The sequence below is a fragment of the Megascapheus bottae genome, chromosome 10, assembly GCF_031878675.1.
Source record: "Megascapheus bottae isolate mThoBot1 chromosome 10, mThoBot2.hap1, whole genome shotgun sequence".
In the NCBI taxonomy this organism is placed as follows: Eukaryota; Metazoa; Chordata; class Mammalia; order Rodentia; family Geomyidae; genus Megascapheus; species Megascapheus bottae.
Genome location: NC_143518.1, coordinates 30712989 through 30857167, shown reverse-complemented (window position 1 = coordinate 30857167; position 144179 = coordinate 30712989). Strand labels below are relative to the sequence as shown.

The 144179-nt window shown below is 37.5% G+C and overlaps 4 protein-coding genes and 3 pseudogenes across 4 annotated transcripts; all 7 read left to right on the top strand.

Annotated features, from left to right (window-relative positions):
- The first annotated feature begins 10887 nt into the window (after positions 1–10887).
- Positions 10888–28263, top strand: LOC150057848 (flavin-containing monooxygenase 5-like). Its single transcript, XM_090339792.1, has 8 exons — positions 10888–11022; positions 14630–14818; positions 15640–15802; positions 17785–17927; positions 19516–19715; positions 23660–24012; positions 24156–24228; positions 27912–28263. Exons 1-8 carry the CDS (start codon positions 10888–10890, stop codon positions 28261–28263), a joined length of 1608 nt encoding a protein of 535 aa, XP_090195918.1.
- On the top strand, positions 24288–25175 carry LOC150057849 (golgin subfamily A member 7 pseudogene; annotated as a pseudogene).
- A 9439-nt stretch (positions 28264–37702) lies between the features above and the next one.
- On the top strand, positions 37703–59409 carry LOC150057847 (flavin-containing monooxygenase 5-like). The gene is made up of 9 exons (XM_090339791.1): positions 37703–37837; positions 39060–39248; positions 47029–47191; positions 49145–49287; positions 51935–52134; positions 53810–54156; positions 55999–56071; positions 58718–58737; positions 59063–59409. Exons 1-9 carry the CDS (start codon positions 37703–37705, stop codon positions 59407–59409), a joined length of 1617 nt encoding a protein of 538 aa, XP_090195917.1.
- Positions 59410–68972: 9563 nt separating this feature from the next.
- Positions 68973–69494, top strand: LOC150057846 (prostaglandin E synthase 3-like; annotated as a pseudogene).
- Positions 69495–83491: 13997 nt separating this feature from the next.
- On the top strand, positions 83492–99400 carry LOC150057845 (flavin-containing monooxygenase 5-like). Its single transcript, XM_090341608.1, has 8 exons — positions 83492–83626; positions 85381–85569; positions 86031–86193; positions 88433–88575; positions 89955–90154; positions 92892–93238; positions 95361–95433; positions 99037–99400. Exons 1-8 carry the CDS (start codon positions 83492–83494, stop codon positions 99398–99400), a joined length of 1614 nt encoding a protein of 537 aa, XP_090197734.1.
- A 10407-nt stretch (positions 99401–109807) lies between these two features.
- On the top strand, positions 109808–110750 carry LOC150057844 (heterogeneous nuclear ribonucleoproteins C1/C2-like; annotated as a pseudogene).
- Positions 110751–117443: 6693 nt separating this feature from the next.
- LOC150057843 (flavin-containing monooxygenase 5-like) lies at positions 117444–129912 on the top strand. The gene is made up of 8 exons (XM_090341607.1): positions 117444–117578; positions 118056–118244; positions 118910–119072; positions 119710–119852; positions 121769–121968; positions 124774–125120; positions 126649–126721; positions 129549–129912. The coding sequence occupies exons 1-8, from the start codon at positions 117444–117446 to the stop codon at positions 129910–129912; spliced, it is 1614 nt and encodes a 537-aa protein (XP_090197733.1).
- The last annotated feature ends 14267 nt before the right edge of the window (positions 129913–144179 follow it).

Genomic DNA, 144179 nt, shown 5'->3' with positions numbered 1-144179 from the left:
TCTCTCTCTCTCTCTCTCTCTCTCTCTCTCTCTCTCTCTCTCTCTCTCTCTCTCTCTCTCCATGTATTCTATTTAGATCTATCTATACATTTATGTACATATATTTCATATATTTATTGGAACTACATGATTGTATGACATAACAATATTTTGAAAAGGAAATAAAATAAAGAATAAGGTACACAGTACTCAAAATCACTGGTTTTACTTTCAATTCTTCTATTTCTTCTTTGCCCATAATACTTTTCACCCACCAACATACTCTATGCTTAATGATTGTGTCAAATCCCTTGACCATTCCCCTGCTAGAATGTAAATGCCACAAGAATAGGCACCTTTGTTTTCTCTATTAGTATAGTCCCGTGTTGGGGTTCTTCTTGGACATCTACAAGGCGGGATAAAATGGTGATGGAGCCCACCAACAATCCCGGGAACACAGACTCTGGAGACCAGACTCTCAGTGCAGATCTAACTTTATTGTGGAAAACATGCTCCCTAAAATACAGATCAAGCAATGGCCGCTTCATCAGCAAATAGAGACCTATCAATGCAACCATCCACCAATGGTTTCCTGAGACACACCTCACTGAGGTGGGAGGGGCCAGGCGCCCTCTGGGTCCAGACTGCTTGCATCACTGAGTGTGCCCAGGAGCCTACGTGCCTTTTGGCATGAAGTCACAGGAGCACATAGAGCAACCTGGGCTTCTACTCCACTAGCTAGGAAGCCCCACAGTGCCCCCTTTTTCTTTATGCCAACCCTACAGGTGAATTGCCTGAAGAGCTAGAGTGGTAGTCAATGACCGGTAAGATCCCCAGAGGGGGACAACCTAAGACAGGCACACTCTCGAGTAAGGCAAGCACCTGCTGATGAAACAAAAAAGAGGGAGATGTGGAGCACATCATATCAGGGAAATGGAATCTATGCTGTAGAAAAGGAGGTCTAACTCGTGGCCCAGCGCTCACCTCCTGGTCTTGGGACTGCACCTGGCTGAGATGGCGTCTGCCACCCCGTCCGAAGGCATGGCAATGGTTTGTGACATAAAGTAAGGCCACCTCTGGGATAGTCCCCGAACCCTTCCGCCCTTTCGGACAGCATATGATTCTCCTTCTCTGCCTAACTGCTAACTCTCAAGTTTCAGGAGCAGGCAACCTACAAGTTCCTGCCACCATGAAATGGCCTCTCAGCGACACCACCACCAGCCACAGCCAGCAGACCTGAGTCCTGCCTCCACCTTTGCGACCTCACCAGTATGTCCTAGGACACAGACCTATTCAGCAAAACCGCCCTGGACGACTGCTCTGCCGGATATGAATGCCACAGATGCTGCCTCCACATTCTCCTCAAAGCTACCTCATCCTATGTCTACCCCAGCATGGGAACCAGAAGAAACATGAACCATCGGGGCCTGGAGTAATAAACTTGACACCCAAGCAGGGAACCATGATATGATTATGAACAATACAATCAGAGGAAATGCAACCCTATTATCTTTCCTCAAAGAATGCTGGGGAGGACATGGGGGCTGTGCCTTTAACAGGGTATCATGATTCCCGTTTACCCCAATCCCATCTGAAACCCTCCTAACCCTAGTCCTCTTTGGCCCACCACGCTCATTTCCACAGCAGCAGGACCCATGTTTGCTTTAGCTAAGTTGGTTGAGTTTACCCAGGCGTGCCTGGATACCATCTAGCTAATGTCTCTTGCGCACCATTTGGGCCCCATCCGACATTCTGTTATGAGTGTCCATAATTAAAGAAAAAAGGGGAACTGTGAGGACTCCTAGCTAGTGGCGTAGGAGCCCCTGCTGCTTGCCACCTGTGCTTCTGGGTGACTCCATGCTGGACACTCAGTGATGCAAGCAGTCTGGTGCCAGAGGGCGCCTGATCCCTCCTGCCTGGAGCAGGAGCTGGGCCATGTCTCAGGACACCATTGACTGACAGTCGCATTTGGGAAAGACCCGACAACTGCCACCACTGGATCTGTATTTTAGTGAGCACATTTTCTAAAATAAAGTTAGATCTGCACCGAGAGTCTGGTCTCCGGAGTCTGTGTTCCTGGGATTATTCATGGGCTCCGTGGCCATTTTACATCCAAGAAGCGCCCCCACAGTCCCACTGTTTACATCAATGTGTTTCATTCACCCATGTAGTCAGTTTCACATAATAATTCTGCATGAAACAATTTTTATGACAGATTTTTAAATAGCATGCCAGTTGTACAATCTGTGTTCAAGGCATGGAATAGGATTTATTTCCATGAACACTAGGCAAATAGGATTTTCAAGACATAAGATCTCTATCACAAATATCCAACTGTAATGTTGTAGGGCAAAAGTAACCACAGATTATAGGTTAAGAAAAATGAACTTAGCTATGTTTTCTAGTACAACTTTTCAGCAGCTGTTGAATATAATTTAATTAATTTTTATAGTAAATTTTCATGTGTCATGAATGTATCTTTGCCCCATAGCAATTTAGAAGGTAAAATTCACTCTTGGCTTGTAGGCTAGCTTTGGCCAAAAAGCCAAGTTAAATTATATTGTGATAGATAAAGGAAATTCACAGATTTTTAGGAGAATTGTGCTGAGAGTAAGATAGATAGATAGCTCTCTAAACATAGATAAAATATACATCTCCCGCTCCCTCTCTATATACTCTATCTATACATAGATCATCTCAGTGTCCAAAGTGGCCCAATAGATAAACAACAAGCTTAGTAAGTTTATTATTACATTTTTTACCCTTTAAATAGGCATATAAAGAATTTGCATGCACCATGCAAAGGAATATCATAGAAGCATCAGCTTTGATATTTTATTAACTTGTGCTTTCATCAATAATATTATGCTCAAGCAAGGATTTCTTGGCCATCATCTTTTATAAGTGACATATCATTTTTGATAGGTTTATTTCACTGAGTTGGAGCGATAAAAAATCTATTTCAAATATTCCCCTAAATCTGAATATTTATATGGAATTTTACTATCTAGGCAATACAACCCCAACTGCAAGGCAAAATACGAAGAGACTGAAGGTGAGCTTGATCAAGTAAATCACATCCCTAGGATCACAACAAATCATCTGTACCCCCAACACAATGTTTATGTCTATATGAACCCATAGAGTAAATACAGTAAAGCTTAATGCATACTAAAAATCTTTAGAACAAAGGTATTTAATACCATCAATTCCAAAATTCTGGCACATGAATAGTTAAGAAGGAAAAAAAACCCACCCTGCATAAAATTAGAGACAGTCTCCATTTTAAACTATCAAAATGTTAGAATATGTTAATTTATTTTTTCTCTTTCTTCCTGCCTTCCTTTCTTTCTTTCTTTGTTTCTTTCGTTGTTTCTTTCTTTCTTTCTCTCTTTCGCCTCTTTCTTCTCTTTCCTGGCCAGCAGCAATTGGTACATTTATGTCATGTAAACGAGAAAATGCAGTTTTTCTTTTCTTTATTGTGTTCTGATGAGAATTACATGCACTAAGCTTCACTCCCATTCCTGAGAGGAATTAGAAAGCACCCACAGCACATAAAAGTCTACAACTTTATCCAACATGACAATTTATACAGGTCTCTACACATTCACACAATGAGACCAAAAGAGGATATTCTTAGAATCACAAAGGTTCTATAGTTATAGGCATATGATCATATATAATGTTTATAAAAATGAACTCTAAAAAATGGAAACAAGAGGTTTTGCGTTATTTTATTCTTGTTTGTTTTCTTTCTCCTTTGTCACTGCCTTTTATTTCTGTACCTTTTGTCTTATATGTAAGTATATCTTTTTGGCTAGGGTAAGGGGAGCACAGATGTGAACAAATGCAGCAGTGATACTCACTAAATACTATGTTGAAAATGAACTATACAACTTGTGGGAGGAAGTGGGTAGAGAGGGGAAGAAAACAAGGGAAGAAGAGACACAAGTAAAAGAATTGTATTCATTTCCTGACTTATGTAACTGTAACAATTGTTATCAGTCTCTACCCCCAGTGGAATTAATGCTTGAATGTTTTTCTGATTTCAGGAATAAAGCCAGTGCTCATAGGCAATCTCTGGACTCTGTGAGTTTGAATGGCCAGAGTTCAATGTAAACTGGCCACCTGAGGATTGTTTTAATCAGCCCCTTCTTTACCCAGTGAATAGGATCATCTTCAGGGAGCCTGGTCACCTGAACCAGATCCCACAGTTCCTCAGGAGTGCAGGAATCTGGAGGATGACTTATCCCACCCCCCTTTTCTGAAAACCTCAGGCTTTAATTTAACTCTTTGAGTCTATTTTCTTTACTCATTAACCAACTTGGGATAATCGGCAGCAGTTCTTATGGATCCTCTTCCGGGAAGTAGGATTGGAGCCATCAGGTGGCTTCAAAAGCTGTGCACCACAATCACCTTCTAGGAGACTGAAAGCAGTGTGACGTCCGTCCTTGGCAAAAGCCAGTCAACTTATCTTCACCTTCAAATGGACAGACCTGGAGGGGGGCTCCTCTGGCCCCCTAAGTTGGACAAGGCTTCTGCATGGTTTTAAGAACTCTCCAACTCTCTTTGACAAAGCCCTGGGCCAAAACATGGCAGCCTTTCACACTGAACATCTAGAAGGAGTTCTCTTGCCATATGCTGATGACCTCTTTTGGGAAGCCTCAAGCAAGCAGACTTGTGAAGAGGCCACCTGGGACTTACTCAAAGAGCTGGAGCATTTGGGCCACAAGGTATCAGCTAAGAAAGCACAACATCGCATATCCCAGGCTACTTATCTGAGCTATGAGTTGAAAGACGAACAGTGAACCCTGTCTAAAAGGAGAAGTGAAGCCATTCTAAAGATAACCGCCCCCTTTCAATTAAGAAAAATAAGTCTTGGAATTCACCTCTGGATTCCAGGATTTGCTGGAATAGCTAAGTTTTTGTATTTTTCTACAGCTGGAGGAGATACTCCCCTAAATTGGGGAGAGGAGCAGGTCTTTGACTCATTAAAGGTGGCCCTGATATCAGCGCCAGCCTTAGCCCTTCCCCCAACTTGCAAACCTTTCCATCTTTGACCAAAGGGGAATAGCTAATGGGGTGCTGAAACAGGACTTGGGATCCTGGAGAATTGATCCCAAGCCCTAAGTAAAGGCGCTTCTTCGCAGAAAGCAGAACTGATTGCCCTAACTCAAGCTCTAAGGTAGGCAAAAGGAAAGAATGTAAACCTCTTCAAGGGCAGCTCATATGCTTTTGCATCTCTTCCTGTCCATGGGTCATTTTTTACAAAAAAAAAAAAGAGGCCTTTTAACCTCATCAGGAAAACAAAGAATGTGGAAGAGATCTTGGCATTTGGAGATGCAGTCTGGCTCCCCTGAAAGGTGGCTATTATACATTGCCCAGGCCACCAAAAGAATGATTCCCTGGAAGCAAAGGGGAGTCAAGGCTGCTGACAAGGCAGACAGGCTGGTAGCAAAAGAAGTGAAGCTTGTCAGTAGTGATGCCTCTTTCAGAACTCCCCCAAAAGCCTGCTTACTCAGATGAGAAATTATGGGTGGCAGGACAAATGCTTCTAACTACTTTGCCTTCAGATTAGAAGACATTAGAAGATCAAAGAATCTAATTCCTTGTGCATTAGGAAGACAACTTGTGCAACAAGCACATCAAAACACCCACATGGGGAAAATTATTGTCATGAACCTATTTATTCCCCACCTGAAAATCTTGTGCATAGTATTATTTCTAGGTGTGTCAGCTGACAGCCAGTAAATAATAAGACGACCTCTGTTCCAAAAGGAGTTAGACCTCATGGCACTTTCCTTGGAGAGTTCTGGAAAGTAGATTTCACTAAGGTAAAGCCAGGGAAATATGGATACATGTACTTGCTGTTTTTTGTAGATACCTTCTTAGGATGGTTGAAGGCTTATCCAATTAAGATAGAGATGACCCAGATGTTATTTTAAGAAGTTGTTACAGGAGATAATGCCAAATTTTGGTCTCCCACAGGTAATTGGTTTAGACAATGGGCCAGCATATATGGCTCATGTTACTAAATTAATCTCCTGGAAAACCAAGGGGCTTGAACTATCAAAAGGTAAATAATTAAGTTTATGCTCCAAAAATTCATCAGATTGGGGCATTTAAAAGTCTTTTTCAGAATCTTTTGATTTGAGAATTCAACTCTGGTATTTTTAAGCATGAAGCTGTTTACACTGTAATCAGGAGTTAGATTATAGAAGGCATCAGAGAATTTGGGATTTATTTCCTTTGCCTAAAATTTGGGGACAAGTATTAGAAAGTTAACTGTGAAGACTTATTAGTATCAGAAACTTTGCCTGTTCCATGTAAAACTGCTTGGGTATTTAAGCCACGTATCAAGAGACAAGGTCGGGGAAAATCTAGGAGTCTACACATGGTGGAAAAAACCGTAGGAGGAGTCCACGCATGGTGGAAGAGAATAAGTTGTCGTGAAGATGGTTCATCTAAAGCTAGTCAGATGGGCCAAGTGGCCCAACTTTGTCCTGTCTCTTTTCCTGGCAGACTGACACTTGGAACCTGATGTTGGTGGTGTGATTGGTATTCCTAAAATTGTCCCTTAAAAAAGCTTCAGAAAGGGGTTAAAAAAGGGTTTCTCTGTGTGATGTAATTTGGTTTCAATACTATTTTGTAATTGAATGTATTTTTTAAGGCATACACTAAGTATGGAATTCTTGGTACAGTGCTGATGCTTGTAATTTTTGCATTAAGGAAAAACTGTCATGAGTTCAAAGGTTTTCTAAGAGTTAAAAGCAGACTGCAAAAAGAAAAAAAAATCCTATTTTAAAACAGATGACCCCAAGGCAATGAGCTGGGCCTAGTGCCTCAATGATTCACACGGTTTTTCAAATGGAAGTAAAAGCTGAAATGTAAAGTGTTAAAGCAAAGGTTAGCAGAAATAGGCTAAGGCTCCTGCTTAGGTAAGGTGAATACCACTGAGTCATTTGGATGGGATCTTTGCCCATCAACCCATCAGGGAACAAAGTAATTTTCAGAAAAATAAGGCCGAATAGAGTAAATGAAAATTCAAGAGGAAAAAGAAAAATGACAGTTGGTATGAGTCTTCATTTTTGTGGTAGCCTTAAGTCTAACCTGGTTAAAATCTTGACCAGGCCTATTGTCTTCTATTATCAAAGATTTGAATATTTACAAAGGAGCTGGGGTGTAATAATTTGTCAAACTCAGTCACCAAATCCTGTTTTTGTTTTTGTAAAAATGCTTAACCGTCTGAACCACCTGTGTATGGTTTCATCCTTGTGGATTGACTGTGGGCATCATAAGGTGATGTCATATAGTGATGACCACTTATGTGTAGTTATGATTACTTACATGTGGTGTTTACCTTTAAAAATCCAGCCCCACTGAAACCCAGGGCTTCTCTTTACCAGCCTGAAGTTGGAGAACAGTCACTGTGCCGCTATTAAATGAGTCCTAGCGTGGTACCTGGTATATTGTACATACATTGTATTGTTTATTTGAAATGGATTAGGGAAGGGAAAAACAAGATGAGTAGGGGGAAAGTGGGAGAAAAAACATGGGAAGGGATAACAATGTTCAAGAAGTAATGTACCCACTACTTGATGAATGTAATGCTGAGTATATGAAGTACAAATGTCACCATTAGACACGGCCCATTACCTACAAGGCTCACAGCAATTTTTTAAATCCAAATTGGAAGTCATGGTAAGGGATTATACTTGAATTAACTCAACAGGATATAAAAGACTTCAGTGGAAACTGGTTTTATTTCAACCAGACACAACAAGACTACTTTTACCAAGAAGCTGAAAGTAAGCTTGAATTTCTGTCTTTCTGAAGCTTGGTCTATTATATTTTCCTTATATATTGTTCTGAGCGGAGAAAATATGAGAGTTGTTAATATATTTTACTTGATTGCAATTGTATGGTAGTACGATACTTTTCAGCCATGGTAACAAGTAACAAGTGAAGCTCATTAACTAATTAATTCAGTCACTGCAACCCATAGTCTAGGATATCTAATGAATCTCAAATCTTATTGGTGCTTACTATGTAATTAATATAAACTGAAATTATAACTAATGGAAAGTATATAACAACTCATCAACATAGATACATAGTTTGCACATGGTATATGGAGATTCCATCAGCAAGATACAGAGAACCCACATTCTAAGAGGTCAAGCCTGAAAGTCTTGATTAAAATGCTATGTCTCATGAACATCTCTGGTCATAAAAGAAATGCAAATCAAAACAACTCTAAGAGTCCACCTCACTCCAGTTAGAATTGCCAGGATCAAGAAAACTAATAACAACAGATGCTGGAGGGGATGTGGCCAGGAGGGATCACTACTACACTGTTGGTGGGAATCGAAACGCATTCAACCTCTATGGAAAGCAGTATGGCAGTTCCTCAAAAGACTAAACATAGAGCTCCCCTATGACCCAGCAATTCCACTACTTGGCATTTATCCAACCATTCAGAAACAAGGGCACACTAAATCCACTAGCACAATGATGTTCATTGCAGCACTATTTATCATAGCAAAGATATGGAACCAACCCAGATGTCCCTCAGTTGATGAGTGGATCAACAAGATGTGGTATTTGTACACAATGGAATTCTATGTTGCAGTCAGAAAGAACGACATCGCCCCATTTGTAAGGAAATGGAAAGACTTGGAAAAAATCATAAGCCAGACTCAAAGGAACATAGGCCCAATAGTCTCCCTCATTTGTCATAATCAGTAGAAACCTTGGGCTCCCCTAGCAGAGATTTACAATAGACAAAATCTAGAGACATTAGGCCAAATAGTATGACACTAAATGTAAGGACCTCTAGAAGGCAACAAAAGCCATATAATGAGTGACTGTTGTCCTTAATGTACTATGTTATCTCTCATCTCTTTTGCCATCCCTTGGTTATGTCACATTGTTACAATATTTCACCTTGTTATCTGATATATTTTATATGTGTTTATTTGGTTATGTGAAATTGGATAGGGAGGGGGAAATCAAGATAAGTGGGTGGAGGGTGGGAGAGAAATGGAGACCATGTCATGAGAAAGGGTATCAATGTTTGTGAAGTTATGCACCTTCTATTGGGTGAATATAATGTAACCCTTCTATTAATCACAATAAAATGTATTTAAATAAAACAAAATAAAATGCTTGCATCTGCAAGAAGATATAGGTCCCCAAAATATTGCAGTCCCAAATGTAGCTAGCACAACACTTTGATAGGCTAAAACTAAATATGGTGGGAGGAATTAGAAAATAACAAAAGTGTTTTACATAAGTAAAGTAAGCCAGATGAGGAATGATTAGGAATGTAGGGCTGGGTACCAAGATGGACATAATAAGATGTTTTCACTTAGACCCAGTATCCATATATCAGCAATGTTTAGTTTAAAAGGCAGAGGCAATAGAATTGAGATTTTTAGGGCCAGCCAAAGCAAAATAAGACTATACCTTGAAACCAAAATACAAAAATGAAAGAGCTGGGTTATGTTGTAAGTGGCAGAGTGCTTTACTAGCATGTGGTAGGCTTAGGTTTAATATCCAGGATTGCAATAATAATAATATTGAGGAGGAGGAGGAGAACAAGGAGGAGGAGAGTAGAAAGATGTACAAGTCACTGTATCACCAAGATGGATGTACTTAACTCTACTTGAGAAGGTTTTTTTTTGGTTATTTGTTTTTTTGTGGGTTGTGGCTCTTGTACTGGCCCTGAGCTCTTCAGCTCAAGGCTACCATCCTACCCCTGGAGCCAAGCCCCATTTCCCATTTTCTAGAGGTTAATTGGAGATAAGAGTCTCAGGTCCTTTTGTGTCGGGCTGGCTTTGAACCTTGATCCTCAGATCTCAGCTAGGATTACAGGTGTGATCCACCGCGCCTGGCTTCTACTTGAGAAGTTTAAGGAAAGCTTTACTAGGAAGTAATCAGTGGAAAAAAGATATTTCTGAAGTACAAACATTATTTTCAACAAATGACATTTTCATCACAGATGAATATGTGTCATAGTCATTACATACTGTTCAGAGAGTATAAAGTATTATTTGCATGGGTCCTAATCCTCTCAGTCTTTAGCTTAGCTTTATCTCCCCCTTTAGATTGAGATCTTGAGGGCAAGAACTATGTCAAATCCAATCCATTTTTGTGACCTCAACCACAGGCCCAACTCCTGGCCCAGCGTTTGTCAAACATATCAAATAAAAGTGTCAATATCAATAGATGTAAAAACCAAGCTGTACTTATTCGATACATAAATTTGGAAAATAATCCAGAAATTTCAGGCAGCTTGTACTGGATCATTAAAGAGGGAAAACTAACAATATGTGGAATTTATTTTTGCAGGCTCATCACGGTATATGCTTTCACTGGCTTGATTGTCTCCTTTAGACTGCTTTAAGAGGTCCTCTACTCTCTCTGCTCTACCCTGGCCCTGAATCTTCTGTCAAAGATTACTAGGCAAGTTCTAGTTCTTCACACCTACTCTTCTTCCTCTTGCTTCAGCGTTTATATTAATATTGTCTCCACCTTTTGGAATGGCAACATGAAACACACACACACACACACACACACACACACACACACACACACACACACTTTCCTGTTTTATACGAACCTAACTCTTATACCTTTAAGTTTTTTCTCTATCAAGTCAGCTCTTCCTTATTTGTACTGCTTGCCCTTGTTGCACATGGTGTAATGGTATTATTACTTATTATGTAACCAGCTCCTCCTGACTATGAGGAGAATTTAAGAGGAGAAAAAAAATGTGACATTTGTATATCTTTGTATCCTTTGTATCTATGACAGTCCATGCCAAAGATTTCTGAAAGCCAATTTTAGGTCCTTAGGACAAAGTAATGTTAGAACTCCTAATTTCTACTAATCAGCTGAAGCACTATGGCCAAGAAACGGATTGCTGTGATTGGAGCTGGAATTAGTGGACTAGGTGCCACCAAGTGCTGCTTAGATGAGGACTTGGAGCCCACCTGCTTTGAGAGAAACGATGATATCGGAGGCCTGTGGAAATTTCAAGTAAGTCTGGATTCTTTATTTGATTGTAAGTATATATAACCTCTTAACATAGCTGTAACAACTCAGATGGGTTCCTCAAATAGCAGTCCTGTTTAACAAAAGCCATATAATGAGTGATTGTTGTCCTTAAGGTACTATGTTATCTCTCATCTCTTTTGCTGTCCCTTGGTTATCTCATATTGTTACAGTATTTCACCTTGTTATCTGGTATATTTTATATATGCTTAATTGGTTATTCGAAATAGGAGAGGGAAGGGGGGAAATCAAGATGTGGGGGGGGGAGGGGAAGAGGGCAATGGGGACCAAGACATGAGAAAGGGTATCAATATTTGTGAAGTAATGTACCTTCTATCTGGTGAATATGATGTAATCCTTCTATTAATTACAATAAAAATATATGAAAAAAGAATGATTTAATTACCCCAATCATTGTGTTTGTGTTACCACTGGCTTTGGAAGAAAGGGGAAAAAATGATATGAATCCTGCAGAAATTTCAAGTAAGTCTGGATTTTCATACAATGCTTAAAAGTAACTTGAGGGATAATTCATGCATTAACTACATGAAGTAGACACAGCTTACACATAGAGCTTGATAACTGTTACATATTTACACATCTGTGCAACCTCTAATAAAGTCAAGAATTTAAGTATCTGCAGAGGTTTAGAATGTTTGTTTCCTACTCAGTAACCAACATCCTCAGTGTTACCACTTCTTTTATTTCTTCAATTACTCTTGCCCACCCTTGGATATAGTTTGTAATAGTAGTTTGTATTGCACTTTCTGTTAATGTGTAGTTTTTACCTGCAAGAACATACTTCATTTTTCTGTTGATGGATTTGGGGTTATTTTTATCATGTGCCTTAATGTCTGATTTCTTTCACATTCCAAATCAACCCCATTTGTGATGTGAGAATTGCAGTATTATACTTAAAAATGTTACAAAACCAATATATCCATTTCATGACAACCAATACCATTGGCATTGTTATGATTTTTATTTTGGCCATTTTCTATTGGGTAGACAGTGGTGTTTACTGTAGCCTTGTTATGAATTTAATTTATAAATATAGATGACAAACACTTTTATTTTTCTGGGTCTCTTTTTCTCCCCTTAACACTGCAATGTTCCGTTCCATCCATTGTCTTGCAAAGGATTATATTTTTATTTATTTTTTGTTGGCCATGAGGCTCAAACTCTGGGCATGGGCATTGTCCCTGAGCTCTTCAGCTCAAGGCTACCACCCCACCACCCTACCACCCGAGCCACAGCACCACTTCCCGAAGGATTTTATTCTTTTTTTCATATATTTTTATTGTAATTAATAGAAGGGTTACATGATATTTGCCAGATAAAAGGTGCATTAGTTCACATACATTGATACCCTTTCACATGTCTTAATGAATAGACTCCAATTGTCCAATACAGAGCCTTCATTTTCTTTATCTAGTTGTCTATTGATGGTGTCCTAAGCTGATTTTATAACCTGGTTATTTTAGATATTATGTACTATTGGTCTTAATAACTTATCATTACAATAAAATTTGATATAGCTGTCCTTCTCAAGGGTTTTAATGATGCTCTATTTCTATCCCTTATATTGATAATTTATTATTTCTCTCCCCTCCTTTTTGGTCAATATCTCTGGTGTCTTGTCAACCTTATTCATTTCTTAAGTAAATGAAATTAAGGTCATGTCATTATCTTCTGCTGTACATTAAATTGCATTTCATTGATTTTAGTTTACATCTATCATTTTCTTTTTCTATAGATTTGTATGTATTTTACTATTATCTAGGTTCTGACTTGAGGCTTCTGATGATTTGTTTGCAACCTTTCCTTGCTACCTAGTTTGAACTTTTATGCTTACATTTTCCTAATCATTGGTTTGTTTAATTCATAAGCTTGGTTCCTTATCTTTTCATCACTGTTGAATGTATGTTCTACTACTCTTGTGATATATTCCTGATCAAAAGATCATTTCATATATGTTGGTTTTTTCTATACAATTGGGTCTTTTTCTGATTATGTTTCTCCTATACGTTTCTAATTTCATCCCACTATCAACAAAAGAACATATTCTGATTTTAATGCTTGGAATCATTTTTTACTTTGTAAATGGTCCAGTAGATGGCAAGTATCAGAAAGTATATATATATATATATACATATATAATGTGTGTGCGCATGTGTCTGCATGTATGTTTCTGAAGTATGTGTATTACAAAGCCAGCTGTAATGTTCCACATTTCCTGCTGAGGCAAGGAAGCTCCATAATGGGTTCCATAATGAGTCTCTATCAAACAATCAGCCAACCAACCAATGAAAAAACAAACAAATCAAAATGGATGTATGAAGTTGCAGGGTATATTTGTGTTTGTCAATTTATTATGTCCTTACAAATATTTGCTCTGGTATATCAGTTACTTAGATGAATTTAAATTTTTGACTATAAATATGAGTTTATTTAGCTCTCCTTTTTATTCCATTAATACTTCCTGTGCATATCTTGAAATACTTATATTTGATTTAAGATTTTTGTACCTTTCTGTGGAAATGACCATTGGCCATAATGAGGAATATCTGGTTATATCTTATTTATTTTTTCCTGTGGCATTTGATTCGTTTGCTATTAATATAGATACCTCAGTTGCTTTTTAACTCACTTTTTCATGTTATATCCATCTGTCAATATCATGTTGTCTCTCATAACTAGCATAAAAAACCTTGGTTTGATTTAGGATTTTGTTTGTGCTAACTAGAGTAGTTGCATATAATGAGCTTTAACATATATTGACCTTTAACATACTGTGTTGCTTATTTTTTGATTCATGTGCTTGTTGGTTTTATTCTTCACTTGCCTTTGGGGGGAGTTACTTTAGAATATTCTTACCTTTTTCCATAGTCTTGGAGCCTGAACTCGGCCTGGGCTCTGTCCCTGAGCCACTTTGCATTCAAGGCTAGTACCCTACCACTTGAGCCACAGCACCTCTCCCAGCTTTTTCTGCATAGTTTATTGGATTTAAGAATCTCATAGACTTTTCTACTGCAGCTGTCTTCAAACCATGATCCTTAGATCTCAGCTTCCTGAGTAGCTAGATTACAGGCATGAGGGCCACAGGCACTCAACTTTAAAAAAATATTAATTATTTAAATATCTACTCTTGTAGTATTATTAATGGTAATCTCCAAATTTTCAAATACGTCTTTAACTTATTATTTTCTACTTAATGTTTGTGACTTCACCATTTACTAAAGAAAACAAAAGATTTTTTTCAATGGTTTAGCTCACAGAATTCGACTTTCTGAAAAATATAAAAGGTAATGTACTGGGTTGTGAGTTCATCTTGCCTAACATGCACAAAGACCCAGGTTCTATTCCTTGGTACCACATATACAGAAAAAGCTGGAAGTGGTGCTGTGGCTCAAGTGGTAGAGATCTAGCCTTGAGAAAGCCCAAGGACAGTACCCAGGCCTTGAGTTCAAGGCCCAAGACTGACAAATAAAAAAGGAAATGTACTGCTTTATTACACCTGAGATTTTTTTAAATATTTTGATTATCTTCTAATTATAAAGTATGTTGTAATAAGAGGCCCTTCCTCCTACAGAATAATACTTCAGAGAAAATGCCCAGTATCTACAAATCTGTAACAATCAACACTTCCAAGGAGATGATGTGCTTCAGTGACTTTCCCATACCTGACCACTTCCCCAACTACATGCCTAACACTAAACTCATGGAATACTTCAGGATGTATGCCAAACACTTCAATCTTCTCAATTACATTCGCTTTAAGGTAAAATATAACTGAAGCAGTGTGTGTGTGTGTGTGTGTGTGTGTGTGTGTGTGTGTGTGTGTGTGTGTACATGCATGGAGACCCATTCACCTTGGTTATTCAATTTATGGTGTCTTGAGCTATGATCAGAAAGATTACTAGTGAATTTCCACCCAAGAAATCTGTCACCTCTATTGTAACAGTGTTTTGATCACTTCAGTTGAAGATGAGGTTGGAATTGTTTTCTCATCAGAACCTATTCCATGCAGGAGGGGAAAGAGCCCTCAGGCTTACAGTCAAATTATTTGCTAATTTAAAATAGTAGTAGTAGAAACTGGCCAACTCACATTGCCTATAGAATAAGAACCAACCTCCTATAAATAACATCCATTTTGCTCCTCAAATATAACACTAGCATCTACAATTTACCCATATGACATCTATGCTCTATATTTTTCGTTAAATATTATTTCTTCTTTGAAACTTAAAATCCAAGCCTATGTAAAGTGAACCGGTCTATGTTAAAATACAAAAAAAAACCCAAAGGAATCCTGTTTTCTTTCCCATGAAAATCCTCCTAGAAGGAAGATATCATTGCTGAGGCTACAGCCCCTCTTCTGCTATTTCAAGGTTAAATCTCAACTGTTTCTACTTAGATGAAAAAATAGATTTCAAACAAAAATTCCCAGGATACCTTAGAAATGTATGGCAAATTCAACAAGCCAGGATCCAGGCGCAGGAGTAGGAACTGCACTACTATGTTGCCTGAGATGAATCCTATTAGTGGGAGTTAGAAATAGAAATCAAGTGGGTCGCCTGTATGTACACCTTTTTTATTCAGACCGAAGTGTGCAGTGTGCAGAAGCGTGCCGACTTCTCCATCAGTGGACAATGGGAGGTTGTTGTGGAGAAGGATGAGAAACAAGAGTCCTTGGTCTTTGATGGAATCTTAGTCTGCAGTGGACATCACACAGACCCCTACTTACCTATTTCTTCCTTTCCAGGTGAGTCTGAAAGAATCTGTTCACAGAGATTCTTATACATCATTTATGGGGCAAAATGATTGAGTATGAATTTTATTAAAGTTCAATGAAAAAATTTTAGTGACAATAACTGTCCAACATATATGTTAACAGGACAGTATGGTACACTGAAATACAAATACATGCAGAACAATGACTTTTTTTACTCAATATAGTTTGACATAGCCATCAATAAAGAGCAAAGCCCACATTTTAATTTTAATTTTGCTAGTGCTGGGGCTTGAACTTAAGGCCTGGGCACTATCCTTGGGCTTTCTCAATTTTAGCACTCTACCACTTGAGCCACAGCACCACTTCCGGCTTTTTATGTGTATGTGGTACTGAGGAATCAAACCCAGGGCTTCATGTATGCCAGGCAAGTAATCTACCACTAGGTCATACTTCCAGTCCCCTCTTTTTAATTTTTATAAATATTTTGACCTGATTTTCAGAGAGTGAAATTAATTTGTAAAGGGGAGAGAAGAGATAAATGACAAGCATAGCCTGCAAATTTGCATATTTAGAAGCCTTTGAATATGGGGAAAACTCCTATTAACATTTATATATTGTGGGTTTTCACTGGTTAATAAAAACCATACTAGCTGTTTATTGCTTCCTTTGACTTCTGCTTGTAAAATCTACCCATCTCAGAGGATGGTCTCCATCCCATCAACTAGCCACACCCTTCCCTTACCTGTGCCCATCCATCCCCTAGTTCCATCAATTGCTATCAAGAGTCATTCAAGAAGTTTTTGACCTCTGAGTGCTCTTCCAAACGTCCCTGTAGATTGAATCAATGTAAGTAAAAGAAGAATCCCAGATGGATCTAAATGGATCTGAATGTGGATTTAGGTGCACAATGAAGTAAATTACGTATGGCAAATACTTAACCTTTTTGGATCTATCCACCAACACAAACATTTGTAAAATAAAAATGTGTGATATTCTCAATGTTCAAATATCTATTCTGTAAAAAATTATAATTATTATACATTTATAGGTTATATAACAAACCATTGTATAATTTTGGCCTCTTTGATTTGCTTCCTGGCTGGGAGATGATCCCTATAAGAGAGAGATGCATGGGAAACATACTTGGATAAATTTCCATGTTGGAGGGGGGGAAGGGGACAGAGTCTGGAAATGTTAGACACAGACTGAAGGCTCTTGTGAAGTCCTTGGTGAAGCCACTCATGTCATAGAGGCACAAGAGATGCCACGGGAGGAAAAGGCCTCTAGCTCCTTAAAGAACAGTAAAACAATGCCACCACCATCAGTTTTTTTTTTCTGTTTCCACATTTTATTAAAGCCTGCAAAAGTTAATATAGTAGTGAACAAAATTAGATCATGGTATCATAGTACAATTACTGTGGACTTTTACTTGGAATAGTTTCAAGACGGCTATTTTATCAGTGCTTTCTGAAGTCATTAGTCTATACTTAGAACATAGACATAGTCTTCAGAATTTACTTGGCCTTTTTCTAAGGTTTAGGAAATGCAAAACAATATTTTAGGACAAGGATAAATACAGTGCTCCCTCAACTATCACGGGAGTTACTTCCTAAGATCTGCTATAGGTGAAAAATCTACCAAGTAGCAGTGATCATATATATCATATGATATCATATATATGGCATATGTGACATCATGTATATATATATTCATCTTTTGCTACATCAATATTCACTTTTTGCTACTTTGTGTATTTTCACCTGTTGTCGGAGTCTCTAGAACCTAACTCCCAGAATAGGTGAGGAATCACTCTATGTATTTTTTAAAAATACCCATGAAACAGTGAAACTGCAATAAGTAAATCATAAGATAGCAAGGGAAAACTGTATTCAGTTGAATGACCCAGACTCTGTCTTGTTTTTTGAGATTATTTAGAATTTAACTTTTTTCTACATATTGAATCACATTGAAATTTCTTCTTGTAGTGAACAATTATCTTATTTTCACCACAGGCATTGAGAAATTTGAAGGCTGCTATTTCCACAGCCGAGAATACAAAAGTCCTGAGGACTTCGTAGGAAAGAGAATCGTAGTGGTGGGTATTGGGAATTCTGGTGTGGATATTGCTGTGGAGCTCAGCTGTGTGGCAAAACAGGTTTGTTTGCTTTTAACAACTCCACAAATGAAAAGCTATGTGTTTGTATGCCATCCGGAATACAGGTTTAACTTTAGAAAGATCAGAAATGACCTTGAAATTTATGGAACTGTGGCTGAGCAGAGAATAAATGTAAACAATAAACCCCTCATATTGACAATGGGGACACAGACTACTATTCACTGAGCTAACTGAGTTTGCAAGATATGCAACTCAATCCTCTTTCTTTCCTTAAGACTTTTCCATTTTTGCATACAATGTACACCATCATTATCTTTCTCCATTATCTTCCCCTCATTTGTACAACAATTTCAACTTGTTTTCTTGCTCTATTTTTTTTTTGCTAGTCGTGGGGCTGTGAACTCAGGGCCTGAACATAGTACTTGGGTTTACTCAAAAATAGAACTTTACTTCTTTTTTTTTTTTGATTACTTCCAGTACTTTTAATTTTTACCAAGCATTGTAGGAGGAAGAATCTAAAAGAATTTAAAATTATAAACCAAGAATAATATTACTGTTTTTATTACTAGTTTTCAATTATTTCCTTTAGGTACTTATGCTAAGTAGTTGCCATTTAACAAAGCAGCTTATGAATACAACATATCCTGATCAATGTTACTCTCAGCAGTTGACCTTTATTTTCTGAATAGAAATCAGAGTTTCAGATTTGGGCAATGTGAAAGGAGGACTAACATCCATCTTTCCTGTCTTTCCTAGCACATCCTCATTGGGAGTTTTGCTTCAGAAATCTGAACTACATGCACATTAACTTACCTCTTGTTCAATTTGGAACTTTACCTATTGAGCCACAGCACCACTTCCAGCTTTTTCTATCTATGTAGTACCAAGGAACTGGGTCTTTGTGTGTGCTAGGCAAGCACTCTACCACTAGGTCAAACTCCTGGCCCTCCTTACTCTATTTTTTATAATGCATATAAAGAAATTTGACCATATCCACCTTTATTCATCCTCTCCATTCATCTCTTCCTTTTCTGATGGCCAGTGCCAAACAGAGACTGATTTTCTTTCCTATCAGTCTTAGTGCAAGTTCACTGTACTAAGGATTTTCACTATGTATTTTACATATGCAAATATTATATTCTGTCAGAATAAACACTTTTATTCCTTTCTACATCTCCAAACCTTTTTATTGTTCAACAGCTGTCAGTGAGATTTTGATGGCATCTTCAGATGTACCGATTTATTTCAAGATGATCTAAAATTATGTAGTAGTGAATGTGCTAATTCATTTATAAATTCATACCCTTTTTATATGTGAAGCACAGGGATATTAGTATCTAGAAATACTCTCAAAATAATACTTGAAAAGCATACAGGCTAGTGAGAAAAAATGCTACTTTTCATTGATAAAAGTTTCTTTCATAAAATTTGTTGTTATAGTGGAAGTAGAGGCATAACTAGAAGTCAGTAACTGCTTTGGAAAAGCAGAAAATGGTGCCATTGATTTTTTTCCCCTGAAGATCCACTATACTTGGAGTCTTAAAAATGAGTAATGAGTAAAGTATTAAAAAATTATGTAAGTTTCTCTCTTGCTATTGCCAGTTTGCTCTATTTCTTTCCCCTTCAGGTGTTTCTCAGCACAAGAAGAGGATCATGGATTTTGCACCGTGTTTGGAAGAATGGTTATCCCATGGACAGTTCATTTTTCACTCGGTTCAATAACTTTCTCCAGAAAATATTAACTACATCACTGACTAATAACTATCTGGAAAAGATAGTAAACTCCAGGTTCAATCATGCCCACTATGGCCTGCAGCCCAAGCACAGGTGATATAACCATGGGACTTCATGTATGCAATTATGTGTCTATATAGAAGGGAATCAGACTTCAAGATGCCATCAATTGATAAGGACTTTGGTTAACTAATTCATGCTAAGCACATGCACAAAATATTTACTACAATGAGATTGTTTGCTTTTCACAGTCCATCCATTCATTAATCATTAAAATATAATTGTTTTATGCCAACCCCCCCCCCATGAATATGAAACACCTCCTTGAGCAAGACTTCAACATTAGAGGACAGAGAAAGACATAAAAACAGATCAAGGCAAGGCAATGTGGAACATATAATGACAGGCATCAGAGTGGGATACCCTGAGGCCCAAGCAGAAAAATTGATCTACTTGAAGTTCAGGTGGAAGTGTCAGACAAGTTCATATGGAAAGAGATCTCTGTAGTCTCTTTTCTCTTCAAGAGAACCATGTGACTCCAAATCTTATGCCAAGAGGCTTCTTGGTTCAGAAATTATCTTTAGCTCCTAGCAAAAATGTAAAATACTAAAGTGTAGTCACTAAGAGGCAGAATTAAGTAAAGAAAATAAACAGGATGAAGAAATGATATTTACATGAGTAGTATGCTAGAATTTACTTGTTGGGAAGTTAATCTCCAGATCATGTGTTGATGATATGTGGAGCTGTGTCTTTAGAAGAGAAGCAGGAGGAGGTAGTTGTTAGTGATTTGAAAAGAGGAGGAAGAGAAAACTGAGTTGTCATCCTTACTCTTTCTCAGTGCCTTGAGTCACTTCAAACTCTATAAGATCCTCTCCTTCAGGAGGGCCTTCACCTGATGGGAAACTTGACCTTGGTTCTTCAGAATTGTGATTTGAGTAAATAAATCTAATTTCTTTATAAACTACCCACTCCTGAAAATTGTTATAACAATACAGAGATAATATTGCTATAGCGATAACTGAGAGATAGATTGAACACATATACACGTATTCACATATACACATACACACATATATGTACACACATATGTATATGTATACATAAACACATATGTATATGTATGCACACATATATGACAAAATGTTCTCTTGTGTGTGCCAATCCTTGAATTCAGGGTCATTTTCCATGAGTTCTATTTTGTTCAAAGCTATCATTCTTACACTTGAGTCACGGCTCCACACTGGCTTTTTGGTAGTTGGAAATGTGTCTAACAAACTTTCCTAGTAGAACTGGCTTCAAACTGGGATCCTCAGGTCTCAGTCTTGTGAGCCATCAGCACCCAACTTTTTTTTAATGTGGGCAATTCTGAAAAAGAAATTTCTCAAATGTTTCAACAAATGAGATGAAGAAATGTGGGATTTATTGACTCATTCACTAAAAATCCTATATTAGTTTTACTATGGTAGAATAATTGCATTGTATGGAAGGAGATGAATAATTAAAGAAATTGCAGAATACGATGAGATCTATGAAAGAAATGAATGAAAGACATGATAAGAGTATGTGGGGATGGGAGCATGTAACTCATATATTGAAATGATCAAGAAGGCAATTCTAAGAATGATCTTTAAGCTGAGACTTAAAGGGCAAGAAAATGCCACAATGAAAAGAGACATGAGGAGACATCTACATAGAAAGATCTGCAAGACCTTGAAGTTTTTGAGCTAGGAAGCAGTTTGGGGCAGACTGAGGCAGGTAAAGGAACAAATTGTGACTAGAACAAAGTCAGTGAGAGGTCTACAACAAGGAAGCACCCAAGACACATATTATTTCTAGGCAATGGGTTCAAGTTTGCATTTTCTAATTTATAATTTATTGTATATATTCATGGTGTACCACATGTTTTGATGTTCTCTCTGTCTCTGTCTCTCTGTTCTCTCTCTCTGTCTCTCTGTCTCTGTCTGTCTGTCTGTCTGTCTGTCTCTCTCTCTCTCTCTATATATATATATGTATATCTATATATATGTTCCTCTTTAGAATGTGCATGTGCATTCAGTGCCTGAGGTAGTTATTTAAGACCACAGACTAGTCATTTAATAAATATCTGAGTCAATGTGTGAGCAATTCTGTTATAAATATTTTCTATATCTTATTTTGACATGAATTTTGCTGATAAATAATGATAATGTGGTAGGAAATAAGGTGGAATGGAAATGCATGAGCACACAGAGATAGACAGACAGCTAGACATCTATATAGAGAGAGACAGAGATAGGTAAATAGATAAATATACATATACACATATGCATATATTCATGTATAAGTGTCTATACATATAGATATAGATTCATGCAAACACAATCCCATAACTATTGCAGTCAAATCTTTAAGATGTTTAATTACAAGAAAAAGTTGTGAACAAAGGTTCTGGAAACAGAAAAACACATATATGAGCCCCTTTCCCTCCAATCCCAGTTATTCCTCTTTTCTCTCTGTCCCTGAGCCAATCAGTTGCTGGTGGTAAAGAAAAAAAGGGTTCATTGAGGCTTTGAGTTCTATGCAAGTCTTTCTTTCCTGCAGAACAGTGCCTGAAAAATCATTTCAAGGATCTCCAACATGAGACCTGACAGCAATTTGGAAGAGCTTTGTGTGAAATTCTGGTAAAAGTCCACATGAGACCTCATTTACTGTGTCCTACCTAGCACTGATGAGGTTTAGAAAAAAGATGAAATGAATAGCACTCTCTAAAGCCATAAGAGAAGGGAAAGGATTGGTTTTCTCCAACTACTTCAACAAAAGATGAATAGCTTTCTAGTTCCTGCACCTTGATGTGTAGAGAGCTTGTCCACTTTGCATCATGCCACCTGCAGCAGAAGGGGTCTCCAATAGCCAGAAAACAGCCCCCAGGAACTGACAAAAATACCACCCCTATGTAACAGAAAATCTAAAGAGAAAAAAGAAGACTCAGAGACTCAGAAAACATATTTTGGGAAATAGAGGAAAAGAGAAGGATAAAGAGATCTTAAGGAGATTAAAGTACCACAAACTATTCTTGGAAGCGTAAAAATTAATTAAAGACAGTGGGTAGACTTGCTGGATTGTTTATCAAGTAACTCTTTCTTCTTTGAACCAAGATTGTGTGGACAGAGTGTAACATAATCTCATAATTTTTCCAGTAAGAGGAAACATAAATCCTCTGAGTAGAATTTCTAGGAGTGTTCATGTTTGTCTATAGGAAGGGCTAATATCAGCAAAGGAACTTCTTCCTCTCTGTTTCTTCACTCTTGCTCTCAACAATGTGTACTTGATGCCTGAGGTAGTTATTTAAGACAACAAAGTAGTCATTTAATAAATATCTGAGTAGATGTGTGGGCAATTCTGTAATAAATGTTTTCTTCTTTTCTTTCTTTCTTTCTTTCTTTTTTTTGCCAGTCCTGGGCCTTGAATTCAGAGCCTGGGCACTGTCTTTGGACACTTTTTGCTCAAGGTTTGTACTCTGCCACTTGAGCCACAGCACCACTTCTACCTTTTTCTGTGTGTAGTACTGAAAACCTGAGGCTTTGTGAATACTAGGCAAGTACTCTACCACTAGGCCATGTCTCATTTGGACATGGGTTTTGCCTATAAATAATGATAATTGTGTAGGAAATGAAGACTCATAATCTATGACTTCTGTTCTAACTGGAATCACAGTCACGTGTCATTTTCATTTCTAAGAAGTGTGAATATTTTAATACTAAGATAAATATACGACACAATTCACAAGATGTACACATGATTTTCAAGATAATAATGGGAAACTTGGAGAAATATAGAACTGAGGTCACCACTAAGGACTCAGCCTACAAAGGACCACACAGGTATAGGAGAAAAATCCATCTTACTAGCTTTAATTTCTCATTGTACTTATTGCTTTTTTCTGTTTTACTGCCAGGATAATGTATGCAGTTACATTCATCACGTGGTGGGTACATTATTTCTCGAAACTTGCTACCCCTTCTCATGTCCTTGTATATGGCTTTTACTTTTATATACAGACTTCTAAGTCAGCATCCAACTGTCAGTGATGACCTGCCAAATCACATAATTTCTGGAAGAGTCCAAGTGAAGCCTAATGTGAAGGAGTTCACAGAAACAGATGCCATTTTCGAGGATGGCACTATAGAGGAGAATGTTGATGTTGTGGTTTTTGCTACAGGATACTCTTTCTCTTTTCCTTTCCTTGATGGTCTGATTCAAGTGGCTAACAATGAAGTGTCTCTATACAAACTGATGTTTCCTCCTGACTTGGAGAAGCCAACATTAGCTGTCATTGGGCTCATCCAGCCATTGGGCATTATTCTGCCTATCGCAGAACTCCAGTCACGTTGGGCTACACAAGTGTTCAAAGGTATGTGATTAAAAGCTGGAGAAATGTCTAACAGTTCACTGAAAGTCAACTCTCCTTTCTCTTGACACCAGTTTTCTCCTTCCAGCAAAAAGTACCCCCTCTGTCTCCTACAAATACCAACAGACTGGATATTTCTTTTCTAGGGCTAAGCAAATTACCCTCAACAAAGACCATGATGGCTGATATTGCTCAGAGGAAAAGGGCTATTGATAAACGGTAAGTGAAGAATCGGTAATATAAGGATCAGGGGATTTCAAAGCAAGGTTCCTAAATGTATGCGTCCTCTCACTCAATCACATTTGTTCTCTATGTCCTATGCTATATTGCTTCATAGCACAGAACTTAGAAGCAGATTTATTTTCTTTACACCATATTGAATCTGAAATGATATCTTCCACCTCAGTCTCAATCTTTATCACTGAGATGTCACCACAATTCAGGAAGCTTCACAATTATGTTACTAACATGATTGTGGCCTAAATCTAAAGTACATTGAAAACTTGTAGACTTCTGGCTGCCTTAATATTAAGAAAGATATGGGAATCATTGAGGAGGTGAGGATCTAGATGAGCTGATCTTGGAATTCAGACTTCCCAGAAATCGTGCCAAGGACAGCAGTTGGAGGGCAGAGGAGGTGGGGCGGCCGGTCCTGTCCTCCCCATGAGGCCCCGTGTCTGGAAAGGTGTTCATTCAGGGAGACTACAGCAGCGGCACACGCTGTCAGTTCCAGACCAAGTTCCCCGCTGAAGTGGAGAACGGGACTGATAGGCAGCAGTTGGAAGAAACAGTTCGAACACTAAATAACCTTTATGCAGAAGCAGAGAAGCTTGGGAGCCAGTCATATCCTGAAGGTTGTTTGGCTTGTTTAACAGCGTATACCATCTTCTTGTGCATGGAAACCTATTATGAGAGGTTCTGAAAAAGTCTCCAAATATATTCAAGAACAGAAAGAGAAGATAGATGCTCCCCAAGGCCACTTCCTGACACATCCCACTGAGAGAGGACTTTGAGTTACTGAAATTACCATTCATGAAGACAGAGGTTTGAGCAGTGGAAGATAAGCTATAGACTTAAAGATCCCACCTCCAGCTGGAACCCTCATCTGTCCACAGGCCAATCACAGTGTCCCTACCTCCTCTCTAGAGCATCATTTCTTTGTATCTGCTGCCAGAGCCATGGTGCCATTTACACCACAGACTAACTTTCTAAAATTTCACACCTGGAGTGACTTCTAGTCACTTAGCATCCACTTTGTGTCTCCAAATTGTGTAGGTCTCTGCAAACTTTTGATTAGCTTCTGAGAAAATACAATGGAGCATTTCACTTTTTAAATTCATAGCCATTTAATAATGTATGCAGTTTTGAGGGCTTGATGCAAAGTTCATTTCTTACCTGCTACCAGGTAAGAAATTGTTCTTGGTTCTCTCCATTCCTTGAGCCAGTTTCCCTGGTAGCTTTAAACTTCAAGAAGTTATATCTTAGCCAAAATTCAGATCGATAAAAAGCTTTTCTCCAGGTGAGGGGCGTATTATGTCTGTGGTATTGCCAATGCATCTCCCAGATTTCAGTGAACTACCATTTCTGCCATAATTCAAACCTTAAGATTTATTCCTGCTGTTCAGTTTCTCAAGCTGAAGCTCAATTAAAAAAAAGAAAAAGTATAAGGTTGTTTATTTTATTACAGCAGTTATTGCTAATTAAATCAGTATTTAATGCAATGTTTATTCTTTCCTTTGGAGATGTGGGTTGATTTGCATTTCCTTTGGATGTTGGGAAGATGTGATATGTGTTGCTTGTTCATTTACACAAGGAAGTGTTTGCTAAACTGTCAAACATATAACTGTCCCTGTTCTGTTCCTGAATGTGTAATACACGGTGTAATAAATACTTTAATTATAGTTTTGTTAAAATATAGCTTATGAGAAAAGTTTGATAGGAATAATACTGTATATTGCTAATTTTAATCCTGCTCACAAACTTTCTGATCCATAGTCTCCTCATATACAGTATTCAGAACACAGAAACTTTAGGTTTGGTTCAAGCAAAGTGCGTTGTTAAGTGACTTCCATGTGAGACTCTCAAGTCTTCAGTCAAGATTTCTAGTTCTTTTGTCTGTACCTTCTTAGTATTGGAGTTTATGTCCTCCATTATTTTTCAAGATTTGAGAGCACTGCATTTGGGAAAAAGTTAAGGAATATATTAGAGAATGAAGCAGTTAAAACGTTCCAATTTTCAGAGATATTTTAGGTGCTAATACTAGATTTAGTCTTACAAATTTAATTTCTGAGCCTAGTAGTTAATACATCCCATCTGTCCATGTAATATTTAATTATATAAAACACATTTGTTACTTCATAGCCTGTAATAGTGTGTCTGCCTGCCTTTTAAACCTGTTGCAAAAACTTTAACTTTGCTGAAATATTAACACATTGGTAAAACTTTTCTTAAACAAGCAAACAAAAAAACAAATCCTGCCAAGTCTTGCTATGGGTTTCCAGAATTTTTCAGTCCAGACATTTATTATATACATATATATTTTACCTTCAAAGACATTAATCTTATTCTCCCCCAGGAACCAAGAAATAAAAGTTAAGAGAGATATATCTGGCAAGTAAGATATGATTTTGGTCATGTAATGAAACCCAAAAGAAGAGTCTTGGCCAATTCTTTGGAATATGGAAGGAAGAAATGTAGGCAGAAAACATAGACATTAGTAGCTTAATAAATCACCATGCTACTTTATTTCAACAGTCAAAAGGATTTCATATAAAAACATAGTCACTCTGTTCTGCTTCCCATGTACTTTATAATCAGTGTTAGAAACTTTGAAAAACCATTTGCAGTAGAAGTATTCAAGTACAATTCTCAATACTTAAAAGAAGGGGAAGATGTGGTAGATATTTTTACTTTGTGCATTAAAACTTTACTTTGTGTTACTATGAGAGATGTTAAATATTTTCACTATGACTCACAAAGCAAATGGTGATATAAAAATGGAGACACTATGATTCTTATGTGACAATGCCTGAAACACCTTTTTCTACTTAACTCTGAAGATTAAAAACTCCGTATTGAAGACTATGCCCACCACTGTAACAAACATTCTGTTCATGTAGCACAGATGCTGGCTCTCACGTGTCACTCACTTGACACTCTCTCTAAGGGACACTATCACTTCAGGATGATACACGACCCTGCCCCATGTTGAACAGCAGCTGAACTGAGCTGTGACCATCCTGTAAAGTGCATTAGTAGAACTTGGGAAATGGCCCTCCTTCCTTAAAACACTATCTTTCCAAATACAGAAAATGAAACTCATAGTAAACATCAAATCCACAATATCTACATTGTAATTGTGGCCTCTTAAAATATGCAGTGCCGGGCATGCCCTATCTTCTTCAAGCTCAGAGCTCAAGCAACTGAGCTACCCAGCACCTGACATTCCAAACAGTACTATACTCACTGTACTCTCCAAAGGAAACAACATTCATCACCTCTTTAATCCCATGGTGGCAATAGCCAGATTATTAGTAACTATCTGCTTGCATTCCAATCTCCTGAACTGAAAACACACATGAGCTGCAAACTGAGTCTCCTATCTACACAGTGCAGAGGGAAATGTTTACTGTATCACAAACACTTTTGGAAAAATGATTATCTTCACAGATAAGGATCACTCTGAAGTGCAACCTGCAGTTCAATCACCCTGGCAAAATCAAATGATCAAGGGAAGGTAGACAGGGAAGCACAGATTCTGTGTCTACAGAGCCATTCCACAGATAAGTAGTGTTGGGTTTGTCAGGAGAGCTTCCTACTTCTCGGGTGCATTATTGTGAAGTGAAGAAATATTAAGGTCTTACAGTTCTAGGATGTCATAAATCTCTTCCCTTGTGTTTCAGTTACGTGAAAACAGCCCGGCACACCATCCAAGTGGACCACATTGAATACATGGATGAGATTGCAACCTTGGTGGGGGTGAAGCCCAATCTGCCATTCCTCTTTCTCTCCGATCCAAAGTTGGCCATGGAGGTTTTCTTTGGCCCATGCACCCCGTACCAGTACCGTCTGCAGGGACCAGGGAAATGGGCTGGAGCCCGGAGAGCCATCCTGACCCAGAGGGAACGAATCATTAAGCCCCTGAGAACTCGCATTATCAGTGAAGATAGCCTCTTGGCCTCATGGCTCTCTTGGATAAAGATGGCAATCTTTGGCCTGGTATTTTTGGCTGCTGGTTTAGCATACTTTAGATAAACTCACATGTTGAATGGAAATAAACGAGCGTGTGGTGGAAAGCATTATTTCTGTTCATTGTGGGTCATTACAAATCCTTTAGTCAATTAGCACACGTTAATATAATTTATAACTACTATAACTGCTTTAGAAAATCATCAGATGATTGTTGTTCTTGAGGTACTATGTTATCTCTCATCTCTTTTGCTGTCCCTTGGTTATCTCATATTGTTACAGTATCTCACTTTGTTACCTGATATATCTGATATATTTGTTTTTGATTATTTGAAATTGGATAGGGAACAGGGGAAAACAAGATGAGGGGTGGAGGTGGGGGGGAGGGAAATGGGGACCAAGACATGTGAAAGGGTATCAATGTATGGGAATTAATGCACCATCTATCTGGCAAATATCATGTAACCCTTCTATTAATTACAATAAAAAATATATGAAAAAAAGAAAGAAAATCATCAGATGAATTCTACAAGCAGATATAGTCTTCCATAAATGCGTATATACCAATATCTAGGTAACTGTTTGAATATATACACATATGATTAAAATAACTCTTAAGTATGAATGTTTTTAGAAGATAAAGTAAACCCAGATTGGTTTCCTGAAGCTAGTTTATCCTGGTAGGAATTTATAAATAAAATTGTGCTTTTCCATGAACAGGCCTGAGGACAAATTGAATAGAATTAAAGACCCAGAAATGAACCCACAGATCTATGGCCACCTAATCTTTGGTAAGAGATCCAAAAAGCAAAACAAAACAAAAGATGGAAGGAAGACAGCCTCTTCAACAAATGGCTCTGGCAAAATTAGCTATACACAAGCAGAAAATTGAAGTTGAATCCTAAGATATCACTCCGTGCCAGAATAAACTCCAAATGGATCAAAGACCTCAGTGTAAAATAGACTTGAAAATATTACAGGAAGGAATAGGAGAAACACTAAAGCTCCCTGCACAGGTTGAAACTTTCTCAACAAAGGTCCAGAAACATAGCAAATCAAAGAAAGTTTGGACAAATGGGATTGCATTAAACTGCAGAGCTTCTGCATGGCAAAGGGCATAATCTTCAAGATAAACAGAAAGGCCACAGACTGGGAAAAGGTTCTTCACTAGAAATACAATACACAAGGATCTCATATCTAAAATATATTTCGAGCTCAAAAAATTAAACCCTCCAAAAACAAATCCTCAAAGAAACAACCACCCCATTAATAAGTGGGCTAAAAACTTAAAAAGTGACTTCTCTGAAGAGGAAATAAGAATAGTCAATAGACACTTGAAAAAACACTCAACATCTTTGGCCTTAAAAGAAATGCAGATCAGAACAACATTGAGATGCCATCTCACCCCAGTTAGAATGGCCATTATCAAGAAAACAAATAATAACGGATGCTGGCAGGAATGTGGCCCAAAGGGAAGGCTACTACACTATTGGTAGGGATGTAAACTTCTTCAACCACCGTGGAAGTCAGTATGGAGGTTCCTCAAAAGGCTAAATATAGAGCTCTTCTATGACCTAAAAATCCCACTCCTGGGCATTCACCCAAATGGCTACAAACTAGCCATCTCACACTAAAGCCACCAGCAAACCATGTTCATTGCAGCATTATTTACCATATATAAGACATGGAATCAAGTCAGATGCTCCTCAGAGCATGAATGGATCAAGAAAATATCACACACACACACACACACACACACACACACACACACACACACACAATGGAATGCTATGATTTCATCAGAATGACATCATCCCATTTGTTTGGAAAAAATCATATTAAATGAAGCAAGCCAGACCCAATGAAACATAAACTGCTTGGTTTCCCTCATTCGTAATAATTAGTGTATATTGAGGTTAGTCCTAGCAGAGGATCATAATAGCTCCATAGCTATGTCCCGATGACCTTATAAAATGATGCTAATTGAAATGACCTATAAGATATAGAAACAAGAGGGTTTTCCCATTTAGTGTATTGTATGAAGTTAATTATTTTTTCCTTTCATTTCTCCCCCTTTGGTGTACCTCCTCTTGTCACTGATTTTGATTTTGATATCCTTTGTATTGTATATAAGTTTATCTGATTTGGGGATGAGAAGGAGAATCACAGAAATGATGAGACAAAAGAGTGAACCAATGCCACAGTGATACAAACAACACACTATGTTGGAAATGAACTTTACAGCTTTGGAGGGAAAAGGGTTGGAAGGATAGCAGGATAGAATGAGAGAGGGGTAGCAATATTTAACAAGAACTATACTCAGTTCCTTACTTATGTAACTGTAATCCAACTGTGCTTTTATTCATCGAATTGCTATATTATCAATACAGTATTTGCTGACATGTCAGTACTTGACTGTTATCAATTGTTCATCACAGTCTTTGAATTTGGGATAGCAAGAGATAATGAGTAAAATCGCCCAAGAACTTTATGTCCTCTTTTAGGAAAGGATTAGCGCTCTTTCAATTGTATATCATTTAGTCATGATGATTACTATTTCATTGAATATGGGTTAAAAGCAAGCATATGAGGGGCCAGGAGTTTGGCTTAGTGGTAGAGTGCTTGCTTAGCATGCACAAAGACCTGGGTTCAATTCCTCCATACCACATACATAGAAAAAAGCCAGAAGTGGTACTATGGCTCAGGTGGTAGAGTTCTAGCCTTGAGAAAGCCCAAGGACAGTGCTCAGGCCCTGAGCTCAAGGCCCAGGACTGGCAACAAAAAAGCAAGCATATGAGTGCCCAGTTAACAAAGGCTAATCAATATTGGTTAACTTTCAGCCGTAAAATTGACTGGATTAAAGGATACCCAGATATCTGTTGAAGAGCTGTTCTCAAGGTCAGGGGCACTGTAAGTGTTTGAGAAAGAGGAGAGACACTAGGGTGAGCAGAGGCAAAGGGAAAGTTTATTAGAGTGTGCTCCTGGGCAGATGGACTTCCTGGTCAGGATCAGAGAGGCCATGCCAGAATCTAAGCAGGCTGGGGTTTTTATAGGCAAGGGAAAGAAAAATATTCTTAGTTTGCATAGACTGTGAGTCAGTCAAGTTTATGCAGGCACAATTAGCAGTGTGCAGGTGCATGGACACAGCCGTGCCTCAGGAGAGAGAGTAGTCTCTGCTGTCATTTCAGTTGCCCAGGGGCCCAACACTTGATTAAAATATCTTGACTAACTGAAATGTGTCTGCGAGGATGTTTTCAGAGGACATACTATGACTCAGGGGTCTGAGTTGGAAAGATCTACCCTCATTGTGGAAAGGTACCATCCAATGAGTGAGGGTCATCAAATAGAATAAAAAGGCAGAGAAAACACAAATCCTGCCCCCTACTCTCTTCCAGACCTATAACCCTTTTCAACCTATAGATATCAGCCTTTGGACTTCAGGACTTGCACCAGTGGCTCCTATGTCCCCAGGCCTTCAAGGTCAGACAGAGTCATAACATCAACTCAGAGCACTTTCTACTTGCACCAAACCCTTTGGCACCACAGGGTCTTAGCGTTGTGGGAACGGCTGTTTTAAGACCCCTCAGCCTCTGCAATCTTATTTAGTCAGTTTCTCTACTAAATCCCTTCTCATTTACCAGAATGCCTCGATCTATACATACATCAATATGGTATCAGTTATGTCTATCTGAAGAACTAACTCCAGAAGAAGGGATTTTACTTCAGGAAGATAGTATTTGCCATTGCAGATTCCTGACAAGATATATGAGAGAGAGTTCTCTTGCTTTGAAAGCCCTGGAGGTAGAATTTCTCATTCAGAAGTGACTGAGTGCAATTACCTATATCTTGGTAATCTTAGGTTCCAGGAAGAGGTGGGGGAGGAGGAAGGTCATTTCAGGAGCAAGTGTACAGATCCCATGGAGGAAAAATCCCTCCTGACTAGATAAATATAAAATAGGACTGAAGATGGGAAGATACTGGTAGCACCAAGGTTCTTCTGGAAGTTGAGAGGACCAGAAACCTTACTAGAAGCAAACCAAAGAGTTTACAGAACAGAAACACTGGTCAACAGAGCTGCACACAGGACTGACCTGGAAACAAGACCATTTCCTTCCTCAAATACTGTGAGTTGGACAACTATTTCTCTCGAGCAGCAGAAGACTGGGCTCATTGTTATTTCTACTTTTTTAAAAAAAATTTCTTTCTGTCTAAACTCAAATTGCACTGCTTTGTATAGATAATAGCAATAATGTACACAGGAACAAGGTGTGCAGTGAAGAAATGAAGATTTGCAGGGTGCTGGTAGCTCACGCCTATAATCCTAGCTACTTAGGAAGCTGAGATTTGAGGATTATACTTCACAGCCAGGGCAAGAAAGACTGTAAGACTTTTTGTTTCAATTCTGGGGTTTGAACTCATGGTCTGGGAGCTGTCCTTGAGCATTTTTGTATCCAAGGTTAGCACTCTACCACTTGAGCCACGACACCACTTCCAGCTTTTCCTGGTTTATTGGACATAAGAGCCACCAGTGTTCTGTGATTCTCTTATCTCCAATTAACCAACAGAAAACTCAAAGTGGCACTGTGGCTCAAAGTAGTAGAGCACTAGCCTTGAACAGAAAAGCTCAGGGACAGCACTCAGATCTTGAGTTCAAGCCCCATGACTGGCATGAAAAAGAAAAGAAAATTTCGTGTTCAGGGAATGTAACTATTATAACACTTAGCACTGAACATTTTGCAATGACATGCCTATGGTTGTAACAGTCTTTGATTCTCTGGTGTAATTTTCTTTGATGCTAGAAAAATACCTTTCTTATGATAATCTATGGGTCTGTTTTTACTTTATGTTTTGACAATTTAATAAAAATATGTTGGATCAAAATTTAGTATAGGCATGAAATTAAGGCAGAAAAATCATAAAGACAATGAAATGAGAAAGTTATCTAAAAGGCAGTATGGACCCCAGTAAATATTGAGCAAGCATATAGTACTGCAAACCTAATCCCATTCTCATACCTTTACTGTTATGTTTTCATTGAAGATTTGTGCACAGTCTGATTTTCTAGGTATTTATTAAAACATTGTTTACCATTTACTGAGCAGGTACTCTGTTCCCAGGCACCATTCCAAAAGAGATGCCTGTGTTTTGATTTTGATTTTTCTTTTTTTTCTTTTTTTGAGTATATTATTAACTAGATTTAATTATTTTGTGATATATAACATATATCACTATCATTCACATTTTACTCTGAATACACAACATTTGTTTGCCAATTAAAATTTGCAAACTTTATAGATTTTTTTCTCCCACTAGATCAGATTTTATTCAGAGTTTATTGTACTTACATTTCTGCAATAAACTTATAGTTACATTTTTTGCCAGTCATGGGGCTTGAAATCAGGGCTTGAGCATTGTCCTTTGGCTTTCTTAACACTAGTGCTTTACCACTTGAGCCACAGCACCAGTTCTGGCTTTTTCTATGTATGTGGTACCAGGGAATCAAACCCAGAGCTTCATGCATCTTAGGCAAGCACTTTACCACCAGGCCATGCGCCTAGCCCTGGTAGAGCTCCAGCCTTGAGAAAGCCGCAAGGACAGTGCTCAGGCCCTGAGATCAAGCCCCAAGACTGGCAAAATAAAAATAAAATAATAATAATAATAATGGTTTTTCTTTTGTACCAGGAATTGAACCCAGAACATTGCACTTGCTAGGCAAGTGCTTTACCACTGAGCTACATCTCAGCTCAGTATAAATAATTCATGAAGGTCTAGTTGAATGAAATGGGAATTTTAAGTAGAAATACTTTTGTAGTCAGAAAAAAAGGTTTGGAAATATGGGATAGTTTTTTTTTCATTTTTAATAGAAGAAATGTAAAGTCGAATATTGAAACCATATACAGAGAATTCTACAGCCATTGAAATTTATCAATTATTCAACAAACACTGTTTGAGAATCTCTATGGGAATATTTCCATAAATTGTTAGACTGAAAACCAAATGTCATCATAAATGGCATGTTTATATATGCTATATATGTTAGATATATGCTATATATAACATATATAATGTATAATCTGAACATTATATGATGAGATAAATTAAGATGACAGAAATAGAAACTGAAAGAAGAAAAAATACATTACATAAACTGTGGCTTCTTCGAGTTTGCAGTTTTCATTTTCATTTTAGTTTTGCATGTCATGCTTAAAAAGTAATCAGTATGAATTAATTATGGGAAAGAAAAAAACGAGCACGAAAAAGATAGCCTTGGTTTTTTTGTCCAAAGTACAAGTCTTGAAAAATATGGCTTCTACAGCTTGAAGAGAATTCCTTTATCTTCTTCACAGTTTTCACATTCAGATTTTAGAAACTTCCTATCAGAAAGAATTCTTCAGATAGTCCATGTTAGGTGCATGGAAGTCTATTAGATACTTCATACCTTAAAGGGCTCTTTAGAAGAAACAGTTTCAGTGACAATAAGGTCCAAGACTTGCTTCAGAACTCACAGAAGACAACACAATCCATCTTCTCAGCCACTAGAAAAGCCATTCTTCCTGCTCCATCAGACATGAATCAGAGTGAACAAGGAGAATCAAACAGAAGTCATGTTCCAAAGGTCTCTAAAATGGGAGTAAAGCACAAATCCTTTAACAAAGCCAAAATAGCAACAAACAAGGCTTGGCCTTAAGGAAACTTTCCCAGTTTCTCTGAAACTGAATCCCTCTGCTGTCCTTTGACATGTGATGAGGGCTAAAGGAGAGTGACCACGCCCCATCCTAACAACTTCACCCTGTAGTTGAAAGAGCAATAGAACTTGTTCAAGTTAAGGCCAAGTACCAAAAGAACAAAAAATCAAAATGAAGCTGTAAACTGTGTATTGCCAACTACTGGTGTAGAAGAGAAGATCAAAGAGAATTAAAATGATCAAGGAAAGAACTCAAAGAGGTGATGACATCTTTGTTTCAACATATCTCTTAACACATCTGAGTTTAGAATAGATGTAATTGGTACACATGAAAAATAAGACATTCTGGGCAAAAGGAATAACAAGCTGAATATAAACAAAATATAAACATCACAATGCTTAATGCAATGCGGACATGCAAGAAAGAGAATAAAAAGTGAAGTTCAGGGGCCAGGAGTTTGGCCTAGTGGTAGAGTGCTTGCCTAACACCTGGGTTCTACTCCTCGGTACCACATACATAGAAAAAAGCCAGAAGTGGTACGGAGACTCAAGTGGTAGAGCTCTAGCCTTGAGAAAGTCCAAGGACAGTGCTCAGGCCCTGAGCTTAAGCCCAGGAAAGGCAAAAACAAAAAGAAAGAAAGAGTAAAGTTCAATTTACCAAGAGCCTTGGAATCTAAGTAGTGATGTTGATCGATCTTTGGTACAATAAGAAATGAGTACATTTTTTTTTCCCTCAGTCATGGTGCTTGAACTCTGGGCCTGGGTGTTGTACCTGAGCTCTTCAGCTCAAGGCTACCACCCTGCCCTTGGAGCCATAGCCCCAACTTCCAGTTTTCTAGTGACTAACTGGAGATAAGAGTCTCACGAACTTTAGTGCCCCAGCTGGCTTTGAACCGTGATCCTCAGACCTCAGCCTCCTGAGTAGCTAGGAATACAGGTGTGAGCCACTGTGTCCAGCTGGAATGAGTACACTCTTCAGAATCATTTCAACGATTGTTTTCCCCAGTATAAAAATCAAGATTCCCACAAGATTTTCATCTCAGTTCACCAAAGGAGGGAAAAGAAATTTTAGCATTCAATGTTTCAGCTTATTTTTCCATGCCTGGACTTGTGATTAAAAAAAAAATCCACCCCTGCGGGGAACAGTGGCTTATGCCTATAATCCTAGCTACCAAGGAGGCTGAGATCTGACCATCGGGGTTCAAAGCCAGCATGGGCACTAAAGTCGGTGAGACGTTTTTTTTTTTGCCAGTCCTGGGATTGAGCTCAGAGCCTGAGCACTGTCCTTGGACTTTCTCAGGGATAGAGCTCTACCACTTGAGCCTCAGCACCACTTCTGGCTTTTTTCCATGTATGTGGTACCGAGGAATTGAACCCAGGTCTTCATGCATGGTAGGCAAGCACTCAACCACTAGGCCAAACTCCCAGCCCCACGGTAAGACTTATCTCCAATTAACCAACGGAAAACTTGAAATGGCACTGTAGCTCAAGGGGTAGGGCAGTAGCCTTGAGTGAAAGCTTAGGGACAGAGCCCAGGCCCAGAGATCAAGTCCCATGACAGACAAAAAAAAAAGAAAGAAAGAAAGAAGGAAAGAAAGAAAAGAAAGATTTTAATTGACTCAATGCAGCCAGGTACTGTAAATCCTAGTTACTTAGGAGGCTGAGATCTGAGGATCAAGTTTCAAAAACCAGCTTGGGCACAAAAGGACCTGAGACTCTTATCTCCAGTTAACCTCTAGAAAATGGGGAGTGGGGCTTGGCTCAAGGGTAGGGTAGTAGCCTTGAGATGAAGAACTCAGGAACAGCGAGCAGGCCGAATTCAAGCCTTATGACCCACAAAAAAAAAAGACTCAATGCAATAACCTTCAATATATAAACCACTATTTTAAAATCAAATTTTAAAAATTTGGGAAATTTATAAAAAGTTTTTGAATCATCAGGAAATTCTTACAAATTTTGCTTGGATTAAATGAGACAATTCTCTTTTTTTTAATTTTAATTTTTTTTATTCCATCTGTGGACCTGTTTCGAGACAATTCTCTTATCACTAATAAAAGTTACCACATATATGGTTAATATATAATCCACTATCTGAGTATCTGTGGAAATTGATTCCAGGATGTCTTGAAGGCACTCAATTTGCAGTTGCTCAACTTCTTTATCCAGATGGAAGAGTATCTGCATTATCTACATACAAACTCATGTATTAAATAAAGTCATGTGGGGATTACTTATAATGCACAATAGATGCTATATAAGTAATTTTCATTGTACCATTGTAGGAATCATGACAAGGAAAAGTCTTTAAATGGGATAAACATAATGGTTTAATATGTTTTATCTGTAGTTGGATTAATGTGTGGATGAACAAGCTGCTGATATGGGACTAAATGTATGTACTACACGTATGTGTATATATATATATATATATGACTCACATTAAGAAAGCATATGTTGTCAGGGGGCATAAGACTTGAGGGAAGAGGATAAAAAGGGTCAGCTCACTGGAAAGAGAACTATGCAACTCATGGATAGAGATGATAAGGCAGGTTGGGAGGGTGGGAACAGAAAACACTGTAGGAAACATTGTACTCACTACCTGACTCATGTAATTGTAATCCCTCTGTATACCACCGGTATGAAAACAATAAAATAAATTAATTAAAGAAAGAAAACATATGTTGTAACAGGTATGCAAAAATATGCCAAAAGAAATGATGGGACTCATAAAAGGGAGGGAGATACTGACGGATACTGTTACTCAAAATATTGAAAACAAAAACAAACAAAAGAAAAACTTTCTTCTTTATTCAAGAGACTATGAGAGCTAAAAGAATTGCAGTGATTGGGGCTGGGGTCAGCGGATTAGGCGCCATTAAGAGCTGCCTGGAGGAGGGGCTTGAGCCTGTGTGTTTTGAAAAGAACAAGGACATTGGAGGACTATGGAATTATGAGGTAATATTATGAATGTTCTCATAAGTATGATGTTTTCTTTGTGTAACAAAGCTGCTTTTTTTTCAACTAGGAATAGAACTCTGATAACATGTTATACTTTCTTAGATGTGTTTTTCAAAATAATACTTTTTAAAATATCTTGATACACTTGGCCAAATCCTATTCGCTTACATTTCCCCAAACTTCCTATGGAATATTTGGGTTATCAGTATGCAAATTTACCTATTAGGAAGCTGAAGCTCAGAAAATATGTATAGTAATTCTGCCTCCAGCAAACTTGACAAAAGGACTTGAGCTCTGAATCGTAGTTCGGACACTACTCTGTCCTATAGAATCATTTTTCGGGTTGTTTTGCGTTATTTACGGGTTGCTGAAAAAATGTCTTCATACATTTTTGTGTTATCATTAATACACAACTTACAGGAGGTTTATAGCATAGACAGTGTTTCAGAAAGCAAGAAGGAAATGTAATCTGTGTGTGTGTGTGTGTGTGTGTGTGTGTGTGTGTGTGTGTGTGTTGTGTGTTCTGAGGATAGGTACTTCCCTTAGCTTTCTGGCTCAAAGCTGACACTCTAGTATCTGAGTCGCCGCTTTACTTCCACCTTTGTGGTGGTTAACTGAAGGTAAGAGTCTTATGAGTGCAATCCTCCTTTCTCAGCATCCTGAGTAGCTAGGATTACAGACCTGAGACACCAGCACCCAGCTAAAGAGTGTTTTTAATGTTTATGTGTCTTACTATAAAATAATACAGGATTTTTCTCGTAGTGCTCATTGCATATATCTAACTGTTATCATAATTATCACCTAATATTTTAGCATAGCATATATTTGCATGAATTTTTAAGCCAAAAATCTTTAATGCATTTCCCCCATGCCCTCTCTTCTAGAAAATTCCTTATATTTATGAGGTTGATTTTGTCCTTCGATGGTTGTCCTTTCCAATACCCTATGTGTGTTTCTCAACACATTATTCATTATATCGTCTACACTCTGCCACTACATTGAACTATCAGGGCACATAGAAACAAATAGAAATACAAAAGGACCCTATCACTAGAAAGTGAAGTGAATGCTTTTATTTTGTTGAACAATATCACAAAAATTGATGATCAAACAAGGGGTCTTCAAAAAAAAATAAGTCTAGCATCACAAATGAGATCATTTCCTAAACAATCTTCATTGTGCTCCTGGATCCTGAAAGGCAATGGTTTGTTTCTTACAGGAAACACCACAAAGCAGAATTCCTGGAATCTACCGATCTTTGACCAGCAACACCTCCAAGGAGATGACCGCCTTCAGTGACTACCCGATGCCTGACCATTATCCCAACTACCTGCACCATTCCAAACTGATGGAGTATCTTAGGATGTATGCCAATCATTTTGGACTTATAAAATACATCCAGTTCCAAGTAAGGAGAAAAAAACATCCCTGTTCACCATCTGCACATTGGTAAAGGACAAAGTCCACACTGCTAGGGAATGCTGAGGCATAGTTTCAATTTGCATTAGAATTCTGAAAGCAACCTCATATCTTCCTCATTCTCATTGTTTGTAAATATTTGTTTCTACCTTAGTCTCCCTTCCCCACTCCAGGCGGGAGACAGCTTTTGAGGTTTGAACGTGAAGTCTATTTTTCTTTTTTTTTAAATTTTTTATTGTAATTAATAAAAGGGTTACATGATATTGGCCAGATAAAAGGTGCATTAATTCACATACATTGATACCCTTTCACATGTCTTGGTACCCATTAACCTCCCCCATCCCCCACCCATCTTGGTTTTCCCCCCTTCCCTATCAAATTTCAAATAACCAAATACAAATAAATTCAATATATCAGATAACAAAGCGAGATACTATACCAATATGAGATAACCAAGGGACAGCAAAGGAGATGAGAGACAACATAGTACATTAAGGACAACAGTCACTCATTATATGGCTTTTGTTTCAATATCTTGGAGGCCCTTTCAATTAGCTTCATACTATATGGCCTTATGTATCAAGACTTTGCTCTATTGCAGATCTCTGCTAGTAGAGCCCAAGGTTTCTACTGATTATGACGAATGAGGGAAACCATTGAGCCTAAGTTCCTTTGAGTCTGGCTTACTTCACTTAATATGACTTTTTCTAAGTCTTTCCATTTCCTAACAAATGGGGCGATGTCGTTTTTTCTGACAGCAGCATAGAATTCCATTGTGTACAAATACCACATCTTGTTGATCCACTCATCAACTGAGGGGCATCTAGGTTGGTTCCATATCTTTGCTATGGTGAGTAGTGCTGCAATGAACATTGTTGTGCTAGTGGATTTAGTATGCCCTTGTTTCTAGATGGTTGGGTAAATGCCAAGTAGTGGAATTGCTGTGTCATAGGGGAGTTCTATGTTTAGCCTTTTGAGGCACTGCCACACTGCTTTCCATAGTGGTTGAATGAGTTTGCACTCCCACCAACAGTGTAGTAGTGATCCCTCCTGGCCACATCCCGTCCAGCATTTGTTATTATTCGTTTTCCTGATCCTGGCCATTCTAACTGGAGTGAGGTGGAATCTGAGAGTTGTTTTGATTTGCATTTCTTTTATGACCAGAGATGTTGAGCATTTCTTCATGTGTCTATAGGCCATTTTTGTTTCTTCTTCAGAGAAGACTCTCTTTAAATCTTTGGCCCATTTTTTAATGGGATGGTTGTTACTTTGGAGATTAGTTTTGGAGTGATTCAATTTTTTGAGTTGTTGATATATTTTAGATATGAGGCCTTTGTCTGTTGTTTGGTTGGTGAAGATCTTCTCCCACTCTGTAGGCTTCCTAATTACTTTACTAGCTATGTCCTTTGCCATACAAAAACTCCGCAGTTTAATGCAGTCCCACTTATCCAGCCTTTCTCTGATTTGTTGTGATTCTTGGTCCTTATTAAGAAAGTTTCTACCTGTGCCAAGGAGGCCTAGTGTATCTCCTATTCCTTCCTGTAAAGTTTTCAGTGTGTCAGCTTTTACCTCCAGGTCTTTGATCCATTTGGAGTTAATTCTAGTGCAAGGTGACAAAGGAGGATCCAACTTTAGTTTTCTGCAGGTGCTTAACCAGTTCTGCTAGCACCACTTGTTGAAGAGGCTGTCTTTCTTCCATTCTATTTTTTTGGCTCCCTTGTCAAAGATTAGGTGGCCATAAGTCTGTGGTTTAATATCTGGGTCCTCACTTCTATTCCATTGGTCTTCAGGCCTGTTCTTGTGCCAGTACCAAGCTGTTTTGAGAATTATAGCTCTGTAATAGAGTCTAAAGTTTGGAATTGAAATTCCTCCAGCGCTGTTCTTTCTGCTAAGAAGTGTTTTTGCTATACGGGGTCTTTTCTTATTCCATATGAAATTTTGAATTGCCTCTTCTATTTCTTTAAAGAATGCCATTGGGATATTAATGGGTATTGCATTGAATTTGTAGATAGCCCTTGGCAAGATTGTCATTTTCACAATGTTGATTCTTCCAATCCAGGAGCATGGGAGGTTTTTCCATTTCCTTAGTTCTGCTTTAATTTCCTTTTTTAGGGTTTTAAAGTTTTCATCAAAAAGGTCCTTTACATTCTTAGTTAAGCTAATTCCTAGGTACTTTATTTTCTTTGAGGCTATTGTGAAAGGAGTTTCTTTCCTGATTATTGCCTTCTTCCTCTCACTGTTGGCGTAAAGGAAGGCAGTTGATTTTTGAGTGTTGATTTTATAGCCTGCTACTCTTCCAAAGTTTTGAATCAGCTCAAGGAGCTTGGGAGTAGAGTCTACAGGATTCTTTAAATACAGAATCATGTCATCTGCAAAGAGGGATAGTTTTATTTCCTCTTTCCCTACTTGGATCCCTTTTATGCTCGCTTCTTGCCTTATTGCACTGGCTAGGAATTCTAGTACTATGTTAAAGAGGAGTGGAGAGAGTGGGCATCCTTGTCTCGTTCCTGATTTTAGAGGGAATGGCTTTAGATTTTCACCATTAAGTGTAATACTAGCAGTTGGTTTCTCATACACAGCCTTTATTACATTGAGGAATGTTCCATGGATTCCTAGTTTCTTCAGAGCTTTTAACATAAAGGGGTGCTAGATCTTGTCAAATGCCTTTTCCGCATCTATTGAGACAATCATGTGATTTTTGTCCTTGCTCCTGTTGATGTGTTGAATTATATTAATTGATTTGCGTATGTTGAACCAGCTTTGCCTCCCTGTGATGAATCCAGTTTGATCATAGTGTATAATTTTTTGATCAGTTATTGTAGACGGTTGGCCAGTATTTTGTTGAGAAGTTTTGCATCGATGTTCATCAAAGAAATAGGTCTATAGTTCTCTTTCTTTGATGAATCTCTGTCTGGTTTGGGGATGAGGGTTATACTGGCTTTATAGAATGAGTTTGGTAAAGAACCTTCATTTTCAATTTCGTTGAAGAGCTTGAGGAGTATTGGTGTGAGCTCTGCTTTGAAGACCTTATAGAATTCAGCTGTGAATCCATGTGGCCCTGGGCTCTTTTTAGGTGGAAGTTCTCTAATTGCCATTTCTATTTCAGAGCTTGAAATTCGCCTGCTTAGTTGGGTTAGCTCTTCTTGGTTCAGTGTGGGTATGTTAATATTGTCTAGGAATTCATCCATTTCTTCTAGATTCTCAAATTTGTTGGCGTAAAGGTTTGAGAAGTATTCCCTCATGATATTCTGGATATTGGTAATTTCTGTCGTGATATTACCATTTTCATCTGTGATTTTGTTTATTTCGATACGCTGTCTTCTTTTTTTGGTAAGATTTGCTAAGGGTTTGTCAATTTTGTTAATTCTTTCAAAGAACCAACTCCTTGTTTTGTTGATTCTTTCTATAGTTTTTTTGGATTCCAAATCATTTAATTCTGCTTTGATTTTAATAATTTGCTTTCTTCTACTGGGATTAGGGTTGGTTTGTTGCTCTTTTTCCAGGAGCTTAATGTGAGACATTAACTTGTTGGTTTGCGATTTTTCCAACTTGTTGCTGTAGGCACTCAGCGTTATATATTTTCCTCTGATTACTGCCTTTTCTGTGTCCCAAAGGAGTTGGTATTTTGTGTGCTCCTTATTGTTAAATTTCATAAACTGTTGAATTTCTGTTCTGATCTCTTCGATGACCCATTGGTGATTCAACAATGTGTTGTTCAGTCTCCATGAGTTACAGGGTTTTCGTTGGTGGAGATGTGTGTTCAGTACCAATTTGATGCCTTTGTGGTCTGAGAGTGTGCATGGAATAATTTCTGTGTTTCTGAATCTGTCCAGGTTTGTTTTATGGCCTAAGATGTGGTCTATTTTGGAAAATGTTCCATGTGCTGCTGAGAAAAACGTACATTGTGTTGTTGCTGGGTGGAATATTCTGCAGATGTCTGTTAGATCTAGTTGGTCTATATAGTTGTTCACTTCTAAGGTTTCTCTGTTGAGTTTTTGCCTTGTTGATCTGTCCATAGGTGAGAGTGGTGTGTTAAAGTCACCGACAATCACTGTGTTTCGATCTATGTATGGTTTCAGTGTAAGTAAAGTTTGCTTGATGAAGTTTGGAGCTCCGGGATTGGGTGTGTAAATATTTAGGATCGTTATGTCTTCCTGGAGGAAAGATCCCTTTAGTAGTATGTAGTAACCTTCTTTGTCTTTTCTTACTAAATTTTAGTTTGAAGTCTATTTTATCTGATATGAGGATGGCAACTCCAGCCTGTTTATGGGGGCCGTTAGCTTGATAGAGTTTATTCCAACCTTTCACTTTCAAAAGATGATTGGTTTTTTGGGTAAGATGTGTCCCTTGAAGACAGCAGAACAATGGCTCTTGCTTTTTGATCCAACTAGACAGCCTATGCCGTTTAATTGGAGAATTAAGTCCATTGATATTGAGAGTTAGGATTGAGAGATATTTATTAGTTCCTACCATTTTTAAAAGCTTTTATTAGGGCCTGTGTCTTGACAGTGCTTGTGGTCCTTAGATGGTATGCTGTTTAGGTGCCATTTCTTTCCCTATATTGCATTTATTTTGGTTTTCTATGTATAGAACATCTTTGAGAATTCTCTGTAGTGTTGGTTTTGTTGCGACATATTGTTGCAGCTTTTCCCTGGAATGGAATGATTTTATTGTTTCCCCAGTTATGAATGAGAGCTTAGCTGGGTACAGAATTCTTGGTTGGTAGTTATTTGACGTAAGGGCATGACATATATGCTTCCAGTCACTTCTTGCTTGCATGGTCTCTGCTGAGAAATCTGGGGGTATTCTTATTTGTTTGCCTTTATAGGTTACTGATCCCTTTTCCCTGGCTGCCTTTAGGATCTTTTCTTTGGTTTCTATTGATCCAGTTCGGATTATGATGTGGCGGTGGGATGTTCTTTTCTGGTCAGGTCTGTTTGGGGTTCTAAAAGCTTCTTGTATCTGGATGAGCCTGCCCTTCTGGATATTTGGGAAATTCTCTGAGATGATTCCCTGAAGTATATTTCCAATACCATTGACCTCTTTCTCCAGGCCCTCCTCAATACCAATTAGCCTTAAATTAGGCTTCCTTACTGTATCTTGGACCTCCTGAAGCGCTCTCTCATATTTCCTAGATTTGGATTGACTCATTTTCTGTTCTTTCTCTATAATAACTAAATTATCTTCAGCCCCGGAAATTCTCTCCTCTGCATTGTCTAACCTGCTATCAAAGCTATCTACTTTATTTTTCATCTCCCTTGCTTCTAATTGCTCATTTTTGATGCCTTGCATCTCTTGTTTTAGATCATGTATGGATTTCTTTAGCTCCTTGATTTCCATTTGAGTGGTTAGCTCAGTAGCTTTATTTTCTTTGGACATTTGCTGGAGTTCGGTCACTTTTTTATTTGTGGATTCTATGAATTCATCCATCTTTCTTTGAAAAACCTTTATTATGGCCTCCTTTATGGCTTCTTCTTTTTCACTTATCACCTTGTTAATGGTTTCCTCTTGTTTAGCTATGGCATCTTCCATTATCTCTTTCTTTATATTTTCACATTTTTCATTAATGATGTTTATCAATTGCATTTGTGTAGCACTTGGAAGACTCTCCTCTAGGTTTGCCAGTGACTGTTCCATTGTCTGTTTACATTGGGTGGGGGATGTTGTTTCTTGATTTGACATTTTTCTTGAGTTTCTTGTTCTGCGCATTTGAAAATGGGAGCAAGATTAATACTAAATACGATTATAGTTTTTCAGATATAACCAACCTAGACCTCTGTAGCTGGCAGACAGTAGATGTTCACAAGTTTTGATTGGTGTTATCACTCTTTCTTTTTGTGCACTTACAGACCAGTCTAATACAACCAGTGATAAGCGATTTATACCCAAAACAATAAGCCTCTCAATCCAATCTCTATTGTCTTTAAGTCCCTCTGAGCCTAGAGAATAATTAAACACCTAGATATACAGTATTGCTCAACAGCCATCAAGTATAGATCCATGCAGTATAAGGGTTGAAAGACGAACAGAGGTCCAGAGATAGAAAAATAGAATGAGAGAGGTCAGGGGAGGTACAAGAGGATTAACGTAGGAGTGTAAGAATATTGTAGTAATGAAGAAAAGGTATAGTGTAAGGATAACTGCCCTAAGTTGATAAGTAGGTAGCGTATTTGAGTACAAAGTTTGGAAAGTATTAGAATAAAACTTATGTGTTGCTGCACGGCTAGCTCTTGGCCCAACCAGTGGCCTCACAGTGGACCATGGGATGGATCTGCGAGCTTCCGTCTGAGCGCGGTTGGCAGACGTTTTCCTGTGCTGCTTCCAGGGGCGGCCCCAAGCCAAGGGTCTGGGGATTGAGAGTTTCCAGGGGCTCTCAGCAGGACCAGCAGGAGACCCCTCTGTTCCCAGGGGTGGGGCCTAGCTGAGGACGTGGGCTCCAAGGGCGGAGCTGCGCCTTTTTGATTCTCAGAAGGGGAGCTTGGCTGCTGGTCAGCCCTTCAGATCCCTGCTGTGTTTCCACTGCTTTGTCAGAGTCTGTGACTGTGGGGGGCCCCTCGGTGCTGTCTTGCTCAGGATTCCCAGCTGGAGGATGCCCCGCTCAAGAATTGAGGGGGGGCAGATGCTGGCTCCTATTTTCCCCCGCACACCCTACCCGCTGTTGTAAGGCAGGGTCCCAGTGCCCTCCACTCTCCAGATCCAGTGGCCTGGGAGAGGAGCCTGGTGGGCGGGTGGGAGCTGGAACAGCTCTGCCTCCCCTGGTGGGGTGCTGAGTCTTATGGTCCGCCTGCTTGTCAGTCTCCAGTCAGAGGGCTGGGGGTTGAGCCCGTTGGGCGGGTGGGAGTTGGGACAGCCCCGCCTCCCTTGGTGGGGTGCTGGGTCTTAGGTAGCCCTCCTGTCAATAGCCAATCAATGGCCTGAGGGAGGGGGCTGTTGAGGGAAGGGACAGGATTCTAAATTCCTTGCCCCCCTGCTCCTGCCAGTCTTTCTTGGGTGGGGTGGAGGGGTCTGAGTTAAGTTCTATTGCTTGGCACCCGCTCTGCTTTCCCGATGTGTTTGGGGATGCGCTGTATTACTCACGCCTCTGCGTCCATCTGCGGGTGTTCCACGGTGGTGGGGAGTCTTTCACTCCCCTCGGGTCTCCCCCGCCGCCGCCTGTGTTCTGCGTCTGGGTTCCGCTGCTTGCTGTTCTGGTTCCGCGTCTGGGTTCTGCTGCTTCCGCCGTTTGCTGGCCCGGTTCTGTGCTGGTTTCTGCAGCCGTTGGGCTCCGGCCTCCACTGCCGCCGCTTTTCACGGAGAGAGGTGGGGGAGGGGTCCTCGAGTTCTGAATTCTTTGAGAAAGTTGGATGTGAGCTTTATCTGGATTTCTTTTCCGGTTTGAGTCCTTCTCTGTTGCTTTTTAAGTTTGTTGTTGTGGATTTCTTAAGGTAGTTGGCTCGTGGGACTCCCTGGTTCTCTCTTTTTGTGAGAGAGAGCTGGGCAGTGTCCCTATTGTCTCGGCGCCATCTTCCTTCCTTGTGAAGTCTATTTTTCAATCAGATTTACTAAAAGAACTGCAATAGATAGCAAATGAAGGAATTAGATTTTTATTTCCCAAAGTATTTTGATTCTTGGTAAATGACATTTGGGGGAGGATACATAAAGATGCAGGAACTATGTATACAGAGGGTAAAACTTGCTTTGTTTTTTGAGGCATAGAGTTCTTAGGAGAAATCATGAAGACTGAGAACAATGCTCTAGAGCTAAGGCTGCTTTTGTTCTTTGTTTCACAGACCAACGTGTGCAGTGTGAGGAAGCGTCCTGATTTCTCATCCTCTGGCCAGTGGGATATTGTGGTAGAAGCTCTTGGGAAACAGAAAACCTATATCTTTGATGGAGTCATGATTTGCAGTGGTCATTATAATGAAAAGCATTTTCCACTACAGGATTTCACAGGTATAACTGATAAATACATATTCTATGGATAATAACATTAATAGCACATATTCTATGGATATGTCTGTTCTATCATAGGCACTAAACAGAAAATGTTTCCATCACACAACGTGGATACAAATGAACATATATTGCTTTTCTGGAACCTTCAAAAAAGACCTGATAATGAAAATAGCACTGGAACCAAAATTTTTCTCAGGTGAACAGGACCTAAAAACAGGCCCTCCACTAAATGAAGCAGTCTATGAAAAGTAGTACAGTGTGGAATGGTTTGAAGCAGCTTAAGAAATGATATACATTTGATGTGTGTCAAGTGAGTGGACCAGGGAATGGTGTACAAAAGTTGGTGGAAGGACCGGGGTGTGGCCTAGTGGTAGAGTACTTGTCTTGCATGCACAAAGACCTGAGTTCAATTCCTCCGTACTACATACACTGAAAAAAAACAGAAGTGTGCTGTGGTTTAAATGGTAGTGTGCTAGCCTTGAGAAAGTTCAAGGACAGTGCCAACTCCAGGACTGGCAAAAAATAAGTCATTGGAAAATCACTGTATTGTGTATATGTTTCTGTGTGTACATGTGCACAGATGTGTGGGCACATCACATGTGTAAAGTACAAATATGTGATTGTCTTTGTACATTACAAAGATGAGTCTTTCAGTGCAAAAGAAGATAAATTGATAGGGAGGAAGATCAAATCAGCAATGCCAGTTAGAATTTTTAAATAGTTTAACAGATAATAATGGAGGCCTTGAGTAAAACGATGCTGGTACAATTAAGGAAAACGAGATTGATGTTATTTTAGAGATTATTGGCTCACTGAAAGAATTATAGAAAATACAGAATATAATTTTAAATTTATGTCACTATTAGCATACATTGTTACATTTAAAATATAATCAGCATTTTTCCTTTTTGGTATGTCAGTCATGGGGCTTGAACTCAGGGCCTAGTACTGTTCCTGAGCCTTTTTTGCTCAAGACTAGTGCTCCACCACTTCAAGCCATAGCACTATTTCCACAGTTTCCTGGTGGTTAATTGGAGACAAGAGTCTATCATACTTTCCTGACCAGGCTGGATACTCAGATCTCAGCCTCCTGAATAGCTAAGATTGGAGGTGGGAGCCACCAGCACTCAAAATATTTTTCTTTATAATACATTGAAAACTCTAACATTCCCAGCATATCCATTAGCCAAGTGCCATTATCAAGCAATGAACATGAATACTACCAACTAAGATATGCTTTCAGTGTAACACCAACACCAGATTTGGAATATATAATGAGAATATATAAGTGTATTATTCATTATAAATCTAATATGTACATTATATACTAAGTATTTCAGATTATCTTGCACTAAATAAAATAGATAATTTTATTATTGTCTTTTTTCTTATTGTCTACACATTTTCATAGGACTTCTATGAACTTTAAAATTTGTTACATATTTTGCAAATTCTTTAGAGAACACTACTATTTATTGCTAAGAATATTTACATATTTGTTGAATTTTCTCAGAGTTACAAAAAGGGAATATGTAAATAAAGATAAGAACCTGGGGGGAGAGAAAGTGGGAGAAAACATGGGAAGGGGTAACAATATTCAAAAAGAAGTAATATACCCACTACTATACGAATGTAACTGTAACCCCGCTATACATCACTACAATAATATTTTTAAAGAAAAAGACATTAACATAAAGTGACATGAGTAATCATGTTGAGCAAATTTAAAATCAAGAAACTTGAGTGTGCTTTGTTTGGGTTTTAGACAGATTATTACTGTCAGTGATTATTTTGGTCTTTGGATAATCACATTCTGTAATAGTGGTAACAGTGACTCCAGGAAGAAAGAAGAAATTTAAGTATTATGTACTTCAGATTTGGAAATGAATGCTGGCAGTAGCCTATCCCACTTCTGTTAGTGATTTTAGGGCTTTGAATCTTTCCTCACAGGGATCGACAAGTTCCGAGGCAAATACCTCCACAGTTGGGAGTACAAGCAGCCAGACAATTTTGTGGGGAAGAGAGTGGTTGTGATTGGCATTGGGAATTCTGGAGCTGATGTGGCTGGGGAGATCAGTCATGTTGCTGAGCAGGTTTGGCATTGTACACTGATTCTGTTCTTGGGTGTAAGCTTCACACCTGGAGAGCATGGGCCATGAGATCTAGACTTTTGTTGTTGGTTTAACAGTAGCATCTTGATTTTGACTGTGAGCTAGTTAAACAAAGAAATGGCACATTTTAATTCTGACTACACAAGTAAAGGGAGACAGAAAATCAGGATACATAAAGTCACTCTATCATGACAAATTTCAGTTATGATCATGGAAGAAAGTAATTCAACTACAGCCAGATAATTTCGAATTAGCCAGATTATGGTTGAAATAGTTAATGTGCATATGTGAAAATTGAATAATAAAGCTTGTTGGGGTTGATTTGGGATAGAGATGGGGAGATTGAAGAAGGCTGATCAAAGCACATTGAAGTCAACTATGGACATTTCATCATGTCCTTGTACAACTAATTGATCCTGATTTGATTTGATTTTTATTGGGAAGGTGATATGCAGAATGGTTACAGTTACTTGAGTCAGATAATGAGTTCATTTCTTTTTTGAACAGTGACACCTCTTCCCTGTTTTTTCCCTCCCAAACTGCCTTCCACATAAGTCATATAATTCATTTTCAGCATAGTGTCTAGTGAGTATCACTGCTGCATTAATTCATCCTTTGTCTCACCATTTCTTTTTTTTTCATGCTACACAAATAGGTCTTTATTCTTAGGAAAATATAGTCAGAGCTAGCTTCCTTATGCTATACATAAAATCATAACATCAGAGGCAGTACAGATAGTACAGAGTTTTTAAGCTGATCTCCAAACAAACACAAACCCACTACTTTGAAGGAAAAAAAAAGTAATTTGAGGTTTTGGGCTAATGACAATACTTCACACATCTAATCCCAATCAAAAGGCATGCAGACACTTCTCAGTGAGATGAAAGGAATAAAATAAATATAAACTCTATGGACAAAGGTAAAAGAATTTAAATAAACAGCTATTTTTTAATGAAAATTCTAGTCAGGTACAAGCTTTTGTTTCTCAATGCCAGATTTCTACATGTTTATCAGACTACTGCTAATATTAAAAACCTATCTTTAACCCAGAGTGTTAGTAATAACACTGATTTGTATTTGCAAAAAAAGTTGTTTTACAACTGGATGCTTCTGGTCCAGATGTCTCACCGTTTCTGTAGTGATTTTAAAATATAGTTATTTCTCAGACATCACTGCACTAGGGAGATGGGAATTTTTAAACTAAAATTAATTCTACAGAAAATACCAAATATTAACGTTAAAAATAAAACTGAAGTAGTGTATACTACACACAAGCCTGGGTAAAACTGCACTGTTGATCTTCAAAAAAGTGGCCTGGAATAGAGAAGAAATTCATTGTGCTCCCACAGATGTGAGAAAATTAAGAACAGGAAAAAAAGAAAAGATAATTCCTCCATGTGCTGAATGTTGTTGAACCATAAAGAACATGGAGGGAGCCAAGTGACAGTGGTTCCTACCTGTATTCCTAGCTATTCAGGAGGGTAATGTATCAGGATCTTGGTTCAAGACCAGTAACAGTCAGAAAAGTCCTCCAGGCTCTATCTACAATTAGTCAAGAAAAATGCCAGCATGGAGCTCAAGTGAAAGAGTTCTTGCAGAAAGAGAAAAGTGAAAAGCCAGACAAGAAGCCGGGCACTGCATTCAAGCCCCAGTATAGGCACACACACACATGCACACAAATAAAATAAAACATACGAATACTGTCCACTTTCCACAATTCAAAATGAATTTTTGGTTTTGATTCTGGATTCCCAGTTAGAAAGATATGATTTCTAATAAATATACAACCATTTTGTCTAGTTACAACAAAATATTTTGAAGGTCTCTACCAAAATTAGAATTTCTGAACTTGAGTACCAAGAGATATCACAGATCATTTTAATTGGTGCCTTATAAGCTATTGTGTTTTCATTATAAACTTTCACCCAGACTTGAAGTATGTGTGGCTCCAGGGGTAGAGAACCAACTGTACTGCAAGAAAGTCAAGGAAGAGCTCTTGGCGCTTAGTTCAATCCCTGGCACTGGCACAAATAAATAGAAAACTACAGTCTCATCAGCACATATAAGTAGAAAAAAAAGTTTCAGCCTTTTTTCGAGGTCTGAGTTAAATAGCTCAAAATAAAGAGCACAACATTTCTCAGTATACTTATTTTGTTCTTTGTGCACTGTGATGTGGTTAAATGGAATTTTCCTTTTGTAATGAGAAAAAATTCCCAGCAGGAATTTGTTATTGAAAACCTGTATTTAGGTGCATTCATGTACATACCATAATTCTGAAATGTAAAATTAAAGATTCTAATTTCTAATTCTTAACATATTAACCTATTTATGTTAAAATAGTTGTTTTTACCCATTCTTAGATCCAAAAGATTATAGACATCTTAGCACAGCTAGAGTAAGTATCCCAATTAGAATATGTTCATGACAAACTTAAGTGATTTTAAATGATCCTAAGTAACTTGGCCTGTGATTAAGTGTGAGGAAAGAGAATGGTAAGCAGACAGGGTAGATGAGGTGAAATGATAAATTAAAGCTATTCTCACCCAACAACTGAAGAGATACTCTGAGAATATGAGATTTGTGGGATTAGTCACCAAATTTTTCCTGGGCCATCATTTTTCTCTCATAGGTTTTCCTCAGCACAAGACAAGGTGCTTGGATATGGAACCGGGTTTGGGATCATGGAAACCCCATGGACACCACACTCTTTACTCGCTACAATAGAGTAGTCCAAAAATTCTGCCCCACATTCTTGATCAACAAATGGACAGAGAATAAATTAAGTGCAAGATTTAACCATGTCAACTATGGACTACAAGCTAAACACAGGTAAGGTTAAGGACTTCAGACAAACCATGTTTAAACTACCAGCCTACTCAGCAAAATCTACAAAATACATGTAGAGAATAATGAATGAAGGTTGCTACTTTGATTTTTATTAGAATTTATCTTGCTAGGGTCTTTCTAAGGATTTTTCTTTCCAAGTGGGAGCCACTGATTTTTCCATTAAGGTAAAAGGAAAAGGTGTATAGGGCATGTTAGCAGAAGCTTAACAACTTGTTTTATATCAGATCTGTATCATGCCACTATTCCACCTTCTAGTTTGTCTCTCTCACCCTTAGTGTGCAACTACTTCCTCTTTGCTTTCTAGATTCAAAACTAGATCACTGAGCAAACACCAGTCACTCACTCCTATAATCCTAGGTACACAGGAGGCTGAGATCAGAGGATCATAGTTCAAAGACAGCCTGGGCAGAAAAGTCTGTGAGGCTCTTAACTTCGCCCCTCCCCCACCACACACACACATACACACACATACACACACACACACACACACACACACACACAGAAGAGCCACAGGTGAAGCTGTGGCTCAAATGATAGAACACTAACCTTGAGCAAAAGAAGCTCAGAGATAGCACCCAGACGCTAATTTCAAGCCCCAGGACTGGTGTGTGTGGGAGAGGGTAGGGGGGAATATACAATTCATATCATGTAATCCCTTGACCTCTTCCATTTTCATAGTCCTTATCCTCACATCCCACAAAGTATCACCAGAAATTGTGATATATCTGGATATATTCCACTGCTCCTTCTGTGTTTGCAAACTGATAGCTTTATTCTCTCCCCACACTTCTGCCCATCTGTCCTCTCATCCCACTATATCTTTTATGGCATTCTTCAATTTTGCAGCCATTCCTCTTTTTTCATTCTTGGAACTTTCCCCCTGCCTGTCTTAAGATTTGATATTATTCATGTATCCGTTCTTGGTCCTCTTCCTCTTCTACTCTAACGAACCCCCTATATTAATTTTCTTTTAAGGCAAAATAATAAGTGGGTGGTAAAACTAGAAAATTAATATTAGGTATCTGGAAAAAGGCTTACAGAGCTTCAAAACTTTCTGAGCTGGGATGTTCTATACAAATATTTAGATTATGAGAGACACACTTCATAACAATAGCAATGGAAGCTGAAACTGATTTCCTGCTGGAAATCATATTTTCAACTGTAATTATCAAAGATCTTTGCATCACTGAACACTAATTTTTTCCAATCGAGATTTGTTCTCATGTTGTAGTTGCATATCAGAGGTCTTTAAATATATGAATGACCAGTTAATGTTAACCATACATGATAGCAAAAGCAAATAAATATGTCAAAAGTAAAAGCATCTTGTTACTGGTAAAAAATATTTGATGATCTAATTATATTTAATATATATTAGTACCTGTTTAGTGCAATCTGATCTGGTTATTATGTCATTAGTATAGCTTTACAGCTTAGGAAAGGGGCTGACGTGTTTCATGACTTGTCCAAAGTTTCACACTGGGTAAAAGGTAGAAAGTGCTGAGATTCTGTTGTGATTCTGAAAATGATATGCTAAACCAATAGGTGTAATGCATTTACTTGATCATTTCCAAAGATGTCAATAAACAAGAGTAAAAAAAAACAATTTTTTAACCAAGATTCATATTCATTTCTTGACATTACATTTATTATGCAGAATTTTTAGCCATCGAACAGTTATCAATGATGACCTGCCAAATCACATAATTACTGGAAGAGTGATGATGAAACCAAATGTGAAGGAGTTCACAGAGACATCAGCCATCTTCCAGGATGGTACCCAGGAGAACATTGATGTTGTTCTCTTTGCCACAGGCTACACCGTCTCTTTCCCTTTCTTAGAAGATGAAGCTATCCTAGACAGGCAGAACTCCCTTTTTAAGTTTGTCTTCCCCCCTCAGCTAGAGAAGCCGACACTAGCTTTCATTGGCCTCCTTCAGCCAGCGGGAGCTACCATCCCCACCTCAGAGTTGCAGAGCCGATGGGTTGTCCGAGTATTTGCAGGTATATGTTGATCTTCTCATGAATCAAATAGGTTCCTAATTATTAATTTTGAAAGATAGGCCTTCTGTTCAATTTGTTTCTTCCCCTTGGCCTGTTAACTTTTTGGAAATTTCACCATTAGAAATTAATTATACAGAAGGTGAGTATTAAGCTCTGTGAAAAGATGAAAGCATCTAATGAATTAAATTTAAAAACCTGTGAAATTTTAGTTAGGTTATATTTAAATATTGGATAGACATTCATTTTTTTTCAGCAAAATGTCAATTTAGGATAGAGTTTTATAGACACAGAATAAGATCAAGGAAGGGAAACAAGCAAGGGGATATGTCTACAGACATTTTTAATTTTTTTGATCAGTTGTAGGGTCTAAACTCTGGGCCTGGGCATTGTCCCTGAGCAATTCAGCTCAAGGCTGTCACCCTTCCATTTGAACCACAGAGCCACTTCCAGTTTTCTGAGGGTTAATTGGAGATAAGAGTCTCACATATTTTTGTATCCAGGCTGGCTTTGAACCACGATCCTCAGATCTCAGCTTCCTGAGTAGCTCGGCATGAGCCACCCATCGCCCAGCTATGGACATATTTTTAAATGGCAGCTAAGTTACTTTGCCTTCTATCACCAAATGATTCATATTCTTGTCTTGTTTCCCAAGTTCTTACCCAAACTGATGCTTCTGAGCAAAGAAAATTAACCATAGATAGCAATTAAAAATATTTATTTTATATAACATACACTACATATATACAATGAATGTATATATTGCTGAATTTTCACAAATTGAATATACATACCTACTCAACCATTATTAAGAGTTTTTCTTTAAAAAAAGAAAGAAAGAAAATACTCAGAAGTTCTCTTTTACTTTTTTCCATCCTCATTGTTCCCATCATTACCAAAGGGAACAGTACTTACTTCTGTGAAGAGCATCACTTCAGTTATTTTGCCTTTATATAAGTAGAGTCATAGAAGTACATGTTTCATTGTGTTTGTTTTTAGTTGCAACAGAATACTGGAAGATTTTCCTTATTCTACAGTTATGTATTTTCATTGCTAAACAGCACTCCATATAGTTATTTATCCAATAGATTGCTACAAATAGCTAGCTAGCTATCATATATCTATATCTATCTACATATATTAACTTTCATATTTTATGTTCATGACAGAGCTACTATACACAATGATGTCATGGATAATCTAACACAAGTCTTTCATTAAATATGCATACATATTACTGAGGAAAATTGATATTTCACAAGTATGCTTAGGTAGAAAGTATCATTTTAATGAACTTTCTATATTGCAACTTTCTTCCTTTCATGTTTTACACATTCATCCTCTAAAATATGTCTTTAAAGACACTTGAGGAGTTGCACCTTAAGGGTAGAGCACTTTCCTAGTACACATGAGTCACTGAGTGCAAATCCCAGGATTCCCCCCCCCACACCCAAAAGAAGCTTAAAGACACTTGAAAATATTTGTGTACATATTATACCTTTTAAAATTTTTTCCAGTCTTGGGGCTTGAACTCAGGGCCAGGGAACTGTCCTTTGACACCTTGGAAGGTCTCTGGAAGATTAAAATACATTCTAAGGAGAATTCTTCATTTTTTTTCTTAGTGTCAACTGAAAAATCATGCAAAACTTACTTCCCTTAAGGAAAAGTTCACAGCCTAAGAATGATATAAAGAAAATTTTCTTTCTTGGAATTTTTTTAAATTCAGGCCTTTAACCATGAATTCCATAAAGACATGCTTGGGTATAACTATTTTCTTTCAAAATCACTCTTTGTTTACTTGTCTCCCTCAGGTATACTGATAGTATTGAATTTCTCTTTATTCAGGACTGAAAAAATTACCCTCAAAGAGTGACATGATGGCTGAAATCAACAGGAAGGAAAAGGAAGTTGAAAAACAGTAAGAAACCTCATTTTTTGATAAAGTAAATAAAATTTGTTCAGAAAATGCTATTTGGTATTTCTCTTTCTTCCTATATATTTGCATCATGTATACATTTGTATAAATTTGTGTTTCTTCATTTGTATCCAAATAAAGTCCACGGAGATAATTTAACTTTACAGATGTACATAGCATACACCTGTAAAAATGTCTGACTATAGAATAGTAATCTCATTTGTGGAATAATTTCAGAATCTGAATCCATGCAATGAACAGTCTGTAAAGCAAAGACCTTGGAGAAACTGGCAGAACAGGGGCCATGAAAATTGCACTGGAAATTTGCTAAAGTCCAGGTCTTTAAAGAAAAGATAAACACTTTTTAAATATAAGAAAAGAATCACTTAAAAGGTACACATTTATTTCCATTTATTAAATGCTTCATTTGTACACTTTGAAATAACTTGAATACAAAAGACCCTTTAATACAAATTTTAGAAGAAATGACCAAGTGAACTTATTGTCAATATTTTTGCCAATCCTGGAGTTTGGACTTTCCTCAAAGCTCTACTACTTGAGCCATAGCACCACTGCTGGATTTTTCTGTGTATGTGGTACCCAGAAATTGAACCCAGGGCTTCATGCATGCTATGCAAGCACTCTACCACTAGGCCATGCTCCCGGCCCTATAAGTGTTTTTTTCATACATTTTTATTGTGATTATTAGAAGGGTTACATTATATTCACCAGATAGAAGGTGCATTACTTCACATACATTGAGACCCTCTCTCATGTCTTGGTCCCCATTTCCTTCCCCTCACCCCCGCCCCTCATCTTGTTTTCCTCCCTTCCCTATCCAACTTCAAATAACCAAATACACATATATACAATATATCAGATAACCAGGTGAAATGCTATAACAATATGAGATAAACAAGGACAGCAAAAGAGATGTAACCATTAGGCTACAAAACTAAGCTTGATATGTACAGTTTACTTATGTTTTCTGTGTTCCTGTGTCTCTATTTAAGGTTATTCGAAATACTTCATTCAAAATTTTGTTCCTTAGATAAATAGGTTTTCCCTTCATAATTTTTAATTAATAAATTCCATTCTTTAGGAAAGTTATTCTTTCATATATGATTGTTTTTTACTCAGATCCTACTCCTTTTTGTTACTACATCTATATTTATTTTATTAGGTTCAGTAAATAGACAATGGAAACAATTAATTATGACTCTTCCTTTCCTATATTTATATCATTTATTTTCCCTATATTGATACCATTTTATTTTAAAGATGGTCTTTGATAATAGACAGTATCAATATTTCTGTTATATTTCCAGTTGTGTGTAGTCTCCTTTTAGTGTTCCAACTTTAAGTTTGGTATTGTCTACTGAAAAAGTAATGTCTTTCTGATATTCTAGAATGCGTGAGTTTCCATCACTAACATGCTGGATGACTTACAGTAACATATTTCTAGTGATAAGTACTTATTAGTATTTCCTAGTAATAATCACTTATTAATATTTCTTGTTCATTATTTATGATTACTTTAAATACCATTCAGCTTTATTTGATAGAACTGTAATTATAATTTTTGTAGCTGTTGTAGGTGAGAATAGTCTGTGATTTTCCTTTCCTTTCTCTCTTTTTTTGATTTTTGTTATATTTTTAAGTTTATATTAACCTTACAAAATGATGATCACCAATTCTGCATATTTGGCAGTTACTTAGAGTTTCATAAGATGGAAACTTTATGCTACTTGAATATTTGAAATAAAACAATGTTAGATTTTAGTAGTTATTTAAGAAATGATTTGAATACCATATTTTCCTATTATATTCATCTTTTTTGATCCAGTTGCATTTTCTATTCTACACCAAATGTAAAAAAAAATATGCTGAAATAAACTTTATCACTGTGATTTAATTTTGCGAAATTTAAGCATGTATTTCTGTATTATCATTTTTTCCCATTTCTTCCATCTGCCTTCTTAACTTGGTATAAAATACCTTGTTTATATATTCTGCTTTTAAAAATAATCATCTTTAAGGTTTGATTCTTTTTTCCAAATTTAAGAATTTAGTCCTGTATGTCTAGTACTGCATTTCTTAATCTTGACTTTTGTCTCTTTCCACCCAATTCTTTTTTCCATCGTTTTATTTAAATAGTTGTACATTGAACAAAGTAAGTTATTTTAAGTAGTTGCCCTTTAACAAAGCAATTTATGAATACAATATATCCTTGATCAATGTCACACATTTCAACATTTTCACCCATCCTACCCTTACCCACCCACTCTTCATAATTTTATAGGATATACATTGGATTCTTATATGCATTAACTCCCCTCTTCTCCTCTTCATTTGTCTATCCCTATCCTCTTGACACCACCCTACATCTTTCAAATACCTGCTTCCTGACGTTTTATTTTGCTAAACTTTGATTTGGGTTTTGAAGGAATTACACTATTTGGGCCCTCCCTTGAATTTACTGTATTTAAGTAAATCCACTAGCACAACGTTATTGAAGCACTATTCACCATAGCCAAAGAAGGAATCAGGCAAAATGTCATTCAGTGGATGAATGGATCAAGAAAATGTGACATGTACACACAATGGAATTTTATTCATCCATTGTACTATTTGTAAAGAATTGAAAAGACTTGAAAAAAAAATATTAAGTTAAGCAAATCAGCCCCAGAAAAAATGAAGCCAGCCCGGGCACTAAAGTCCGTGAGAATCTTACCTCCAATTAACCACCAGAAAATCAGAAGTGGCACTGTTGCTCAAGGGGTAGGGCCATAGCCTTGATCTGAAGAGCTCAGGAACAGCTCTCAGGCCCAGAGTTCAAGCCCCAAGACCAATAATCATAATCATAATTTAGTAAGCAGAAAATAATGAAGTCAATAAACAAGACAGAAATAAAATTCATTGGAAACTAGTGACTAAAATCTGACCTACAACTTCTGATATTTTCCTTCTATTCCAGGTGTGTGAAAAGTCCAGGAAGTGTACGTCGAGTGAAGTATATCTGCTACATGGATGAAATTGCTTCTGAGATAGGAGTCAAACCCAACCTGTTCTCTCTTCTCATCTGGGATCCAAAACTAGCCATGGAGGTGTTCTATGGGCCCTGTACCCCATACCAGTTCCGCCTACAGGGACCTTGGAAGTGGAATGGAGCCCGCACAGCCATCCTCACTCAGAGAGATCGAATCCTTAAACCCCTGAGAACACGTGTGCTCCAACAGTCTGGAGTTTCCTCTTTTAGTCTGCTTTTGGTCAAAAGTACCTTCGCTGTCATTCTTCTCTTTCTTCTCATGTTAGTCACCATGTATATGACATGTCATTAAGCTCACACTGACTAATGGTTATAAAACTCCAAAAGAATTGCAACCCTTAAGGCCAATTGACTACTTGTTAGACCAACTAATTCAGGAGTGGATGTTTAAATTTTGAAGATCATTCCTAATCTCTAATTCTAATAGAAATAGGAGAGGTTTGATCATGGAAAGCTTATTTCCACATTATTCCAGACAAAGTTGTAGTGTATAAGTTTGCACAAAATATGACAATCGAGACTGATCAAAAGTGGGTGTGATATTTTTAAAGGTGGAAACAAAATTAAATCAGTAATAAACAAGAGTACATTCTATGATCCCAAACTGTTCCCCACATCTATGGCAAATGGGAAACATTTGTTAATAGTGGAAAAATCTGACAGTTAACCGGTGGATCAAACAGCATTTAAAAAATTCTACAGGCTAACATTAAATTTTCTGAACTCTAATGATTCAGCAGCAAGTTGAGCATTACAGTCTACTTTTGTTGTCAAATATGGTTAACTTCAATATAATTGCATAGCAATCAAAAAAGGAAAGAAAATACAACTTCCTCAAGATATATGGGGTGCACTCCAGATAAAAGCCAATGTCATATAAAAGTAAACAAAAAAACAGGAAATGTTTTCTATATTAATGGTGATAATCATTATATAATTAACAAATTCAATGTCTGAAGAATAGTTGATGTTTAATACAAGTGGAGACATTTTAATACACACTGTACATTGATGATTTCAATGAGTTAATAATAATTTTGTCTCATCTGGTTACACAGTGGTGTTATTGTAGAAAAAGAAACCTAGTTTTAGAAGAGGATGCAAAAGTAGGAGTAAAGTATCATGAAGTCAGCATTGCTAAGATACTTTAAAGACTCTTAGTGCAGATGAGGAACATAAATACAATAATAAAAATATGGCAGCCGGGAGTTTTGCCTAGTGGTAGAGTGCTTGGCTAGTATGTACAAAGACCCAGTTTCAATTTCTCGGTACCACATACATAGAAAAAAAAAAAAAAGCTGGGAATGGTGCTGTGGCTCGAGTGGTAGAATGCTAGCCTTAAGAAAGCCCAAGGACAGTGCTCAGGCCCTGAGTTCAAGCCCCAGGACTGGTAAAAAAAAATATGGAAAAAACTAAAAATTTCATCAGAGAGATGTATAAGGAAGTGGAAGTTACGAAAACATTAACACTACAAAAAAGATTTATTACTACCTTTCAATAATAATTTTGAATGCTAATGGTCTTAATCATCCAATCAAAAAGCAGACTAGCCAGTTGGGTTAAAAATAAATAAACCAAGATCCAACCAATTATTGCCTCCAAGAAATGCATCACCCTGGCAAAGGCAAACACAGGATTAAAATAAAAAGGATGAAAAAAATATTTCAAGAAAATGGAGCCTAAAAACCTAGATACATAAGGCTATATAGGATGAGGCTAACTGAAAGGACATCCAGGATATGGAAACAAGAGCCATATAATGTGGGATTGTTGTTCTTAATGTACTATGTTATTTCTCATCTCTCTTGTTGTCCCTTGGTTATTTCACATTGTTACAGTATCTTACCTTGTTATCTCCTATGTTGTATATATGTTTATTTGAAATTTGATAGGTAAGGGGGTAAAAAAGATGAGGGGAGGAGGTGGGGAGCGGGAAGTGAGGACAAAAACATGATAAGGCGTATCAGTGTTTGTGAAGTAATGCACCTTCTATCTAGTGAATATAATGTAATACTTTTATTAATTACAATAAAAAGAATATTAAAATAAAAAAAGAAAATGGAGCCTAAAAGAAAGCCGTATCTATATTCATATCTGAAGAAGTTAACTTCAAATTAATTAGAAGAAACAAAGAATGTGGATAAAGGGAAGAATTCATCAAAAGTATATGACAATTATAAACATATATTTACAAACTGTAACCACATTCAATTTTGTTAAAGAATATAGGACTAGATGTAAGTACAGATAGACACAATTCAGCTTACAGGGTGAATTCAAAATCTTACTCTAACCGGTACATATATCTTCAGACAAAATATTATCAAAGAAACTTCAGAACTAAGTTATACTGTAGATTAGATGGACTTTAAAAAACATATATAGAACATTCTATCCAACCACCTAAAATAATTTGGCTTTAACTTGTTTCAGTTTTTATAGGAATTTGAGATATTCTTCTAAATCATTTATATATATATATATATATGTTGGCACCCACAGTGATACATTTTACTCTTAGCAATGCCTTTTCGATGTACCAAACTTTCAGATAGTTTTGTTTTCATTTTCATTTGCTTCTAGAAATTCTGTTCTTTTTGACCCTTACTTCTTCCATGGTGTCTTTTCTTACACTTTTGTATGTTAGTTTCTAGTTTTAGTCTATCATCAGATAAAATACAAGAGGTTACTTAAATTTTCTCATATTCGTTAAGATTTACTTAATGTCCTAAAATATGATCTATTCTGGAGAACATTCGGTGGGAAGCTGAGCAAAATGTGTATCCTGTAGTTGCTGCGGGGGAGAAATGGATTCTTGTGAATAATAGCTACTTCAAGCACAAGATACATGAGTAAGAGGAACAAGTTCACACTACCTACATGGAATTTAAACTCACAAGGAAAAAAATGTTGACAATAAAATTACTAGAGTACAAAGAAAGGGGAGCTCTAGAATGGCAAAATTGTTTTAAGATAGTTCAAGACACCCTAAACTATCAAGGGAAAAAACTTGGACTAAAAGTCAAGAAAAAGAAAAATAGGATGATTAATCCCTCAAAAACTTAAGGTAGTAGGACAGTCTCAAGTACAAGACAGTGGAACAATTTTAGATAATATCAAATGAATTTAAAATGATTAAAGTGAGAGGCTGAGATCTGAGAATCATGATTCAAAGCCAGTCCAGATAGGAAAGTCTGTGAGACTTTTTCTCTTATAAACTACTCAAAAAAGAAACAAAAAACCCAGAAATAAAGCTGTAGCCCAAGTAGTAGAGTGCTAGCCTTGAGCAAAATGAAACTTAGGGACAGCACCCAGGTTGCCAGTTCAAGTCCCAGAACCAGCACACACACACAAAAAAAAATTATTAAAGTGCTAAAATAAGTATGAGTCATAAAACAGCTATGAAAAATATAGATAATGATTTTAGGGAAAATTTATAATCATAAAAATTAGACGAGCCATAATAGCTAAAGAAGGAATCAGAGAACTCTGAGATATATTGGAGAAAAGGAGTAGGGAAAAAATAGAGGTAGATAAAAAGACAAAGATAAGGGGCCGTGAGTTTGGCCTAGTGGTAGAGTGGTGCCTAGCATGCACGAAGACCTCTATGGCTTGATTTCTTGGTACCACATACATAGAAAAAAAGCTGGAAGTGGTGCTGTGGCTCAACTGGTAGAGCTCTAGCCTTGAGAAAATTGAAGTACAGTGCTCAGACCCTGAGGTCAAGGCCCAGGACTGGCAAAAGAAAAAGACAAAGATAATTATAGGAGAATAAAAATGTACCATAGACACAGTGGTAACACAGAATGAAGAGCTGAATACACAATCTCAGAGAATTTCCTCAGTAGGGGAGTGGTGGCAGTGAACTGGTCCTAGAGAGCAGAATAGCATAACGGGTGTGAGGAAAGTTCTCAAAAAAATCTGCATTATCAAATTAGTCTTTTTTTTTTGCCAGTCCTGGGCTTGAGCTCGGGGCCTGAGCACTGTCCTTGGACTTTCTCAAGGCTAGAGCTCTACCACTTGAGCCTCAAAACCACTGCTGGCCTTTTTTTTTTTCTATGTATGTGGTACCGAGGAATCGAACCCGGGTCTTCATGCATGCTAGGCAAGCACTTTAACCACTAGGCAAAACTCCCGGTCCCAAATTAGTCTTTTAATATATGAGAAAATGCACCTTTCTATCAAAGTAGTTTCCTTCCTTTCTATTACTCTTTTTTTTTAATGTAGAGAGGGGTTACAGTTATATTCACCAGATAGAAGGTGCATTACTTCTCACACATTGATAACCCTTCTCATGTTTTTGTCCCCATTTCCCTCTCCCCACCCCCTCTCAATCTTCTTGTTTCCCCCTTCCCTTTCCTTTTCCTATTTCAAATAAACAAATAAATGTATATACAATATGCCAGATAACAAAGTCAGATACTGTAACAATATGAGATTAACCAAAGGGCAACAAAAGAGAAGAGAAATAACATAGTACATTAAGAACAACACTCACACAAGATAAAGCTCTTGTTTCCATATCCTGGAGATCGTTTCATTTAGCCTTGTCCTATATGACCCTGTGTGTCTAGGTTTTGCCCTGTTGTAATCCTTTGCTAGGAGAGTCCTAGAGAATGGCCATGATCAAGAAATCTAATAACAACAGATGCTGATGGGGATGTGGCCAGGAGGGGACACTACTATACTGTTGGTGGGAGTGTAAACTCCTTTAACCACTATGCAAAGCAGTATGTTAGTTCCTCAAAAGACTAAACATAGAGCTCCCCTATGACCCAGCAATTCCACCAATCGTCTAGAAACAAGGACATACTAAAGCCACTAGCACAATGATGTTCATTGCAGCACTATTTACCATGGCAAAGATGGAGCCAACCCAGATGGCCCTCAGTAGATGATTGGATCAACAAAATGTGGTATTTATACACAATGGAATTCTATGCTGCCATCAGAAATAAGCCAGACCCAAAGGAGCATAGGCTCAATGGTTTCCCTTTCTATTAGTCTTGAGAGAATGGTTTTCCTGAAGGGTTCCTGCTTTGGCCAGGTAGCTTGACCCTTGTTAATTGTGTTTTAGTTACATACATTCTTTCCTTTCTGCACTTCAATTAAAATATCCTGTGGGAAACTCCTCAAATTTTAATTATATACTATTAATTAAGACACATTCTTTTGCAGATTGTGAACTTGAGCCCAGCCAGTGCATAGCAGAACCCAGCAGGAGGCAGCATGGAGGGAGGTGTGGGGGATTGCTATGTTAAGGATGAAAAGTAAGCTGCCTGCCTGCTCTGTGTGCTTGCTTGTCACATTTTTGTCTGACTGCACACCCTTCTACAGAGGTAAACTTTGCCTTGTTGAGTTCCTTTTGAGTGTGGGTCTTTAGTCATTATTCCTATGTGGCACTCCAATATTTTGAGCTATTTCTAACAAATACAGCAAAATTAAACTTAATTCATAGACTATTTATTTTTTTATTGCTGGTCCTGGGACTTGAGTGCTGTCCCTGAGGTGTTTTTGCTCTAGGCTAGCACTCTATCACATGAGCCACAGCTCCATTTCCAGCTATTTTGGTGGTTATTTAAAGTTAAGAGTCTCATGAATATTCCTGCCTGGGATGGCTTTCAACTGCAGTCCTCAAATCTCAGCCCCCTGAGTAGCTAGAGTTACAGGTGTGAGCCTATGAACACTTGGCAAAGGATAGTTCAAGAAAATGGAGCCTGAAAGAAAAGCTACTCTGTGCATGGATTGTTTTTTTTTTCTCTACATTTCTTCTTTTTCCTATCTGGCAGATGCTGAGATTATTTTGCCATTTAAGTTCATTCTGCTTTTTGATAGCACAAAATCATTGACAGCATAGAATTCCATTGTGTATAAATACCACATCTTGTTGATCCACTCATCAACTGAGGGACATCTGGGTTGGTTCCATATCTTTGCCATGGTAAATAGTGCTGCAATGAACATCATTGTTAGAAAGAACGACATCTCCCTATTTGTAAGGAAATGGAAAGACTTAGAAAAAGTCATATTAAGTGAAGTAAGCCAGACTCAAAGGAACATAGGCTCAATGGTTTCCCTCATTTGCCATAATCAGTAGAAACCTTGGACTCTTCTAGCAGAGATTTGCAATAGAGCAAAACCTAGATACATAAGGCCATATGACCCTAAATGAAAGGACCTCTAGGATATAGAAACAAAAGCCATATAATGAATGATTGTTGTCCTTAACGTACTATGTTATCTCTCATCTCTTTTGCTATCCCTTGATTATCTCATATTGTTACAGTATCTTACTTTGTTATCTGATATATTGGATATATTTGTATTTGGTTATTTCAAATTGGATAGGGAAGGGGGAAAGCAAGATGAGGGGTGGGGGTGTGGGGGAGGGAAATGGGGACCAAGACATGAGAAAGGGTATCAATGTACGTGAATTAATGTACCTTCTATCTGGCAAATATAATGTAACCCTTCTATTAAGTACAATAAAAATATATGAAAAAAAGTTGTATACTCCTATATGCTACTTCTATAAACTACCTTTATATACAATCAGTGAAGATCACTGGAAAGCAATAAAAGAAAATATTCTGGAAGATAATACCAAAGAGGAAAGTCCTTATAGAATTCCCTTCTCTGGGACTTGGTGTGGTCTATGACTATGACCAGGTTACTCTATCTAAAGAAAATTCAGCAAGTATTTCATTAGCACACGAAATAGGCTCTATGTCATTCATTGTATTAAGACATCTGAATATAGGTGGAGGCTTCCCTGGTTGAAAAGGTTACAAGGGATAAAATTGATGTCACAGAGTCTCTGAACAGGAAAAATAAAAGTACAAAAGAAGGGCAAAGCACATTAGTTAGAGACATGGGTGTTGCTGGAAATTTTGTTTTGAAGCAGATTGTTGCTAGGTTTTCCTCAGTCTACCCTTGATCTCAAAAGCCTTCAGAGTACTTGAGATTAAGGATATATACCTTCATGTCCACCCAAACAAGAGCTTTTCAAAAATGGGATGTATGTACATCTTGTGAAACAGAGGCATATGCACCCATTGTCCCATGTGGTCAATGCTTAATAAAGATAGATAAGGTATACTGCAATGAAAATTCTTAGGTTGGTTAGATTAGATCAAATGACCTTGAAGTTACTTTCAACTGAAAACTGAAACAAATTGCTTGAAGTCTAGATATAAACAAATTGCTTGAAGTCTAGATATATAATATTGTTTTGCCTCATTTCTATATACTTATAGAAAGGCTTAAAGGTTGAAAATACAATCACCGATAGTGTTCTCTTCCAAAAACAGTTAGCACTTGTTTTATGTAAATCTTTTTACAATGTGTGGCTTCTTCTGTTTGCTGGTAAAAATTATATTATATTAACAGAAATTATTTTCATTGGAGTGGAAAAACATAAAATATAAATATTTTTTCGATATGTTTTTGTTGTAATTAATAGAAGGGTTACATTATATTCACCAGAGAGAAGGTACATTACTTCACATACATTGATACCCTTTCTCATATCATGGTCCCCATTTCCCTCCCCACCCTCATCTTGTTTTCCCTTTCCCTATCCAATTTCAAATAACCAAATACGCATATATGCAAGATATCAGATAACAAGGTGAAATACTGTAACAATATGAGATAACCAAGGGACAGAAAAAGAGATGAGAGATAAGATAGTACATTAAGGACAATTATTCATTATATGGCTTTTGTTTCTATATCCTGGAGGTCCTTTCATTTAGCATCATACTATATGGCCTTATGTATCTAGGTTTTGTTCTATTGTAATTCTCTGCTAGGAGAGCCCAAGGTTTCTACTGATTATGACAAATGAGGGAAACCATGGAGCCAGCATTCCTTTGAGTCTGGCTTACTTCACTTAATATGATTTGGAAAAGTTTGTTTTACTCATGGTTTCAGAGGCTGCTTTACACTGTTGCAAAGAGGGAAAGTTTCACTTCCCCTTTCCCTATTTGGATCCCCTTTATTCTTGCTTCTTGTCTTATTGCTCTGGCTAGGAATTCTAATACTATGTTAAAGAGGAGTGGAGAGAGTGAGCATCCTTGTCTCATTCCTGATTGTAGAGGAAATGGCTTTACCTTATCGCCACTAAGAATAATGCTAGCTGTGGGTTTGTCATACAGAGCCTTTATTTTACTGAGGAATGTTCCATGGATCTTAGTTTCTCCAGAGCTTTTAGCATAAAGGGGTGTTGGATTTTGTCAAATGCCTTTTCTGCATCTATTGAGACATCATGTAATTCTTGTCCTTGCTCCTGTTGGTGTGATGAATTATATTAATTGACTTGTGTATATTGAACCAGCTGTGCATCCCTGTGATGAATCCTGTTTGATCACAGTGTATAATTTTTTTGTTGAGTTGCTGAAGATGGTTGGCCAGTATTTCATTGAGCAGTTTTGCATCAATATTCATCAAAGAAATGGGTCTATAGTTCTTTCTTTGATGAATCCCGGTCTGATTTATGGATGAGGGTTATGGAGGCTTCATAGAATGAGTTTGGCAAAGAGCCTTCACTTTCAATTTCATTGAAGAGCTTGAGGAGTATTGGTGTGAGCTCTGCTTTGAAGACCTTCTAGAATTCAGCTGTGAATCCATCTGGTCCTGGGCTTTTCTTAGGTGGAAGTTCTCTTATTGACATTTCTATTTCAGTGCTTGAAATAGGTCTGTTCAAATGGATTAGGTCTTCTTGGTTCAGTGTGGGTATGTTAATATTGGCTAGAAATTTATCCATCTCTTCTAGATTCTCAAATTTGTTGGCATAAAAGTTTGAAAAGTATTCCCTTATGATGCTCTGGGTCTTGATAATTTCTGTCATTATATTACCATACTCATCTGTGATTTTGTTTATTTGGGTGTGCTCCCTTCTCTTTTTTTGTAAGATTTCATGTGTCTACCTAAAATAATTCATTGATCTTGCTTCCTCTACCACCTTTATCAACACTTCTTATGTCAAGAAAGAAGGAAGGAAGGGAGGGATGGAGGGAGAGAAAGATGGAGGGAAAGAGGGAAGAAGTGTAAGGAATGGTGAAGGTGAGTCAGAACCCCTCTGTTTGCAAATACTATTATTCTATATTTAGAAACTCCCAAACATATCAAGAAGATGTAGAACTTATACATAATGGAATTCTAGGCTGCCATCAGAAGGAATGACATTCTCCCATTTGTAAGGAAATGGAAAGACTTGGGGAAAAAAATCACATTAAGTGAAGTAAGCCAGACCCAAAGGAACATAGTCTCAATGGTTTCCCTCATTTGTAATGATTAGTACACATCTAGGACTCTCCTAGCAGAGGATTACAATAGTGCAAAACCTAAGAACGTAAGGTCATATAGGATGAGACTAAATAAAAGGATCTCTAGGATATGGAAACAAGAGCTTTATCTTGTGTGATTGTTGTTCTTAATGTACTATGTTATTTCTCTTCTCTTTTGTTGTCCTTTGGTTAATCTCATATTGTTACTGTATCTGACTTGGTTACCTGATATATTGTTTATTTGAAATGGGAAGGGGAAGGGGAAAACAAGATGATTGGGAGAGGCTGGGGGGAGGGAAATGGGGACAAAACATAAGAAGGGATATCATTGTGTGAGAAATAGTGCACCTACTATGTGGAGTATGTAACTGTTTACTTCTATACATTACCTCGAAAATAAAAAATAAAACAAAAAGAAAATCCCAAACATTCCATCAGAAGTTCTCAGATTTGTTGTAAAAATTTGGCAAACGCCTGAGTCGCCTCCGGAAAGGAGTCTATTCCACTGCCACCGGTGCTACAGAGGCCTGCCCACCCATTCGCCTGTCCCCCTGACCCGTTCACCATGCAGCCTGCTTCTGGGAAATGGTATGATCGAAGGCACTGTCCTCATTGAATTTTGTGTTGAAGACAGTAATGATGTTAATGCAACCTTCGAATGATCCAGAGTTACTTTCAGTTGTCTTTGAGGAAGTGACAATTTTAAATGTTTAAATGAAATAGATCTTTTTCACTGTATTGATCCAAATGATTCCAAGCATAAAAGGACAGATCAGTTTTATGTTGTTTACAAAAAGGAGAATCTGACCACACATCTTGGCCTAGGTTAACAAAAGAGAGCAAAGCTTAATTGGCTCAGTGTGGATTTCCATAATTGGAAAGACTAGGAAGATGATTCAGCTGAAGACATGTCTAATTTTGTTTGTTTCTCTGAGATGATGGACAACATGGATGGTGATGAGGATGTAGATTTACCAGAAGTGGATGGAGCAGATGATGATTCACAAGACAGTGATGATGAAAAAAGCCAGATCTGAAGTAAGGAATATTGTCATCACCTGGATTTTGAGAAAGAACATTTCTCTGCAAGATTTCATAACTGAAATTCCTGAACTGATGAGGTGAGAGCTCTAAAGGCAGATGCTATATTTGCCTCTGTAACCCATTTTTCAACCTGTTCATTTTTTTCTTAAAAAGGCTTCACTACGGGTTGATAATGTACCATTGTACGGGGTAACTTTAAGTCAGCTAAGGCAATATATCCTTATGCATGAACATTTTCATGAAGCTCTTGAGGTCTTAGGCAATTGACCACAGTGGTTTTGATTAATAAAAAAAAAAATGCCCGGAGTTTGGCCTAGTGGTAGAGTGCTTGCCTAGCATGCACAAAGGCCTGGGTTCGATTCCTTGGTACCACATACATAGAAAAAAGATGGAAGTGGTGCTGAGTCTCAAGTGGTAGAGCTCTAGCCTTGAGGAAGTCCAAGGATAGTGCTCAGACCCTGAGCTCAAGCCCAGGACTGGCAAAAAAAAAAAAAAAAAAAAAACATTTCAACTAACTTTCCTTTACTCATAACTTAGGTACTGACAAGATAGGAAACTCACAACTTAAGGAAAGGTGACTTAATTTTAAATTTCCTAGAACATGAGTTCAAAAGTGGCTGAAATAAATTGGATGATAACCTTAAACTGGTTTACAAAAAAAAAAAAAAAAAAAAAACCCTGTTGTTCCTCTGGTGTATCCTTCAGGACTGTTCCACTGAAGTTTATTTTTCAAAAAAATTACTTCACATTATCATACATAAATGATTACTTTGTCAGTCTTCCAGATGCATCATAGCTAATACTAGTGAATGCCCTAAATCAGATGGTTCTTAAAGCCTATACATTTGGTATTGTTTGGCCCTTAAGCTTTTACATCTCATAGCATGGAGGACAAAGAAAGCTGCACATTGTTGCTTGAGAGTATGTACATTTTAGACCAGATTGTATTTGCACTGTCAGTATGGCAAATGAGTGAGAAAATGTTAATACCATATTGGGTTTTTTTTATTTCTTTTTTTTTGATTCAGCTTAAAATTGGGCTGAAAACCCTCAATTTATGTTCATGACAGTGGGGATTTTTTAATGTTTACATTCTTTCTAATAAACTTTTGGAAGATTTCTTGGCTGTCCTTTTAAGTGTCTGGTTACTGTAATTTTATGTATTTACCATTTACTGGAATGGAGTTTTACTTTTGAGGTAGACTTGGGTCTGTTTTGTTTTACTAACAGCCGCTTGCAGAAGCTGGAAAAGAAAGTGTTGTGATTTGACTGAAATAAAACTGAATGTGTTGTCCTCCTTAAAAAAATCAATATATACAAATCAGTAATATTCTTATACATTTTAAACTTACTAATGAATGAAATAAGGAAAATATACTTTTCAAAATACTCTCAATACCTAAGAATAAACTGTAATCATGAAGGTAAAAGACCTCTACAATGAAAACTATAAAACATTAAAGACATAATTGAAGGAGAAATTAAGAATGAAAAAATGTCTTACATTCATATATTGAAACAAAATAGCTATAAGTACCAAAAACAATCTACAGATTTTATGTAATCCCCACTAACAGCATTGTTTATGCCTTTTTTTTTGGCCCATCCTGAGGCTTGAACTCAGAGCCTGGGCACTGTCCTTGGGTTTTCTCAAGGCTCTACCACTTGAGCCGCAACACCACTTCTGGCTTTTTCTGTGTATGTGGTACCGAGGAATCAAACCCAGGGCTTCATGCATGCTAGGCAAACACTTTATCATTAGGCCATGTTCCCAACCCACAAAATTGTTTATGATACTATGATACTGGAAACACATCAGAGTGCAAATTGCAAAACAATTCTGCACAAAAAGAAAAATCCTGGAAATGTCATAGTACCTGATCAAAATATAAATTAGAATCACAGTATAAAAAACAATATGGCACAGGGCAGTTATGGATCACACCTTTAACCGCAGCTACTCAGGAGGCTGAGCTCTGAGGATCACTGTTGAAAAACAGCCTGGGCATAAAAGTTGGAGAGACTCTTATCTCCAATTAATCACTGGAAGACCAGAAGTAGCACTGTGGCTCAAGTGATAGAACACTAGTTTTCAGTTGAAGAGATCAGGGACAGCTCCCAGGCCAAGAGTTCAAACCCCATGACTGACAAAAAAAAATGGTATTAGTATAAAAGCAATGGAACAGAATAAGAACCCCAGTATAAGCCTACACATTTACAGTATAGTAGTGATTCTTGACAAAGATGCAAAAGATCACACACAATGGAGAAGAGAGGAAATCAAAATATTGCTACCAAAATGATAAATGTATGCCAGGTAAATATTGAACAACAAATGGTACTTAGTCTCTCTTTTGATATCAAAGAAATGTCTTTCTCAAGGGTTAAATTCTGCTATAAATTTACAAACACTTTTGTCATTTGTCTTCTATACTCCACCTCCTTCTCAAAGTCGGTGTTCTCAGAAGGCATTATTTAGCATGCTGCACTTCAAATCATCTTCTTGATTTCTCTTGGTTTGCCCCATGCACATTCATACAGCTTTGTAATGATTTCCAGATCTTATAATCACCTGTTTAGTAAGGTATTTTACTAGTACATTACAAAGCTATCTAGATCCAAATCTGCAGCTTATCTTCATCTCCTATTTTTCTTCTTTCCATGTGTCCTTCATGCTGACTGGTGATAAAATCTGTCATTAAGACTTCATTCAGAAATATGTAAGCAATCCTAGATAATCTTTTTCTCTTAATCCTTTCTTTACATAGAGTGAGTCAATGATCCAATTAATTTTGTCTCCTAAACATTTTTCACATCTGTTCTTTTTGTTCTCATTGCAACTTTCTCAGTTTTGTGGGTGGGGGGTCTGTGTGTGTGTACATGTGTAAAATCCTACCATACTTCATTTTTCTGGTTGTGCCCTCTTCACCACCAACAAATTGATATTTCAAAAACCTCAGTAGGTTCATGATCACTAAATTCCTCAATGTAGGAGAATATCTACACTGCTTTACCTGGCACAGGACCTGCTATTCCTATGGCCTTTGCCTATCTATTCAGTCTCAGTTCCATCATATGTGTCTTGCATACCTGGACCTTAGTGATAAAACTCCTGAGCACACACCAGAAGACCAGTCCATAAGCAGTCCTGCATTTGAGAGATTCTTCTGGGACTGTCTTTTAGTTATGGGGAATTTCTGTTGATATTTTGAAACAATTTAGAAATACATCATTCTTTCTCGATCATACTTTGAAGGAGTCAATGGTTCCATTGTTGGTGTCATTTCTTAACTCTGTTCATATTTCTATTATTCTTATAAAATATGTATTCACGACCCATGTCAAGACCAATGTCTTATTGTCTTCTATCTCCCAAAAGGTAGGTTAATCATCTCTTTATCTCTAATCTACAGCGTAAGATCTGATAAAGAAGAGGGACTCAGCAACTTTTGTTTAATAGAAGGGATAAACCCACTCATTAATCTTTCTCATTTCAAACACGATAGAAAGCTAATAAATGGGATTCATCTTGGCAGCAAAAGAGAGAAGAGATACTACTGTAGAGACTTTAATAAAGAGAAGTGAACAAAGTAGAGGTAAATTATTACTTCATATTATTTCATAGGTATTGGTCAGGATACATGTGCAGTGATCTATCTCAAGTACATACAACCAGATAGGAAGTTCATAATAGAACTGAAATCTCAGAAACTTTCTCTTCCTGTTGGGATGGGTTTCCTGGGTGTTTTCAGCTCATTTCCGTATCCAAGTTTCAAGGCATTGCCCATGTTCTTAATACAAGAATTTCATGAAGTGTTATGTATTATCCATTTCAAAAAAGGGATAATTAACAACCTGGGAACCAGACACTGCTTACAACTAATTCAGGTACAGGTGCAGAGAATGGTGGGGAAATTTTCTCCATGAACAGGGTAATAAAAGGGAGACTGCATTCAGAAAAGGGGAAGAGGGGGAAACCACTGGGAATTAATAAAGAAGGATAGAATGTCTGAAAATCATAAAGAAAAAAGAAAAAGAACAGAAGAAAGTGGGAAAGATCCTGTAGCTCCAGTTTGGTCTCCTAGAGATAAGAAGAAGCAAAAGCCTCTTTCACAAGGTAAGCTGTGTGGCTTTTGCAATAGACAGTAAGACCTAGCCATGAGACCCACCACTGACCCCCAGTCGTAAAACCAGGGTGGAGATTTTGTACAGCAGTGACTTATTCTATATGAAAGGTTAGCATTGAAGAAGTAAGACATTAATTTGCTCCCTTATCTTAGAAAGCTAGAGAGGCATCACTTTGAGAGGGTGCTACTGTTGAAGTATGAATTATTCTAGAAATTTTAAAACTCTCATAGCTTTCTCACATCTAACTCAAATTCACACAGATGCTACCATCTCTAGATCTCCCATTACAACATTAAGAGCATCTCAACATCCTATCCACCCAGTAGTGTTTCTAACGATTACCCAGAGATACTCCTCAATTCCCCTCCTCCAACCTAAATGTATCTTTCAAAGCCAGGCCAGTGAAATGCTCTATCTGGACAAGGGGCCTGAATTTTATCTGAATTCAGAGTCGTTAAAAAAGAAATTTCCTATCACGATAGAAATTACAAAGATCCAGAGCATCATAAGGGAATACTTTTCAAACCTTTATGCCAACAAATTTGGGAATCTAGAAGAGATGGATAAATTTTTAGGCAATATTAACATACCCACACTGAACCAAGAAGACCTAATCCAACTAAACATACCTACTTCAAGCACTGAAATAGAAATGTCAATAAAAGACCTACCATCCAAGAAAAGCCCAGAGCCAGATGGATTCACAGCTGAATTCTAGAAGGTCTTCAAAGCAGAGCTCACACCAATACTCCTCAAGCTCTTCAACGAAATTGAAAGTGAAGGCTCTTTGCCAAACTCATTCTAAGAAGCCACTATAACCCTCATCCCAAAACCAGACAGAGATTCATCAAAGAAGGAATTATAGACCCATTTCTTTGATGAATATTGATGCAAAACTGCTCAATGAAATACTGGCCAACCATCTTCAGCAACTCAACAAAAAAATTATACACTGTGATCAAACAGGATTCATCACAGGGATGCAGAGCTGGTTCAATATACACAAGTCAATTAATATAATTCATCACACCAACAGGAGCAAGGACAAGAATTACATGATGTCTCAATAGATGCAGAAAAGGCATTTGACAAGATCCAACACCCCTCTATGCTAAAAGCTCTGGAGAAACTAAGATCCATGGAACATTCCTCAGTATAATGAAGGTTGTGTATGACAAACCCATAGCTAGCATTATTCTTAGTGGCGATAAGGTAAAGCCATTTCCTCTAAAATCAGGAACAAGGCAAGGATGCTCACTCTCTCCACTCCTCTTTAACATAGAATTAGAATTCCTAGCCAGAGTGATAAGGCAAGAAGCAAGCATAAGGGGGATCCAAATAGGGAAAGGGGAAGTGAAACTTTCCCTCTTTGCAGATGACATGATTCTGTATTTAAAAAACCCTATAGACTCCACTTTCAAGTTGCTTGAGCTGATTCGAAACTTTGGCAAGGTAGTAGGATATAAAATTAATCCTCAAAAATCACCTGCTTTCCTGTATGTCAACAATGAGAGGAGTGAGGCAAAAATCAGGAAAGCAACTCCTTTTACAATAGTCTCAAAGAAAATAAAATACTTAGGAATTAACAAAGAATGTAAAGGACCTTTGTGATGAAAGCTTTAAAAACCTGAAAAAGGAAATTAAAGCAGAACCAAGGAAGTAGAAAAATCTCGCATTCTCCAGGATTGGAAGAATTAACATGGTGAAGATGGCAGTCTTGCCAAGGGATATCTACAAATTCAATACACTACCCATCAATATCCCAATGTCATTCTTTAAAGAAATAAAAGAAACAATCCAAAATTTCTTATGGAATAAAAAAGATCCCATATAGCAAAAACAATTCTTAGCAGAAAGAACAGTCCAGGTGGAATTTCAATACCAAACTTTAGACTCTATTACAGAGCTATAGTGACCAAAAGAGCTTGGTACTGGCACAAGAACAGGGCTGAGGACTAATGGAATAGAACTGAAGACCCATATATTAACCCACAAACCTGGCTACCTAATCTTCAATAAGGGAGCCAAAAAAATAGAATGGAAGAAAGACAGCCTCTTCAACAAATGGTGCTGGCAGAACTGGTTAAGCACCTGCAGAAAACTAAAGTTGGATCTTTCTTTGTCACCCTACACCAGGATTAACTCCAAATGAATCAAAGACCTTGAGGTAAAAACAGATACCCTGAAAACTTTACAAGAAGGAATAGGAGATACACTGGGTCTCCTTCGCACAGGTCAAAACTTTCTTAATAAAGACCCAGAAACACAACAAACTTAAAAAAGTTTGGAAAAATGGGACAGGATTAAACTGCAGAGCTTCTACATGGCAAAGGACATACCTAGTAAGTTAAATAGAAAGCCTACAGAGTGGGAGAAGATCTTCACAAACCATACAACAGACAAAGGCCTCATATCTAAAATATATATACAGCTAAAAAAATGGAATCTCTCCAAAACAAATCTTCAAAGAAACAATCACCCATTAAAAGATGGGCCAAAGACCTAAAGAAAGTTTTCTCTGAAGAAGAAATAAGAATGGTCTATAGACACATGAAGAAATGCTGGACATCTCTGGTCATAAAAGAAGTGCAAATCAAAACAACTCTGATTCTACCTCACTCCAGTTAGAATGGCCATGATCAAGAAATCTAATAACAACAGATGCTAGTGGGGATGTGGCTAGGAGGTATTGCTACTTCACTGTTGGTGGGAGTATAAACTCATTCACCCACTATGGAAAACAGTATGGCAGTTCCTCATAAGACTAAACATAGAACTCCCCTATGACCCAGCAATCCCACTCCTTGACATTTACCCAATCGTCCAGAAACAAGGACATACTAAAGCCACTAGCACAACGATGTTCACTGCAGCACTATTTACCATAGCAAAGATATGGAACCAACCCAGATGTCCCTCAGTTGATGATTGGATCAAGAAAATGTCATACTTATACACAATGGAATTCTATGTTGCTATCAGAAAAAATGACATCCCCCCATTTGTAAGGAACTGGAAAGACTTGCAAAAAAAATCATATTAAGTGAAGTAAGCCAGACCCAAAGGAACATAGTCTCAATGGTTTCCCTCATTTGTAATGATTAGTACACATCTAGGACTCTCCTAGCAGAGGATTACAGTAGCGCAAAACCTACATACATAAGATCATATAGGATGAGACTAAATGAAAGGATCTCTACGATGTGGAAACAAGAGCTTTATCTTGTGTGACTGTTGTTCTTAATGTACTATGTTATTTCTTTTCTCTTTTGTTACCCTTTGGTTAATCTCATATTTATACTGTATCTGATTTTGTTACCTGGTATATTGTATAAATGTTTATTTGATTATTTGACATAGGAAAGGGAAGAGGGGAAAACAAGATATTGGGAGGAAGTAAGGGAGGGAAATTGGGACAAAAACATGAGAAGGGATATCAATGTGTAAGAAGTAATGCATCTTCTATCTAGCAAATGTAACTGTAACCCCTATATACATTACTTTGACAATAATAAGTAAAATTTTAAAAATTAGATCAGTCCTGCAATAATAGAATAAACCATACTTGGTTTTGATGTAGCATATCTTCTACTTTTTGTTGGATTTGTGTTAAGTAAGATTGTCTCTTTTTTTGAGGAATATTGATCTGTAATTTTTGTAGAGTCTTTGTTGTGTTTTCATAATGACAATGTTGTCTTCATAGAATGACTTAGGAATATTCTTTCTTTTTCCAGTATTGTGGAAGTTTTTATTAAATTGGTATTATTTCTCTAAATGCTTGATAGAATTCCCCCCAGTGAAACCTAAAAACATCTGGACTTGGAACTTTCTTTCAGAAAAGGCTTTCAACAATAAATTAAATTTCTTTAAAAAGAAAAAAAAAAACAAAAGAAAATTTCCCTATGCCCTTACATACCCAATAGAGTTTCCTGAAGAATTTAATCTGAAGACCTATAAATGAAGTTTTTCTGACCTTTAAAAATGTCTCCATACAATTGTAACTTAAGGTAGAGTAAGTGAATGGCTTTCTAAATATAAATACATAAGTGCTATGCAAGATTTTAATAAACATGGATCTGAGGATGAACTCATGCTAAAGAACTAGATCAGATTCTTCATGCCTCATTCCTCAAAAATTTTCCTTAGGTAGCTGATTGAAGTTAAATTTAGTGTTATGTTCCAAAGCCTGCTAGAACTATTCTTGGCTTTGAAAACCTTGAAAAACTTTTAAGCGACATTCAGGCATGAAAGTCAAATTTCTAAGGCACTAATGCTTTCATTTTTATTTTTTTTTGCCAGTCCTGAGCTTGAGCTCAGGGCCTGGGAACTATCCTTGGACTTTTCCAAGGCTAGAGCTTTACCACTCAAGCCTCAGCATCACTTTTGGCTTTTTTCTATGTATGTGGTACAGAGGAATCGAACCCAGGTCTTCATTCATGCTAGGCAAACACTCTACCACTCGGCTAAACTCCCGTCTCTGCCTTCCTTTCTAATACCACCTTTTCTCCCACTCTACTGATATATATTAGTTGTACAAAAGGGTGTTTAATTGTTATATTTCTATATATGTATATCATCAACATTGATTAAATCTATTCCCTCTAGCCTTCTCACTCATAACTCAGCCATTCCCAGAATAAATTCAACAGGTTTCTTTGTGTATTTTCATATCATGTATGTATGTATTTGGCAGTATTCACACACATGCCCATACCCTCCCCTTCTGTGTTCTCATTCTGTAGGGCTTCTTTCATTTCAAAAATTGTTCCTTTGTTGTGCCAAAAAAAAATTTAACTTGATGCAGTCACTTTTTTGTGATTTATATTCTTTCTGGGGCTCTCTTTGGAAAAACACTGCCTGTGTCTATAGTTCCAAAGTTTTCCCTCATGTTTTCCTCTAGCACTTTTATAGTTTCTGGTTTTACACTAAGATCTTTCATTCATCTCAAGTTGATTTTTTTATTGTAATTAGTAAAAGGGTTACATGATATTTGCCAGATAGAAGGTGCATTAATTCACATACATTGATACCCTTTCACATGTCTTGGTACCCATTACCCTCCCCCTCAAGTTGATTTTTATAGGATGAAAAATAGGCATCTAGGTTCAGTCTTCCACATGTGGACATTTAGTTTTCTCAGCATCATTTGTTGAAGAGTCCCTTTTCTTTAATGGAAGTTTTTTTGTCAAAAATCAAATTACTATACCTTTACAGGTATACAAGCTTCTATCAGGGTCTTCTCTGCTTTTCCATCATTCTGTTTCAGTGCCAGTACCATCACTATTTTTACAACTATGATTCTTTAATACAATTTGAAGCCAGAGTCTTATGCTTGCTAAGCAGGTGTTCTATTACTTGAGCCATGCCCCCCAGCTCCAAAAAATATTTGTTATACATACAAGCTATGTTAATGTGACCTGTTGCAGAAACTAATAATTGTCATGAGTATTTGTTCTTCAGTACTACCATGATTGAGCATATTAAGCAATTCACAAATAACCATAACTTTGCTCTTTTCTCAGCTTGGAGATTATGTATGGATTAACTGGGCATAATGGGTGGACTTACAGCGGTGAATTTTATGTGCTAACTTGATTGGATTAATAAATAACCAGATGGCTAGCAAAGCACTAATTATTCCCAAAGTTTTATATAGTGTGTCAATTCCACAAAAGTTATTTGACACTTGATTAGACTGATAAGGCTGCCAAGATATTTCAGGTATATCCCTGAGGGTGTTTGCAAAGGACTGGCCTGTTACTTAGTGGTCTATGGAAGAAAGATCCACCCTCTGTGTGGGCAGGCACCATCCAACAGAGCACACACAATAAAAAGGCAGGGATAAAACAATTTTCTCCCTATCACCTCTCCCCTCTCTTCTAGACCTGGACATTCTTTTGCCACCAGACATCAGAGCTCCAGGCTCTCCACCCCTTGGACTCCACGACTTGCACAAGTGGCTCCTATTTTTCCAGGTCTTGACCTCTAACAGAGATTTACACCATCAACTTCCCTGATCAGAGGCCTTCAGATCCAGACTGAACCACATTGAATCAGCATTATAGGATCCCAGGCTTGCAGACAACCTGTGGTAGGACTTTTCAGCTACAACAATCATGTGAGTCAATTCTTGTGGTAAATCTTTCGTACCTCTACATCTATATCTGTATTTGTTCATGTGTATCTATTGACAGCTTATTCAGCCACCCTAGAAAACTCTAGACTAATATACCAGGAAGGAACTCATAGCTTTGAAATGACTTTGCCATACCTTGTCATTGCAGATTCCTCATAAGATTTGTAAAGAGGAATTCTTTCTTCACTTGTGAGCCCAAATGAGGAACTGGAGCTAGTTTTCCTTTAGAAGTGATTGACAGCAGTTATGTGGGAACTGCTTAAGCCTATCTTCACCAATCATGTGTTTTAGATACAATGGGTGGCTCCTTCCTTGTAAAGGTCCTGTTCTAGGATTCAAATTAAAAAACAACAACAAAAACTTGGTCAGTATAAAAGATTGATAATGGAACACCTGTGGCAGTGCCAAAATTCCTTCAGGTTTTAGAAGGACACCTCAGAACAGCCCACAGAGAACTGACTGGCGAGAAGAATAAACTGGATCCCCTGTCACATGGTCCCTTCACACATAAGCAGCATAGGCTTAGGTGTCCAGGACAGAAGAGTCAACAGTAGAGCCTTTCACCATTAAATCCAGAAACAGGAGGACATTCCTCTTCCTCAAAGGTTGTGAGTTGGAGAGTATCTCCTCTGCAATCTCAGAAATTGTGAGTCTACTGAAATTTCTGCCTTCATCCCTCTCCTCCTCCTTGACCTCTATTGCCCTGTTTCAAGTACTGCTTCATAAGAACCACGGCATATAGTTCATCCCAGCATCCCTAACTTTCTTGATTTTAAACAGTTTTACAGCGATGCAAATGGAATAAATGCCAAATTTCTCTTCAGAATAATAGAAACTGTATTTTAGCACTTTTATTTTATAATATGGCCTATCTATCCTTATTATTGTGTTGCTTTATGCTTCACTGGTACATACTGAATTTTTCTTTCTTTTTCTTGCCAGTCCTGGGGCTTGACCTCAGGGCTTGGGAGCTATCCTTGAGCTTTCTCAAGGCTAGCACTCTACCACTTGTGCGGCGACACCACTTTCAGCTTTTTCTGAGTTTGTGGTACTGAGGAATCCAACCCAGGGCTTCATGCATGCTAGGCAATCACTCTAGCAGTAGGCCACACTCCCAGCCCTACATATCAAATTTTTTGATGTTAGAATCAATCTTATACATTATAATACAAAAACTCTATGTTTAGGAACTGCATTATCTATTTTTTTGAGTCAGGATGGATCTCTGACCGTGAACTCCCTATCTACCTGCCTCCATCTCCTGAGAACTGAAATTACAGTAATTTGTCATCATGCCTGCTGTGATATTTTAATACATGTGTATATTGAATCAAAATTTCATATAGAAATGAAATTAAGAAATGAGGAAACAATGCACTGGAAAAATACAGAAAAATCAGATAGAAAGTTCACACAGTTGGATAGTTTATCCGTGAGTATAAAATTTTCATTCAGTTGTTTTTGCCCAATGGAATTTTTATCCACTTATTAAAATGCTAGCCACCATATATGGAATAAGTACTATGCCACAAGCATTATACCAAGAGATATCCCTGTGTCTTCATAACCTAGGACTAACTGAAGAAGAAACAGTTACAAGAAAAGGAAACAAAGTACAAGGATTCCCACTAAAACTGGCTTGGAGAGTATGGCTTGCAAACTGAGTAGCATTTCCATTTCTTTTTCCTCAAGTCTAGATGGAAGCTGTTCAGAAAGGATAGATTCTTCCATCATGCCAGATGCATAGATGGCCATGGGATATATTCAATCCTTAAAAAGAACAAGAAAGAGACTCGGGGAGAAGGACAGGGTTCTGGGCTTGCTTCATTTCATACAACAGATGCAGAGTCTAAACCACCCAAGAAGCTCTGCTTCCTAAGCAGGCATGTCTTACAAAAACCAAGACCTGCATCCATTTCTCTTGATCACTGAACCCCTTTGCTGTCCTTTGGCATGATGAGCACTCACAGAGAACGATATCCTCATCTTACTTACTTGTGCTGTAGTTGAATAATAAATTGGAAACCTCCAAAATAACACAAAATACTGGGACAGTAAGAAACCAGTATGTAGTTTTAAACTATGTGTTGACAACTGTCTGTAAAGAAGAGAAGATCAAAGAGAAAACAGTCAAGGAAAACTTTAAAAAGGAAATTAAATTTAATCCGTTTCATTTTCTCTTTCATTTAACCAAACTGGGTTTTGAGTAGATGTAACTGGGTATACATGTAAAAGAGAAAACTTAAGCCAATTATACCAAACTAGAAAGATCCAATGCGCTATGTAATGTTATGGCAAGGAGCAAAAAAGGAGGGATGGTGTCAGAAAAGATCAAAGAGTGAAATGAAACCTGATTCACCAAGAACCTTGATATCCAAGTAGAGATGTTGAGCTTTTATAAAGAATGAGTGGACTCTTTCAAAAAATTGTCCCGACAGGCATCAAAATCAAGACTCCTAAAAGGTTCCATCTCAGCTTACTAAACTGAGAGACAAGAGGCTTTTTTATTATTCAATGTTTATATTATTTTTTCATATCTGAATTTGTGATATAGTTCATCTGACATAACGGAGGGAGGGAGAAGGAGTACAAAACAGAATTAAAATAGCATGAAAATAAAAATAAAAAACTTTGAAATAAGACTCAATGCAACATTCCCATGCACATGTCTGGCAACTCAGATTATTTTTTTGACTATTAGTAAGCAGCTTATATTTAGAATTGCTCTTATTATACAATTACTTTTTTCTGGTTATTGGTCATGGGCCTTGAACTCAGGGCCTATGTGCTCTCCCTGAGCTCTTTTCACTCAAGGCTAGCATTCTACCACTTTGAGCCACAGAGCCACTCCCAATTTCCTCATGGCTAACTGGATATAAGAATCTTATGACCTTTCCTTCCCTGAGTAACTTTGAGTTGTGATCCTCAGATCTCAGCCTCCTGACTGTGGGCCTCCAGAACCTGACTGTAACTACTTTTAAAAATGAATTTTAAGAGAATGTGAAAACTCTCGGGTATTTCTAATATAAGATCTTTTGGTTGATCTGGAAATTCATGCAAACTTGTTCTAATTGAATAGGCAACTACTTATTGACCCTTATTAAATAGCCACAAATTTGGTCTATCTGCACACGGTTATCCCAGACAATCAGTGACTCAGCCCTAGATTCTAAGACCCCCACATAAACAGACTTCTGTAGAATGTCATATACTTAATATAAAACTGTTTATATTTGCATGTAATTTATTTGAGCCTCTAATATACTATAAATCATATCTAGACTGTTTATAAAACTTTATGTAATACAATTACTATATCCGTAGTGATATGCTGTATCTTTTGGAAAACTGTTACAAGAAAAAAATCCACACATATTAAATACTGATATAGTTTTTCTTTTAATATTTTAACCTGTAGTTAATTGGTTGAATCTGTGGAGATACAACTCAAGTGTACAGAAAGCCAACTGTGTGTGTGTATATACATAACACAAACATACACACACACACATATATATAATACACTAACTAAATATATAATAATATATAAAATATATATTTGTATTATTGTAGATGCATATATGCCATGCAAATATTTGTGGGTATGTATGTCCATATATAAATACTTATTTTGAGTTAACATAGCCATAATAAAAGCAAGCAAACATCCACCAAAATAAATGATGAGAATACTAAAAGGAGACATTGTTAAAGAAATGAACCTTAAATTTCTTCCTCATGCAAAATTAAAAGAACTTTTCTTTATTCAAGAAAACATGGGTGTCAAAAAAGTTGCAGTGATTGGCGCTGGGGTCAGCGGATTAGGCGCCATCAAGGCCTGCTTGGAGGAGGGGCTTGAGCCTGTGTGTTTTGAAAAGAGCAAGGACATCGGAGGACTGTGGAGATATGAGGTAATTTTATAAGTAGTCCTCTGAAGTTACAATGCTATTGTTATGTAATAAGAAACAGAACTCTGATAACTTTCAAACTGTTCATTCCTTACATGTTCATTTCAAAGCAATATTTATCTTGTAGATAGATAAGCTGGAAACTTTTCAAGTACCTTGAGAATCCTATTTCCTTTCATTCCCTCGACAAGTATCATGATATACTTCTGATACCAGCTAACAGCTGTGTGGATGAGAAAGCTAAATTTTAGAAAGCATGTGTACTTACACTTCTACTAGATTTGGTAAAGGACCCAACAGCTCCTAAATACTGGTTCTGACATTTTACTCAATAGTCAACAAACAGGATTATCTTGTACATTGCTTTGTGATATCAGACACTATAAAAAGTTATCACTACTGACAAAGATGTGAGTACAAATACAGTCGTGTAGAAATTTAAAAGATGGACTTATGCCATGAACAGTGTTTTTGTGAGATTTCTATCACAGTGACAAAATGCCTGAGAGGAACCAATAAATAGAAGGAAATGTTTATTTGGTTATGATTCAAAGGTTTCAATCTATGGACATTTGGTCCTCAGATGTAGTTTCTTAGACAGCCCAGTATGGCATGGCAGGAGAGAAAGCTGAGTAGTTTTGGTGATTTCATGGCAGCTATGAATGAAAAAGTAGGAATTTCCAGATCCAAGATTTTGTATTTGGAGAATTTCCAGATCTAGCTGAACAGAAGGAAGTAAATACAATATTAATAATAATGTGTAGCCAGGAATGGTGGTTCAAAACCAGCCTGGGCACTAAAGTCTGTGAGGCTCTTTTCTCCAATTAACCACCAGGAAAGTGGAAGTGGGGCTGTGACTCCAGGGGGATAGGTCAGTAGTCTTGAGCTGAAGAGCTCAGGACAGTGCCCAGACCCAGAGTTCAAGCCCCATGACTGACAAAATAATAATAATTAATAATAATAATAATGTGTGGATGGGGATATAGTTCAGTGATAGAATGCTTGCATCACACACATGTCTCTACATTTGATCCTCAGTACTGCAAAATAGTACTACTAATAATTTCTTTACAAACTATTTTTAATCAGCCATTTGGTCTCTTAAACATTTGTTAAAATACTTATTTTGGTCTATTTTATCCTTTTTTCATTGTGATTCTGATTTTGTTCCTTGACAATTTCTCTTCCTAATACCTTTTGTGTTGTCTTTGTGTGTGTGTGGGGGGGGGGGGGTTGAGGCTTGAACTCTGGGCCTGGGCGCTATCCCTGAGCTCTTCAGCTCAAGGCTACTGCCCTACCCTTGAGCCACAGCCACACTTCCCATTTTCTAGAGATTAATTGGAGATAATTGTCTCTTGGCTTTGTAGTGCTCTGGATGGCCTTGAGCCACAATCCTCAGATCTCAGCCTCCTGAGTAGCTAGGATTACAGGTGTGAGCTACTGTGCCTGGCTTTGTGTTGATTTTAACTGTATTCATCGTGGTTTTGTGGTGTTTTCAGTATCTACAACCATTTTCCTATTGTGATACAATTGCAAGCATTATTTTGGGTCCATCACTGTAACACAGTTCTACAAAGATTCTTCCTTACAATAGTGAGTCTCATGTGTCAGTTCTATTGATCATATTATGGAAGCCAACCATCAAACATGACTTTTTAATGACCCATACATATAAAATGGCTAATCTGTTCATCTCTGCCACATTCCTGGTTGTGTTCCTGGATCTCCAGAGCATGGGGTTGACTTGTTTCTTGCAGGAAATACCTCAAAGTGGAAGTCCTGGGATCTACCAATCTTTGACCTGCAACACCTCCAAGGAGATGACCGCCTTCAGTGACTACCCTATGCCTGACCATTATCCCAACTACCTGCACCATTCCAAAATGATGGAGTATCTCAGATTATTTGCCAGGCATTTTGGACTTAGGGAACACATCCAGTTCCAGGTAAGGCTTAAAAATTCTACTTACTACCCACCTGTATATCAGTAAAGACCAAGTCTATACAACAAGAACAAGCTGAAACATGATTTCAATGTGCATTTCTCACCACAATTTCAAAAGCAATATAGTATCTCCATTATGGTGGTTACTGAAGATTTGTCTTGTCTCCTACCCCAGAGGAGCCATGACACTGAGTTTAAACCTAAAATCAACTCTTCAATTAATTTTTCTAAATAAAAATTACAGGTTGAAGGAAATAAAAATCAATGCATTTTATTCTCAAAAGTACCTTGAGCCTTGGATAGAATAGTTTTAGGAAGCTTATAGGTACAAAAATTCATAAAGAGATAAGAGGAGAGACATTATTATGCACTTTATTTATGTAAATACACTGGGGTAAAAAATGGAACGCTGGGAAAAACAATGTTCTAGATGTGGTGTTACTTCTTTTCCTTGTTTCCCAGACAAAGGTGTGCAGTGTGAGGAAGCGTCCTGATTTTTCATCCTCTGGCCAATGGGATGTTGTGGTAGAAGCTGATGGAAATCTGAAATCTTACATCTTTGATGCAATCATGATCTGTATTGGCCTGTACACTGAAAAGTATTTGCCCTTACAAGATTTTCCAGGTATTTAACTGATAAGTATGTACAAAAAATATTTTGATTCCAAGAATCTTAATAGTTCTGCAAACATAACTATTTGACACCATGTTTGCATGACACAGTGGTGTTATTGGAAAAGGCATAACTTTCTGAAACATTCAGGAACAATCTGATATGGCAAAATATACTGGCCAACATCACCTGGAAAGATGAAGTAGTCTATGAAAAGCAGCAGCCTATAAAACAGCTGAGATAGCTCAGGGTATGGCATTCATTTGATATGACTGAAGCAGATGGGTAGACAGAGAGAGGTAAAATGAGAACTCATGATTGTGTGTGCTTTGCAGAAAAAAAATATACCATCATATTTACATTTTGTAGGGACAAATCTTGAAGTAGAGCAGAACATTAGTAAATAGGGACACTGAATGTTGAGTGAACCAATAGTAGTAGCACTCAGGAGAGAAGAGTAAAATTTCAGGAGGTGTTTTTTTTTTTAATACACTTTGGTTGTAAAACGTGGTGTACAGAGGAGTTACAGTTATATAAGTAAGGTAATGAGTACATTTTTTGTCAAACATTGCTACCCCCTTCCCCATTTTTCTCCCACTTTCCCTTCCCCTTTCCCCGACTCTTCTCCCCTTCCCTCTGCCAAAGCTGTAGAGTTCATTTCCAACCTAGCATCTTCTGGGTATGGCTGCTGCATCCGTTCACCCTTTGTCCTTTGTTTCTCCATTTGGTTATTTCTCTTCACTTCCCCAAATCAGGTAAATGTATATACAAGACTCAGGGTACCAAGATCAAATAAAGTGACCACAGGGGATAAACCAAAGGGGAAAAGAAAAAAAAAAAGTTCATACAGTACATTAAAACAATTGTAGAGTGCTTGCCTAGCATGCACAAAGACCCAGGTTCAATTCCTTGATACCCCATACATAGAAAAAAGCCAGAAGTGGTGCTGAGGCTTAAGTGGTAGAGCTCTAGCCTTGAGAAAGTCCAATGACAGTGCTCAGGCCCTGAGCTCAAGCCCAGGACTGGCAAAAAAAAATTATGATCCTCTGCTAGAGCTGTTCTCTACACATATACAATCATTACAAATGAAGGAAACCATGGAGCCTGTTTCTTTGGGTCTGGCTTACTTCACTTAATATGCTTTGTTCCCCAAGTCTTTCCATTCTTTACAGATGGGGTGATGTCATTCTTTCTGATGGGAGTATAGAATTCCATTGTGTCTATGTATCACATTTTCTTGATCCGTTCATCTACTGAGGGGCATCTGGGTTGGTTCCATATCTTGACTTTGCCAAATAATGCTGCAATGAGCATGGTTGTACTGGTAGCCTTAGTGTGGCCTTGTTTGTGGTAATTTGGGTAAATGCTCAGGAGTGGCATTACTGGGAAGTTCTATGTTTAGTCTTTTGAGAAACCTCCATATTGCTTTCCAAAGTGGCTGAACCAGCTTACATTCTTGCCACTGGATAGATTTGGAGATGTTCAAATATCATGAAAACACTAAATGAGTGCAAGAAGATACTAAGATAATTTCAGCCTTTATACCACACTTAACAGTACTTTTTAAATGCAAGCCAATTTTTTCTTCAAGTTGCTTAGAAACTTCTAATCACTGAGTTTTGGCTCATTCAGCAGAGCAACCATTAACCAAGACTCACTACTGATCATTTGAAAGGTGGCTAATACTGAGATATGCTTTCAATATAAAATAGATACTAAACTGTGAAGATATAATTAAATATATATAAACTATCTCATGAATATCTTTTGTTTTTATTATATGTCAGTATTTTAGATTATAATGTGTTAAGATAGATTTTTAAATTTAGTATGTTTTAATACATATTTCAAATTTAAAGTTGCATGTGTGGTTTACATTTAATTTCTATATTGACTATATTGCTTAGAACTTTTACATATTTGTGAATTCCTTCACAAAATTACAAAAACTAGAGAATTTTTACATATGAGTAGCTAATAAGAAAAAGACAATAATCGTCAGTGGTAGCATAAATAATCATATTGAGCAAATTTAAAATTAAATTGCTATTTGTTTTTTTTTTGTTTCTGCATGCTTTTGATTACCATTGAAGGTTTTTTTCTCTTAGACAATCCTATTCTGTAATATTGGCAGCAACTGGCCCACAAGAGGAGATTTAAGTCACATGAACTTCAGGTTCAGATATAAAAGTTGACAAGAGCATCTCCAACTTCTGTTAGTGATTTGAGTGCTTTGAATCTTTCCTCACAGGGATCGACAAGTTCCGAGGCAAATACCTCCACAGTTGGGAGTACAAGCACCCAGACAACTTTGTGGGGAAGAGAGTGGTTGTGATTGGCATTGGGAATTCTGGAGCTGATGTGGCTGGGGAGATCAGTCGTGTTGCTGAGCAGGTTTGGCATTATTCTGGTCTTGAGTGTAAGCGCTCACTTGGAGTGTGTGGGCCATGGGATCTAGGTGTTTCTTCAATGGTAGTATCTATTTTGATTGCTAGCTCAACAAGGAAATGGTACATTTTAAATTCTGTCTCTACTATAATGAAAAAAGACAGAATACGAGAAAAATAATATCTTCCTATGCTATAATGCATTCCACCCATGATCATAGAAAAGAGCAAGCAAATGATAGATAGCCTATCATTCCTCAGAATATGGTCAAAATATTTTCTGTGCTTGAGTGAAAAAGGAACAAGGAGTTTGTTGAGACTGGTCTGAGAAGGGAGGAAGTGGATGAGGAAGAGTGATGGCATAAAGAGAGGTACACTGTGTTCATAGGTAGGCATTTCAGAATGATACCCCTTTGTACAATTAATTGATGCTCATTTAAAATGCAGGTGAAAGAAGAATTATCCAGATATTACTATATTAGAACAAATCAAAATGAAATGAATTTTACATAAAAACACCAACCATTACAGTTGGAATAAAATTGAAGCAGAGAACAATATACATACAAATACATAAACTACACTTTTGATCTGTTGAATGAGTGGCAGAAATTTTGTGTGCTCCCATTGATAATAAAGGAAATAAAGAGCAGGAAAAGAAAAATCAATTTATCTCTGCAGTGAAGGTTGTTTGCTACTAAGAACATGGAGGTTTTACTTTCACAATTAAAAATTAATATTTGGTATTGATTCAGGATTTCAGTCTTTCTGAACTAGAAATATTGGTACATGCCACGGATCTCTGTGATTATAACCTCACAAGCTAATGAGGTTGTATTTTCATTCCAAGGTTTTTTCCTAATATCTCCTCTAAATAATTGAAAATTAGTAGAAAAATACTACTCAGATTATGTTTTCCATACACTTTACACTTCATGCACTGAATATTCTGTTTGATAATGTGTGAAAAATCCCAGGAAAATTCTTCTGTCTCTATGTTTGTGTTTAGATGTTTCTGGTTATCTTGATCTTCATGTTCAGATATATCTCTATCATTCATAAATTCAGATCAAAAGAGCTTACAGTAAAGTTGGATACTATCATATAACTCTTAAATAATAACCTATTTATGTCAACTTTTTTTCACATTCTGAGACATTAGTGATTTCAGACTGGTAGTACAGACATTGTGATGGAAATAGGTCTGTAAAAACAACAACAAAAAGGTAAAGTGAAAGGATTTTAAGCAACTGGACTTGTGTGTGGAGCCAATAGGGAGGTGAGTGCAGGTGAGAATATTCCCATGATAATTTTGGAAATATTCTGACAAGGTAAGATCAGGATGAGAAAAATAATAGTTACTCAATAGCAACTTCTGTCTGGTAGGTTTTCCTCAGCACAAGACAAGGTGCATGGATATGGTCCCGGGTCTGGGATAATGGAAATCCTCTGGATGCCACACTCTTCACTCGCTATAACAGAATAGTCCAAAAATTCTATCCCACATTCCTCATCAACAGATGGACAGAGAATAAATTAAATGCAAGGTTTAACCATGCCAACTATGGACTACAAGCTAAACACAGGTAAGGTTAAGGACTTAAGGCAAGCCAACAAAATATTTAAGCTACATGTTTTGGCATAAGAAAGTTACAGAAAATCATTAAAGTTACCATATAGAAGTTAAGAAATCTTGGAGGAATCTATGTTTTGCTTAGTGCCTGGGCATTTTAAGTGACTTTTTATTTACCTTGGTTATAAAACTTTTCCTTACTGTTGCTAATCATTTGCTAAATGGTATTTACATTTAAAATAAAAGTCACAGGTTCTAAAGAAAAAAAATATTTCAGCTATAGTATTAGTCAGCAGAATCTGTATGCCATTTGTAAAAATAAAGAGTGGAATTTAATCCTTGATAGAATTTATGCTAATGGGAACTATCCAAGGAAGTTTGGGTCATTTTACTAAAGTATAAAAAAAAAGTTCTGGGACATGATGCAATAATTACCTATATCTTTTGAGACTAATGCTGTCTTGTTATGCCAACCTCTACTATTTCTCTTTCACTTCTTCTTTTGTCAGTCCTGGGTCTAGAACTCAGAGCCTGGGCACTGTCGTTGGACACTTTTTGCTCAAAGCTAGAGCCCTGCCACTTGAGCCACAATGCCACTTCTGGCATTTTCTGTGTATGTGGTACTGAGGAATTGAACCCAGGCCTTCATGCATGCTATGTGAGCTCTCTACCACTAGGTCAAACTCCTGGCCTCTCTTTCACTTTTGCCTGTCAAACACTTCCTGCTCACATTTTTGTTTGTCATTCTATATTTACCACCAAACTGACCACCAGCCACAACATTTTTCTCTCTCTCTTTCTTTCTCTTTCTCTCTCTCTATAAGCATGTATGTAAATACATAGACTACTTAGTGCTATATAATATATAAAAACATATATGTGTGTGTATATATATACATATATATATACATATATGACTACTCAATTCTCATGCAGTACAGCCCAAATGACCTCTTCAGCTGCAATGGCTTACTGCTTACCTCCAGCTTTACCTTTCCCAACACCAACCATACTACAGTTTACCACCCAGAACTGCAGGGCCTCTGGATGTTATTCTAGGAACCATTCCGTAATTGCAGTTTCATCCTTATTCTCTCACCCCTTTCACTCCAGTAAGTTCTCTGAATTTTCCGCTTTTCTCATTATAACTCTCTGTTTTGTTTCTGCAGATTCTGTGGTCATTCTTCTATTTTTCTATTTTTGGTCAGTCCTCCCCATCTGACATTTTAATCAATTATCTATTCTTGGCCTTCTCTCCTTTTCACCATATAGAAAGTTCTTTGTATTAAAATTGTAAAAATCTAGGCAAAACAGCAAAATTAAAGAGGCCATGAGTTTGGCCTAGTGGTAGATTGCTTGCCTAGTAGGCATGAAGATCGGGTTCGATTCCTTAGTACCATATAAGTAGAGAAAAGCAAAAGGCTATATAGCTTTACCCACTCGAGGTTGCAGGGGGCATGGTCTCTCCACTGTAGAAAGTAGAAGAGGATCGTGGTCAGACTTAATTTGAGGCATCTAGTGAAGACACAAATCCAGCAAGGAAAGATTTCAGAAGCAGAATAAAGGTGGGAAATGAAATTGACCCATGAATAATCAAGTCAAAGTGATGTTGCACAAAATGCAGAGAAACCAAGAAGGGGAAGGTTAATGCATTAAATGTGCTATTAAGAACTTAATTTTATTAAAAGTATTATTACTTAAAAAAGAAAAGAAATGGTGGGACACAGTGTGAACATATGCATCAATGATACTTACTAGATCCTATACTGAAAATGAACTATACAGCTTGTGCTGGGGACAGGAGGGAAAAGCTGGAAAAGACTAAGGGAAGATTGAAATTGTCCAAAAGAAATGCCGTCTTTATCCCAACAGCAATAAATAAATTTTTAAAAAATAAAGCAAAGCAAAACCAAAGAAAGCTGCAGTTACACCTTATCTTATAGAATCTTGAAAAATGTTAATTACCAAATCGAGTCAAATTTACATGTAAAATATCAACTTACTTTAGTTGAAGTAATATAGGTGTGTGTGTGTGTGTGTGTGTGTGTGTGTGTGTGTGTGTGTTTAGACTTTCGACAGAGAGAGAGAGAGAGAGAGAGAGAGAGGCGGGGGAGAGAGGGAGAGAGAGAGAGAACCAGGCACTGCCAGCTTTTGTCTATAATCCCAACTTCATAATTATTCAGAAGGCTGAGATCTGAGAATCACAGTTGGAAGCTAGACAGAAAAATACCTGAAAGAATGCTATGTCCAATTAACAAGCAAAAAACCAGATGTAGAGATAGTGCTTAAGTGGTGTAGTATCAGCCACAAGTGAAAAAAGGTAAGTGTGAGTGTGAAGCCCCAGTAGAGTGCATGAATGTATGCATGCATGTGAACATGCACACACACAAATTTTATTTAATATGAAAGTTTTTTAAAGTAATATGTATTATCATCTTATCAACATAAAATGATCTGATAAGTATAAAACAATATACTAGTAAGTAAATATAATGAATGCAGATTCTTGTTCCTTCCTTATTATAGTTCAGAATAGAATATGGAGGCTTAAAGGGTTTTTTGACTTGTCCAAGCTCATAAGCTCAGGACAAGTATTGAGGCCCAGTTTGTAACTCTGAAATCAAGTCCTTAACCAATAAACTGGATTGACTTTGGATGAATAACAATAAAAGTATTTAATTTGTAGGACCAATTAACTCCCCCAAACTACCTCATACTTTTTTTTTTGGTATTGTACTCTTTTTATCCAGATTTCTCAGCCATCAGTCTACTTTCAGTGATGATCTGCCAAATCACATAATTACTGGAAGAGTGATGATGAAACCAAATGTGAAGGAGTTCACAGAGACATCCGCCATCTTCGAGGATGGTACCCAGGAGAACATTGATGTTGTTCTCTTTGCCACAGGCTACACCATCTCTTTCCCTTTCTTAGAGGATGAAGCTATCCTAGAAAGGCAGAACTCCCTTTTTAAGTTTGTCTTCCCCCCTCAGCTAGAGAAGCCGACACTAGCTTTCATTGGCCTCCTCCAGGCAGTGGGAGCTACCATCCCCACCTCAGAGTTGCAGAGCCGATGGGTTGTCCGAGTATTTGCAGGTATGTGCTGGTCTTCTCCTGAGCAAAGTAGGTTTCTAGTTATTTGCTCAGATGATAAGAGCAGAACTCATTTGAACTTCGCCATTAGGATTAATTACTCTATAGGATTTGTTGTTAATTTCTTCAAGAATCCTTTTTAAATGAAAGAATCCAAGATGTAAATGTTAGAAACCATGAGATTAAAACCAAGTTACATTTCAGTGTTGGTTATCCATTCATGCAGTTCTTCTAGCGGAAAGATTATTTAGGGTAAGGCTAAGACATTGGTTAAAGCAGAAAAGCAAATTAGGGAAAACCTACTTGTGACCTTGTGCTTACTCTCTGTACAGTTCCAAGTATTTGGCTTAGATCTTGGTTCATTTCCCAAATTCTCACCCAAAATTGATGCCTCTGCGCATGCAAAATGATACCAGAAAGAACCAGGATTGAATCTGGCGGAGTTACCTTATTGTTTCTGAGAACTAGAATAAATGCAATCAAATGGAGTCCATTTCCTTGCAGGTATATATAAACACATTTAAACATTGCTCAACCAGAAAAGTGTAAAATCCTGTCCTTTGGGGGCAACATAGATGATCACAAAGGCTAATGTGTTAATTTATGTATTCAGACACAGACAAGCAGCTATCAGATCTTTCTCCTAAGTAGACTTGTAAAAATGTTCATTTCCTTGAGATTGAGAATAGTAGACTGAAATAGGCACTGAAAGATATCAAGAAGATGCCTCAATGTCAACACAGATTCTATTCAGGAAAGAAAACCTGTAGAGGATCTCCAGAAGAGACTAGAGCCCACTAGTCCTTGTAGACTGAGTGCTTCTCTGGCTCATCAATGGAGGCGAGGAGGAAGGGGAGCCTGACAGAGCTGTTCAGATGGAGAATATTTTTGTAGTTTTGATACATAGTGGAGTGCTAGGGGGTATTAAGGATCTATGTTTTGGCTAGGCTAGGTAGCATAAACCAATAATGGCTATGAAGGGTAAACAAGAAGAGCTAAGGTAGTGGAATTAACCTAAGTCAATGCTGGCCAGGCAACACTAGCAAATAGAATAGTAGTAATGGAGAATGGTGAAGCGGAGAGGCAGAAATAGGAAGAGATTGGTCAGTAGGGAAATGTCCTGGTCAGATAAAAGAAATTTATGGCCCAAGAGTGAATAGATTGAATAATGATGCATTGTATATATGTTAAAAAGTTAAAGAAGAGGCCCCTGAAAGCACCAGCCAGTAAAACCACACAGACACCTAGTCACTTACAACGAAGTTTATTGTAAGCAAACTGACAGGCTGACCCTCTTGAGCAAGGGACAGCACTTGTACTAGAGCAAGGGGGTTTAGATGGCTAGGGGGTTGGGGTGGAGAATTTTACTAGGGGTTAGGGAATACTCTGCAGTCTGGTTTGTGTGGGAATGTGGAATTTATAAGATATATGAGAACTGTTGTGCCCATGCTAAGCTTTCTGTTTGGAGCTGCCTGTATCACCTGATACGATAAGGCCTGAGTCAGCTAATTTCAGGAAAGGGCCTGTGTCACAGATTTTGGAGTGGCTCCTAAGGTGAAGAAGATTAGGCTAACAGCTCCTGAATGTACTATGGAGAAATTATAAAAGTTTAAAGTGATAGCTATATTAATTACCAGCACTGACTGCTATCTTATATATACATGAATCAAAACCTTAAATCATATCTCATAAATATGTACATACATCATGTGATGATTATAAAACATATTAAGGGAAATTTATAGTACTCAGAAATTTTGAGTATAGATTTAACCTGAGAAACAACTCAAAAAACTTAATACTAATAAAAAGCTGACTTCCTGATAACTTGCCAATGATGGAAAAAAATATATCTTGTGTAATTTTTTATACAGGGTTTTGATTATGAGTTCTATAAGAACTAGATTAGGATACACATTTTCTGTCTTTTAAAATTATTTTTAAAAAGCTATACAAAGGAATTTGAGTTCAACATGGCAGTTTCCGTGTGCAATACATCTTGATCCTCCCATCCTTCTCCTCTGTCTCTCCCCAGCCCACCCATTTTCTTTCAAAACTACTTTTTCTGTTTATTCTTTTCTTTCTGCCTTTCTGACAGTATTGAATTTCCAACTCTTTTCCTCAGGGCTGAAAAAATTGCCCTCAGAGAGTAACATGATGGCAGACATCAACAGAAGAAAACAGAAAATGGCAAAAAAGTAAGAAATTGAAATCTACAGAGCTTTTGGCATCTCTCTTTATATAGTATGCACCTACCTGAATGTAATGGGATGATTTTAGTTCACCGATACTTTGGTGAGCAACAAAAGCATGTGAACATTAGTATGGCGAACAGTTTTGCAATGTATGTAGCAATGTACAACCACTGTGTCTGTAAAACTATTTGGATGGAAAACGTAAGTCTCTTTTGCTCGATATCCATAGGATATCAGATCTATCCTGTGTGCAATCTGTTAAGTGTGAAATTGCAAACTACATGAGAGGTAGTCAAATACATAACCAAAGGAAAGGAAACATTTTCGAAGGTCTAATCAAGAGTAACTGGAAGGTGGATACCATTGGCTCACACCAAAATCCCAAATATGTCATAGGCTAACATCTAGAGGTGTGAAGCCAACCTGCAGAGGAATTTTCAAGATTCTCTCACTAATATACCAGCAAAAAGTCGGACTAGAGATGTGGCTCAGATCATAGATCAGACAAAGCAAGTAATTTCAAATCCTGTTTCAATAACCCCCACCCCCCCCTAAAAACAACAAAACGAAAAAAAAAAAGATGAAAGGGTATCTTAATGTGGTAAGTGCCTGTAATACCAGCAGCTCAGGAGGTTCAGATAGGAAAATTGCTGTCTGAGATAAAATCGCAAGACCTTACATTAAAAAATATTTATAAAACAAAAACACAGTAAAAAGCAAAGGCAGCAGGAACGTGGCACAAGTCATGGAGTCCTTGCTAGACAACACAAGGCCCTGAACTCAATCCTTAACACTATACAATGGACAGACAGACAGATAGGACTAGCTTAAGATGATGCATATTTATTTGTTTCTTGAACATTTATTCTGTCCATTTTAATAAACTTTTATTCAAGAGCATGCTTAGAGACTCTTCGGAAGAAATGAAAAGTTGTCTTACTATAACTTCATAACTAATTTCACAATACAAATGGTTAAATTAGATATGACATGAAACGATTTGTGATTTTTGTGATAGATGCCTATACTAGTTTATTCTTAGTTTATATTTTATTAATAATATAAGTAGATTTTCCCATTCTATGTTCTGTAAACAATTATTTCTTTTATCATTTTTAAATAGTTGTACAAAAGGAATTGCAATTTAACCCAGCAGTTTATGAACACAAAGTATCTTGAGTAGTGTCACCCCTTGCAATTTTAATGCACCCCTTCCTTAACTGTTCTTAATTTTGAAGAATATACAGTACATTTTTTACTGCATTCTCCCCCTCTTCTCCCCTTCATTTGTCTACCCCTCTCCCCTTGATCACACCCTCCTCTTGCACGTACACATTTCCTAATGCTGACTTGGTTAAACTTTGTCTTTCTAAGGAATTACATTATTTGGCTTCTCCCTAGAGTTTACCTTATTTCAGTTAATACATTTGTAATCACTTGCATACCACCCAAGGTGTTTATATATTTATAGGCAAAGGAGGGAACTCATGCAACCATTGTTTCTCTAAGGCTGACTTCACATAATATAATATTTTCCAAGTCTATTTCCTTATGCATGGTACAATATCATTCTTTCTAATGGAGGAATAAAATCCTATCATGTAGAATTACATATACATTTTCTTGACCATCTATTTAATAATTGAAATTTTATGTTTAGAAGTTATTACTTTACATTTATTTTACAATCAAATTTGTTTTGCCTTTCTGTTGGTTATCACTGATATTTTTTGGCCATCTTAGATTTTATGGGCAGACAATACAAATAAGTACAATTGAAATTCTTTGTTTCCTGTATTTATGTCTTTTATTTTTATTATACTTAGGGAACTGTACAAAGGGCTTGCAATTTAAAAAAGAAGTTTATAAACACAATATATTTTAATCAGTGTCACTCCTTTCAACAGTCTTACCCATCCTTCTACCCACTTCTTTCCTGACTTTTTAAGTTGGGAATATATACATTTGGAGTTTGGGGTGTCAATATCTTAGCTCTGACTTATAGGACAAGCTTAGATAACATAAACCACCGATATTCTGATTCTGATTCTGATTCTCTTGAATCATATCCAGTGTTCATCTTTAATTATAATATTGCCAGCTGGGGTTGGAAACGGTCCTTTTATTCATATCTGCTTCAAAAATTTTGATGTTGAATTTCATTAAAACTGTTCATTTACATTTGAAAATCACAAAGACTTTCATCATTGAGGTGTTGTTGCCATGAACTATGACAATGTATGTACTAATACAAGATACTTTGTCATTTACAGAAATAGTGACCACTTGGTTTTTGCATGTGGTTATTTTCAAGCACAATTGATAGTATCATGCTTACATTTTTTACAAGTATAGTGTATTCACAGAACAAATTGGTTTATAATTTTCCCCTTATCTTTTTTCCTATTTTGATTATGCATTGTTATCAAGTTTATACCATCCTTACAAAATGACTAGAAAATATTTAATGATTTCATATAACTAAACACAGCTTACATAGATTTACATAGAAAAAAGATTCATGTTATTTAAAATTTTGAATTAATTCATACAAAGTCCAGCATATATTTCAAGGAATAAATCTTAGACCATATTTTTCATTGTTTCTGTGCCCATTGATCTAAAATGTTTCATTAGAAAATTACCATTTCTTGGAAAGACTTAGAAAAAATCATATTGAGTGAAGTTAGCCAGACTCAAAGGAACATAGGCCCAAGAGTCTCCCTCATTTGTCATAATCAGTAGGAACCTTGGGATCTCCTGGCAAAGATTTACAATAGAACAAAATCTAGAGACATTAGGCCAAATAGTATGACACTAAATGTAAGGACCTCCACGAGAAGGAAACAAAAGCCATATGATGAGTGACTGTTGTCCTTAATGTACTATGTTATCTCTCATCTCTTTTGCCATCCCTTGTTTATCTCATATTGTTACAATATTTCACCTTGTTATCTGATATATTTTATATGTGCTTAATTGCTTATTTGAAATCCGGTAGGGAAGGGGGGAAATGAAGATAAGCCGGGGGGGGGGGAGGGTGGGTATGTATAACATGAGAAAGAGTATCAATGTTTGTGAAATTATGCACCTTCTATCTGGTGAATATAATGTAACCCTTGTATTAATCACAATAAAAAACATATACAAAAAAAGGGAAAAAAAGAAAATTACCATTTCTTCTGATTTTGCAAAATTTGAGCATGTAATTATATGTAATATTTCCTTTTTATTAGCATCTTTAATTTATACAATAGTTTCACTTTTGACATAACCATATTTGCTTCAAATATACCCTGAGCACATTCACCTTGTCCATTGCTCTCTCCTTTCAAACCTTTTACATATAATTTTAACAGGTTTCATGAAAGCAGAAGCTTTGAGCTGAAGAGTTCAGGGATAGCGCCTAGCCCAGAGTTCAAGCCCCACAACCGACCAAAAAAAAAAAAGACTTTGGGAAGTTTAATCATGTCGGTGTTACAACGTTATATGTCTTGTGCTTAGAGATTGTAGTATACTAAGGAAGCCATATCATAATTTTTAAGTTGAAGATAATAATTGAATAAACAAAGCAAATTTGTAATATATATATTTTTTAAATTCCAGGTTTGTGAAAAGCCCAAGAGTTGCGCATCGAGTGCAATATATTGATTACATGGATGAAATTGCTTCTGAGATAGGAGTCAAACCTAATCTGTTCTCTCTCCTCCTCTGGGATCCAAAGCTAGCCATAGAGATGTTCTATGGTCCTTGTAGCCCATACCAGTTCCGCCTACAGGGACCTGGGAAATGGAGCGGAGCCCGCACTGCCATCCTCACTCAGAGAGATCGCATCCTCAAACCCCTGAGAACACGTGTGCTCCAACAGTCTGAGTCTTCCTCTTCTTGCCTGTTTTGGATCAAAACTGTCTGTATTGTCATTTGTCTCTCTATTGCCATGTTAGTCACCGCATATGTGATGCATCATTAACCTCACACTGGCATAGGATTATGGAGCTAGGGAAGAGCAAGGCCTTGATATTTGATCTGCCTGCCTCAGCACAAATCCATTGTGTGGAGGAAAATGTTTATTTTCTGACTAGCTGACATCTAGATATTTAAATGTCAAAGACTTATTTCAATGTAATTTTTCCAGATGCTTCATAAGAAGAGAAGTTCTGAAAATGCCTTGCTTATTTCCATTTTATTCCACAATTGAAAATGTCTTACAAGTTACACAAACTACATAGCAGAGAGGGACTAACAGCGGGGCTCAGAATGTAGCTGTGACATTCCAATACTATGTTGACAATGAACTGTACAACTCCTTGGGGAGGGAAGTCAGGAGGAAAACAGGGAGAAAATGAGGGAAAAGGTGATACTGCTCAAAAAGAAATATACTGTACTTATTACTTGACTTATGTATTTGTAACCCCTGTACAACCCTTTTACAATAACAATAAAAAAATAGTGGGATTCAATAAACAGACAAAAATACAGGAAAATTAAACCAGGTGTAAGACTCTAATTTACATTGTATGGGCTCACAGCCTCACCGCACATAACATATGCATTGCAAGGAGAACACATTTCTTTTCAGTGAAAACTCTAACAGTGACCACATTAGCCATCAGATATGTTTCCCATCAATGCATCAATAGGAATTTTTGCAGTTGCTAATATGATATAATAGGAAATTCAAAGCCATTTATCTAGCATTGTTCCAAAAAATGTTTAACTGCAATGCAATTATGAAAATGATCAGAAAAATGAAAGCACAACCTTTTGAAGACATATCAATGTCATTTAAAACTAAAAAAAAAAAAGGAGGAGGAAGATGGCGCCGAGACAATAGGGACGCTGCCTAGCTCTCTCTCACAAAAAGAGAGAACCAGGGAGTCCCACGAGCCAACTACCTAAAGAAATCCACAACAACAAACTCAAAAAGCAATGGAGAAGAACTCAAACTTGAAAAGAAATCCAGATAAAGCTCACATCCAATTTTTTCCAAGAATTCAGAACGCGAGCACCCTTCCCCCACCGCACCAGCTCCGAACCAAGGAAAGCGGCAGTGGAGGGGGCGGTGGAGGGAGCCGGGCTGGGCAGCGCTGGGCCGGCAACCGGGTCAGCGAGCCATAGAAGCAGCAGAACCCAGACGCAGAACCAGAACAGCAAGCAACGGAACCCAGACGCAGACCACAAGCAGCAGCGGAGATCCGAGGGGAGTGAAGGATTCTCCAACAACGTGCAGCACCCACAGACGAACGCAGAGGCATGAGTACTGCAGCGGGCCCCCAAACACAGAGTGGGTGCCAAGCCATAGAACTTAACTCAGACCCCTCCACCCCGCCTGAGAAGAGCAGGAGCAGGGGGGCAAGGAATTTAGAATCCTGTCCCTTCCCTCAACAGCCCCCTCCCCCAGGCCAATGACTGGAGATTGACAGGCGGGAGGCGCTAAGACCCAGCACCCCACCAAGGGAGGTGGAGGTGTCCCAGTCCCCACCCGCCCACCAGGTTCCTCTCCCAGGCCTCTGACTGGAGACTGACAGGAGGGCTACGCCAAGACCCAGCATCCCACCAGGGGAGGCGGGGGTGTCCCAGCTCCCACCCGCCCACCTGGTTCCTCTCCCAGGCCACTGGGTCTGGAGAGTGGGGAGCACTGTGTCCCTGCCTTACAACAGCGGGTGGGGTGTACGGGACAATAGGAGCCAGCATCTGACCCCCTCAAATCTTGAGCCGGGCATTCTCCAGCTGGGAATCCTGAGCAAGACAGCCCCCCATAGTCACAGACTTTCCGACAAAGCAGCAGGGCCCACCAGCAGCCAAGCTCACCTTCTGAGAATCAGAAAGGCTCGGCTCCGCCCTTGGAGCGCAAGTCCTCAGCTGGGCCCCGCCCCTGGGAACGCTCCTGGGAACAGAGCAGATAGCCGCAGGTCCTGCTTAGAGCCCCTGGAAACTCCCAAACTCCAGACCCTTGGCCGGGGGGCCGCCCCTAGAAGCAGCACAGGAAAACCAACCATCCGCCCAGCACGCTGAGACCAAAGCTCCGCAGATCTATCCCACGGCCCACTGTGAGGCCACTGGTTGGGCTGAGAGCTAGTCGTACAGCAGCACACAGCCTCTGGGAATCGACCTAACACCTACAAAAACGGCAAACTGACATAGTCAGCAGAGGAATCAACTTGGCTGAGAACCTCAGGTATTCACATACTCCCAGAACCACGGTCCCAATCCAAGCAAAGACCGCTACCTACTGACCACAGAGCAAACTACAACAACAGTTCTCGATGCCGAGGAAAGCTCAAAGAAGAATCACGACATACATAAATAATCAAAGTCCCACGCAAAGCCCAAAAGGCAACAAGAGCGAAGGGACGAGAGAGATGTCACCATCCCAAGAAATGATACCTGAAGAGACACGAAACATGACCCTATTCAAGGAGATGATTGTGAACATGACTAAAGAGATTAAAACAGAACCCCAAAAACAATTCCAGGAACATAAGCAGGAAATCTCCAAAGAGCTCCTCGAATTCAAAAGAGAAATGGAAGAACAGATTAATACCCTCAGAGCAGACATGATCAGCTCAGCGTCCACACTTCAAGCAAAAATGGAGGCAATAAGCAGCAGATTGACAGAGATGGAGAATAGAACATCAGAAACGGAAAACAAAACACAAGAGCTGGTACAGATAATCGCCACCTTGGAAAAATCAGTCAGAATCTACCAGAGAGAGCTCCAGGAACTGGCAGATGCAGCAAAGAAGTCTAATCTTCGTATAATAGGGATTGAGGAGGGGGCCGAATTCCAGGACAAAGGTATGCAACCTTTATTCACCAAAATCATAGCAGAGAACTTCCCCAACTTCAAGAGGGAAAATACTCACATTATTGAAGGTTTCAGGACCCCAAGCAGGCAAGATCCTAGAAGGAACTCACCTAGACATATCATAGTAAAGACATTAGACCCGAATACCAAGGAATTGATCTTGAATGCTGCAAAAACAAAGAAGGAGCTATATTATAATGGGAAGAACATTCGAATTACAGCAGATCTCTCCACACAAACCCTAAATGCAAGAAAAGCTTGGAAAAACATCATTGATGTCCTGAAAACCAACAACTGCCAACCCAGACTGATATATCCAGCAAAACTAGCATTTACATTTGAGGGATAAACAAGAATATTTCACTCCAAAGAGAAGCTTTATGAATACGTGCACACTAAACCAGCGTTACCAAGAATACTAATTAACCGAGAACAAATTGTAGAACATCAAGAACCCCCATCAAGAAGCAATCATCTATAATTCACTAAACACAAAAGGGGAAAAAAGAGAAACAAACTTAGAAGTAAAAATAAATAACAACAATGGACACTGACCACTTCTCCATAATTTCCCTAAACGTGAACGGGCTGAACAATCCAATCAAAAGACACAGAGCAGCAGACTGGATTAAGAAACACCACCCATCCATATGTTGCCTCCAAGAGACACACCTCACTGCCAAAGACAGAAACAAATTCCAAGTGAAAGGCTGGAAACGAATTTTCCACTCCAATGCACCATGCAAAAAAGCAGGAGTAGCAATCTTAATCTCCGATAAAATTAACTTCTCAGTAAAATCAGTACACAAAGATAGAGACGGCCATTATAAAGGGTACAATCCATGCCCATAATATTACAGTTATAAACATCTACTCCCCCAACACGGGAGCACCCAAATTCGTCAAACAAACTCTTTTAGAACTATAGAACATGATAGACTCAAACACAATCATTGTCAGTGACCTCAATACTCCACTCTCAACAAATGATAGGTCAACTCAACAAAAGTTAAGCAAAGACACCATTGACTTAAATGACACCATAGCCCAGCTGGGCTTAACAGATATACACAGAGTCTTCCACCCAACAGCGAAACTTTTTACATTTTTCTCAGCAGCACATGGAACACACTCCAAAATAGATCATATAATAGTTCATACAGAAAACCTACACAGATACAAGGGGTCTGATATAATCCCATGCATCCTATCAGACCACAGTAGAGTCAGACTAATTCTGAACAATGCAGTCAAAGTCAAAAAACATTCAATCACATGGAAACTGAACAACATACTTCTGAATAACCCCTGGGTAAAGATCAGATCAGAAATGAAATTAAAAACTTCCTTGAATGTAATAACAATCAAGAAACATCACAAACAAACTTATGGGACACAGCAAAGGCAGTTCTAAGAGGCAAATTTATCGCACTATGAGCACATATTAAAAAGACACAGGAAGAGCACGTAAATAATCTTAAAAAAAACTGAAACACCTAGAGGAGCAAGAAAAAGTTAACTCTAAAACAGCTAGAAAGACAGAAATAACAAAAATAAAATCAGAAATTTCAGAGATTGAAATAAGATCTACTATACACAAAATTGATAAATCAAAAAGTTGGTTCTTTGAAAGAGTCAACAAAATTGACAGACCCTTGGCAAGATTAATCAAAAAAGGAAAGGGGAGACTCAAATAAACAAGATTAGAGACCCCACGGGAACAATCACAACTGATTCTCAAGAAATCCAGTCCATAATGAATAGGTACTACCAGGGCCTATATTCAAAGAAACAAGAAAATCTAGTAGAAATGGATGATTTCTTAAATAAATATAGGCTACCCACACTGAACAATGATGAGGTAAACAAATTGAACAGACCAATTTCTTACAACGAAATTGTGGAAGCAATTGGGGAAATGCCAATCAAAAAAAGCCCAGGTCCAGATGTGTGGGGAGCCGGAGCAGCCGAGACGGCGCCTGTCCCCTGTCTCGCTCATTGTATACAAACTTCTTAGTTCCCCTTATCTGGTGTGTGAGTGCAGAGCCTTTGCTCGTTCCAGTCTGCGCGTATGACGTCAGAGGCCTGACCAATCCCGAGTTTTAAAATGACCCTAGCAACACAGCAGCCAATGGAAAAAGTCCCGCGTTCCTTGATTGTTTATAAGCAGCTGCATTTCCCTGCCCCGCGCCCCTCCGCTTCAGCTTTCCCTTTAAACGAGTTGCTCTTCATTAAAAGCGTGATACAAGAAGGATCCTCGGGTGGTGTCCGTTCTTCCCTGCTGGTCAGGGGTGCCGGGCGCCGCACAGATGGATTCACTGCGGAATTCTACAAGACATTTCAAGATGAAATAACACCTATACTCTTGAAACTTTTCCGAGAAATAGAAACAGAAGGAGCAATACCAAACTCATTTTATGAAGCTAATATTACTCTCATCCCCAAACCAGTGAAAGACCCAACAAAAAAGAAAACTATAGACCTATCTCTCTAATGAACACAGATGCAAAACTCCTCAATAAAATATTAGCCAACAGAATCCAGAAACAAATTTAAAAAATCATACACTATGATCAAGTGGGCTTCATCCCACAAATGCAAGGCTGGTTTAACATTCGCAAATCAATCAATGTAATACATCGTATCAATAGAGCTAAAGATAAGAATCATATGATAATTTCTCTGGACGTGGAGAAGGCATTTGACAAAATACAACATCCATTCATGTTGAAAGCACTAGAAAAAATAGGAATAAGAGGTACATTCCTCAAAATAGTGAAAGCCGTATATGAAAAACCTACAGCCAGTATTATACTAAATGGTGAAAGACTGGAACCATTCATCTTAAAGTCAGGAACCAGACAGGGATGCCCACTCTCTCCACTTCTCTTCAATATAGTGCTGGAACCCTTAGCCAGAGCAATAAGACAAAAAAAGGACATCAAAGGGATCCACATAGGGAAAGAAGAAATTAAACTATCCTTATTCGCAGACGATATGATCCTCTACTTGAGTGACCCAACAAACTCCACTCCCAAACTACTAGAATTAATAAACCACTTTAGCAAAGTGGCAGGATACAAAATCAACCTTCAGAAGTCAGTAGCCTTCTTGTACACCAACAATACACAAACAGAAGGCCAAATCAAGAAAATGATCCCATTCGCAATAGCCCCCAAAAGAATAAAATACTTAGGAATATACTTAACCAAAGAAGTAAAGGAATTATTCAATGAAAATTATAAAAGCCTAATGAAAGAAATTAAAGAGGACACTAGGAAATGGAAAGACATCCCATGCTCATGGCTAGGGAGAGTCAACATAGTGAAAATGGCTATACTGCCAAAACTGATATACAAATTCAATGCTATCCCCATCAAAATCCCAAAGACATTCTTCATGGAAATTGAAGACATAATCCAAAGATTCATATGGACCAAGAAAAGACCTAGAATAGCTAAAACAATTCTAGGCAAAAAGAGCAATGCTGGTGGTATTACAATACCAGACTTCAAACTCTACTATAGAGCCATAGTAACAAAAACTGCTTGGTACTGGCACAAAAACAGACCAGAAGATCAGTGGAAAAGAATAGAAGACCCAGAAATGGAACCATATACCTATAGGCAACTTGTATTTGACAAAGGAGCCAAAGATATACAATGGAACAAACACAGTCTATTCAATTATTGGTGCTGGCAAAACTGGGCAGCCACATGCAGAAAACTAAAAATTGACCCTAGCCTTTCGCCATGCACAAGCATTAACTAACTCAAAGTGGATCAAAGACCTCAACGTCAGACCGGAAACAGTGAAATTGCTACATGATAATGTAGAAGAGACACTGGAACTCATAGGCACAGGCAACAGATTCCTGAACAGAATCCCAGGGTCACAACAGATCGGAGAGAGGCTCGATAAATGGGACTACCTAAAAATAAAAAGTTTATGTACAGATAAAAACATAGTTGCAAAAGTAGAGAGACAGCCAACCAACTGGGAAAAGATATTCACCAACAATACATCTGACAAATGCTTAATATCCAGTATCTACAGGGAACTCAAGAAACTAATCCCCCCAAAACCCAATAAACCACTCACTAAATGGGCAAGGGAACTAAAGAGAGACCTATCAGAAGAAGAGATTAAAATCACAGAAAAACATATGAGAAAATGTTCATCATCTATGGTCATAAAGGAAATGCAAATAAAAACAACCCTAAGATACCACCTTACCCCAACAAGAATGGCCAAGATTTTGAACTCAGACAATGACAGTTGCTGGTGAGGTTGTGGAGAAAAAGGAACCCTACTGCACTGCTGGTGGGATTGTAAACTAGTTCAGCCACTCTGGAAAGCAGTGTGGAGGTTCCTTAAAGAACTGAAAACAGACCTTCCCTATGATCCCGCCATACCACTTCTGGGCATCTATCCTGAACAGCATGACCCAGGATATTATAAAGACACCTGCTCAGCTATGTTCATCTCCGCACTATTCACAATAGCCAGGCGATGGAAACAACCCAAATGCCCTACTGCAGATGAATGGATACAGAAAATGTGGTATATATACACAATGGAATTCTACATAGCCAACAGACAAGATAAAATAATGGCATTCGCAGGGAAGTGGATGAATCTAGAGCGAATCATGCTGAGTGAGACAAGTCAAGACCTAAGGAACAAAAGGCGCATGGTATCCTTAATATGCAGTTATTAAATCCAAAGTGTACAAGAGAGAGGACTCAATAACTGCATACCCAAAGCAATGGACATGGTAATGGAAATACAAACATAACTATATGGACAAAAAAACCTATGACTCTATAATCATAATGTTTTATTTCATAAACTGATATGTTTCTATGACATACAAACCGTTAGCCTAATTTTGATTAAGTTCTAAAGACTAAGTCCCAGAGAATGTAATTAGAGATTTCCTCCTTGAAGAATTGTTTGTTAAACTTGTCATTTAAAATATGATGTAAACATAAGCCATATAAATAATCATTGTTGTTCTTAAGGTACTATGTTATCCCTCATCAAGTCTACTGTCCTTTGGTTATCTCATATTGTTACACTATCTCACTTTGTTATCTGATATATCGGATATAATTGTATTTGGTTATCTGAAATTGGATAGGGAACGGGGAAAAGCAAGATGAGGGGTGGGGGAGGGGGGAAGGGAAATGGGGACCATGACATGTGAAAGGGTATCAATGTGTGGGAATTAAGGCACCATTTATCTGTCAAATATCATGTAACCCTTCTATTAATTACAATAAAAAATATATTAAAAAATAGGAAAGAAATAAAAAAATTTGAAAAAAAATAAAAAAAAACTGACCATGAGATTTCTTCTACATAATACAGATAAGTGAGATGCAATGAACAAATGCAAGATTTAAGCATAGGTAAAACATTTTAGGAATGTTTGGTGAAATTTTAATATACACTGGATATCACATGATCTTACTTCAATTAATGATTATAATCTAGTACAATAAAATATATTGTTTTTATAAGCCTTCCTTTTTTCTTTTCTTTCTTTCATTCTTTTTTTTGCCATTCCTGGGGCTTCCTTTGACCTGCTTGGGGCCTGAGCTCTGCCCCTGAGCCTGAACCTGTCTATGCTCAAGTCTAATGCTCTACCACTTTAGCCACAGCTCCATTTCTGACTTTTTCTGAGTAGTTCATTGGAGATAAGAGTATTACAGACTTTCCTCCCTGGACTGGCTTCAAACATTATCCTCAGAGCTCAGCCTGCTGAATAGATAAAATTATAGTCATGAGCCACTGGTGCATGGCTTTGATCCTTATTTTTTAAAGATATGTGCTGAAGCCAGATACCGGTGGCTCATTCCTATAATCTTAGCTATTCAGGAGGTTGAGATATGGCAGGAAAATCTGTGAAACTCTTATCTCAAATGAACAACCAAAAAGCCAGAAGTGGAGGTAATACTCAAGTAGTAGAGTGCTAATCTCGGGCAAAAAATCTCAAGGACAGTGTCCAAGCCCTTCAATTTCTGGAACCAGAAAAGGAAGATGTACACATGATTAAAAGCAGTAAAGTATCCTTCTTTATTTATTTTTTTTTGCCAGTCCTGGGTTTGAGCTCAGGGTCTGAGCACTGTCCTTGGACTTTCTCAAGGCTAGAACTCTACCACTTGAGCCTCAGCACCACTTTTTTCTATGTATGTGGTACCGAGGAGTTGAACCCGGGTCTTCGTGAATGCTAGGCAAGCACTCTACTACTAGGCCAAACTCCTGGCCCCTCCTTTATTTTTTAATATTATTTCCAGTATTTATCATACTTAGAACTTGTGACCAATACAAATAAAACATCAAATAGGAATATTTACATTTTTCTTTTCTGTTTTATGTTTTCTTATTTTTCTATCTCTGGCCTAATTGCCCTGGCTAAAATTTCTGATACTTTATTGAGTAAGAGTGGATCAAATAGAAACCCTTGGAAGGTTCCTGATTTCGGAGAATAACTTCTTATTTTTTTTAATCTCTTAGTGTGATGTTAAGGTTTTCATATTGCTATCTTCAATGTGGAGATATATTAAGTTTTACCTTTTCCCTGTATTGTAAAAACAATCATGTGAAAACTAACTAGATCACGTAGAAAGCAATTTGCAAGCTAATTCCATTTCCAACTATAATAATGACACTGTGCATTGAAATTGATCATTTCATTACCTTTTAAAACATTATATTGAACCATGCCTATTTTGTGTGGTCATTTTACATTATTCAAGCAAGACACCAATATTGAACATGTCTGTTTTTTCTAATATTGTCCTATTTGTTTTGAACTAGACCCATCTCTTTCTCAGAACAAATGCTGAAAGACTAGTTGATCTGTACATTTCTCAGTTCCCCATTTTTTGTCATTCACATAGCTCAGCTACACCATGAAACATGTTTTTCTAGTTAACAGCTGATCCTTTCACAAAATGAATCTGTAAAGACTTCAGTGGCAATATTCTGATCTCTTTTTTTCCCCTCCTTCACAGACAGCTTTCATCACAGAAGTGCCTCACTTCTTTTTTTTTTTTTCCCCCAGTCCTGGGCTTAAGCTCAGGGCCTGAGCACTGTCCTTGGACTTTCTCAAGGCTAGAGCTCTACCACTTGAGCCTCAGCACCACTTCTGACTTTTTCTAAGTATGTGGTACCAAGGAATCAAACCCGGGTCTTCGTGCATGCTAGGCAAGCACTCTACCACTAGGCCAAACTTCCGGCCCAAGTCCTCCACTTCTTTGGTTAAGTTAATTCCTAAGGGTTTTTTGTTTGTTTGTTTTGTTTAAGGCTATTACCAAAAGAGCTTCTTTCCTGATAAGGGATTGGGGAAAGTGAAACAGGGTTCTTTTTTCACACAAAAGAAGAGTCTAGGTGAAGAGATGAAGCCTGCATGGTTGTTTCCTCATTGTCGACCTCGAGCAGCAGTCGACTTCTCACAGAACCTGAGAGTAGGAGACTCAAATAGAATCTCTTTTCCCTCCTGCCTTCAGTAAGATTTTTTTGATCTTCAGCTACACTTTGTGATGAGCCGAACTATCAAATACAATGCCTAGCAACGTTACCAACAAGACGGATTGTCTTTCCATGTGTTCACTGGGAATCTCAATACACTTGTGTCAAGAAGTCTGATGTGGAAGCAATCTTCTCGAACTATGGGGAAATTGTAGGCTGCTCTGCTCATAAAGGCTTTGCCTTTGTGCAGCAGTATGTTAATGAGAGAGATGCTCAGGCTTCTGTGGCAGGAGATGGCAGGATGATTGCCGGCCAGGTTTTAGATATTAATCTGATTGCAGAGCCAACAGTGAATGGAGGAAAAGCAGGTGTGACACAATCTTCAGCAGAGATGTACCAGAACACCCTTCTCCATCAGCTCTACTCAGCTCCGCATTTGACTTGGACTATGACTTTCAATGAGATTATTATAACAGCATGTACAGTTACCCAGCACGTGTGCCACCGCCACTTCCTTATTGCTCAGGCAGTGGTGCCCTCTAGACATCAGCGTGTGTCTCTGAGGGGCAATAGTGGCTTCAATTCTAAGAGTGGTTAGCGAAGATCTTTTTCCAAGTCTGGAAAGTTGAAAGGAGATGACCTTCAAGCCATTAAGAAGGAACTGACCCAGATTAAACAAAAAGTGGATTCTTTACTGGACCACCTGGAAAAAAATTGAAAAGGAACAGAGCAAACAAGCAGAACTGTCCTTATCACCTAGAGTAGAGGTGAAGAATGACAAGTCAGAAGAGGAACAGAGCAGCAGCTCCCTGAAGAAAGATGAGACTGAGTCAAGATGGAGATGACTCTGCTGAGGAGGGGGGACCTACTGGATGATGATGATGATGATGATGATGATGATGATGATGATGATGATGATGATGATGATATTGAAGATGGGGGAAGACCAGCTGGAGTTGATCAAGAGTGATGAAAAAGAGGCTGAGGAAGGAGAGATGTTGGAGACAGGTCCAATGGCAAGGATGACTCTTAAGCATATAGTGGGGCTTAGGGATCTTATCCCATTATCTCTTTACCAAGGTGCATGTCTTAAGATCAAAATTTCACCAGTTCTTCTCCCCTCGTATCTTCAGCACATAGTCACTGAACTTGTCCTTTCCGTGTTCATTAATTCATACTGCCCTGCTCCTACTTCCATTTTTGCTTCCTTTGATGCTCCTGATAGTTTTGTTAAGTCTTACCCTGTAATTTTTGCTTTTAATTCTGACACTTCTTTATGACTTAACAATAAAAAGGATGTATGGGTTTTTACCAATTGTCTCCAAAATAATCTCTTGCTCTGCAGGGCATGTGGTGCTTTCCTTTCATACAAGATTTCCGTAGGTGCTTCCTTAACTGCAAAGGCAATCTCACGCATTTAGTTGTAGCACCAGATAGCAGCTTTAAGTTAGAAATATGTGTGTCACACCTCACATCAGAGTGCTGTGTGGGTCAGTTCAATACAAATGTAACAACATATTTTTGTGAATGAGAGTTGGCATGTCAGATGCATCCTTTAGAAAAATAGTGTAATAGTCTTAATATTTGTTTTCTAAAGTTGACACTGTAGGTTATTTTTGTAAACAGCCTAATGTTTGGGACCTTTTTTCTCAAGAAAAAAGCAATAAACAAGCCCTTATTAAACCAGGAATTTGAAGGGAAAAAAGAGACTGATAGAAGAAAAAAAGTAGTTACAAATATCAGCTCTACTTATGTGACCAATTACAGAATCTAGTACCGTATTTGTCATAAATATTTCCTGCTTATATTGTTGAGAATATTTTATTGTGTCTGTTGATGGGTGTGTAATGCAAACAGTACCTTCTTATATTTATTTTACTTTATCGTGTAAATAACATTTTTGAAATTTTATCTCAGAATTTGTGGATTACTAATGATATATCATACCATTTGAGTTTGGGAGGATGTCAGGAAATGGGCAAACATCATTCATAGCTTTCCTTCCTCTTTCGATAAAGGGCATGTCATTTAGCTATATTCAGGGTAGCTGGACTGTTCTTGCCTCTATCTGAACATTATGGATAGTGTAAGCTGTTGCATATTGGTGCCAAGTTTAAAAGGATAAATTTGGGTAATCTAAATTAAGAGATATCCATATAGCTAGAAAAGTTATAATTAAAGCTGAAGATGCATGGTGCCTACTCCTTTTATGCTGGAACTCCAGGTGGTTTGATGTTAACTAGAATGATGTTTCCAAGGAGTGGACAGTGGTTTAGTAGACTGAGTGAAGATACACCACCACGTGCACAAGTACTATCAACAGGTTGGGAAGTATAACTAGAAATAACATATGAGCTAGGACGTATGAGCTAGAGATAGGAAAATCCTCTGTTCTTGGATAGAACTCCAGGCTTTTGTATCTCTCCAGGCTTTGTACCTCAGGACTTAAAATAGTAACGAATTCCCTCAGTTCTTAGGCCTTCAGCCTCAACAGGGTTAAATTATCCTCTTCTCTCGTTCTGAAGCCACCAGACCTGGACAGAGCTCATTATTATATCGCAGGGTCTCAGATAATCTACCTTTTTAGCCTCCATAATCATGTGAGTCAGTTTCTCTAATCAATCACCTCTCATGTTTCTGTAAATCTATATCTGTATGTCTGTCTATATCCAGCCTATTAAGAGCGCTAACTCACAAGGTACACATTGCTTTGAAAATGTGAGCATGCGTTTCGGTTGCAGATGCTTAGTGAGCTATCAAAAGGGGACGTCTCGTGCCTGAAAGACACAAAGTAAACAAGTAGAGACTAGTTTTCCATAAAGTGATTGACAGCAGCTATGGGGAAACAGGCTGTCTCTATCTGATCATACATTCCAGGAAAAGTGTGGGTCCTCCCAAAAGTGAACATAAATATGCTGAAGGTAGGGAAGGGGAAACACTAGGTAAGTATAAAAGAGACTTAAAAGCAAGAAAAGCTTCCTCAGGAGATTGAGAGGACACCTGGGGCCAAGACTCAGAACTGGCCAGCGAGAAGAGTATACTATGTCTTCTACTACACAGTCACTTGGAGCAAAAGTGACCCAACCTGCAGGATCCTGGACAGAACAACACAGCCTCAAACCACTGCAGTCCAGGGACAGGACCATCTTTATCCACAAGAATTGTGAGTTGAACACCTCATCCCTAAGACCCGACAAGATGATGATTGGCAGGGCAGGGCTCTTCGATTTTTTTCCCCTCTATCTCTTTTCCTAAATTCCCAATGCATTGGTTTGCAACATTCATTTGCAATAATAACAATTTTCCCAGAATTGCCAGGATTTCTTCATCCTAAATAACTTGTCCTATACCAAGACATAAATTGAATGTATACCAATCTTTTTAACATTTGTGCTTTATAATGTGTTATATTGTTCGGAGCATGGCTAGCATAAAGTAAACAAACCAGGACCGCTTGCACCAGGAAGATATGCAGATGAACTGCTTAAACGTAGATGCCTCAAGAAGACACAGGGAACGTGGGGATACACTGATAAACTAGGAAGTAGGAAAGGACCCCCTAAAGAGGAGCTGGACATAAAACCAGAGCAAACCCAAACCAATTTGCTACTCTTCAGAGGCGTGCGTGGTCCTAGACTCCCCAGGCCTACTACAGGAGCAGCTGGAGCCATCCCTGGGCCAATCTAACCAAGTGACATCAGACCTGTGTGCGACTTGACCTTGGGCCAAGTGCAATAGCAGGTGAGTAGCCCTGGGAAATGCAGACAGGATGAATTTGGGATAGGATTGCATTAGGTGGGACACCTACTTGATCATGGAATAATGGAATTTGGAACTAGCAAATGAGCACCTCTATGCATCTCAACCCATCTGCATACTTAGTGGGCTCGCTAGATATAACTATTTCTGCGCTTTGTCCCTTCAGTGAACTCTATATTTTTGATAAATTTCAATTTTATTCCTCATAATATACTGCCTCTATGGCTAGGAACATTACTTTATAATTGTTTAATATATATCTAAAATCAAACTTTCATATAGACATAAAATTGAGGATGAATGAAAGTCAGAAACTGGGGGAAATGAAATGGGAAGACTACATAAAACCAGGCAGGGAGCCCCTAAAATTTGCACAAAAATTTAATAGATTCTGCCTTTCTCCACAATAGTTAGATTTTCATTATACACAATGGAAATTTCAAAGTAGTTATTAAAATGCCAACTACCACATACTGAGCAAGTACAATGTTCTAGGCACCCTACCAAGAAAGATGCTTATGTTCTTATAACCTAGGAAAAACTGAAGTACATCTACTTATATGAAAAGAGAATGAAGTAATAGAACTTCAGCAGTCAGATAAAACTCTTGAAAAATAAGCATTAATAGGGGCAATCAGGAAACATCTAAATTGTGTAATAGAAAATAATATAATAAAAATATTACCAACATTAAAATCCATCAGTTAATTTAATAAATATTTCTCAAGAACCATCTTGTATATTAAGATATAGTTACAAAAAACTTTAGGTGAAAAATATGACATATTATATAGTACCTTAAAATTTTCTACCTGTATCTCTTTATACATATATTCATAAAATGAAAGCCCCAACTATTTTAACTTTCTAATCTTGGTTTTATATGATTTTTTAAGTAGAAGGAATAAATTTATTGTGAGAGAAGATTCCTGAACCTATTTTAATAATTCATACTATAATGGCTGAAAGTGAATAAGTGATGTTAGAAGTGTTAAATGGATATTTAAGACAATGTAAGTCCCTTTTACTCAAATATTAAATGAATTATGAATGTATTCAGAAGTAAACATAAATAGTAAGAGAAGCAAGTATATATAACTGTTGTGGGCACAGAGAGTTTAGCAGTGTAAATGCATTCCTCACTTACTCCTTCTAACCAGATGAGGAATGGGCACTGAATAAAAAATAAGCATTAAAATGGAGTGCTAGTTTTATTTCCCAATGTACAAGGTTTCCATCCAAGCTGGCTTGGAGAATTGTAGACTTTACAATCTGAATAGCATACTTCATCTTTGTCCTCAAATCCAACTTTTGGAAACTTTCCCCCAAAATGAGTTCTTCCTATTCCATCATATGAGATGCCCTCAGTACATGTCAGACCCTTGAACAAACACAAGAAAGATCCTTAGTGAGAGGGACAGAGTCCCAGAATTCCTGCATGCCTTGCAGTAGACCAGATCTAACCCATAAGAGGAGAAATTCCTCAATCCTGCATGAGATGCAAATCAGAGTGAACAACAATTAGTAACGCTCTGCATGTCCCTAAAAATTGAGGAAAGCAGGAGATTAAGATAAGCAAGGCTTGACCTCAGAAAGACTAGACCTATTTCTCTGTTGCTGAATGCTTCTGCTGTCTTTTGGCATATGACAAAGAGTCATAGAGAGTGGTGATATCCCCATCCCCATAGCTTCACCCTCTAGTTGAAGGAGGAATTGGGAGCATCTAAAATAACACAAGTACCAAAACAGGAGAAAGCTATAGTGGTGTTTTAAACTGTAGGTTGACAATTTTTAGTTATAGAAGAGAAGGTTGATAAACTTGAAAATGATCAAAACTATTCACAATAGCTAAGCTATGGAATCAGCCAAAAGTACCTGTAATGAACAAATGAATAAATAACCAGTAGATCATTATTTAGTAATAAAGCATAAAGAAAGCATGCCATTTGCAAGAAAATGGATGAAACTGAAGATTAGCATGTTAAGTGAAATAAGCCAGATTCAGAACCAGAAAAAAGGACATGTTTGTCTGATTCATGGAATCTTGGGAAGAAAGGAAAGTAGAAGGGAAACTGTTTATATAGGAACTGGATTGTGGGGAACACAAAATATGAGGGAGGAAAATAGGTTAAGTTTGAACAAAGTATATTATACATTATATATTATTCTGTACAATTAATTTATGCTAATAAAAGTTCAGATGGAATAAAATCAGATCATCACTTCTTTCATTTCAAAGAACTGAGTCTTAGTAAATAAATGCAATTGTGTACATATGGGGAAAGAGAAGTCACACTCATCTGACATGTAGACTAAGTATGTGTTCCAATTTAAGATATGCAAAGACATAGCAGAGCAAAACAAATGCTGTGAATGTTCAATTGAAGGGCAGAACAGGGTGGCAAAAGGTACTGAAATGCGAAGGTCATCATTACTAATATGCAAGAGTGGATAGGGTCAGAGAAGAGCAAAAAAATGGGGAAAGTCAGATTGGCCAGTATCCTTGAAAGCTAGGTAAAGATCTGAGCTCTGATGTAATAAAGCAGTGAACTCTTTCCAAATCTCCTAGATGATTCTCAACCCAATCAATATCTTGGCAATTGAAATGAATCATCAAGCTTTCATTTCCCTAACACCGTATAATGGAATAATTGGGAAACCAGTTGTAATTGTTGCTTATGAGCAGGCCAAAACTCAGAAAGATGTGTAATTATCACCAGTAATTGTTGCATATGAGCAGGCCAAAACTCAGAAAGATGTGTAATTATCACCATATTAAACCTAAGAGCCCTAAAACATCCATTTACCAAAGAGTTTACTGATGGTAAAGCATGATTTCACCTGAGCTAACAAGATAGCAATAAGGTAATGTCTTAGAGAGATCACTTCCTATTTTTACATTCAAGTAAAACCTGATGTAATCTTCCTATGCACAATTCTGGCAAGCCTAAATAAGCAGACCATATTATAGTCATTTTCATTATATAAATATTTTACTCAAATTTTAGTACAATATAAAAACCTGAGACACGCTTATTTTGAAAGGATTTGAATCAGTTAGAAGTTGTTTTGTTTTGATGAAATGTTATGACTCATCAATGATTCTAACAAAATGACTGAATATCTAGGGAAAAAACAGAGATGTACACATTCAACATCTATATGTTGTACATATATATGTATATGTATGTGTATGTGTAACATGTATATGTGCATGCATGTATATATGTGTATGATATATATATATATATCATTTCTTTTCTTTTTTTGTGAGTCATGGGGCTTGAACTCAACCTGGGCACTGTCCCTGAGCTCTTCAGCTCAAGGCTACCACCATACCCTTGAGCCAAGCCCCACTTCCCAAAGTTTTTTAGAGGTTAATTGGAGATAAGAGTCTCAGGTATTTTTGTGCCCGGGCTGGCTTTGAACCACAATTCTCAGATCTCAGCCTCCTGAGTAGCTCGGATTACAGGCGTGAGCTACCACTCCCAGCTATAACTCATCTATTGTTATCTGTGAGGAATATGTTTAATGATGATCTACAAACACCAAAATCTTCAGCAGCTCAAATTCTTTACATAAAACATGTCCTTTATATATACCTGTCCTCCCACATGCATTAAATATTATCTTGATTCTAACACTACCTAATATACCATAAACGTTATGAAAATAGTTGTTATACTGTATTGTTGAAGGGAATTTTATATGTTCAGTAGATACATCTGTGTCAATGCTTTCAATGGGTAGCAGCTTGAATAGGTGATACACAACCATGTGATGTCATCTGATATGACAGGCTGATTGTGTGAGTGTGTGCATTACAATTTAAGATTATATAAACTATAAAAGAAGTAAGCACGTCTCTATCAAAACAAATGATGAGTATGCTAAATGAAAAGGAGATACTGACAAGGAATTGATGATCTTCCTCAAAAAAAAACAACTCTTCTTTATTCAAGAGACCATGGGAGTAAAAAAAATTGCAGTGATTGGTGCTGGGGTCAGCGGATTAGGCGCCATCAAGGCTTGCTTGGAGGAGGGGCTTGAGCCTGTGTGTTTTGAAAAGAGCAAGGACATCGGAGGACTGTGGAGATATGAGGTAATTTTCTAAGTAATCTCCTGAATTTTGATGTTCTGTATTCATGAGGGAGATGTTTCCTGTGTAACAGCAAACAGAACTCTGATAAACTATTTTATCTTAAATGTTCTTTTCAACACAGTAATATCATGCATTTAAATACACTTGAAATTTTGCAAGAACTTTGTCGGGGCATTCCATTGCCTGTTTGCTTTTGCAACACTGTGACCAAAAAAAAAAAAGACTGAGACAATCCCTTTCCTCCATCCTGCCTGGAAAAGTGCAGTGGACCAATCAGTGCATATTTTGGTGTTTAGGATGAGAAAGGAAAAACATGTGTGCTAGAGGACTTTCTCTTTTTTCCTGTTTTCCATCCGGGCTCATAAGTCATAACACCAATTTCTTTTCCCTGAAGAAGAACCCCAGCACCACAAGCGTGTATATTTGTAAAACAATGCTAGTGTTCTTGAGACTCTTGGGTTGGTGTGATTCTTGTAGGAAACACCTCAAAGCGGAAGTCCTGGGATATACAAATCTTTGACTTGCAACACCTCCAAGGAGTTGACAGCCTTCAGTGATTTTCCTGTCCCTGACCATTTTCCTAACTATATGCATAATTCCAAAATGATGGAATATCTCAGGATGTATGTCGGTCACTTTGGACTTAAGGAACACATCCAGTTCCAGGTAAGGAGTGAATGTTACTTATTATTTTGTTTATTAGTAAAGGCAAAGTTTATGCAGCCACAACAAACTGAGAAAGGAATTCAATTTGCATTTTCCACAATTCCAAACGAAATACCATGTCTTCTGCATTTTAATGATTAGTAAAGTAATGATTAGTTCTGTCTTATTTTTACCTTTTGTAAAAGCATTGTCTTAGTGTTTGTTCCCGAAATCTAACTTTCAGTTAATTTTTTGTAACACAGAATATGGGTTTTAAGACAATTCTAATACACTTTATTCAAAGTACCTTAGACTTAAATGAAATTTTAATAAGTATACATAAAATTCCTGAAGAATGGGCCAGGAGTCTGGCCTAATGGTAAAGTGCTTGCCTAGCATGCATGAAGACCCGGGTTTGATTCCTTGGTACCACATACATAGAAAAAGCCAGAAGTGGTACTATAGCTCAAGTGGTGGAGCACTAGCCTTGAGCAAAGCACACGGACAGTGCTTAGCCTTGAGTTCAAGCCCCAGGACTGGCAAAAAAATTCCTGAAGAATCAGGAGGTATTGGTGCAGAAATTACCATGTACTTAATTTGTCAAAACACAGACTTCTCAAATTTAAAAAAATGAAGAATAAAAACAATGCCTAGAACAAAGGCTGCTTTTGTTTCTTGTTTCCCAGACCAAGGTGTGCAGTGTGAGGAAGCGTCCTGATTTTTCAGCCTCTGGCCAGTGGGATATTGTGGTAGAAGCTGAAGGAAAGCAGAAAATCTACATCTTTGATGGAATCATGATCTGCAGTGGCCATTACACTGAAATACATTTGCCCTTACAGGACTTTGCAGGTGCCTAGTTGATGAGTAAATAAGTCTTTGGAGTCTAAGAATATCAGTGTTTACACTATCATAGACCTTGGGCTAAGGTGTGTATGTGGACAAGGGAGGATAAGAAAAGTATGATAACTTCTTAGAATATTCAAGAAATATCTCACAGTAGAAGTCACACTGTACAGGACATGATTCTGAGACTCCTGGTTAAAAGCCAACTGGGATAGGAAAGTCTGTGAGACTCTTATCTCCAATTAACCACCAGAAAACCAGAAATGGTGCTATGGCTCCAAGTGTTAGAGCAAAAGAGCTCAAGGCTCAGGGACAGTGTCTGGGTCCTGAGTTCAAGCCCCATGACCAACAAAAACAAAAAAGAAAAAAGAAAAAAAAAACTTAGAATGACATGAGTAATCATACTGAACAAATTTAAAAGTGGGTATTTTAAAAATAGAACATCATTATGATCTGATTTTTGTCTTAGCTAGCTTATTACTATTGATTTTTTTCTTGGACAATCACATCCTGCAATGTTGGCAACAATTTTCCCACAAGAAAAAAGATTCAAATAACAATTTCAAGTTCAGAAATGTTTTTTCCTAAACAGTATATCATACTTATTGGTTACAGTTTACAGGCTTTGAATCTTTCCTCACAGGGATCGACAAGTTCCGAGGCAAATACCTCCACAGTTGGGAGTACAAGCAGCCAGACAATTTTGTGGGGAAGAGAGTGGTTGTGATTGGCATTGGGAATTCTGGAGCTGATGTGGCTGGGGAGATCAGTCGTGTTGCTGAGCAGGTTTGGCATTGTACACTGATTCTGTCCTTGGGTGTAAGTTTCTCACATGGAGTTTGTGGGCCATGGGATCTAGACATATTTGTGCTTGTGCAATCCTGGTCCTTGAACTCATGGCGTGGGTCTGAAATTGGGCTTTTGTGCACAAGGCTTTGGACTTTTCTAACTTGGCTGACTTCAAATTGGTATCCTTAGATCTCAGCCTCCTGAGTAGCTAGAGTTACAGGTATGAGCCACCAGAACCTGGAAGGATCTAAATTCTTATTATGGCTTTAATAGTGGTATTTGGATAGCTCAACAGGTAAATAGCACATTTTAATCCTATACAAATATAAAATATTGGTTAGGTATGAATGAATGAACACAGAAAACTAAAACAATAGTATGTTATATCATAATTTAGCACTACTTAGAAATGCCTAGATATCATTGTGCTACAAATATAGAATTTCAAGCTGAAAGGAATTTTATAGAAAACATCAAGTGTTTGTATTGGAAATAAAATTGAAGCAGAGAACAATAAATATAAACATGAGCAGAACTGCACTTTTGATCTATTTAATAAGCAGCTAGAAACAGAGCTGAATTCCATGAGTTCTCACTGACAAGAAAATTAAGATCACAAAGAGAAGACTTTATTTTCTTTCTACAGTGAATGTTGTTTACTGACAAAAAGACATGTAAGAATCACTTTTCACAGTTCAAACTTAATTTTGATTTCAGGATTTTGAGCAAGAGATATGAGATTTTCTTTTTTTACTTTTTATTGTTATTGTAGAGTTGATATACAAAGGGGTTGCAGTAAAATGAATTAGGTAATGAGTGCAATTCTTTTTGAAATGCATATCCCCTTCTGTCACTCTCTCCTGGTTTTCCCCTTCAATCTCCACCCACTACATATATAGTTCATTTTCCATGTGGAAGATTTTCAATACCTAAAATTTTCTGTATGAGTGATATTCAATCAGCCATTTTTAAGACTGTAAAAATACTGATATAAGATACATCTTTCTGTGATTATAATCTCATAAGATAGTGCTTGTATTTGTATTAAAATATTAGATTATTTTCCCCAAAGCATCATTTATTTTTTACTTTCTGTGGTCATGGGGCTTACACTCAGGGCCTAGACACTGTCTCTGAGCTATTTCACTAAAGGCATTAATGCTCTACCACTTTAAGCCACAGCACCATTTCCAGGTTTGTTGGTTGGTTGGTTGGTTGGTTGGTAGCTAATTTGAGATAGCATCTCACAATGACTTTCCTGTCCAGTCTGGCTTTTAACCATGATCTTTAAATCTTGGCCTCCTGAGTAACTAGAATTAGAGGCATGAGCCACCAATGTCCAGATCAAAGTATCATTTAAATTCCCACTTAATTTATTTCACACTTAATTATCCATTTGTGAATAATTGAAAATGTGCCATTTACATTTTGTATTTATCTCGGACTTTTGATTAAGGTATTTTTCCATGTTTACATGCAATAGATTCTGCATGGCAGTGTCATGAACCTACAGTATCTGAAACTCCCAAAACAATAATTGACTACTTTTTACAATTCTGTGACTTAAGAGTATTAACACAGATAGATACATGTTACAATAGAAATGAGGCTGTGAAAAACAGAAAGGAAACTGGACCTTATTATAGAGTGAGAGGGGAGAAAGGGATACAATTTGTAAAAATACTCTGGGAGGGGGCAGGAGAGGGAAAGTGAAGAAAAACATGAGAAGGGATATCAGTGTTCAAGAAGTAATGTACCGACTGCCTGACAAATGTAACTGTAGCCCCTCTAAATGTTACCCCAACAATAAAATATAATAAGCAAAAAGAAGAAATTAAAATTATTCTGGGAAACTTAGGTCAGAATGATCAGCAACAAAACCATCTTTTTGATCAACCATGTCTCTCCTGTAGGTTTTCCTCAGTACAAGACGAGGTGCATGGATATGGAATCGGGTTTGGGATAATGGAAACCCCATGGATACGATACTCTTCACCCGCTATAACAGAATAGTCCAAAACTCCTTTCCTGCATTCATGATCAACAGATGGACAGAGAAGAAATTAAATGCAAGATTTAACCATGTCAATTATGGGCTACAACCTAAACACAGGTAAAGTCTAACATTTAAGAGAAGCAAATAATACTTTCAAACTATAAGTCAACAAAATGTATAAATGAATAGGTAGAATAAGAAAGTGCCATTATAAGTTTTGGAAGAATTTATTTTCATTTAGAATATTCCATTTATTTCCTTCCAACTGATAGTTCTTAGTCATTATATTAGTGACTGAGGTTTAATAAAACGATATTTGGATAAAAAAAGAAAACGATATTTGGGGTATAAATGGAGAGGAAAACTTAAGTTTAAATACCTGTTTTATTTAAGATTCATAACATCTCACTTTGCTACTCTTTCTACCATCTATTTCCTTTTTAATTTTTTGCCCGTCTTGGCTTATGCTCAGGATCTGAGCACTGTCCTTGGGCTTTCTCAAGGTGAGAGCTCTACCATTTGAGCCTCAGTACCATTTCCAGCTTTTTTTCTATGTATGTGGTACCTAGGAATCGAACCCAGGTCTTCGTGCATGCTAGGCAAGCACGCTACCACTAGGCCAAACTCCCAGCCCCTATTTCCTTTTTTATATATTCACAAATCATTCACTTCTTGTTCACTCTCTAAATTCAAAATTATTATTCCATAAATATCATCAAACCTAGTGCAACTGGAACAATTCATTATCTTTACCTATGAAGACTTTATACTTATGGAGGGAAGTCCAGTTGTGACCTCCTCAACTACATTCTCCTTGCAATATGTGTTTAATATATCATATTGTATGATATTATAGTATAATATTATTTACATATATACTTTGCTTGTACCATCCTCAAGCACCACCATATTGGTACTCACCATAGAGAACATTAGTGATTCTGGATGTCATCCCAGGACCAGTTTCTTAACTACAAACGTATTCTTTTACTCTCAAACCTCACTACACCATAACCAACTCTCAGCTTTAGCCAATTTTCTCATCCCCCATCTCTTTTCCGTCATTGTCGATGTTGGGGACACTTTTCCTCTATATATCTTAAATCATTTTCTCCCAGATGACACTTAGAGTTGACATTATTTACCAATTTTTGGTCTTCTTTTCTTATTCTACAAAGTTTGTTGTATTTAAAAATCTAGGCACCAGGGCTGGGAATGTGTCTTAGTCAGAGAAGCCTTGTGAACAACTCCTCAGTACCACATAAACAGAAAAAGCTGCAAGTGGTGGTGTGGCTCAAGTGGTAGATTGCTAGCCTTGAGCAAAAGAAGCTCAGGGATAGTGCCTAGGCCCTAGGTTCAAGACCCAGGACTGGAAAAAAAAAGAAAAGAAAAAACATCAGGCACAATAAAGGCTTAAACTATTGTAGGAACACTGAAAACAGAAATTAGGAAATGGAAAGACTTAGAAAAAAATCATATTAAGTGAAGTAAGCCAGACTCAAAGGAACTTAGGCTCAATGGTTTCCCTCATTTGTCATGACCAGTAGAAACCTTGGGTTCTACTAGCAGAGATCTGCAATAGAGCAAAACCTTGATATATAAGGCCATATAGTATGAAGCTAATTGAAAGGACCTCCAGGATACTGAAACAAAAGCCATATAAGGAATGATTGTTGTCCTTAATGTACTATGTTATCTTTCATCTCCTTTGCTGTCTCTTGGGTATCTCATATTGTTGCAGTATCTCCCTTTGTTATCTGATATATTGAATTTATTGGTATTTGGTTATTTGAAATTTGATAGGGAAGGGGGAAAACAAAGACCGGGGGTGGGGGGTGGAGGGTGGGGGGGGAGGGTGATGAGTACCAAGACATGTGAAAGGGTATCAATGTATGTGAATTAATGCACCTTCTATCTGGCAAATATCATGTAACCCTTTTATTAATTACAATAAAAAATTATTAAAAAAAAGAAAAGTGGTTCTCAGAAGTGCCTGCATGAGAAAACAAAATGTTTCCATAGCTAGTTTTACAATGTTGAATGTGTGGCTCCTCATAAGAGACAAGTATAAGTATACATATAAATATGACTTTCCACAATTCATTTGTTGCTCAAACCTTACTGTAAGCTTATTAAAGATTTATATGATGTTGAGCACAAAGTTTCCCACTGGAGATTCACAATTCAAATTTTTCAGTTACACCTTATAGATCAATGGGAAAAAAATTAATGACCAACAGATATCAACCTTTACAGGAATTAAGGATGAATGTGTGTGCTGAAATTGAAGGATTTTATTCCTGGTAAAGAAAAATCATATTCTGCCAGGTGCGGTGGCTCACGCCTGTAATTCTAGCTTCACAGGAGGCTGAGATCTGAGGATTGTGGTTCAAAGCCAGTCCAGGCACTAAAAAGTCTGTGAGTCTCTTATCTCCAGTTATTCGCCAGAAAACTGGAAGTGGCACTGTGGCTCAAGGGGTAGGGCAGTAAGTAGCCTTGAGCTGAAGAGCTCAGGGAGAGCACCCAGGCCCAGAGTTCAAGTCCCACGACCGACCAAAAACAAAAAAGAAAAGAAAAATCATATTCTAAGTGTAGTCAGTATTAATGATCACCTGATTACATGATCTGATCTGGCTGTGATATTCTTATAGTTTCATGGATCAGGAAACTAAGATCAGGGTATGTCATGACTTGTCCAAAGTCTCATAACTGGTTAGTAGCAAGACAAATATTGAGTCCCAGGTATGACTCTGAAATCAAGTTTTTAATTATCATCAATATCAATTTTCTGGGTATGACATTGAAGTATATTAAAATTACTGAACTACTGTGGTAATCTCTGTGATGATTACCTTGCACAAGTGCTTTATTAAAAAGAAACATACTCACTCAGTTCTTGATATTATGCTCCTTATCATTCAGATTTCTCAGCCATCAGTCTACTCTCAGTGATGATCTGCCGAATCACATAATTAGTGGAAGAGTGATAATGAAACCAAATGTGAAGGAGTTCACAGAGACATCCGCCATCTTCGAGGATGGTACCCAAGAGAACATTGATGTTGTTCTCTTTGCCACAGGCTACACCGTCTCTTTCCCTTTCTTAGAAGATGAAGGTATCCTAGACAGACAGAACTCCCTTTTTAAGTTTGTCTTCCCCCCTCAACTAGAGAAGCCGACACTGGCTTTTATTGGCCTCCTCCAGCCAGTGGGAGCTACCATCCCCACCTCAGAGCTGCAGAGCCGATGGGTTGTCCGAGTATTTGCAGGTATGTACTGGTCTTCTCCTGAGCAAAGTAGGATTCTAGTTATGTGCTCAGATGATAAGAACATGCAGAAGTCTAGCAAGTCATCTGAAACTTCACCATTAGGTTTGATTCTTTGGTGGCTCTGTGGCTACTTTGAGAATCTTGTGTAAATGAAATAATCTAAGGAGTGACATCAGAAACTATCGGGTTACATTCCAATATTGGTTATCCATTCATATAGTTCTTTTCAGCAGAAAGATAATTTATGGTATGGCTTTCTCTAAACTGAAATTAACAGAAGTAGGAAAACAAATTAGGGAGAACTTACCTATGAACATATTTCAGAATGACAGCTACTTACTTCCTGTCCAACTCCAAATACTTATCTCATATTCTTGACTCATTTTCCTTGCAAAAATTTTACCAGAAAAAATGAGGATCAAATTTGGCAGTGTTGCCTCACAGTTTCTGAGAACCCGAGTAAATTCAGTGAGTTATGTGATGAAGCTCTCCCCCTCACATCCCAAACCATGACCCACGTCCTAAGTTAATGAGAAGTAATGAGATTTTTGTCTTCTCCAGATAGCTTTTCCCAGATGGATCATAAGGTCAAACAAAGTCACTAAGTCTTCTTTCTTCTGAGACATTTAGCCTTTTTGCTTCAAAGTTGCCTGATCATTCCTTTTTGTGCGGTCTCCAGTACCGCCAAGAGTAATTAGCATGTCCTATTTCTTTTTCTTTTAATCTCTTTTTGTAAAGAAGATATACAGAGATGATATAGAGTTACATAAGTAAAGTAATAAGTATATTTCTTATTGAACAGTGTTACCCCTTTCCCATTTTCTCTCACTTTCCCTAATACCCAGTCCCCTCCCCAGAAGCTGTAAAGTTCATTTCCAACATAGTGTCATGCCCCATTTCTAATAGAAACATGTCATCTCATGAAGTCACAAATAGAATGGTGGGTATCAGGGACTTTACAAGATTAAAGGAGAGAGGAGAGGTTGGTCAATGAGTAAACTGTCACAAACAGATGATAGGAGAAATAAGCCTGAAAGGAAGGTGTTCTCATGGTCTATGACACAGTAGGGTTAATACAAAATATGGATTTTATTCTCAAAACAGTTACAAAAGAGGCTTATGAATATACTCGCCCTGATGAAATTATTGATGTCAGTGATGGTTATATAATCACCCTGACTTAATTACTGCTTCATAAAATCTCACACTGTACCTCATATATATCAGTAAAATTTTTGTCAATCAAAATAAAACATGCTAAAGGGAATTCTTAGTATTCAAGAGTTTTGAGTGTAGATTGAAACTGATGAACAACTCAAAAGCCTCTTTTTTTAAAAGAAAAGTTAGCTGATTCCTCTTTCTGCCTGATAGGAAATGCACTTCACGGCAATTTTTATAGAAAGCTTTGATAATAAAGGTCTGGAAGATCTGCTTATTATCACTTCTTTTTTTCCAAGATCATTCGTTTTGTTTACTTCTCTCCCAGTCCTCTTGATAATCTTTAAATTTCTCTCTCTCTTTTTTTTAGGACTGAAAAAATTACCCTCAAAAAGTGACATGATGGCTGACATCAACAAAAGGAAGAGGAAAATGGCAAAAAAGTAAGGAACACAATTTTTATTTAAAGTAGATGAAGCAATTTTGGAAAGAGATAAGTAATTTTCCTTTTTATACAGTTTGCAACTAGATCTGATAAGATCCCATTAGCTCAATGATTTCCTGGTGAGCCACACACATGGTTTCACCCGGGGGAGTAAAAATATCTGACTGAGGAACAGAAATCTCATTTGTGGAATGGCCACAGGTTGTCAAACACAATGGGAAGGTTGTAAAGTGAGGACTTAGGAAACATGGAAATTAGATACTCGTCCACTGTAAGAATAGAAGTCACAATAGAAACAAGAAAATAGCTAAATTCAGAATCTAGGGAAAATCTCTTCAAGTATATAATCAAATAAAAACTAGTTTAAAAGATGTACATTTATTTCAATTTGTTAAACATGTGCTATATGTACTTTGCAATGAATTTGCATTCATGAGCTCTCTAATGGGAATGTTAGAACAAATGATGAAATATCTTTATTATAATTTCATAAGTATACAAACAAAGTAGACTAAGGAACTGGCCTTATAGCTCTAAACTTATTTCTAATTTATATTTTGGATGTTAAAGTAAATTGATTTCACCATATATCTTTCACCCGGTTGTTACTAATTTTAGTTATAGCGATAGTTCAGTGCTACGCTCACATCTATAATCCTAGTTACTAAGGAGGATAGAGGTGCAGAGCATCATAGATTGAGACCAGTCCTGACAAAAAGACTGTGATATCCCCCTCCTTGACATGACTATTATCTTAACTACATGAAATACCGAGATCAGGAGGATCACAGTTCCAAGCCATTCTGGGCAAAAAAAGAAAAAAAAAAGATAGATGTGTGGCTCAAGCAATAAAGTGCCTGCCTAATAAGGTGAAACCCTGAGTTCGAGTCCTTACAATACCACCAAAATAGGAAAGAATTATGGTTTATTCACACTCAATTTTGTGATCATCTCACATCATTTTGTGAGCTATTATTTTTATTTGATAGTTTTCAATTTTTCTGTGTCAACAAAGAACATGATTAAGTCCAAATTTCTCTCTTACATTTGTGCTTTGGGGCTTCTGTGAGGATTTTTTTCCTCTGGTGCTAATACTGCCTTAGGCATAGGATGATCATAAATAACAGAGACCACAGGCATTCTGTCTTTGTCCTTATTTCGATGAGGAGACTACCTCCAATGTTTACCTTTAAGTATAGTATGATTGTCCCAAGATTGAGGAAGGGCCCTTCTGCTCCAACCATTTTCAAAGAAATATGATCAAATGCTATTTGTCTTCCAAAATCACACAGATTTTCACCATATCAAGTTGGTGCCATCTCCTAATTCTAGACACTTCTTAATTTCTAGAAAATTGTATTTGTAATTTTTACAGCTATGCCTTGCTTATTTATAGCCCTTGATAAAAATTGATGTTAATTTTTCTCCCCTTTTATCTCTTTTTATTCCCTAATTTTGTTATATTGGGCAGTCAAGTTGATGCTAATCATAAAAATACTGTAATGTAGGACTTTTGAATATTCTAAAAATATGCAGATCTTCATAGAGAGGAAGACTTAACAGTAACTAAATTTTTTAAATAAATAATTAACACAAATCTTACAGCCAAATATTTATTTCAGAACTATTTCTATTTTGTTGTTTCTATGAGCACTGGTATGGTTGAATTCCCTTACTCTTCTGTCAAATGTAAAAATATTATTGCTTTCTTCTAATTTTGTATAGTTTAAAGATGTAGTAATATGCAATATTATCCCTCTTCTATGTGGTATAAAATCTCTTTTAGGTTTATTTGTGTAATATTTGTTTTCTTTATTTTTATTAAACCTTCCAGAAATTTGTCTATTCTATTATTTTTATTTTTGCAAACAACTAAGATTGTCACTTCTTCTTTTTTCATAATTTCCTGAATTTATTTTCTCTTAGTGCTTTCTTACTATTTCTTCATCTTTATGTTCCTTTCTAACATCCTCCATTTGTCCAGGTAGCTAGTTCTTCTATGGTGTTTGTTTGTTGATATATCTATTATTTTCCAGATACTTTGAAAACATTTTGGCATTTCACAAATAGTCAATAATTCTAAATATATGTATCTTTTACCCAAAAAGCTTAACCAGATGGATTACAATTTCCAAATCTAGAAAAATTGATGTCTAGCAGAAATCAATGATGTGGTGATGTCTGGAATTATAAGAGAAAACATTTCATGTATCTGAGAAGCAAGAAATGTGTAGCTCAGGATAACATTTTATTCCACTCAACTCATGTGTTCCTTAGATTTGGAATCATGTAATACAACTGATGACACGTCCTGAAGATAGATATATCTATTCATTCACTCAGAAAAGTCATCCTGTTTGTCACTTTCCTAAGAACTTTGGGAAGATTAAAGATGTCAAGGAGGCAGGGCCAGGAGTTTGGCCTAGTGGTAGAGTACTTGCCTAGCATGCTCGAAGACCTGGGTTCAATTCCTCGTTACCACATACATAGAAAAAAAGCTGGAAATGGTTCTGAGGCTCAAGTGGTAGAGCTCTAGCCTTGAGAAAGTCCAAGGACAGTGCTCACGCCCTGAGCTCAAGCCCAGGACTGGCAAAAAAAAAAAAAAAAAAAAGATGTCAAGGAGACACATCTTCTGTATCTTCTGTTTACAAGCTATACTGTTCTAAAGGTCAAGACACATCTTTGAAATTAAGTTGATTTTTTAAATGGAAGATAATGAACTCAAAAAATAATCAAAAAAGAGAAAAGGTAATCTATTGTAAACTCAGGGAACAATAGTAGCTGAAATCAAACATTGGGCCTCTAATCTTTCATTCTTATTTTAGATTTGTGGAAAGCCCAAGAATTATACATCGAGTACAGTATGTTGACTACATGGATGAAATTGCTTCTGAGATAGGAGTCAAACCTAATCTGTTCTCTCTCCTCCTCTGGGATCCAAAGCTAGCCATAGAGATGTTCTATGGTCCTTGTAGCCCATACCAGTTCCGCCTACAGGGACCTGGGAAATGGAGCGGAGCCCGCACTGCCATCCTTACTCAGAGAGATCGCATCCTCAAACCCCTGAGAACACGTGTGCTCCAACAGTCTGAGTCTTCCTCTTCTTGCCTGTTTTGGATCAAAACTGTCTGTATTGTCCTTTGTCTCTCTATCGCCATGTTAGTCACCGCATATGTGATGCATCATTAACCTCGCACTGGCATAGGATTATGGAGCTAGGGAAGAGCAAGGCCTTGATATTTGACCTACATACTGCAGCATCAGTCCTTTATCTAAGAGATAATATTTATTAGACTGACTAGCTCACATATATTTAAATGAAAAAAATTATTCCAAATATGGGTTTTCCCAATTATTTTATACCAAAAGAGTTTTGAAAATGCCTTGCTTATTTCCAATTTATGCCAGAAGTAATTGGAAATGTCTTACAAGTTACATAAAACATAATAATAGTGATTAATAAATAGATAAAGGTACAGGGAAATTTAACCAAGCATAAGGCTTAAAATCTCATTGGATGGCCTATAGTGTCCACCACAAATAACATTGCAAAATGAACACATTTCTTTTCAGTGTAAAATCTGACAGTGACCACCTTAGTCAAAAAGTCACCAGCACTATTAATTGGTCTTGATAGGAAATTTTGCAGTTCCTAACAGGCTGTAAGAAAAAATCAAAGTGACATTTGAGTTTTGTCTCAAAAAATATTTAATTCAAATACAATCATGAGATTTTTCAAAAAAAATAATGAAAACACAATTGTCTGAAGACATCTTGCTTGAACTCTAAAGGAAAGTCAATTCCATTGAAAGTAAACTAATATGACCAGGAAAATGTCTCCGTATCAATGGAAACTTAGGGGACAAAAAAAATTCACTATTTAACATGGGTAGAAAGTTTTAAGTTTAAGTTTTACGAGTTTTTAAGATCATTCAATGTATATTAGATTATATTATTCAACCAATGATAATATCTGGGGAAACAAGTGGAATTATGGTTATATAATAACATATCTTTATTTATAGAAAACATAGGCAGAAGTAGAGTAAATCATCATGATATATACAATATAATTGCAAAAGGTACAACAGAAATTTGGGGTATATTTAGGAAAGAAAACATACAGCATATTAACCATGGGAAACACTAAGGAGAAATATTCATTATACTATTCGAGCAGCCTTTAGCAAAGAAAGCCCAGGACGCGCGCGCGCACACACACACACTCACAAAAGAATAAAAAGGAAAAGTAATAATAACTTTAATCATGCTTATAATACCCCATCATTTTTTCTCTCCTGCAGAAGTCTCTGTCTATAAATTTAGACTGCTATCACCATGAGGTGTGCGAAGATAGCCTGAGTTTTGATGGAGACATACACAGCTTAATAGCTCAAGAGGTACCAACATAGCAGAAATTAAGAAAAGATACATTTCACAGGCCAATAAAAATTCTCTTGTGCTATAGTTTTCTAGCTACAATGTAAGACTTAAATCTGCAGATAAATGTAAGAGAAAATTAGCTCCTGGGCCCTTTCAAAACTAAGCTAAAAGAAGCATGTGGTGGTACCCTCCTATGATCCTATGAGCACTCAGAATGTTGAAGCTGAAGAACTGTAAGTTTCAGACTGATTTGAACTATATAGAGAATCTGGACAAGAAAAAGGAAATAAGTAAAAGAAATTCATGCTTAAATTCACTGATTATATAACTATTATCAGGTAAAGCTTTGTGGCCTTCTTAGTTTTCATTATTTTAGCAAGTTTGGTAGTGATATTTAAAAGCTCTTTGGGGGGTGGGAGCATGGCCTAGTGGTAGAGTGCTTGCCTGGCATGCACAAAGTCGTGGGTTCGATTCCTTGGTACCATATACACAGAAAAAACTGGAAGCTTCTGCTGTGGTTCAAGTGGTATAGCGCTAGCCTTGAGAACACCCAAGAACAGTGCTCAGGCCCAGCGTTCTAGCCCTAGGACTGGCAAAAACAAAACAAAACAACTCTTTGGCCCTGGACTTACAAATAGAATAAGAGATGGACTTTGCTCTCAAGAAACTATCAATTGAAGGAAGTGGTGCTGTATCTCAAGCTGCAGGGCAGTAGCTTTGAGATGAAGAGCTCAGGGACAGCGCCCAAGCCTAGAATTCAAGTCCTACAACTGACAAAAACAAACTAGCAATTATTAAAACTGAGGACAACGGGATTGCTGTGGACCACTGAATATTGATTCCCTAGCCCTTAACAAATTTCATCTAAATTGTTCCAAATCTCAGCACATCTTTATTTCTCTTAGCAAAAACTCTGAAAATCACAATTAATGTCTATTGCTGTATTATTTTAACATTGTGTTCCTTTAATGATTAATAAAAATCTATCAGAAGAAAAATATCTGGTAATGATCACCATACACATAATAAAATATACATTAATCTGGAATGAAATTAGAATTTCCATTGACATCTCTCAGAAAGCTCATAAAATCATGGGGTCTTTTCAGGCTTAACCAACACCATCAAGGAAGAGTAAGGTATGAGATTCGGTTTATCTTTTTTTTTTCAATTCAGCGTATCAATTTACGGATATAATGGATCTTGACCAACATCACCCCTTCTATCTGTCTTCCCATGTCTCCCAACCCCACCCATTCCCCCTAGATACCTAGCTCCATTTTCACATAGCTACTTGAATATAATGACTATATTCCCCACTCTTTCTCTCTCCGTTTGTCTGTTGCCCCTTCCCCTGATCTTCTTGCCTCCCAATAACACATTTCAGCTTCCTACTGTTCATTTTGTTAATACGTGAGTTAGTTGTTCAAGTGAATTATACCATTGGAACCCTCCTCTACATATATCATACTTTGGGCAACATTGTGTGTGTGTGTGTGTGTGTGTGTGTGTGTGTGTGTGTGTGTGCATATATATGCCTATGACCTTCATCTTGGGACTCAGATAAAGGGCCTAGAATCTGCATAGCAGGAAGTTCTCTGAAAGCACTTCCTATCATACTCCAACAAGTCCCTTCTTGAGAATGCTCCTACGTTGCCTGTGTCTAGTGCTCTGAGAGTGAGATGCCTTTTCCTATGCTCAAGTCCCTGAAACAGTTTCACTGTACTGGTTCTGTGGGCTGGCTACCTCCAGAATCAGTCTGACATGGGGATGAGGGAGATCGAAACTAACCCACTGGAAATTTTATATTCTGGGAAATCAGACTTAACAACAAAAGAGAGGCAGAAAAACCTTCCTTTTTAAAACCAATGATTTAGGAAATCTGCTTTTCAAATGAGAGAAGTGAACAGTGGGGTACACACCAACACCTGGGGGCACTTGATAGGATTATGGACAGTGGGTCCTCCAAAACCTTTTCTACTGCTGCTCACATTTGCATAAGGAAACTCATCCATTGTGGAGTAAAAGAGTTATTATCTCCTTACTGTCAGCTCCAATAAATCTACACATCTAAGACCGTTATTTGAAATGGTTCAAACATACAATCATCCCAAATAATTAAAAATATTTTTAGTAATATAAAAGGCAATTTCGTACAAAGCATTTGTTTTATAACTGTGGCTGAGGAGGGTGAGGAGGTGGAATTGGGAGAGCGTATAGTTTTTTTTTAGCTGATTACTAAACTTTTATTAAGAAATGTGTCCTATCATTTTGGTCTAAAAGTCCAAAATGTCAGTTTCATGTCTGTTACAGGTGTTTATTTTGTTGCAACTATTTAACCTTGAATACAGATCATGAAAATCTGGGAAGTTTTCCTCTAGTTCCCCCCACACATTTAATTACCTTTGTTACAGGAGCTGGTGTCAAGATTTATTATTTTAAAGATATATATATATATGCATACATGTTTGTCAATGATGATCTTGTATTTAGAAGAGGTTTTGTTAAGGATGTATTTGAAAATGGATGTTTCCAGTATTGTCATCATTCTATTGACCTTGGCAAAATACTCAGTAGATTTTCCTGATCATTGCATTTTTTCTTAGTCATTTAAATGTATTTTTCATGTTTTTAAATACATTACTTTTTAGATATATTTTTATTGTAATTAATAGAATAGCTAAATTATATTCACCAGATAGAAGTAGCATTACTTCACAAACATTGACACGACACCCTTTCTCATGTCTTGGTCTCCATTTCCCTCCCCCCTAGCCCACCCCTCATCTTGTTTTCCCCCTTCCCTATTCGATTTCAAACAACCAAATAAGCATATATGAAATATATCAGATAACAAGGTGAAATACTGTAACAATATGAGATAACCGAAGGACAGCAAAAGAGATGAGAGATAGCATAGTATATTAAGGACAACAAACACTCATTATATGTCTTTTGTTTCTATATGCTGGAGGTCCTTTAATTTAGCATTATACTATATGGCGTTATGTATCTGAGTTTTGTTCTATTGTAAATCTTTGCTAAGAGAGCCCAGGGTTTCTGCTAATTATGACAAATGAGGGAAACCATTGAGCCTATGTTCCTTTGAGTCTGGCTTACTTCACTTAATATAATTTTTTCTAAGTCTTTCCATTTCCTTACAAATGGGGCAATGTCATTCTTTCTGACAGCAGCATAGAATTCCATTGTGTATAAATGCCACATGTTGTTGATCCACTCATCAACTGAAGGGCATCTAGGTTGGTTCCATATCTTTGCTATGCTAAATAGTGCTGCAATGAACATCATTGTGCTAGTGGATTTAGTATGTCCTTGTTTCTGGATGATTGGATAAATGCCAAGTAGTGGAATTGCTGGGTCATAGGGGAGATCAGTGTTTAGTCTTTTGAGGAACTGCCATACTGCTTTCCATAGTGGTTGAACCAGTTTGCACTCACACCAACAGTGTAGTAGTGATCCCTCCTGGCCACATCCCCTCCAGCATCTGTTGTTATTAGATTTCTTGATCCTGGCCATTCTAACTGGAGTGAGGTGGAATCTTAGAGCTGTTTTGATTTGCATTTCTTTTATGGCCAGAGATGTCGAGCATTTCTTCATGTGTCCATAGGCCATTCTTATTTCTTCTTCAGAAAAGACTCCGTTTAAATCTTTCGCCCAACTTTTATTTTTTTTTATAATTTTTATTGTGATTAATAGAAGGGTTACATTATATTCACCAGATAGAAGGTGCATAATTTCACAAACATTGATACCCTTTCTCATGACATGGTCCCCATTTCCCTCCCACCCTCCCCCCACTTATCTTGATTTCCCCCATTCCCTATCCAATTTCATATAACCAATTAAGCACATATAAAATATATCAGATAACAAAGTCAGATACTGTAACAATATGAGATAACCAAGAGACAGCAAAAGAGATGAGAGATAACATAGTACATTAAGGACAACAATCACTCATTATATGGCTTTTGTTTCTATATCCTGGAAGTCCTATTATTTAGCATCTTACTATATGGCCTTATGTATCTAGGTTTTGTTCTATTGTAAATCTCTGCTAGGAGAGCCCAAGGTTTCTACAAATGACAAATGAGGGAAACCATTGAGCCTATGTTCCTTTGACTCTGGCTTACTTCACTTAATATGATTTTTTCTAAGTCTTTCCACTTCCTTACAAATGGGGCAATGTCGTTCTTTCTGACAGCAGCATAGAATTCCATTGTGTATAAATACCACATCTTGTTGATCCACTCATCAACTGAGGGGCATCTGGGTTGGTTCAATATCTTTTCTATGGTAAATAGTGCTGCAAGTTTTTTACATCATATTTCAAATGACATATTTAACAAACAAGTCTTCAAGAAGGGAATCTCTATATACAATTACTGGCACTTAGATTTTAGAACATAATTAAAATTAGGCTGAAGGTTTATATATCATAGATACATATTAATCTATGTAATAAAACATTATGTCAATAGAGTCGTAAATTTTTATGTCTATGTAGTTGTGTTTATATTTCCAATTCCATGTCCATAGCATTGGGTACAAAAATATTTTTAATATATTTTTTATTGTAATTAATAAAAGGGTTACATGATATTTGCCAGATAGAAGGTGCATTATTTCACTTACATTGATTGGGTACAAAAATATTGAGTCATCGCTCTTGTACTGTGTGAATTTAATAGCCACATATTAAGGATACCATGTGCCTTTCGTTCCTTTGGTCTTGACTTGTCTCATTCATCATGATTTGCTCTAGATTCAGCCACTTCCCTGCAAATGCCATTATTTATCTTGTCTGTTGGCTATGTAGAATTCCATTGTATATGTATACCACATTTTTTATACTCATTCATCTGCCATAGGGCATCTGGATTGTTTCCACCACCTGGCTATTGTGAATAGTGCAGAAATGAACATAGCTGAGCAGGTGTCCTTATCATATCCTGGGTTATGATGTTCAGGATAGATGCCCAGGAGTGGTATGGCAGGATTGTAGGGAAGGTCTATTTTCAGTTCTTTAAGAAACCTCCACACTGCTTTCCAGAGTGGCTGAACTTGCTTTCAATCCCACCAGCAGTGCAGTAGGGTTCCTTTTTCTCCACAACCCCACCAGCATCTGTCATTGTCTGAGTTCAAAATTTTGGCCATTCTTGTTGTGGTAAGGTGGTATCTTAGAGTTGTTTTTATTTGCATTTCTTTTTTTGACCATGGATGATGAGCATTTTCTCATATGCTTTTCTGCCATTTTAACCTCTTCTTTTGATAAATCTCTTTTTAGTTCCCTTGCCCATTTAGTGATTGGTTTGTTGGATCTAGGGGGGATTAGTTTCTTGAGTTGCCTATAGATATTGGATATAAAACATTTGTCTGATGAATTATTGGTAAATATCTTTTCCCAGTTTGTTGGCTGTCTTTCTACTTTAGTAGCTATGCTTTTATCTCTGCAGAAAATTTTTATTTTTAGGTAGTCCCATTTATCGAGTATCTCTCCGATATGTTGTGACCCTGGGATTCTGTTCAGGAAGCTTTTCCCTGTGCCTATGAGTTCCAGTGTTTCTCCTACTCTATCGTGTAGCAGTTTCAAGGTTTCTGGTCTGACATTAAGGTCTTTAATCCATTTGGAGTTAATACTTGTGCATGGTGAAAGACTAGGGTCAATTTTTGGTTTTCTGCATGTGGCTGCCCAGTTTTGCCAGCACCAATAACTGAATAGGCTGTTTGTTCCACTGTATATCTTTGACTCCTTTGTCAAATACAAGTTGACTATAGGTATGTGGTTTTATTTCTGGATCTTCTATTCTGTTCCATTGATCTTCTGGTCTATTTTAGTGCCCATGTTGTTTTTGTTATTATGGCTCTGTAGTAGAGTTTGAAATCTGGTATTGTAATACCACCAGCATTGCTCTTTTTGCCTAGAATTTTTTTGGCTATACTAGGTCTTTTCTTGTTCCATATGAACCTTTGGATTATATCTTCTATTTCAGTAAAGACTATCTTTAGGATTTTGATGGGGATTGCATTGAATTTGTATATCAATTTTGGCAGCATGGCCATTTTCACTATATTGGTTCTCCCTACCCATGAGCATGGGACGTCTTTCCATGTCCTGGTGTCCTCTTTAATTTCTTTTTGTTAGGCTTTTATAGTTTCATTAAATAATTCCTTCACATCTTTGGTTAGGTTAATTCCTAAGTATTTTATTCTTTTGGGGTCTATTGCAAATGTGATCATTTTCTTGATTTTGCTTTTTGTTTGGGTATTGTTGGCGTACAAGAAGGCTACTGACTTCTGAAGGTTGATTTTGTATCCTGTCACTTTGCTAAAGTGGTTTATTAATTCTAGGAGTTTGGGAGTGGAGCTTATTGGGTCACTCAGGTAGAGGATCATGTCATCTGCAAATAGAGATAGTTTAATTTCTTCTTTCCCTATGTGGATCCCTTTGATGTCCTTTTCTTGCCTTATTGCTCTGGCTATGGGTTCTAGCACTATATTGAAGAGAAGTGAAGAGAGTGGGCATCCGTGTCTAATTCCTGGTTTTGAGGTAAATGATCCAGTCTTTCTCCATTTAGTATAATACTGGTTGTATGTTTGTCATATATGGCTTTAACTATTTTAAGGAATGTACCTCTTATTCTGTTTTCTCTAGTGCTTTTGACATGAATGGATGTTGTATTTTGTCAAATGCTTTCTCTGCATCCAGGGAAATTATCATATCATTCTTATCCTTAGCTCTATTGATATGATGTATTACATTGATTGATTTGCAAATGTTAAACCAGCCTTGCATCTGTGGGATGAAGCCTACTTGATCGTAGTATATAATTTTCTAAATTTGTTTCTGGATTCTGTTGGCTAGTATTTTATTGAGGAGTTTTGCGTCTGTGTTCGTTAGAGATATAGGACTGTAGTTTTCTTTTTTGTTGGGTCTTTCCCTGATTTAGGGATGAGTGTAATATTAGCTTCATAAAATGTGTTTGGTATTGCTCCTTCTGCTTCTATTTCTTGGAGGAGTTTCAAGAGTGTAGGTATTACTTCATCTTTAAACATCTTGTAGAATTCCACAATGAAACCATCTGGACCTGGGCTCTTTTTGTTGGCATTTCCCTGATTGCTTCTGCTATTTCATGGTATGAAATTGGTATGTTCAATTTGTTTACCTCTTCATAGTTCAATGTGGTTAGCCTAGATTTATTTAAGAAATAATTCATTTCTACTAGATTGTCCTGTTTCTTTGAATATAGGCCCTGGTAGTACTTATTCATAATGGACTGAATTTCTTGGGTATCAGTGGTGATTGTTCTTGTAGGGTCTATAATCTTGTTTATTTGAGTCTCCCTTCTCCTTTTTTTTGATAAATCTTATCAGGGGTCTGTCAATTTGTTGACTCTTTCAAAGAACCAACTTTTTGATTCATTAATTTTATGTATAGTAGAACTTACTTCGATCCGTGATATTTCTGATTTTATTTTTGTTGTTTCTGTCCTTCTAGTTGTTTTTTATTAAAGAATTCATTAACATTGATTTTTATATCATATTTCAAATGACATGTTTAACAAACAAGTATTCAAGAAGGGAATCTCTACATACAATCACTGACACTTAGGTTTTAGAACATAATCAAAATTAGGCTGAGGGTTTGTATGTCATAGACACATAATAATCTATGTAATAAAACATTATGTCTATAGAGTCATAAGTTTTTTATTAAAGAATTTATTAACATTAATTTTTACAGCATATTTTAAATGACATGTTTAACAAACAAGTGTTCAAGAAGGGAATCTATATACAATCACTGGCACTTAGTTTTTAGAACATAATCCAAATTAGGCTAAGGGTTTGTATATCATAGATACATATTAATTTATGAAATAAAACATTATGTCTTTAGAGTCATAGGTTTTTATGTCTATATAGTTATGTTTAGATTTCCAATACCATGTCCATAGCATTGGGTATGCAAATATTGGCTCCTCGCTCTTGTATTGTTTGCTTCTAATAGGCACATATTAAGGATACCATGCACCTTTTGTTCCTTTGGTCTTGTATAGAGTCATAAGTTTTTATGTCTATGTAGTTGTGTTTATATTTCCCGTACCATGTCCATAGCATTGGGTATGAAACTTCTGATTCCTTGCTCTTGTACTGTTTGGATCTAATAGCCACATATTAAGGATACCATGCGCCTTTTGTTCCTTTGGTCTTGACTTGTCTCACTCAACATATTTCTGATTTTATTTTTGTTATTTCTGTCCTTCTAGTTGTTTTAGAATGAACTTTTTCTTGCTCCTCTTGGTGTTTCAATTTCTTTTTTAGGTTATTTACATGCTCTTCTTCTGTCTTTTTAATATGCGCTTCTAGTGTGATAAATTTGCCCTTTAGAACTGCCTTTGCTGTGTCCCATAAGTTCCTTTGTGATGTCTCTTGATTGTCATTACATTCAAGAAAGTTTTGAATTTCTTCTTTGATCTGATCTGTAACCCAGGAGTTATTCAGAAGTGTATTGTTCAGCTTCCAAGTATTTGAATGTTTTTTTACTTTTACTGCATTGTGCCAAACTAGTCTGACTCCACTGTGATCAGATAGAATGCATGGATTTTATTAGTCCTCTTGTATCTGCTTAAGTTTTCTGTATGAATTATTATATGACCTATTTTGGAGTGTGTTACTTGTGCTGCTGAGAAAAATGTAAAAAGTTCGCCATTGGATGGAAGACTCTGTGAAGCCCAGCTGGGCTATGGTGTTAAGTTGATGGTGTCTTTGCTTAACTTTTGTTGAGTTGACCTGTCATTTGGTAATAGTGGTGTATTTAAGTCTCCCACTATGATTGTGTTTGAGTCTATCTTGTTCTGTAATTCTAAGAGAGTTTGCTTGACGTATTTGGGTGCTCCCGTGTTGGGGGAGTAAATGTTTATAACTGTAATATTGAGGGTATGGATTGTACCTTTTACTAATATATAGTGGCCATCTTTATCTTGTGTACTGAGTTTACTGAGATGTTAATTTTGTCTGAGATTAAGATTGCTACTCCTGCTTTTTTGCCAGTGTGTTGGAGTGGAAAATTCTTTTTCATCCTTTCACTTGGAGTTTGTTTCTGTCTTTGGCACTGAGGTGGGTCTCTTGAAGGCAACATATGGATGGGTCTTGTTTCTTAATCCAGTCTACTGCTCTGTGTCTTTTGATTGGATTGGTCAGCCTGTTCACATAAATGTGAAATTATGGAGAAGTGGTCAGTGTCCATTGTCATTATTTATTTTTATCTCTAAGTTTCTTTCTCTCTTGTTTTTCCCCTTTTGTGTTTAGTGATTTATAGGTAATTGCTTCTTGATGGGGGTTCTTGCTGTTCTGCAATTTGTTCTTGATTATTTAATATTTTTTGTAATGCTGGTTTAGTGTGCATGTATTCATATAGCTTCTCTTTGGAGTGAAATATTCTTGTTTCTCCCTCAAAGGTAAATGCTAGTTTTGCTGGACATATCAGTCTGGGTTGGCAGTTGTTGGTCTTCAGGTCCTGAAAGATGTTTTTCCAAGCTTATCTTGCATTTAGGGTTTGTGTGGAGAGGTCTGCAGTTATTCTAATTTTTTCCCATTGTATTATAGCTCTTTCTTTGTTTTTGCAGCATTTAAATTCAGCTGATTGGTATTTGGGTCTAGTGTTTTTACTATGATGTGTCTAGGATCTTGCCTGCTTGGAGTTCTGAAACCTTCAATAATGTGAGTATTTTCTCTTTTAAGGTTGGGGAAGCTCTCTGCTATGATTTTGGAGAATAAGGCTTGCATCCCTTTATCCTGGAACTCCGCCCCTTCATCAATCCCTAGTATACAAAGATTAGATTTCTTGGCTGTGTCTGCCAGGTCCTGGAGTTTTCTTTGGTGATTTCTGACTGATTTCTCCAGGCTGATGATTCTCTGTTCCAGCTCTTGCATTTTATCTTACGTTCCTGATGTCCTAGTCTCCATCTCAATCAGTCTGTTGCTTAATGCATCCGTTTTTGCTTGAATGGTGGACACTAAGCTGATCATGTCTGCTGAAAGGGTATTAATCTTTTCTTCCATTTCTCTTTTGAATTCAAGGAGCTCCTTGGTAATTTCCTGCTTATATTCCTGGAATTGTTTTTGTAACTCTGCTTTAATCTCTTTAGCCATGTCCACAATCATCTCCTTGAATAGAGTCATGTTTTGTGTCTCTTCGGGTGTCATTTCTTGGGATGGTGACATCTCTCTCATCCCTTCACTCTTGTTTCCTTTTGGGCTGTGTGGGACTTTGGTTATTCTATATGTCATAATTCGTCGTTGTGCTTTCCAGGGCATTGAGGTCTGTTATTGTAGTTTCGCTCTGTGGTCAGTAGGTGGTGGTCTTTACTTGGTTTGAGACTGGTGGTTCTGGGAATCTTTGTATACCTGTGCTTCTCAGCCAAATTGGTTCCACCGCTGATTAGGTCAGAGTTTGCAGCTTTTACAGATGTTCCACCTGTTCCCATAGGCTGCGTGCCGCTGAACAGCTAGCTCTCAGCCCAATCAGTGGCCCCCAGTGGGCCGTAAGAATGGAGTTGCACACTTCAGTCTCAGCTAGCCCAGCGGATGGCTAGTTTTCCTACTCCATTCCCAGGGGCGAGGCCCAGCAGAGAGCCTGGGTTTGGGATTTTCTGGGAGATCTCAGCTAAACCAGCTGGACTGGTTTCTTCCCTGTTCTCAGCGGTGGGGCCCAGCAGAGGAGGAGGGCTCCAAGGGCAAAGCTGCACCTTTCTGGCTCTCAGAGGTCGAGCTCGGCCCCTGCTGGTCTGCCCTTCAGTTTCCTGTTGTGTTTTAGCCACTTTGGCTAAGAGTCTGTCTGTGACTCTCTGTGGGGGCCCCTTGGTGCTGTCTTGCTGGAGACTCCCAGCAGGCGGGCACCTTGCTTAGGTTTGGGTCAGTCAAGATGCTGACTCCCAGACTCTCGCACACCCCCACACGCTGTTGGAAGGCAAGGTCTCAGCGCCCCTCAGTGTCCAGTTTCAGTGGCCTGGGGGAGGAGGCTGTTGGGCGAGTGGGAGCAGGGACACCTCCGCCCCCTTTGGTGGGGTGGTGGCTCTTAGCGCCTACCCGCCTGTCAGTCTCCAGTCAATGGCTTGGGGGAGGGGACTGTTGAAGGAAGGGACAGGATTCTGAATTCCTTGCCCCCCTGCACTTGCCAGTCTTTCTTGGGCAGGGTGGAAGGGTCTGGGTTAAGTTCTGTAGCTCGCCACCATCTCTGCTTTCCCATGGGTTTGGGGGAACCTGCTGGACTACTTACTCAACGGGGTTTGGCTGTGAACTGCTCCGCGGGTGCTGGAGGGCTGTTAGCCTCTCCACTGGTCTCCACCGCCTTCTCTGCTGCCAATGCCTGGTCTGTGTGGGGTTCCTGCATCTGGATTCTACCACTTGCTGGATTTGCTGGAGGTCAGGGTAGGGGAGGGGTCCTCGAGTCTTGGATTCTTTGAGAAAGTTGGATACACGCTTTATCTGGGTTCCTTTTCTGGTTTGTGTACTTCTGCATTACTTCTTGAATTTGTAGTTGATGATTTCTTAAGGTAATTGGCTCATGGGATTCCCTGATTCTCTTTTTGTGGTAGAGAGCTAGGCTGGATCCCTATTGTTTTGGCACCATCTTGCTTCTCTCATGTGTTTATTTTTTAATGAATTCATGTTTACTTAAGAATGGAAAACTATGCTTTATGGGTGGAGAAGTAGCAAATGAACATGAAATAAGAGTGATGTTGATGGGGAGTATCGTCATAGAATTTGATAGACATATAAAACATTAGCAATCAGGCAATCTAGGTCTGTATTTTGTAGGAGACAATGTAGGCCTAGAGAGGTGGCATGTTGCCTAAGTCATACAGGTAATTGGAGAAAAGACCTAAAATAGCAGCTGGCATCAGATAAACCTCAAGAATTTGCCAATGGCACACTAGCTACCAAAAAGCTAATTGTAGTGTAATTGGCCAGCATCCAGCATGTTTGCTTCTGATATTGATAAGGAAAACATCAAAATAGCATACACAGTGCTTTAAATATGAAATGTGTGTTGATTTCTAGCACTTTGAGATGATAAAAAGTGAAGCAAATCCTGTTATATCATTGGAAAACTTGGAAACATTATGTTAAAAAAAAAACAGTGACATATAATTTAAAAAAAAAAAACACCTTTTCTGTCCCCACCCACAGTTCAGATATTTCTTGCTCTTTGATGTGCTTTGCCCTTAAGGGGACACATTTATTTTTCGTAAACTAGTAACTCAGTTGCTTGCCATAGTCCTGCTGTATTACCCACCTGCAGAGTATGACATCAAAAAGAGTTCAAAGAAAATTACTTCCTGGTGAGTTCCATATTCTGCCCAAGTTCATTCCACTGTGATTCCACTGTGCAAACCTGCTGGATGGATTTCCAACTAACTTGAGCTACAAGTCAATCCTGCTAGTCTTCTGGTAAATGCTATAAGAATCAGAAAACAGGTGGGCAGGTGCCATCGTAACGGTCAGTGTACAGATGTTGGGTTGGAAGAGATGGGGAAAGGGATGAAAGGGGTGACACTGACAAAGATGTATTGTGCTCACAAACTGACATGTCAAACTGAAACCCTTTGAACAAGTACTTAAAGATCATCTTCAAAAGAAGAGGAGGGGAAGGAGGAACGGGAGGAGGGATAAGATGAGGAGAAAAAGGAGCAGGAGGAGGAGGAGAACGAAAATAAAAATTATCAGTGTGAATGACACCTAGCCTTTGCTCAGTCCACTGGCTTCCAGACTTAAAGAAGACCCTGAGAAAAGCTTTGCAGCATAGGCCACTATTATTACCTTTGAAGAACCTTCTGAAGGAGGAATTTCCTTTTTCAAAAAAAAATATGTATACCTTTGTTTTTCTTTATTGAAGTTTCTATCTCTTTTTCTCTTTTTAATTATTTTTCTTTTTTCCTACTTTTTTGACTTTTCTGAATTCTTTTTCACTTTTTTCTTATCTTCTTGGTTAATTATATAACATTTCCCCATTTTTTTTCTGTCATTTACAATGTAGCTTGAACCTA

Bases quoted from the DNA above. Each gene is read 5' to 3' on its own strand.
- LOC150057848 (XM_090339792.1), top strand. From the start codon at position 10,888: ATGGCCAAGAAACGGATTGCTGTGATTGGAGCTGGAATTAGTGGACTA. The intron at 11,023-14,629 runs GTAAGTCTGGAT...TTCCTCCTACAG, and splicing joins GAGGCCTGTGGAAATTTCAA to AATAATACTTCAGAGAAAAT. The intron at 24,013-24,155 runs GTATGTGATTAA...TTTCTTTTCTAG, and splicing joins GGCTACACAAGTGTTCAAAG to GGCTAAGCAAATTACCCTCA.
- LOC150057847 (XM_090339791.1), top strand. From the start codon at position 37,703: ATGAGAGCTAAAAGAATTGCAGTGATTGGGGCTGGGGTCAGCGGATTA. The intron at 39,249-47,028 runs GTAAGGAGAAAA...TTTGTTTCACAG, and splicing joins TAAAATACATCCAGTTCCAA to ACCAACGTGTGCAGTGTGAG. The intron at 47,192-49,144 runs GTATAACTGATA...CTTTCCTCACAG, and splicing joins TCCACTACAGGATTTCACAG to GGATCGACAAGTTCCGAGGC.
- LOC150057845 (XM_090341608.1), top strand. From the start codon at position 83,492: ATGGGTGTCAAAAAAGTTGCAGTGATTGGCGCTGGGGTCAGCGGATTA. The intron at 86,194-88,432 runs GTATTTAACTGA...CTTTCCTCACAG, and splicing joins GCCCTTACAAGATTTTCCAG to GGATCGACAAGTTCCGAGGC. The intron at 93,239-95,360 runs GTATGTGCTGGT...TCTTTTCCTCAG, and splicing joins GGTTGTCCGAGTATTTGCAG to GGCTGAAAAAATTGCCCTCA.
- LOC150057843 (XM_090341607.1), top strand. From the start codon at position 117,444: ATGGGAGTAAAAAAAATTGCAGTGATTGGTGCTGGGGTCAGCGGATTA. The intron at 119,853-121,768 runs GTTTGGCATTGT...TCTCTCCTGTAG, and splicing joins TCAGTCGTGTTGCTGAGCAG to GTTTTCCTCAGTACAAGACG. The intron at 126,722-129,548 runs GTAAGGAACACA...TTCTTATTTTAG, and splicing joins AAGAGGAAAATGGCAAAAAA to ATTTGTGGAAAGCCCAAGAA.